Below are 144179 nucleotides of genomic sequence, written 5' to 3'. Positions count from 1 at the left end.
AAATCAAAGTTTTAATAAGTGATCAGTAAATAATAAGTGTCTGAGTGATTTGTTTCTGTCTCTGCCTATGCCTATATTTCATTTAACATAAAGTCCCTGGGATAAAAAATGTCTGTGATTGCCAGGATGAGCATACTTAGACCCTGGAGTTTTACAAAAAGAGAAACTGAACAATACTCATATCTTATATGGAATTTGTTAATATATTGTGGAAAGAGATCTAAATCATTATCATTTGCAAATCAAGATACAATGACATAAAGAAGACTACTTAAATTCACTGGCTACCTCAAAAACTGAGAGCAGACAAGCCCTCCTCCCTGTCCCAGTCATTCCTTATGAAACTACAGGTCCTAAGGAGGGATGGCTGCAGTCAGGATGTGTCTGTGGTCTTAAGCAATGCAGAAGCATAACCCTGTTATTTAGTTTAATGCAGGGCATGTGACAGGAATCCCTGTTACCAAATGCAAGTGAAACTGCATCCCTCTGCCATTACTATGCACCTTAGGAGAGCAAGCCAAGGTATTCTGGTAAAGTTTTATCAGCTGACAAACTGTGTCTAGAACAGGAAATTGTTTTTTACTTTTTCTATAAAAATGCAGTGCTTCAGCCAGCTTTCAGATGTGGATGAATCCTTTGAAGTCTGACTCTAAGTATGGAAGCAGAGGTGCTCTGTCACAGTACACACAATGGGGAAAAGCTAAACTGTCTAAGTGACCTAGTGACTAGCAGAGCTGTGGGACCTCTAACAATTGCAAGAGATAAAACAATTTACAAAAAAGCCACTATTGTTCTCGGTTTGCTGATGATGTAAACACAAAAAATCCCATCTGTAAACACAGAGAAAGGATTTCCCGCAAGTTAGGTGGGGTATTCAAAGCTTGCATCTGAAACAAATTGAGCCAAAAATGGAAGAATTCTTAGGACCTTTAGACTCTTATACAAGGGAATGTGCCTGTGTCTCTACGTGCATATCTGAGTAAAATCCTAAGTGCTTCCTACCTCTTAATTGTTGCAGAGGTTATAACAGTGTTTGCCCAACAGCAGTTTCCTGTTTCTGATATTTATGTATTTTCTTTTTGAAAGTATTAAACTCTGGAGCAGGTTTTACAGTCTTGGTTTTACTGTCTGAATCACTGAATGTGCTGTCAATTGTCCTACTAGACATTAGTAAATTATATTTCTGGTACTAGCATGTAAGAACATATTCATGTTGATATTTTAACTAACATACACTGTGGTCTCAAGAGAATACCCTGTAACGATTCATACAGCTTGCAATGAAATCCTCAGATCAGCAGAAGCTGGTCTGCAGACTTGGCAATGATTAAATGCAGTTCATGTGGAAGTTTAAAAATGCATTATTTTTCAAGCTAGCTAAATACATATTAAATTGAACTGAATTGTGTACTTTAGAAGGCCTTTTAGTAAACGAGAATGAGAACTTCCTCAAATACATGATTTTGTAAGATGACAGCATAGTAGGGAAGAACCTTATTTAGCAAAGATGGCTATCAGTTCCCCCTTTCTCAAATCTCATGCCTTCTGCCTGCAGATGACCATTAAATTTCCAGCACCATAATTCATCAAATCTCATTGTGGGTGGAATGTTTCCATTAAGATCCCAAGTTTCTGCTAGGAGAGATGTCTGGACTGCTGGATGTCTTCTGCTCAGAGTACCAAATCAAGAAGTTCTGATTCAAAACCAGATGTCTGACACAGAGAAATGATCATAAGACTTTGCCTCTTATTGAAGGATGGAAAAATAACAGTTAACATCTCAAGGTCTCATGATAAACTCCTATACCAGGTTTGTTCAGCATTTCTATAATTATGATCTTGCTAAAAAATATTTTGCTAAACACAGATCTTTTGTTAAACAAAACTAAAAATTATACATTTGGCCTCCACATAGAGATGGAGAGAGACTGTCTTTAAACCCTAACGTATTCCAATCAGTGTTGCAGCTTTGTGAACATGTGAGTCTCACAATTAAAGAAAAGTCCTAATTTATAGCTCAAGCAGAAGTCCTTGGCTACTTTTGGATTTAACAAACTAAGTGAATTACTTAAATAGTTGAGTTGAACATCTAATCAATTTTTTTTTTCCCCCTTTTAAATAAAATAACCTTTTGCTCTACTGGGGAAAAAAAACAAAAGCAGGAATTTTCCTTAACTCTGAAATGATACAAGTTAATGACATGTCTGACAAATCCATTTTTTCAGTAGTCAGCATTTGCCTGAAACTTGTCTCAGTAGTTTCTTTGTTGACAAAATAACATGCCCTCACAGTTATATTAACTGATCAGTGAAACATATTTTTTAACTGAGGGAAATACTCCTTTTCCCTGCCCATTTTTTCATTAAGTCTGCAACTGCTGTCAGCTGAGCTGTTTTCACTTGTTGAACACCTGCTGAATTTGCATTCAAACTGAATGGCACTGTCCTGAAAGACAATGCTCATCTCTGAACTACCCCAAGTGAATTCTCCGTGATCAAGAAAAAAACAGGATTAGATAAGGCTCCAGATCCATTTGAAAGGACTGTAGGGACAAAGCAGCTGCTCTGCCTTAGGAATTATCCAGTTTCCTGGGCCAACCTCAAGAACCTCCAGAGCTCATAACAATGAAAGAGGAACAATACAATCTTAATTACTCTTCACGCTGGTCCCAATGTATCTGAATAGGTTTTTAAAGAACTATGTAACAGCAAATAGCACAACTAAAACGTACATAGTGTTCAATACTGAGTGCTTCCATCTACTGAGACATGCTCTAGCAGAGAGCAGCAGATTATATCTAGATTCATCACAGGACACTTGTCTGCCTCACAATCACTCACAGATCACAATTATTTGCTAGTTATGCCCCATAGAATGCTGGTATGTTCATGCTCTTTACTCATCTTAAAATATATTAGAGAAAAACTGAAAAACACTAAAGTGTAAAGTGTTTTTTGCTGATAGAGCTGTTCATTATGTTTCCACACCTTGGGGCTAGGTGGATACACAGAATGACAGAAAAACTTAGAATCATAGAATCATAGAATATGATGAGTTGGAAGGGAACCATCAGGGTGATTGAGTCCAACTCCTGGCCCATGTTGAAGACAGAGGCAAAGAATGCAGTAAACACTTCAGTTTGTCCCAGTTTGTGAGATGACCATCCTTAACTGTCTTTTGCCTTTAACATATTTGAAAAAACCTCTTTTTATTGCCCCTCCACAGTTCATCTCCAACACCATCAGCTTCATCTCTAACTGAGCCTTGGCTGCATAAATTTTCTCCTTACGCTGGCAAATAACATCCCTGTATTCTTCCGAAGTCACCTGGCCTTGCTTCCACTGGACATAACCTTCCTTTTCCATCTTATTTTCAAGAGAAGATCCTTGTTCAGCCAAGCCATCCTTCTGCCTTGTCTGCTTAACTTGTGACATTTAGCAATAAACCATCTTTTTATAGCATAAAACTACTCAGAGCTGCCATAAAATGATATTTTTTGAGGGCATAGAAAAAGGACCAGAATGAATTTTTCAAATTACTATAATAAAACACTTCTATGGCATTTTTGCTCTCATACCATTCCAGCACTAAGGTAGAATTTTTGTTCTGATTCAAACTGAGTAATGTTTATCACCCCACAGTTAAAAATGATCTATGAGAAAGCCAAATTAATAAATGTGAAAGATTTATTTTTGCAACTGTAATATATGTTAGAAATAATTCATGCAATAAAATAATGTATTTTATAAAGATTGTGAAATCCAAACGAGTCTCTGACCACAAGCAGCCCAAGAGGCGGACGTCTGTTCAAACTCTGAAATTCCTGAAGGCGGCAGGATAACGATCTCGGCATTTAGCTTATGGACAGATGCACCCAGCGCGATGATCACCGGTATCCCGAGCCATCGGAAGACACCTAAGAGCAATCATTGCTCTGTTGATAACATCGATCAAGATAGCTGAAGTCGCCAGAAAGAAACATGTGAATACGTGACTTCCCGGGATTCGATCAATGCTGGCTATCAACCAGGAAATGGTGATTGTCCAGCTCTGCGCAGTGAAAGAACCAACTATGAATTGCAGAGTTACAAAAGAAACTTGGACTCCTTCGCCTCAGACACAATAAACTGTATAAAACATCCCCACTAGAAGCGGCTCATGTGAATGGGGGAGGGTCCAATGTGATAGGGGTCGGATCCAGGTTCACCCAGCGCCGATCCCAGGCTCGACACTGTCTCTTTGACTGTGGTTTTTGAGGACCGTATTTTGGTCACGGTAAAATATAAATATATCTTTTCTAATTTTTTATAATTTGGCTTTTGATTGATCATTTATAACACCGTATTTTGGTTGCTGTTATAAATGATCAATCAAAAGCCAAATTATAAAAAATATGAAAAGATATATTTATATTTTACCGTGACCAAAATACGGTCCTCAAAAACCACAGTCAAAGAGACAGTGTCGAGCCTGGGATCGGCGCTGGGTGAACCTGGATCCTCTATCACACCGGATCTCCCTCTGTTCAAGAATGCTGTTTCCAGCAAGGCTATTTTTTTACAGTTTTTTATGCCTGAGGCAGAGGTGCCCCAATTTCTTTTGTAACTGCATATGTGTGAAGCTTTCTTTCACTGTGCAGGGCTGGACAATTGCTGTTTCCTGAGTAGTGGCAGGCACTGATCATGTCACGGGAAGTCGTGTATTCAGATGTATGTTTTTTGGAGGACTTTGGTTATCTTGATTGATGGTATCTATCAAGTGCTGATTGTCCTTGGGTGTTCCCTGATGGTTTCCAGGAGAGCCCATCTCTGTGCTAGCCACATTCTTTTATTAGTTAATGAGGCATTCTTCTCCTGCTGCCACCAGGAGTTTTGTAACCTCAGTGTCATAATCTGTCTCCAGGTTGTCCGTGATCAGAGGCTCATTGGATGTTTAATTTATTTTAAAATTTTATTTTTATACATTTTTCCCCCTAAGCATGAATTACTTTACATTACATATTTCATAGCCAATTTTTGGAAAATAAGAAATTCTGTCTTCCCTGAAACAGTGTGTTTGTTCACATACTCCACAGTGAGTGTAAAGCTCATGGTAAAACAAGTACAGTTAGGATCAGGATTAAAAGTATGAATGAAAAGGGACCCTTCATACAAACAGCTCTGTAAACAGATTTTAGAGGCTTTAAATAGCAACAGGAGCTAGTTGACCACTAGAAGCCAACTACTCATGCTTGGAAGTAGTAACCTACTTGCTTATCTTGCAGCTAAGTGATTTACACACAAAGCATGGATTTATACACCTAGAGAAATGTATCATCTCCAGAACAACAGTGCATTCCAATAAAGTTTACATGTATTCTAAATATTCTTTCCAGGAAATCAAGACTTGTATGTGCATGAGACAAATACTTACCTAGGGTGGGAAACGTCTGTCTGTTGGAGCAGTGGATAACTTCTTGCTGTCTGCCAAAGCTCACCTTGTGTTTCAGGTACTTGACATTACCAGTGTCAGGAAGGTCAGACAGCCAACTATGTGTGTGAAAGGACTAGTCTAGAAGCCAATGGCCTGTCATATTTTTAGTCCAACAACAACTTCAAAGATACAGTGTTCACTAGAAATATGTTATTGATGCTGAAATATTCATCCAGACTGGCAAGTTGCACAGGACCTAGAATTGATGGGGTTGTAGTGGAGCAGGGTCACAGCAAATCATTTCGACATCTTGGGCAGCTTGCCAGGTTTTGCCTAGGAGAACTTTTGCTTTCTACAGGCCTGTTTTGAGCAGGTGCAAGCAGAGTTCAAGGCAAGGCCAGGACAATTTTTCTACCTCCTCTCTATCTCTCCACTCAGAGGAGCAAATCTTCAGTACTGTGCCTGAAATAGTAGGAGCAAACAAATCCATATTTGCTGGGGATGTGGAATATACCTATGAGAGTGGGACAGCTGGTTGCTGTTCAGGAGTCAACTGGTCCAAAGCCAGACTTTGCCTTTACAATTGCAGGGTCCACATGAGAATGACCCATTACAGGATGCTACTCACCAGTGACCCACTTTGTCTCTGTCATGCTTCCCACAGCAGGTGGGGCAGGACACCATGTGATATGTCTGCGACCATTGTGCTGGACCTAATTCATTTTTCGTTGTCTGACTTGGTTTGTACAAATCTTGTTGTGCACACTCCCACTGCCCAGTGGAACAAATTCATTCAACCTTGAAGCTCCTCTGTCATTAGCAAAGTTTCCCTTCTATTGGTCTTATTGCCCACTTGGTTCTGTTACCCTATTTCTTTGTCATAGTGAAGAAAGGCAGTCAGGAGCAAATTTTGATGAACACAGGTAGTTGTTGCCAACATATACAAAGTGGAGAGTAACTTGTGAATCAGGATGACCTGCAAAAGAAAGCAGTGGCTTCAGGCTCAGTCAAAACCAAATCATTTTACAGAGCTGGCATTCTCTAAATCAAATAAGTCTATTGATTGTCAAAATGTTTGAGAGTTTTTTTAAGTCTATAACTCAATGTTCATAAACAGAGAAAAATATTCCTCTGTGGTATACTAGCATTTGGTCGGCATTTGAAAAATTCACCTACAGTAATGAGATATATAGGAAAGACCAAGAGGTAATACAATGCCACATCCACAAGACTGAAAGACCAAGATTCCAGAAGTGAAAAAACACCCCATGTTCCCTTTGATTGCTGCTGGATGTGTTTTGCAGAAGCTCAGGAAAGCAAGTAAGAAAGAACCTTGCAAAGGGAGTAGAAGAAAAGCAAGCTTGGTAAGTCAGAAAGGAGAACTCAGTAAAATGAGACAAAATCAAAAAATGAGGCATGTATTATACTCACATGCTGATACTAATTTCAGCTCTTCATCAGTATACATTTTTTCATAGAAAAATAGAAGACACATCTTAGAAATGCTACATCTTCTTGGCTCAGTGTACTGTTTATTATAATTTAATCAGATTTCATAAATGTTATCACATTTAATGTTCTTTTTCTGCACATTCATGCAATTTTGTAATACGGACCTTGCAACAAGGTTGACGTTTCCATATTATTTCAGAGTCTGAATATGTTATGATGATGAAATAAAAGGAGGATCAATGATCCAAAACATTCATCAAGTCTTTTATTCATCAGATAGCAATGCCAAAAAAATAACTCATCTTATAAAAATCTTGTTGTAGGCTTTCATAGCACTATGTAGATTCAAGTGACTACTTTGGTATGTATGTGAAGAAGTTGCTGGCCTTTGTATCATCATTCATTACCCCTTCCCGCTCCCCACCCTTTCCTTTCCATGGCATTAGAGTTATACGGAAAAAAGGAGAAAAAGTTACCTTCTTCACATGCATAGCTACTCCCCAGGTGTGATATGAAGCTTCACACTGAAAACTGGTAGCCCTGACAAGCTTGCAACATGACATGTTTTGCAATGCAGAATCATCCATAATGATTTTGACACAATATTATTTTGGCACATAATATTATTTGAGCAAAATTCTAATCATAAAAGCACAATTTATGTCAGATAATTTACAGTAAAGCATTTTAATCTGAATGTAAGACATTGTAAAATTAACTCAGAGTAGCCCACAACAGTTTTCAAATGTAGGCCTAATCCAATCACCTCAGAACCAAGCATAATTTGAGATTTATTTGTCCCTATCCCTTTGTAGCCCTGTAACAGCTTTATTAGTTTTATACTATCACACATTTCTAAGCAAACCAACAAAAGGAAAATATTCAGGAAAGATTTCATGCTCAGATACAGCAAAGAGGTGACACACAATTGCAGATCAGTTGTGTGTTAAGTACCTGCATAGGAACATATTTCGGTTTTACTGCTGTACGTTCATAAAGTGCACTGTGATGGTGTTCATTCAGTCAATAAGCGGCTACTGCCATCTACTGGAAACATTATTAAAATACAAAAATTATAATATACTGCCAGCAAGGGATCTGGACTACAATATCCTTTCTGGAAATAAATTCTCAACTTATTACAAATGAAAACCACTACAAGAATATTAGCAGGGACTGTTAGCTTAGATCCAGATACATTACAGGTATGAAAGTATAAGTGAAAGAATTTTAGCTGTTTAGCAGAACTGTTGTTAAAGTTTGCTTCTAAAACACCAAGTGTTTCTAATTGCTTTCATGCCCGTGCTCTGTCCCACACAGCTGTGCTGACTGCTCCTCTGTTGCCTATCATCTCTGTGCTTCCACTTGACTTGTGACACTCAGAATCTAAATTTATACATTGAAATGCTGCAGGACCTTAAGTATCTCATGTTACAGTATTCACAAGGAAATCAAGTTATTAATTTACTAGTTGCATGACACTCATAAATTGGTTTCTTTCTAGCTATAAGTGGAAATTTTCCAGTTGTCAGTCTTACACATAAGGATCTGTTTTTAAATTTTTTAAAAATTATTATTATTTTTCAAGAAACACTTTCCATCCTCTGATCAGGTTTTAACCAGGACTTTGAGTTTGCTTGAGGAAAAAGAAGCCAAAACAACCAAGTGTCCTGACATGGTACTGTCTGATAACTAACTGGTACAAAAGAGCAGCATCTGCTCAGTAACCACCACTACTTGCTACAGCATTTACAGATTTCCTCACAAAGATCCAATCCTGCCCAATCTTTTTTCATTACCCCAATAAACATCAGAAACACAGTAAGGTTAAATGCAGTGGTATGCAATTATTTCATTTGCAAACAAAAGACACTGAACTCAGTACACCACTCAGGGTTCAGATTACAGATTTAATGCTGCACAGCTTCAGTTAAGGCAGTGCTGACAGGCAGAGTGTATTAATACTCCTGGTAAACATGGTGTCCTGTTGGCTTGGATGGGAGCATATGGCTTGAGCAGACATCAGAAAAACACCTCTCTCACATGGAAGATGAGACTGTCACTACTCACAAGTAGCTGTGCTTGCTAGACGGTAGGTGCAGCAGTTCTGCAGAGTAGAATGGTGAAACTTGCATGAAGAAACAGAAATGAGAAACATTTATTTGAACCTACTTTGGATTTCTTGATTGTTGCACAACACAGGACACCTGTAAAACCTTATTACTGAGATTTAAGAAATTAATTGATGTGACTTTACATTTCAAATGTTATAATTTTTCATGATAAGAATAGTGTTCATGAAATCCAGATTCCTACATTTACAAAAGAAAATCCTTGCCACAAGGACCACATGATCCAAGCATTTTTTGCATAACTGATTCTAGGGTGACATTTGTTTCTAACCACCTATTTCACAATTTCAGTAAGAAATATTTTCCCTTCCCATTCTATCTTGAAGCAATATGGCACAAAATGTCTTATGACCTGCTTTAGTTTCTTATAAATAGCCTTAATTAGTCTACAGTGTCTGTCAAATTACTTCAAAAAGGGAGTAAAATCTGTGGTATGTTGCTGATTTGAATAACCAGCTCCTTTGGATTTTATCTAGTTAAAATACTCTAGTTATACCACTCCTTTCTGGTTTTTTACACTTCACTCTGGAAAATGTATTCAGTCCTTGAAGAAATTTTAATAAATTTTGACTTCATATTCACCAAAGTATATAGAATTTCATTAGTGGCTATCAAAGTAAAGTATTATCTCTGGCAGGCAACTGAAATTGCCAAAGAACTCAAGAGAGAAAATAACAACGAAAAGATATGACGATTTTATTGATTTATATTTACATACATCTACACATACATATTCATATAAAATAGATGTGTACATACTAGAACTGAAGTCAGAATTTAATGGAAATTGGTGAATTCTAATTTCCTATATGATTTCAGTCATGGAATTCAGATTTTAAAGAGACTTTTAGATTATTAGGGATACTAAACTTACAGAAATGTAAAAAAAAAAAAAAAAATAGAAAAAGAAAGGAAAAAAAGCATCCCACTTTGATTTTAACCAATTCTTTACCACAGTGGAGAATACAGATCTGAACTGAGAATTAGTCCCCAACATTGCAGATTTCTTTCTCTCTAGACATCCAACACAACACAGTAAGCTATACACTTGGCTTTGCAACTGGAAGAAGATTTTAGAATTCTAAAATTATTTCTCAAGTCTCTAAATTATTTTTTGCATTGTATCATTGACTTGCAAAAACATCCCTTATTGAAATGAAGACTTGTATCAGTTGAGTCAAGGAAATATATTGATCCTTAAATGAGGAAAGACCAAGAGAGCTGAGATTTAATTTAGCAGAGAAGGCTCAAGGGAGATCTTATCAAGTGTTTATGTATATCTGAATGGTGTATAGATCACAGAATGGTTTGCATTGGCTGGGACCTTAAAGATCACCTGGTTCCAAGCCCACTGCCTTGGGCAGGGACACCACCCATGAGACCAGGTTTTGCAGGCCCCCACCCAATCTGGCCTCCAACACTTCCAGCAATGGGGCATTCACAACTTCTGTGGGCAACCTACTCTAGTGCTTTGCCACCCGTTAAGTAAATAATTTCTTCCTAACATTTAGTCTAAACCTGTCATCTTTTAGTCTAAAGCCATTGCCCCTTATCCTGTTACTGACTGCCCGTATAGCATCACAGAATCATAGAACCATAGAATGATTTAGGTTGAATGGAACCTTCAGAGATCCAATACCACTCTGCCAATGGAAGGGTCACTTCTACCACATCTGCTAGCTCAAAGTCTTGTCTTTCTCTATCTTTATTATTACCCCCTTTTTATATTGAAAGGTTTCCCTGGAACTTTTTCTTCTCCAGACTGAACAACTTCTTTCAGCTCTTTTTTTTTTTCCACAGGAGAGGTGTTCCATCCTCTCTCTGATAATTTTCATACCCTCTTATGGACCTGCTCCCACAGATCCACGTTCTTCTTGTACTGAGGACTCCAGAAGTGGGTGCAGTACTCAAGTGGGGTCTTATGAGACCAGAGCAGAGGGGCAGAACCACCCCCTCAACCTGCTTTTGATGCAGACAAAGACATGATTGGGCTTTCTGGCCTGCAAGTACGCATTGCTGGGTCACATCCTATTTTTCATCTGCCAGTTTCTATCCTCAAATCCTTCTTCACAGGCCTGCTCTCAATCCCTTCCTTCTCCAGTCTGTGTCGATATTGGGGAATGCCCACATCAAGTTGTAGGACTTGGCCTTGTTGAACTTCATGAGGGTCACGCACTGCTCAAGCCTGTCAGGTACCTCTGGATGAGATCCCTTCCCTCCTGCATCAACTGTAGCACTTAGCTTGGTGTCATCTGCAAAACTGGTGAGTCAGAATCCCACTGTATATAAACCAGACTCTTCTCAGTGGTATTCATTGGAAGGTCAACAGGCAATGGGCATAAACTGAAATTCAGGGAAGACCATTTAAACACAAGAAAAAACCCCTCATTGCTATGGTGAGGTCAAACACTGGATAAGGTTGCACAGAGAGGCTATGGACTTTCTGTCCTTGGAGATGTTCAGAAATGACCAGGCATTAAGGAACTTGCTTTAGCCAACCATGCCTTGAACCAGGGGGGATGGGGGTTGGGCACATGGCCTCAAGAGATCCCTTCCATGACATCCAAGAAACAGCCTCACACAAAGCAAGAACTGGCTCCTAGTCTGGTATGGCAAAGCTCAGAAACAGAAACAAGAGTGAATTCCATTCACTTACACAATCCTCAAAACTGCTACACTTCGTAGCATGATTTTATGATTTTGTGGTGTCAGATAGTTTTAGATGCCCTTAATCTTCCCGTCTTTCTTTTTCCAACCTATATTGGTAATTGTTTCCTGGAACATGAGATGTCTGATGAAAAACATTTCAATGAGTTTGAAACTGAGGTAACACATTTGTAGCTGTTTTAACGCTAATATTTTCAATCCACAGATTTTTTTCAAAAACATTGTGTAGACTTTTTTAACCTTTCCCATTATCTTCCAATTCTCTCTTTTTCATCTGGTCAATAAATCTGGAGTTAGGATCTTCCTAATTTCCCCCCTAAATTAGACTCTTAAGAGAAAAATGTAGTCTTTTATCTTGAATACAGTGTATTTTCTAGGTTTACTATAACTCCATATAGAAATTGTTTTCCTGTAGGCCTTCCACAGGAAGAAATTCTTTGAGGCACAGTTTTCAAAGGCAAAAACAGCAGGTAGGAAATCAATCATCAAGAAAAAAATATTGTCCATTGGGTCCCACATTCCAGCAGTGCCTTTGGAAATTTCCTCGCATACACTTGCATGAGACCTGCAAACGAACATTAGAATAACAGACAGAGATTAATTTCTAATGGCTATGTATCATTCTTGATGGCTGAACAAAAAATTAGGCACATAGGAAATCAGCACTTCATGAAGAGCAGCTGTCCTGAGCAGAGGGAACATGAGCACAACCAACAGCCAGTTATTTTGGGGCTAAGGTAATTGACATTAGAATGAGATGTTCAGAAGGTGAAAATTCTGGTACTTAGTACTGTGTTTGAGTCTCTTCTTTGGCAGTATAATGAATCTGTTCCTTTTCTTGCCATAATTTCTTAGAAGTAGATAATATGCTGCCTGCAATAAAAAATTTCTGACAGTTACAGACAAACTGTCTATACTGCTCTGAAAAATCTAGCGTTTAGTACTTGGTTCAGAACTATGTATTCTTGCAAAACCACATTTCCACTATGAAAAAAAAATCTTCCCAATGCATGGAAATACATTACAATGTCTGTTTTAACATAATGAGTTCTCCTATGTATTTGTTGAAGAAATCCTACTAAAGATAATATAAACAATCCTAGACATTATCATATTAAAACTATATTTAAAGATAAACTTTTGAACACTGGCAGAACATCAAAAGACTTTCTCCTGTGCTTCCTCCACAGAACAACAAGCATTAATTTCTTTCAAAGTCTGCATTATTTCTACAACTATGATTAATGAAAAAAAATCCCACTGAACATGTGAGAGGCAAAGCTATGTTTCGTGTCAGGTACAAACAGGTGACGTGTATTTGTGAATGCGAAATGTGTGGACCCCGACAATGGGAGAGCTGTGAATTCTAATAATAACTGAGGAAAATAAAGCATGGAAAAAGGCCTTTGAACCTATCTTTTGTTTGCAATTAACCCTAGTTGATTTAGGAGCATTGGAATTAAGGTGTTAAAGATGTTGCTTTTTGCTTGCATTTAATCCATAAAAAGCTCTGCAATAATAACCTTTTGAAGTATAATTTTAGAATATTACTTGTATCCTTGAAACTATAGCTTTGGAATATATATAAAGGAAATATGCTTATCTCATGCCTTATTGAAGCAGAGAAAAACAGCTTGAGAAAGGAAGATGAACATCACCTCAAGGGTTTATGGTTTCAACCAAAGGGAAGCTGGACATCACTGTTATGAGATTTATAGTCTCTGCAATTAAAAGGTGGACACATCTGGGGAGCTGGACTCCACCAGATGGGATTCGTCTTTCTTCTTTAGGAAACTGGACCGTCACCATCTGGGGATACTCCTTTGAGATACATCCTGAGAAGTTAAAATCACAATAGTGTATAGAATTGTGATGTAATAATTTGGAATAAAAATTGCTGATGAGTAAAAATTGGAAATAGAAACTGCTGAAAAAAACCTGATGAGTACCCTTATAAATACCTGTAACCATCAGTGTGCAGTTGGAGGGAAAACTTCCCCCACTGTACCCAGCGCTGTATTGCTCATATTTTACCATATTAAATAATAAATTGATTGCTGCTTGAATATTGGCCTAGTCAAGCTTCTTATTCATAACAAACAGAACATGGATTAGACACATTAACCCTTCAGTGCGTGAGCAGAATGCAATTTCTACACATATGCAGGAGATTTGTTTTTCTGAGTCAATCTAGAAAAAAAAAGAGAACTCTGCATAAAACCACTTTCTTTTCTTGTGAATCTTGTTTTTCCTATCAGCAACTTTCAACAGTTACTCAAAATCCTTTTTTGACTGTTTTATTGCAAGGACTTCTTAGAAGCTTTATATGGAGTAGGGTTTGTTTTTAAGAGGGATGTAAAGGATTTGGATGTCAAAAAGTTTGGGAAAGTAACATTTCATTTCCCCCTGGTTAATGTCCAGTTGAAGGTACTCTGGGAACTAACTCTACTATTTTAAACTTGTGAGAGTAGCTTTTGTTTTAACAAACTTGTATTGCAACATTCTGTAGTGGTAGAGATAAGTTGCTGTTCTCTTTATGTCTAAACAATATTAATTTAAAAAATATTTATGATATGCAAATTTCTTAGTTTTCATATCCATTACTATGATGAACCATGGAAACATTGAACATGAAAAAAAATTTTTGGATTAGCATTTCCACTGATGAAAAATCAGTGGTCTACATTACATGATCAAGTATTGCTGAAAATCAGAAGACCTGTAGAGGAAAATGCTGCTGACTACCATACCCAGTATACTTGGTACATTCACTTATAGCTATTACTTTATAGAATCTTTTCCTCTCATTCTTGGCAAAATTGTATAGAATAAAATGGGGGGGAAAATACACCTAAATTTAGAGTGAATGGGCAATGTACATAGTAAATACACTCTCTCTTTTTAATCCACTTTAATACTTAAAGAACTTGAATTGAGAATAGCATTAGACTAAAATCTGGACAAAACTTTGACAGATCTATGCCAAAAGCCTTCTGTCTGACTTAGTTAGTCAGAAAGTTTTCCTTGACCTTAAGAAAAGAGAAAGAAATCCTTCCTAGACTTACTAGCAAAAAATCTCAGATTGGTTGCTTTGAAGATGATAACATGAAAAAAAAAAAACCCTGACTCTACTTTTAGAAGTTATTTTAAAGGCAATTATATTTATTTGACCCTTCTGCTTTTCAAGTTTCACCTTTGAGCTTTTGTCTTGCACACTAATCTCAAAGTAACCTATAATGGCTTTAATAGATTGATGAGTATATTCTGTTAGCAATAAAATACTATCCAATTTTCAAAAACTGAGTAAGAACTGAGAAAAGCCTACATGCATAGTCAGCCATATAATATAATGGTGACAAAATTAGGCATAAACAGCTAACAGAAAGAATGGCAGCTAGCCTAAAGTTGATAAAATAAAAAAGGTAAGATGTTTGAGCTACAAAAGGTCTTATATTATAGGGAACAATTATGTTTACTATGAAAAATGAAATTAAGGAAAAAATCTTTAAAAAACATCTCCTACTAAGCAGAAAGAACGCTAGGAGACAGGATGCGAGGAAATGGCATAAAGCTGTGTCAGGGGAAGTTCAGGTTGTGTATTAGTAAAGAGATTGTCACTGCAAGAGTTGCCAAGCACTGGCACAGGCTCCCCAGGGAGGTGGTCATGGCCCCAAGCTGTCAGTGCTCAATAAGTGTTTGGGCAGCGCTCTGACATGCTGATCAACTTTGAGGCTGCTTTGTGTGGAGTCGGGGGCTGGACTTGATGATCCTTGTGGGTTCCTTCCAAATCAAGATATCCAATGTTTCTGTGGGTTTGGATTTGCTAGACAGGTATTTCAAGTGACATGAGTATAATCCAAATAAAAGTGCTATTTAATGTATAGGAATTAAGAGAAAAAAAGCACACAAGTCAGATATTTAACACCATGATGGATATTCATGTTGCAGCTAGTTTTCTCTTTTGAGTCTGTTTTCTTTCTTCTTCCTAACATCCCTTAAAAATCATAAACAGCCAAACATACACTATATAATCCTCACTTCAAGTTATACAAGTGCATCTGCACATTAACATAACTACATACATTCTGGCCCTCCGGTCCCAATTCACAGTACCTCTACAGATTTTTACACTTAGCAGTTCTTAAGGCCGAAGATAATGTGAGATCATATCTTGTGAGGAGATTTAGTTTCTCTTCTATTTAAGAAATTCACCACTACTCAGGCTTTTTATCTGTTCTTTATCATTAATCCAACAGAAAGACTCCCTATTTATGCTAAAGAAAAGATATCAGATTCACAATCAACATGATGTAAGTATTTGGGAGGATCAACAGAGATAAAACCATTTAGACAATCAGTGCTCAAGAGAGTTTGTCTTCATATCATTTTTTTTAAAGGCTGGCAGTATGGGCAGGTAAAAAGACAAGACGCTTTCAAGGCTGAAGATAGCAACGCAATGTGGTTACAGTTTAGAGGACATTATGGACTTCTTCACAAACACTGGGTGTAAGTTTGCTGTTTGAAACTTTGTAAAAAACTGATCGGCTGCATTCACAGACCATACACATATTACAGCTCAAAATGTCCTCACAGCAGTTAAAAAACTCAGGAAGGCCATCAAGTTAAAACATATTTTATTTTTTGTCATAATGCAACTTTACACCAGAATGTAATTACCTTCTCACCACCAATAAAGCAAACATTGCAAGTGAACAGTTTACAAGGGGTAGCAGCGCAGCACGCACGTGTGCCGAAGGGAGGATGAGCGCAGGGATGCCGCACCGACTGGCACCGGCTCAGTTTGCTGCTGGAGCAGGAAGCGCCGTCCCTGGCCCGACAGCCTCCAAGGGCGCAGACCGGACCACTCACGTTTCGCGCCCGGAACCTGGGCCGCGCTCCCGGCCCATTCCCGCCCATCGCGAGCCCACACGCTTCCCCAGCCTGCACGGAGCCCGCCCAGCCCCGCAGCGGGGCCGGGTGCGCGCAGGACCGTAGGGCGGACGGCGGCTCCGGCCGGGAGTGGCCGTGAGGGGCGGAGGGGAAGCGGCAAGGAGCGAGCGGCCGATGCGGCGTGCCCGCACACAGCCCCTGGCAGCAGGCGGAGGCAGAAACGGGTACGTGCTGCCCCAGCGCTCCCTCGGCTCCCGCTCGCTGCAAACCGGAGCGACCGCTGTTACTGCAATAAGGGGAAATTTAATTGGTGTCACTTTCCCCTGACCAACAATTCATGCACTGATGAAATGACACCGCAGTGGTTCATGTCAGCAGTCCATTAAACCCAGGTTTGGGGTTTTGGCACCACAGATAACTGTCCTCTCTGAATATTTAATCGTAAGCACTGTTCTGTGTTTTGCCTACAAATGTAGCAAGCAAAACAGGTTCCAAACAGAAGAAAATACAAATAGTGTTTTGTTGGTCAAGAGTCAGCAGGAAAAAAAACCAACCACACAAGAACACACTGATTTTTAGCTGCTGTGTACACCATATGCCAGAATAGGTATACTTTGCTGATTCATTTAAGTTCCTTGGCACCTTGCATTTTAGGTGGTAGTTTGTTTTGTGTGCTCAAGGGATATAAATCTCTACAAAATCAGAATGTGTAAATTCTTAGTCAGATGTACATATATCACATAAAAGTACTAGAAGAGAGAAACATGTTCTTAAATTTGATTTCTTAATATGGTAAATTAAAAGGTAGTTGATATATGGGGGTATTTTGTTTTTGTTGTCTTTCCTCATTGCTCTTCTCTTTTCCTCATTTCTAGTGCTTGTATCTTTCTACTTTGCACCATCTCTGGTGCTTATTATCTCATGCAGTATTACAATTAATTTGGTAAAACAGCAAAAAGTTCTTGCATAATTCTGGTTTAATTGTCTGTTATTCCATGAAAATTTATTAAATTACTACCAGAGTCAATGCGGAATAAAGAAACAAGAGAACATACCTGGAAGGAAGGTTGATATGGGAGGAGCAGGATTTAAAAGTGTCCAACTGTAGGCTGGACCCCTCAGGTTGCCTTACCTTTCTGCTTTAAATATGCCAGAAGGCTTGGAATTCCTGCATACGAATTTCCATTGGTTCCCAAACTCCTTTCATCTCTTTGCAGGTAGTGGCAGCAGCTGTTATTTGTTTGGCTGAGCTGACCTTACCTTTACCTCTGTTAGTAGATCATAGAACCACAGAAGGGTGATGGTTGGGCCTTTAAAGGATGACATTTAATATGCATCTACTCCAATACACTGCAAGGACCAGGGACATCTTCAACTTGACCAAAGCCCTGGCCAAACATGCCCTTGAATGTTCCCAGGGGTGGGACACCTGCCATCTTTCTGGGAAACCTATTCCAGTGTTTCACCACCCTCATAATAAAAAATGTCTTTCTTATATGTAGTCTGAATCTACCCTCTTTTAGTTTAAAACTGTGTCCCCATTTCCTATCGCAGAATGCCCTGGTAAAAAGTCTGTCCTCATTTTTCTTATAAGCTCCCTTTAAGTACAGAAAGGCTACAAAAAACTTTCCCTGGAGCCTTCTCTTCTCCAGCTGAACAACCTCAACTCTCTGTCTTTCTTCAGAGGAGAGAGGTTCCACCTCTCTAATAATTTTTGTAGTCTCTCTCTGGAATCACTCCAACAGATCCATGTCTTTTCAGTGCTGGGGACCCCAGAGCAGCACTCCAGGTGGGATCTCGCCGGAACAAAGCATCGCCTCCCTTTACCTGCTGGCCACAACACTTTTGATGTAGCCCAGGATGCAGCTGACTTTAAGAGCTAACTTAATTTAGATGTGCCACTGACATGCTTCAGGAAATTTTGACTTATTTCTTGAACTTTGAGTAATGTGAAATACTAAGTGTTTTTCATAATTTAATGAAAACTGAAAGTTTTCAAAAATTATGTAATGATCTAATATCCCAGGGTACTTGGAAACAGCATTCTCAGATATGGAAACTAAGCTCATTAAGGCTTATAAATTCTTCAGAAAAGAAAATGCTACATGTGGAGTTAAATAAGGGGAGGGATAAAGGTAATGCTTGATACACAGACTGAGAGTAGGAGTTCCCAGTTTAGAAATACATTCTTTGCTTCTTGTATTCTGGCTAGATTTTACTCTGGATGCTTCCTGCACTGTATTAATTTGCTTTACAGTTGTTCCCACAGAAATACAGACTTCAGCAGAGATAGGCCCAAGATCACCACAACACCCAGGGAATGCACAATCAACTTTCTCTCTTATAAATTACCTCTACATTAAAAAAAAAAAACAACAAAAAAACCCCCCTCATATGACACATCTAAAATGTTCTAATATATTTAGAAACTGAGTTTTTATTGTTCCATAGCTTCTTTCCTAAGATCAAACTCAGATTTGTGTACCTGATGTGTGTTTTCCCTGTATATAAGAGTGATTTAATTTGTATAATATGCACCTACTATAAATACTTGTTTTCAAGGAAAAGCTGGAAGCATAGAGGTTATTTTGTCCTGGACAGTAGATATGCAGAGTATTGAGCAAGGGCTGGTTTCATATTAAGTGGCATTTGAAAGATGTAATGGTTCTTTCTAGCATCCTTTTGCAATAGTATTACTGCCATTTAAGAAACCACCCAAAAAGCCCCCTCAAACAGCAACAAGAAATTAAAGTTTCCTTTTCCTATTTTTGTTTAATACCAAATTCTCAATATACTGCAGAATAGCTTCATCATGTGTTTTGTATTAACCCAATTAAGTACTAAAATGTGTAGAAGATATTACCTGCCTTTCTTATAAATATGCTGAGATTATGGATGTTCCCAGTCATGCCCCCACCTGGCCTGCCCTTTTGATCTGAAGTAGGTGATGCACCATCCTTGCTCCTTTCTCACAGGAGAAAATGACTCCTTTTTGAAATTCTCTGATAATTCTCTGATAGATCTCTCTCATAATGCATTGGTTAGTTTGGAGGTAAGGATGTTGGTTGGTTGGTTGGTTGGTTGGTTGGTTGGTTGGAGTTTTCTTAACAGCTAGAGTTAGAAAGATGTAACTAATACACACCAAGTCTTGAAAGCCTATGGAAGACAAGGTTAGAACAGCGTTAGCTGAGCATAGCAACATTGCAATAGTAACATTTTTGAAATTAGGGACTTTCAGTGCCTAATTCAGTTACAACATATCACTGTAAATAAGGTGGTGATTCCTAACCTAAGACATGTATCCTAAGAAGTGGGTAGGTTTCATGCTGAGGTGATAACTGTACTTCTGCACTTGATCCATCAGCATCTAAAACTTATTTTCCTGTAGCTATTCAAAAGGCACTTTGGAATGCATGCATGGATTTAGTGTATTTCAGAATGAGCACCTGAAACAAACCAGCCTTTGGCAGTAGTCTGAGTGAAGTAGACTTAGAGCTTGGATTAAGTATTTCAAACTTTTTTCCTTTCACAAAGATTATATTGCACCAGTGGGTGACCATGCAGAACAACGTATTGCCTCTGCATGTTGAACTGACAACACTTGAAGGATCTTCTCTTTAATAGCAAACGTGATTTCACAGGAAGTCGAACACAGCAAATCACAGAATTCTTGGTAGCATCATGGGAATCCCAGGTGCTTCATATAGGGATCCTGAATAGTTGTTTTGATGCCATGATGACTTTTTGCTGTTTTTAAAATAAATATTTTATATACCTTTTTTGTATCTTCAGCACTCTTAGCATGCATACTTGTAATTATTTAAATCTGATAACTTAGCATAATCCTGGTATTCTGTTAGACCAAACATCCCAGAGGCCTCACAGTTGGAGGCTGGAAGGCCCTACGCTGTCTTGAGAAACCAAGCAGTAAAATGCATGCTGTAAATTAGGATTACGCCCCTCCAGGGGGGAGTTCTTCGGGATGGGGAGATATCAATGCTATTCATTCAAGCCTCTCATTGAGGCATCTTTATTGAATATGCTAATTTGCAAGGTCTGTAAAACTGTTTGCATGTTTTATGGGGGTGTGAATTTCAACAAATTCCAACTTGGCAAAGTTGTGCACCATAAAGATCCTTTCAAAATACTGAAGCCCTTTACCCCTTAACCATGTCTGACTCTTAAGTTTTAGGACAAGGAAAAGGCATCAGTTTCTGTTCTAGGGTTATTTTAGCTACTTAAGTCTTTTTATTGAAAAAAAGGCATCACTATATTAGTACTTCTGAAGTTTTTCTGACTCAGGTGGGATAGCAATTAAGTCTGTATGTTAACTGAAGCTGACAAAACAAATGTATCTGCTGCTTCCTGTCACAAACGCTAAGACGTTTGTATGGCTGAAGGCTGAAATACATAGAAAAGAATTTATATATACATTTGAAAACCAAAAAATACTCCAATTGGTTATCTTTCAGCCGGACCAGCTTTCCAGTTAACTGTAGTGATAAAACACCTGACATATTCAAGAGATATAATGTAAAAAATGGTGTGAGAACTTGAACAATTGACTGGAAGTGGAAAAGGAGAAATAGCACTTAGTTTTCACATGCTGCTTTAAAACCTGGTTGTCATGCATTACACTAAGATTTTTTTTAAATTAAAATGAAACTTGCTAGTTTTACTTCTACTTTTTATAGCTTTTTGCAGTGGTACTACAAAAATAAAACCATTCTTTTTTCCAAGTTTGTAACAATGAGAATATTTTCATGAAAAAAAAGAGTGAAAAGAATGCCTTGCTGATGCAGCAAAGAACAGCTTTTATTCCTGCATCCTCCTTGTCATGGCAGAGATCCTACCTCACTCCCTGATCCACGGCTCCTGGCCACATAGTCCTGCATATTCCTTTGCTGTCCCTCTGGCACTCATCAGACAATTCTTCAAGTCAGTTCAGTTCATTAACCTAGCAGAGAAGAGAATGTTCTTTTTCCTGATCCACTTGTTTTCTGGCAAGTTGACACTTGACATGAGCTCACAGAGGAATCCAGAGAACACAGCAGTTTGTGCAAGGTAAAAAATATGTGCACTGGCAACCTCTGATTGGAAGCACGAAAAAGAGAATGAAAAAACAGGGGGAAAGGATTGTCATCTCTCTCTCTTTCAGGGTATGTGAGCTTTTAGATCAGGTTGTCTTGGCACATCACAGTCGCAGGTTGATGAATGCCAATATTAAAGGAGAACAGAATTTGTAATTCAGTCTTGTTTCTCTTCTAACTTTATGCTCATCTAAATTAAAAGGCTCTTGCTTTTACAGAAGACTCCGGCTTCTGTAAAATACCAAATTTCTATTACTCCAGACTCTACTCTGGAAATATAAAATTAGTTCAGACTACAGTTGTTTTGAAGTAGGCATCAAAGTAAAACTCAGGGAATACAAAACAATACTATATTTTACACTTAAGCTTTTATATTACTGTCCTATGAGGACATGACTTGATTAATTCACAGCTATTCACAGGAATACACTAATCTCACAAATTGATGGTATACACAAATGTTTTTGAGGTGACAGCTTTATTTTTTTTCCTTGGAAATGTTGTCTGATCTTGTGCTCACAGTAGCATCAGGGAAGAAAACTAGATTCTGTTTCCCCTGGGAAGCTGGACTGTTTTTAATTGTCTTTGGAGCTGCAAAACAAATTGCCATATTATTACTTTGTAAACTTCCATCTGTCATCCATATTGTAGTTTATTGCTTTATCACTGATATCAAAGGCCACAGTGAAGATAGCTACTTCTATTAATAGTTACTAGTATAACTAACACTATTAACTGACTAAACAATATTGCAAGAGGTATATTTGGAGTGGAAACCAAATAAACTGTGAAACCTTGTGTTTTCTGTGACTTTTGTATAGTTATTTCTGTACTATTTTTTGCAAGTAAACTTTGTTGTTCAATCTTCCCTGTTACCAACCTTCAAAGCAGACAGTTTGCATGCTTACCTTTGTATGAATGAAATCGCATTATTTCACATGTAAGACTAAGTTAAAGGACAGTTATCACATTCAAACAGTATTCAGAAGCTTTCCTAGTTGTACATGAAGTACCAATGCTATTGACATTAGTCATCAATTTTGGCCACAAAGCCTATTGCCAAAAATTCTTATTGTTCAATACTAAACTAAATTTTCTACATGCCTTGCTGTTGCATGTTGCTGGTCTAAATTTGTCATGCTTTCTTTGTATTCCTAGATATTCCAAAAGTATCATTAACATAAAGTCAGCAAGTTTGTTCCTAATGCTTCCTTTAGAGCTCTAACATGTGCTGTCAATGGGAGATGAATTTCAGCAACTTATGTAACATAATAAATTATTTCAAAATGGCCATCACAAAGTAACCTTTTCATGACACATGAGTTTAAAAAATTTAAAATCTTCTTTCCTCTGAAAAATGGCTAGATTTACATGATTTGTCAAGGTTTTGTATACAGTTACTATGGCAGCATCAATTTCATGTCCTAAAATGCTATCTTGACTGCACTTATTTTTCATTAACATTTATTACCCACCTCAGTATTGATTCATGACATTGCTGAATTAAAAGACAGTTTATCAATCAAATCTTAAAGATTTTGGGGCATTGCTCAAACTTCCTGACTTGAACATTTGTACAAGTCCTAATTTTATAATTTCCTATTGTAGATGATTGTCCAGTGAGTGATAATTGAGTGAAATGCATCTTTGGTGCAGTTTAGTACAGATAATGCATTAAAATTAGGTTTTCCTGAGAAACAGAATCAAACAATTGAAGGTACAAATGCATTAATTGAAACAGTGATATTGCAGTGCTGTCACAGAAGTTTGAGCTTCATTCAAAAGTGAATAGTACAGTTAGGTGAGTTCAGGAAAAACCTGTAGTGAAATACTTACAAAACCTACAAGACTTCACTCAACATTTGAATTTTGCCTAAATATTTTGGAAAGATAATTACACATACAGTACTGCAGCCTTGCAGTGTGGTGAACTGGTTACATACAGCTTCATGCTTCAGTGGCTGGAATGTTTCTGGTACATCACATGTCTCATTTAAAAATAGCTGTCTTGCAGCATGCTCAGCAGCACAGATATAGCAGAGACATCTAACAAGTCTTGTCAGTTTCTTGTGCATTAATTCACTTTTGGAGGCACCTTTTCAGCTGGCATCCTCTGTCATCAATTAGTCTCTTGACATACATCATTGGTGGGCTTGTTAATACATTAATTTTCAACACTAGCATCGTATGTTCCTACTAGCTTGTTTGGAAACCTGGAATGGGTTTGCAAGCATTTTTATCTCTAGTTAGCATAGAGGAGAAAGGATTTCTGATGTATTCAGAATGGGTCTGCTATTTTGAAATACCTGGTTTGAGTGTTCTTTGGTTGCATTTAAATTTCCATTCTGTTGGTTCTTTGTGTTTATGTAACTGCATATTGTGCCTTTAAGCACCACTTTGTCAATAAAAAACAAATCTATTTTATGTTTCGAATGTTAGCTTTGGTACTATCACTTTGTTATGCCAAGATACAGTATTAGAATATAGTAATTACAATTAGAGTAATTTTAGTATTTTGTTTTTAATGTATTTCTGTGAATTTTTAAAATAACTTTATATTTTTTTATATGTATGCTCACATAAATACAGGCAGAATATAATTTTTAGCTTGCCCAGTGTTTTCCAGATCAGCAGTGCTCTGTTGTCTCCTTCTTACCTAGCAGATTGCAGCTTTCTGAGCTGTTCTCAGCAAACCATGCTGCCATTAACTGCTGTAAATTAGCTTATTTTAGGCTTATTTTAGCCAGCTGATTTTAATTGTGGAGATGGCTAATTCATCAGGCTTTTAGTCTTACATTTTAAAAGCTCTGACAATGATTTACTTGTAAATAAAATAATGGCTTTACATCATTTTTACCAGACCTGTCACTGTCTGAAATACTTTTATCACCTTCCTTTCTGTAAAGCTATGGGTAGCACATAGAAAGTTAAGCAATATAAACCTTCTAACAAGAACTTGTGTTGTCTAGTTTTTATTCAGCTGAAATGTCTCTCAAGCATCTGTTGTATCTAGAACTTTCTCACATGGAGAATCCATAAACCCTAAAATCTCTATTCTTGCTCACCTTGGGAACTTGTTTTTCTGGACATGCAGCCAGAAAATTGTGGAACAAGAAAAAATCACTGTCATTTACTAAAATTGCATTCCTCAGCATGCTCAAAGTTAGGTGTCTAAAGTAGACTCATCAACTTATATTCATGGCCATCACCTTCAGTTATAACCAGTTTTTTTAATATGATCATGTGATTCTACAGATATCTTTAAAAAGGTGAGTCAATAGAGCAAGTTATTCCAAATAAAAGTATTCTGGGTAAACTTACATTACTTTTCCTATTCCAATCCCAAAGCAACAAGATAATTTCTAAATTGAAAGGAGTTTCATGCTTAGAAATGTATAGCAAAGAACAAACTGGACATGGCATACTGTTAGTAAGGAACTTAACCAAGCTTGAGAAGTTGGCAGACATAATTGAGTTCATCAAAGACAAATGCAAAGTGGTGCCTTGGGTAGAATAAGCCCCTGCAGTAGCTGCAGGATCTGACAGGTTATGTACCAGCTCTGCAGAAAATTTGGGCTTTTCCTGGGTAATGAGTTGACCATGACTGCAGTGCAAGTTGGGCTTTATTAACAAGAGCAGATTGAGAGAAGAAATTTTTTCCTTCTACTCAACACTTATGAGGCAGTACTGTATTCCTCTTTGGGGTTCCCCACGAAAAAGAGAGGTCATAAAACATAAGAGTCCAGAGAAGATGGTATAGGCTGGAACATACACTAGGAACAGGCTGAGAGATTTGTTTTTATTTACTCCGGAGAAGAATTAGGGAAAAGTGAGGAGGAGGGGAATCTAATTATTTTCTTTCACATGGGGGCATATGGAAAGATGAAACCAGATTTTCACCAACACACACAGTAAAATGACAAGAGGCAGCTAACATTTCCATGGCAACAAAGACAATTCCAGCTGGACATAAAAAAAGGATTTTTTTCCACTGGTCAAGCACCTAGAGGTGATTTTGAAATATGACTCAACAGAATACTGTGCAGCAGCTTTGTTGACATTGAAGTTAGAGAGCTCATTTAAGCATAAGTTGGACAATTGAGGACATGGAGAGGTCCCTTACAGCCTGAGTTATTTTATGATTTTAACTAAGATACAAGTGAGTTATATAGTGTAGTATTTTAAATTTGATTTCTTCTCTGAAGATGGTGTTGGAAAATTATCGAATACATAATTGCCTTTCATTTAAATCCTTTTCTGAAGTTGTAATATGGATTAGTGGAGTCACAGGCAGAACTGTAGTGAAAAATGACACAGACCGCAAGTCAGAAAAAATGATGACTGATGTCTCCAATTTATAAAATGGAAGTTGCAACACAGAGATGACCAACACAAGAACAGGCATAGAAATTTCTGATAGTGTCTTTACTGAAGATAAAAAGGCTGCAGTCTTTAGTAATTTAGTCGTTTGTGTATACCTGTGGTGAGTGGCTGGCTAGGATTTGTGCATGCTGGCCAAAAATTGCCTCTTGCTTAGCAAGCAGTGTGAGTGAGAGTGCTTCCACAGCACAGGGAGGTAACGGCTCAGGTAAACATAAGGGAATTTAATAACTGGAGGTGCTGTTGTGGAAGAAGACATGCACATGGGCTGTGCAGAAGAGTATCTCGAGGTAATATGGGACATAAAGGACACATATCCTGTGGTGGAAATGACAGGGAACTGATCCACAAGCCTTTTCCTTCCTCCTGTGTGATAGGAAAAATGGATGTGACCTTTAGGGTTCAGCTCAATGTCATGCATTAGGTGTTTGGTAGTTCACACTCACCCTGCTCTACTCTAGCAATATCATATTGTGCAGGCTTTAGGACAAAGGGTTTTGTCTTTTTAGCAGTAAAGTTTGGTTTTCTTCCAGATGTAGTCATTGAATCTGCATAGAATCTGCATAGAAGACTTTCATTGGCAAAGTTAAATTTGCTTGTATCCTGGATTTCCAACTGAGGCTTTTTATCAAAGATTTTAAACTTTGATTTTGGGGTTACTTTTTATTCTTTGTGATGACTTCTTTTTTTAACTGAAAACAGTTTCTAGGTGGCAGTTAGGTCTCCAAAACACTGCCTGTCTCTCCTATGCTTTGTGTACCACCTACTGGATTCTTTTTAACATCCTGCCAAAGACTTACCCTTTCACAGGTCCATGAAATACAGGTTTTACTTGTTTCCAAAAAGTAAACTCATAACCCCATTACTTGGGTGAAAAAATATTTCTTAACTTATCACAGATAAGGCTTAATTCATGTCTTCGGTTTAACATCCAGTTGTATTTAGCAACATCATAAAGTGTTCTTACTTTAACATATGGCATCAATAATAATTAATGGCATTCTGGTTGGTATACAATATCTGAGGAAAACAGCTACTTATTCAGTAATTAGAACAAGAATTGTTATATGGTCTACTTCTGCAAAGAAGTAAAAATTTTGGTTAAAATGAAATTTTTAAGACAATCTCTGTTACTTCTAGAAAGAATCAGAAACACCACTTGGTCCAAAATTATCTCAGGTAATGTTTAAATGAGATCAAGCTAGGGCCCAGGAGTATGTAGAAGCCCAGACAATAAGGAGGTAATATGTATGTCTCAAACACCAATAACTGGACAGCCATGGAGTTTTGTACCAAGAACAAGATTTGCTTGGAGAACAGGACCATGTGGAGGTAGAGCAGGGAGAAACATTCTTCTTTTACTCCCTGGAGGCACAACAAACAAAAGACAGCATCAGTGAAGAAATAGGCATGAACTGTCAACCAAGAGCAAATCCAGCAGAAGGATATGAGACCACTCAGGATCTCTGTGACCCTCCAAACTATGTCCAGATAGGTCTGAAAGAACAGTCTGCCAATGATGACTAATTTGCATAGAAACCAGTCCTCAGGGCAGGCAAAACTGTTCTGTAAAAAGGTATTCACATCAAGCCCAGGCACACACCCTCAGGACTCCGCACATCCCATTGGCCTAAGAGATGATCTCTCTTGTTCTGTTCCCCTCTTTAATTCATCTTGTCTTTTCTTTCTTTCTTCCCTCTGACTGTACCCCTTCACCCAAAACCCACTGCTGGCATACAGAGTAGATCAGGGACTAAGGTATCAATTTCCATGCCATGTGTGTAATTTACTAACAAAACTTTGTGGGCCCTCTGACTTCTGTCATTCCTTTTGACCAGAAGCATTTACCATTTTTGGGTGCTTCCTTCCCCATACAGTAGGACATCACAGAGCAAACAGACAAGAAACTGCAAAGAGCAGAATGAGACACAGCTCAAGATGAAAGCCATTGTCAAGCGCTGTTTATGAGGATGATGAGAATGAGAAGGCACGGAGGACAAGACACTGTGATCTGTTTTAAGGCAGACAAGATTTACTTAAGTAAAATATTACATCCTTCAGGATTTCTGTGTCATGGCAAACAGCTAAAGCAGCATCCCAAAATTAACACACAACATCACCTCATACTACCGACAGTACCTAAGAACAGAGATGGAGTTTCAAATAATGGGAAACATTTTATACCAATTTCAATATGTGTAGATATATATAGATATATAGATATGTTTTACATATAGAGATATAAGAAATTTTAATCTTATATTAAAAAAACTGTATTTACTTTTCATATTTTATACTCCATCTGGTCCAGTGACGTCAACATATGAAACCTACTCTCACTGAATAAATGTCAGTGTATGACTACACGAATTTTTTCCATTAAGAAACTACTAAGAAATGTTCCTTTAAAGGGTTTGCTTTGAGGCAAAAGTTCAAATTAGTAGTACTAAAGTAGAATAAACCTACCAAAATACTACTGAAAGGAAATACTAAAAAAAACTTAATTTAGATGGGGTAATGAACAAAATTGGTTGCTTGAATTGTTTTAATGTAAAGAACTTTAATTTCTATCAAGAAATAGCAGACATGCACATGCCTTGAGACTCAAATTGAGCAATTTAATGGGAGCTATTATCAGTTAAGAAACTCAACAAATCAACATTTTTGTAACAATACAGGCAACAACAGATGTTAGTACCGTTGCAAATAAGATACCATTGCATAATAAAGTATAAATTCATAAACCAAATTGCATTTTTTCATGATGGTGATGTTGATGGACAGAAATCCTCCACACTTAAAATAAACAAAGCCAGCACCACCAAAAAACCAAAATCGATTCCAATAACCTGTCTATGGCTGAGCAGGATGAAGGGCTGGTCAGGAAACACGCGTATATTTAATGAGATTCCCTCCAGCCAGCCTATCCAATGGCTAGTGCCTGGATCACTGTTTTCCCCTGCTGCTGGAATCTGGACATACAAGTCTATGAAGATCACAGCTACACTTCATCTGCTGGGACAGTCCCATGTCATCATTCCCTTCCCACCTAAAGCACACACTGGATCCCTTGAATAACCGGGATTGGATGTGCAGCCAGCTGAGTAACTATCCCACAAATTCTATGTTTGTAGAGACACATGTCATTAGGCCTTGTAGCCTCCCCAGTAGTTGTTATGGACTGCCTGGTCTCTCTGCTATGTGCTTCCAGCTGTCTCAGAGACACACATGTATCTGGCCCAGCCAGAATGCTTTGGTAACTGAGCTAAAGCCCCTGCTTGCTGTCTAGGTTAAGCTCAGTATCTGCTGGCAGCCAAATGGTGCTAGACACGTCCACACTTGGCCCAGCTGCTAGCACCACAGGCATATGGGTTCCTGACACCCACAGATTCCACTCCAGTTGCTAGCACCATAGGTAACACCGGCTATTGTAACCCATGGTATGACTCAAGCTGGTAACAATTAGACCTCCATAAGCACATATGTACACAGAACAGAGAATCCCCTCACCCATGAAAATAGTTAGATATTTAATTTAATAAGACAGGGCAGCTCGCACTTAGAGGAGATCCAGGACATCACCAAATAACTGCAGGGACCAGGGACTTATCCCTTATCCCTCTGTTTTCCTGTGCTTGTTCCTCCCCAGACCACCTACATCCCTACCTTTGGTTCCTTCCATACATGTTCACTATTGCTGTGGATAAGAGATCACTGAGAGGGGATTTAATAAATACTTATCAATAAGTATGTGACCTTGGGATTTAATGAATACTTATCAATAAGTATGTGACCAATACGCTTGGGTTATTTTACATTATTAATGAATCGGTGCCGTGAGTTAAATAGAAGCTAAGGAAATGAAAAAAAAAAAGGCTAATTAGAAGACCAGGTTAAGTCCCCTGAAGATTCAGATTTGGCAGAGGTAGCCTTTGCCTTGACACCTCTGTCTGTACAGTCCTGGCTGTGGTAGAATGGCTTGACAGAGCCATGAAAGATCAGCCTGCACGTGATGTATGGACACAAGAGCAGGAGTGCGTAGTTACGGCAAGAGTAGCTACAGACTGAAAACTAGCAAAAATAATTGTATTCCTGGAGTAAAGAGAACACATCCTGGCAGAGGGGGGGTTATTTTCATTTTAAAGCCATGATGTGAAAGTGGTCTGTAGGGGTGAGTGGGCATTTCTAGAGGCCCTATAGGAAAATAATAATCCTTTTTTGAAGGAAGAAGGAATCCTCTTTTGAAAATACAGATCTTAGTTTCCTTCTTAGAGGAATCCAAAGAAGGAACCCTCATTTGAAAATACAGATCTTAGCGTCTTATATTCTCATAGGGCAGAAGAGTACTATCTTCCCCTATCTTAAATGCTTTTTGAATAGTAAAGGATTTGATTTTTCCTTTAGGTTCTGCTTCAATATGTTTTTTACAGCTTCAGTACCCATACATCCTAAGAGTTAAAAGGAGTATAGGTGGCACGGTCCACGGTCTCTGTGCAGGAAGAAAAGCTATTTCAGGACACAGCTCTATTAGATTTCACTTAAAAGGCAGTTCTAAAGAAGGTTGTCTAGTGTGTGAGAACAAGGAATATCATTTCCAGTTTGGGAACAACTGTTGAAGAAACAGGGTAGCTGTAAACTATTTAGTATGTCGCCTTGCAGTTGCTAACCACTGGATTAGCAACTGACTGCTCATTTTGTCAATTAACAATTGACACTGCTGCATTTCTAGAGCAGCACACTGACTTTTTGTTTTGTCACATTATTAATTATACTATTACAATGTTGTGAGTTAAATACTTCAGCCTTCTGCTTCTTGAATAAAATAATGGTATTTGCTACTGGAAAGCTGAGTGATGTTGTTATTTACAAACAGAAGGTCCATATTTGATTTTGGATGTAACATCATTGAAACAATGTTCTATGTAGAGAATTACTTTCTTTCCTTACAAGTAAAATATTTTCAAAGCCACTTAAAGAAGCTGAGAGAAGTAACTCCGGCTTTTGCACTGAGGATCAATCTAAGGTAGCTAGTTAAGAACAAATGGCTTCATTGATGACAGATCTCATTTGGTGGATTACCATTATGATGGCTATTCAAGCATCATACAAGAATTCTCAAAATATTAATGGTCAGCTTTAGTCATTATTCCAACTAGGAAAATAAATGGTAAAGAAGAAATCAATTCTGCTCAGAACCAGACAGCTGAATATTCAGAGAGTATTTTCATGTAATTTATAAATTCAGCAGCAACTAAATTAACATCTCAACTGTAAAATAACTGTTGCTTACAAAGTTTATCAGCAAATATCATTTACTCAATAAATGCCAGAACTGATGTAGTAACACATTTATTGATCACTTTACCAACTAAAAATACAATTTTATACAGTCAGTCAACAGCAGTAACATACTTTATGAGAAGCTATGCTTTAACAAAATGGTGTTTAAAATATGGATTTCACTATAACTTGTCAATCCAAGCTTTTACAGGGCTAATCAAAACAACTGCTGCACTTGAACTTTTCCCCTAAAACATCAACAATAATGTTGCAGACAAAGTAGCTTTTCCATTGTTAATGTGGGTTTAGAATTTAACAAGACAACTTCAAAATGTTTAAAACATCTGTAACATTGTCATTACTTTAACATTCACACAGATAAAGTGATACATTTAATACTTTCTAGCATTAATAAACAGTGTAAAAATATATTGCATATATATATATATATATATAAATTTGTTTCCTTTTCCTGAAAAAACCTAGTACAAACTAGTAGTATATGATCCCCCCTTCAAGTTTCTTTTACTTATTTTAAAGGTTGAAGAGTAGTAGTTTTAAATTAACAGAAACAAAGACATGGAAATAAGAGAATCACTGTTGTGCTCCCCCATAACCTCTTGTCATGGTTACTAAGCATATTAACCCCTTGGTAATGGTGTTTCTATTTTTGCTAACACCAGCTAGAATTTTGGAACTGGCTGCAGTGGGGATAAGATTTTGCCCAGTGGGCTTTTCACTGGATGGTGCCTGGCCCCCTTCATCAAGCGGTTAAAAATCTTTGCTTAGGTCATGTTTTTTTACTATAGTTAAGATTTAGAAATGCTATGCTCAAGTTGTTCATTTGCAATAATGGAAAGAAGATTCAGTGTTAAATTAGTGAGAAAAAGTAAACTTGTAAGGTTAAATGATCATGTAAGATTTTTTACCGTGTTGAAAATTTCACAGTGAACACAGTAGGCTAGTACAGCTGCATGTTAATGTTTGCAATGCCTGCAATTATAAATATTGCAGGTAATTATTAGCACACAGCAGCTTCCTGGTTGATGAAAGACAAATGAAAATAAGAACAAAAACTAGTAAGCTTCACTGAAGGTTTTTATCATAGTGTACAGTGCTCCAAGGAAGACTATGTCCAGACTTATCTCCACATCCCAACTGCTTAACGATTAAATTTTAATTAGTGCTCTAGCTCAAAGACAAAACAGTTTTGCCTTTCCCCTTTCTGATCAGGTCCTGACAGCATGCACACTCAGATTTGTGCAAATGATGAATCAAAACATCTAAATCAAATTAGAAATGGATATTGGAACAGCATGGACTGATAAACATGCTAGCAAAGGAATAAAGCATAATGTGGATAAATAATGGTTTATGACTGAACAAAATCAATCTCATTCAAAAATTATACTTCTGTATAAATATATATTTATCCTCTAATATTTAAATCTGTGAAACATCACACCTTGCTAAGAATAAACCTCAATACACTTATCCAACACGTTGACCATTTCTCTGCTTTACAGAATGTAAAGACAAATTACTTTGTATTAAAGCATTGTACAAAAAAATTTCCCTGCTGCAAGAATTTGCCAAAGCTGATATATTCTGAACCCAGCACAAAGATTAAAAATAAACACACATTTTTGCACCCTCTAACTTGGTTTTGCCTATGATCTTACTTTTTCATATACTACAGTGCTAACAAAAGTAGCTTGCCAACATGATTTTATACAGGACATCAGTTTGTAGGTTAACTGACTTACACAAAGCCTTTGTAAAGATCTAGTACATATTTAGCTTGAATATTACAGACATACACAGCATTTCAGTTGCATTAATATAACCCTATTTAACAGAGCCCAGGCTGCATTATTTCACATTATTTAATTACTTTGTTTAAAAATAGCATTTGAGCAAATGCAAGCATACAGAAACTCATCTGATGTAAACTGGAACATGAAATAATTTACCACTGTGGGGATTCAGACTGCCAAAATTTTTTCTTATTTTGTTGTTCATCTATAATGTAGCTCCTGATCAAAATGCAAAGATCAAAATGGATGAATTGAGTGTATTTTCAGGGCCACATTTTTAATTTAGTTGAGTGTAGCTTTACTCGTATTTTTGATTTTTCCTGAAAAATGTGCTAAGTTGTAGAAAAACCTTGCATAAAGATAACTGGAGGTAAGGGCAAATTATGAGCATTATCTTTGAGGTCTTTGCAAATGTTTACATCAAAACTCATTTTGTACAGTGCCATAAGCTTTACAGTAACTCACAAAAAAGAGATGCTGTATATCTGTATTTGAAAATTAATTCATTGGCTATTTAGATGCAATGGAATATGATAGCAGCTTATTGTTTTTCCAAATCAGGTTAGTCAGTTGGGTGTTTCAATGCCAATTTCTAAATGCAAGATTTAAAGAGAAAGAAGTCTCTTCTGTAGTTTTGCCCTCATGTATATCCATGTCCCCAGATAATGCCAGTGTGCATGTGCATGAACAGAAAAGATAACTTCTTTTAAAAAAAAATTGTTTCAGACTACCAGAACTGCAAATGTGTGCCAAGAATGCTCAGCCAAGAGGCTGGATTTTCCCCCCTTTTGTTTATGGTCAGGCTTAGTCTTGCCAAAGTCTACCTTGAGTGGATGATCAAGTAGTTTGAATGAAATAAGCCAATTCAAGTGTTTTCTGACAACAAAGTCAAGAGTTGTATCTTAAACTTGTTCTGAAATCCACCTTCTCCATAGGGTTTTTAAAGCAATATACCAAATTTAATATACTGAAAAACATGAAAAAAATACCAAATACATTAACAGATATTTTTCCCTGCAAGAATAAATTACTTGGACAATTAAGACATGGAGGTTCTATCTGCAATATTCTTTTACTTCTTATTATTCTTAGCTAGGACATCATTCAAAGCATTGGTTTTGAGTTTAATGCACCAGCATGAAAGCAACTACAGGTTTCTTGGTAGTTCTAGGATTCTGAAGAATTTAAAAGAACAACCCTGACTGTAATATTAAGTAAGCCAAATGGGCACTTTGGGGTTGCACAAAATGAGTAACTGATTGTTAAATTATATTTTATGGGCAAACACTTCAGATACAGGAGGTACACATGTATTAATTGGAGGTACTCCAGACTTTAGGAATTCCACGCAAGTTTAAGAGCTGTCATTATGCTTCTGGTATTTAGTTGTACAAAGGTTTAAGCAAGACTTGAGTCCATAGGCAATGTATGACACTCCTGTTTCCTGTTCCCATCTCACTGTACCACAGCTTTATGCTTACTGACAGATGATGAACACCTCTGTGTTTACACAGTGAGTGTCACCTTGCTTCACAAAGCTGGGGCAAATGCAGAGCATAGTTTTAAATGGTTTCTTAAGAGCACTCAGAGGAAAGCTTGCTTTCACTCTTTCTCTCTCTCCTACTTCCTCACCATGGAGAAACTCCTCTTGTCACACTAAATCTATGTTAGAATTGCTGAAGAGTGATTTCTCTCAGAACAGGGTGGACAGGTAAAACCGTAAAAGCCTCCTTAGATCTTCACCTTTATGGTATGAAGGGAGAATGACAACACCCCCAGCCAGTCATGCTGAACAGCATTGACTGCAGGACTAGAGCTTGGCCCTAATAAGATTTTAGTTTTTCATCAACATTTACACAGTTTAATTACTTAAGCTGGATCTAAAGAGCATGTGTACACACACAAACCTACACAAGTCTTGTGCATTACATTACTTAATACCAACTAAGTGACAAACCAAGAACATAATATTCACACTACAAACAACATACACAAAAGTGTAGTTATTTTGGCACACACGCAAGGCTGACAGTCAGTTAAAAGGACACGTACCAGTGCAACACTACATTTGCTCTATCATGAAGGTAAAAGGTTTGCTCTTGGCCAGTGCAAACAGAGAATTCTCAGTCACAGATGACAGGCACATGCCCTCAGAATACATGCATCCCTGAAGGCAGGGTTATGTTTTGACCATCATACATGCAGGCACAAAGAATTAAAATTTATTTCATAACTATGAAAAGTCTTAAGGAAAAAACCTATCCATTACAACTTTAAAGTTTTGGTTTTGGAGGAATATACATGAGGATTTTCTCAACAGATGGTTACAGATGGCTGGGATATCTATCACTTGCAAGTCAAACCCATAGTAGTCATTTGCCTTTTTGTTCTGCCTAATTCCAGCTACTATAAAATATTAATTGAGCTAATAGAGGGGAAAAAAAGGATAACTTTAGGGAAATCCTTAAGGATAACCTTAAGGATAAAGGAAATGGTACTTTGTGAACAAAGCTTTGTAAAATTCTAAAAAATTGTCAGACTTTTAAATTCAATTGACAGAATTTTTAGTTTAGGAAAGGTCAGTAAAATACATACTTCAAAATATCAAAATAATTCAAAATATCAAAAATAATTAAAAATATCTTTGAAAGACGATCTCTATGCTGATGAAAAACATAAGCTGTGACACGTATGTAGTTTTCAAATCTCCCTTTCTCTTCCCTAAATAAAAAGGAGGTAAGAAGTATTATAGTTTTAAAAAATAGGGATTAAATTTTGTCTATAGTCTAATATTCAACATGTCCCTTGGGATTCCAAATATTTGACTACAATTAATTACAACTGTTCATATAAGACCCATGAAATTATGTGTGTTTTTTAATGTCTGCTTCTCAGTAATGCTATTGTGATAGCTTTGACAACCACAAAAAACAGGACAATCATTTTTAGTTTTGATACTTCCATACTAATGGTTGCAAAACTCCCAGCGAAACTCTGAACTAAAGCTCATGGAGTGACTAAACAGAATTAGTAAGCAAGCCCTAATAAGAAAATCCCTTTTGACTGCTGCATATTTTACTTAAAAAACAACATTATTTTTAGAAACTTATTTGTAATGACTATTCATTTGCCTCAGTAAGGATTTTAGTTTCTTGCTCTCAGTCTTCTCAGGTTTTGATGGTCAGGTTAAGCTTCAGTAGACACACAGGTAAGGACTGTGTACTGCCACAGTATTTAAATGAAATTTGAGTCTATTCTTTAAGGCAGTTATTTCTAAAAGCCATCTGACTTTCTGCTCACATTTTTTTTGGTAGCATCTACTGTAGTAATGAAAGCAAAGATAACTAGGAACAACAGGGTTTTATAGAAGATGTCACATAAGACAGTGCTACATAGTGGAAGATGCTGAAAATCAAGCTGGAAATTTAGATGGAATCAATTGAGATGCCTCCAAGAGAGAGAGGACAGTAAATCTTATTAGGTTCCCATGTCCTTATTTCAGACATGATGTTCAGTTACAGTCTGCAGCATGGGGCATCAGAAGAGAATATGCTCAAAAACACACTAAGGGCTGAAAATGGGGCACCTCCTCAGCTATCCTTTCCTGTCATCTTTGAGGTATAAGCCGTACTTACTGCCCTGAGAGTTGAGGGAATAGCAGATGAGTAAGAAAATGTACTTTGCCTCATCCCCAAGCAGGCCTGGAACTTAAAAGCTAATAATCAAGCAAGTATTTAGGCTTTTAATTTCCTATCAATATTAGTGGAATAGTAAGAGCTTAAGTAGGTAGTGAACCCCTAATATACAGCTGCATAAGATGCTTTTATTCATAGCTATTATCTTTCACACCAAGCATAGTAAAAGAAAAAAACCTTTACTATCTTCCCAGTAACAACTTTCCTTTGTAACTGTTACATCAGAATGACTTCTTTTCATGTAACACTTTGAGGTTTAAAACTATCATACTGTAGAAACAAAGTAGAAAAAAGAAGTGTGTTCCTCAAAATAAAATACTGCTATCTGAACCATCTTCTCAGGTTCTGATCCCAAGCTTACTATGGCATTGAAAGAATTTCAAATTTTGCATCAGGTATAAATAAAGTGCTTTTGGTTCATGGCAGGGATTTTATACTGCACAAGCAATGCAAAGTAAACTCTGGCAGAACCTCTGCTTGTTCCATCAGCCTCTTACAGCTCAATTTCTAGACAGTGTCAGCTTGGATCTGTTCGCACTCTCAATTCCCTTGCATGCCTTCGTGTGCTGATCTCTCTCTCACTTTGAACAAACAGCTTAAAACCTAATTATATCTTAAAATCTTCCTAACCAGTCACTCCTCCTGTATGGAAACATTCTGGCATTACAGACTCTGTATTTGGGCAAAGTGTCACCCAGTGTGCCAGACAATAGCTAGCAACAAAGACCCAGGTCAACAGTGTGCTCTTGGACTCTGCAGTAGGCTGGATGTCACCCTTTAGTGAGGCTGGGTCCAGAACTTTTCAGTTACCAGTGAGTTATTAGTCAAGTCTTAAAATCAAAAGGAAAAACAGGGACACTGATTTTGCATGTAACTCAGCTGAAGGATTCATCAAGGGTTGTAGGCTCAGCCATTTTATTCATTAGGAAAAACTAGGACTACCCTGGAGCCATCTTCGGGTGCCCAGGCTCCAGTGACAAAGAAGGCTCTTTACATTTTGACAGTTTACTACCATGCCAGAATAATTTAGCCACTGTTGGTATCAAGTATCCTATTTTCTGCTTTGGAGTATGGCAGGTCCCCAGTGCAATACAGTAGTGGATAACCTTTCACTCTTCCAGAACACTGGGTAATTCTTGGAAAGGGTTCACAAAGCTGAACACTTTGCATCCTGAGCATCTTTACATACACCTAAACTCTTCACAGGTAACCAAAGTCATCCATGGGAAAAGCAATTTAAAACTTCAGGAGCATGTGCTGTGTTTTGGCAAACTTCCCTCCCACTTAAAAACAAACATCAAAATGAATTATAAACAAACAAAAGGACGTCCAAGTCTACAAGGAAGCCCTTGCCTTTTGTTTGCTATTGTTTTGGTTTTAGGCTGATGTATGGGCTCAAAGGATCACTGAGGACAAAGTTACAGGACAGGGTACCACACAATGTCAGCAGAATAAAACATGAACAGTTTAAGGGCTGAAAACCAGAGCTCTCTTTCCATACATTGGCCAAATACAGACTGTTCACCTGCATGGCACATGACAGCACACACTGCTCACCCATGTTTATGTACTCTCAGTGGGATGCTGGTACGGGTGGAGGGAGAGCAATACACCTATTAACCTTTATTAAGAGTTGAACATGAAAATTAGGGCACAAGCTCTTTTTGAAACAAAGCAAGGCAGAACTGCAAAGAGCTGGTTTTGAATACTGAACATCCTATCTTTCATAACTTTTGAGAAACAGAGTAATACATCAAGGTACTTGTTCAGCTCTTGCAGAAAATTAGAATGGCCTTTTCTCTCCTTGTCAACCAATATTGGAAAAAGTTATTTTTATTCCAATTAATTTCTTTCGGCATTCTGGATCCCAGCTAGGTCACACTCAGCTGCCTGTACCCTGTGGGACTGGCTCTCCTGGTAACATTGGAAAGCCATTCCCAGCAATACTATCACTCCCAAGTCTGGTAGCAAAAGTGAACAGAGAATCAAATCCCTTGGATTCAAACAAATCAACCATAAAATGTAGCCCAGTTATAATGATTTGGGGTTTTTTTGAGGGAAAATTGCACCTGATAACATAGATATTAATTGCATATGTCCTTACTCCAAGGAGCCATAAGCTTTCCTTACATATGTTAGAGCTTAAAGGGACTATGTGCCAACATATATGCAAAACATTCATTTAATAGTAATCTGATTGGCAGTGTTAAGTCATAAACAATATTTTAAAGTATTATTAGCTTAATGTCCTTTTCACTTCCAATGTGAGGCAGTGCAAACTTGAAAACAGACTGAAAATCCTTAACTATACTTTCTTAGTAATGTCTTGCTCCTCACCTCTCAGGTTACTACAATAGCTCCATCCAAATCCAGCCAGTCAGAACCATGCTACAGTAGACACAAGAAAAGCACAAAGTATAGACAGGAGGAAAGTAAGGGCTGGAATTTTCCAACTCTTTCTGCTGACATAAAATACTTTAGAGCCTATATTGTCCTAGAAATAGCTTTTTTTTTTCAGTTTTTCAATAAGTGGTATATGACAATCGCAGGCTAGAACCTCGTATATTACTACCACTTACTTCCCCATAGTTTATTTAAGAGAAGTGCTAGATTCCATAAGACATTTAAAAAAAACCCCTAAAATAATAGTCAAATGAAACTGCGTAAGTAATGGGATATTCTTCAGAAAGACTGCTACGAAAGATCCTCTTTTCAAGAGGTTCTCTTTGACATCATCAGGGCAACTGAACACCAAGGAATGTTTGAGTTATTTTGCTTGAATTGACAAAGTGTGGTGTAACTGCTCCTGACTTTGACTTTGTTTTTTGTTGATTTGGGTTTTTTTCCTAAAGCTCATCAAAATAATGTCTTTTTTATACCTACATATTTATTTATTTTTGCCAATATATGAATGAGGAATGTAATGAAGTGGCATTGTGCTGCAAGTAGCTCAGCAGATGTTGAAATCAGTTCCAGTTCCTGAAGACAACTTCTTGACAACATAGTCTCAACATTCACAATAACTGAAACATGTGGGATTCATAACATCATCCTTACAAATGTATACTCTATTCCCCTCTGTGTTGTAAACCCTCAGCCTTACTTGTTTCCTTGTACTTTATGATCATATGTGCCTGCATGCTTATAACCAGATACATATCCTGAGTTATCCACCAGATCTTCTCGGCCAGCTCTGCCTTTTCCTTTCCCACTGGCATCAAACCTCTCTTTGTGAGAACCCGTGAATTTTGAAGTATCTGTAAGGCGTGAAACAGTTGGAGATGAAACGGTTTTCTATTGGAAGAAAAAAAAGAAACAAAACAAAAAAGACACATCAGAAATCAGCTATTCTTAATACAGATATGTTTACATGCTACCAAGATTTAAATCTTTCTAATGACAAAGACTATGCAAATACCTACTCCTTCCCAGCAATAACATACAAAAGATGTTTGTTTCTTGCCATTACATACAATGACAATAATAATATAGCAGAAAAGGAAATAGAAAAAAATTATGTCAAAACCTTTTGGAAGAGACTTTCAGTATAAGATACTTTTGATTAATAATCAAGTTCTAAGCACCAAGGATACAAAAAAGTTTCATCTTGATTTCACATTTTGAACCATGTTCAAAATCCATTATGTCAACATGAAAGTATAAAAGCATGGCTCCACCAATATAGAAAAGGTATTCCAATACAACTAGAATTCATTGCTTCAAAAGACAATTTCATTCTAAACTCTAGGTTTCATGAGACAAGTAACAAACTGGAAGGACTGAAAGTAATTTCTAATATTAGAAAATTAGCAGTCCATGAAATGGCACTGAGCAAAGACTTTTCTCCCACTGAGTCATATCAGGCTCAAAAATCAGTTTTGTTGTCATCGGGATAAAAAATATTTGAATATTTGACTACAGAAACAGAAAAAAAAAATTATTGCACATAACAATACAGAAGCATGATAATCTCTGTGCTTGGACTAGGAGCAGCCTCTTTGATCCTTAAATTTATATTTCAATTTTATTTATTTATATTAATTAATTAAATTATATTTTAATTTTATTTATTTATTTAAAATCATGTGAAGAAAAAACACGCAAGACTTTTTGTCTTTTAACAAAGAGTGCTAAAATGTGGGCATTTCCTTATGTGCGTCACCTGTCACTATCTGAAAGAAAATTACCACTGGAGCAGTCTTTGCTCAAAACAGCATTGCTAAATGACCTTTAGGGACTTCTGTCTTGCAGTCTTAAGAGTACTATTTGCAGAGGTGGTTATTTTCCTATACTGAAAAAATTGGTATCAAGACAATGCTTAGGAAGAAGTATTGGTCTAATATATACTGTTTACTTGTTCACATTGACCTGGTAGCACCTTTTAACAAGGAAAACTCCACATGAAAGACAAGGGCAATATATTCAATATGGAGCTAATTAAACTTAAATCATATTTGCTTTCTTTGTATTTAAAAAACATTACTTTACAGAAAATCAGTTTTGTCTACATGTGCATACACTCTCTACCATCACACCCACAGAGAAGTCTCAGAAATTCTTTGTTGACTGCCCTTTCCTTTACCTAATTCATTCTCAGGACAGATGGCTCTTCTGAGAATTTGTAATGGTAAGCTTAATCACTATTTGAAAAAGAAAGACTACAGCTTCTGCTCCTCTTTTTCAAAGGTGCAGCATGAAATGTATGAAGTTTTCCTCAATACACAAACTACAATAAAAACATATGAGAATTTTTGTACAGCAACATATTTAGTAACATACATATTAAAACTTGTGTGAGTGGATGGAAATGCACACATATTAACATGCAAGAAGAAACAGTAGAACAAGGATTAATAGAATGGCTCACGTCAAAAATGAAGGATGTTCCCAGAAAACTATTCCCAGTGGTAAACTTGAGAAATGTGGTGTTTATATCAAGACACCTGCATTCTGATAAGACCTCGACACACATGCCTTATAAGGTGCATCTTTACAAGACAGCAGCATGCCACACAAGGCCTTCCTTTTCTTATTTATATGTAGACACATTTCAAACCAACAAAGAAAACTGAGGATGGGCAACAGCTTGGCAGGTTAAAAAATATAATATTTTTGTCCCAAAAAACAATTAAGCAAAACCTAAAACCACAGCACAAGGAACAGCACAAATCCAGAGCAAGAGCAACAGTGATCCCACATCATGTGATCTTTCAGCCCAAGATGGATCAGAACGTTTCCTGCATCACAGGAGTCATAATATATGACTTGAACATTAAAGGCAGCAGCTGCAAGGCAAACATTCCTTCTCTGAATTGCTTTTTACTGAGTAAGAAATACAGCCTTTTCCTAAGTTGTATGTCAAGTCACTGATGTGCCCCTTCCTACATATGACAGATTATTACAATTGAAATACTGTTGATTTGCTGCTGGCAAAATTCTTATAAAATGAGAATTTTTCTTATAAAATTCCTATAAAATTTTGTATTGTTTCCAACAATACAAAATTCAAGCAATGTTAATTCCTTGCACATTATGCTCTCACTCCCTGAACTGATGTATCTATATAAAAGATCAGAGATGAGATGCCACTACAAGGCTATGCAGAACACCTCATTTCTCCTGTTCCTTCTTTTCCATCACTGTTATGATGAACATGTATACATTAAAAAGAAAATATTTGTTTCTTTTTAAGGTGAGGTGAACATTTTTAAGGTTGTGCTAAGATGCTTTCATTCAAAAAATCTTTGTAAATACAGAGTAGAATACACAACAACTTTACACCCCTCCTGGGCTCCTCAACCAGAAGCAGCTAGTGGTACTATATATCACAGAATCATAGAAAAGTCCTGTGACTGAGCACTACTGAAAAAAAGCCTTGCACCATCATCTTTGCACCCTCCCTTCAGGTATTTATATACATGGATATGGGATTCACCCTTGAGCCTTCTCCAGGTTACACAGTCCCAGCTCCCTCAGCCTTTCGTCACAGGAGATATGCTCCAGTCCCTCCATCATCTTTATGGTCCTTTTCTGGACTCTCTCCAGTAAATTATCAGTCTTCTCCAGGGAGCCTAGAACTGAATGCAGGACTTCAGATGAGATTTCACCATTGCTGAGCAGAGGAGAAGGAACACCCTGTTTGCTTGGCAATACTTCTAGTGCAGCTGAGATACCAGCTCACCGGTTCATGTTCAGCTTGGTGTCCACGAACACTCCCAGGTCCATTTCAACCAATTTCCTTTCCATCTGCATGGCCCCCTGCACGTACTGGTGAATGGGGCTCTTCCTCACGTGTTGCAGGACTTTGCATTGCTTGCTGAAGTTCCTGCCAGCCCAGATCTCCAGCCTGTGAGGTCCCTCTGGATGGCAACCATCCCATCTGGATGACCTATCAGCCACTCCTCCCACCTCTGTGTCATCACAAACTCACTGAAAGTATACCACACGCTATCATGAAGATGATTAATGAAGATGCTAAACAGGACTCGACTCAGTATGGACCCCTGGGGTACACCACTGTTTTCCAGCCTCCAACTAGACTTTGCACTGTTCATCAATACCTTCAGGGACCAACCATTCAGCCTGTTTTCAATCCACTTCAGTGTCTGTCCATCCAGCCACTACAGCACCAGCTTGAGGGGCTGTGAGACTCTTGGCTGTGAGACATCAAAGGCCTTACTGAAGCCTAGGAAGACACTGTACTACTCCCTTCTTGCCCAGTCTACTTGGGCAGTCATTTAATTGTAGAAGTTTACAGGTCAGTCAAGCACAACTCTCCCTTGGTGATCAACCATGCTGATTACTCCTGATGACCTTCTTCTCCTTCATGTGCCTGGATATGATTTCTAGGACTAGCTGTACCATTACTTTCAGTGTCTTAACATGAAAAATTTATCCATAAAGATTCCTCTATAAGCTGATGACTTATTTTTAGTGAAAAGCCTTTAGAAACTGAATGTGCAAGCAACAGTTCTTACCAAAATGGTTCTTTTCTGTTTCTGAAAAAAAACAACTATGCAGATTAAACTGGGTATTAAGCAAAAGGCAAAACCAATTGAAAGGGTGGCCATGAGCTCATTCTCTACCATCCATCTGGTCATTATTGCACAGGGGTATGGGTAGGCAAATAAAAAAAGTGGGGAGTGGAGGGAGAAAGTTGACCATTCTTCTTAAGTAAAGAAAAATGTAGGAAGAAATATAGTGAAGAGCACAAAGGGCTGGATGAGAACAATTTCCACAATACCAAGTTACTACTCTACTCTCCCTTCTTTTTCACAATGAATCACATACAAATTATTCTGCCTTGTCATATAGCAATTCTGCTTGAACTGTTTATTATCTAGAGTAAGTTATATAATCTCTCTAGTTACATTATTCTAAAGGAAATAAATTCCTTGGGGCCAATCTCCTCTTTTTTTTTTTTTTTTTTTAATCTGAGACCACAGAAGTCTTCATTTTCCATCTCTTATTTGCACATACAGTCAACCACAAAGTTTGCATATAAAAGAAAGTGCCCATGAGCTTCAATTTTTTATTTTAAAAAAAACTTTGTCTAAGGAAGAAAGTTTTACTTAGCACAACAGAATCAAACATAATCATTTAGTGCTCCAAATTGAGTTTATTAATTTTTTTTGTGCATTTTTTTTTTCTTAGAAATTCAGTATTTTTCCTCACTTTGTGTTAGTGTCTACAAAGAAGTGCTGCTAAGATAGCAAGGGGCTTGGAGCATGTGACATACATGGAAAAGATGATGGGAATGTGTCTATAAAGACTCAGAATTAAAAAGGGAGAGACAAATCATATTCCTGTCCTCAACAGAGTGGTTATATTAGAAACAGAGACTGTTTGGAAGTAAACAATAATGGGCATGATTTGGAAGATATGAAAAACCAAGTAGACACATGAGAATTTTTCACCACTGTGGTTGGTCAAACCTGGAAAGGGGGGGATTCTCTGTTTCTGAGGACTACCAAAATTTAAAATAATTAAGTCACAGAACAACTTAGGTTGGAAAGAACCTTTGAGTATGAGTGTTTATCTAGCATAGGGCCCTGCTCACAGCAAGGCTCCAACAGGCTTACATAGAAACTCCTCCAGTCCAGTCCTGAACACCTGCGAAGTCCCCTAGCCTCCATGGGCAACTTGTTCCAGGGTCTGACAACACTGCAGGTAAGTAAAAAAACCAAAACAGTCCAACATATCATCCAAATTCCCTATTACTAATAGTGCAACTTCTGTCTGAAGCAGCCCTCATACCAAAGACAGGAAGTGAAAGCTGTAGTCTTTAAACTCTGAAAACCTTAACAAATGTCACATTCCTCCCTTGCCCTCTCTTGAGAAAGACAACTCTGCAAACTTACACAGATTTTGCCTGCTACCTCGAGATAACTAATGAACCAAGGACCAGTTTACAGAGCAAGCAACACAATCCACTTCATTATATTCAAGAATTTGAATTCGTTCCAGAAATGCATTATCAGCCCTTAAAAAACTGAAATGAACTACTGTAAAAAGGAAATGAGGGCACAGAAGTCAAGAACATTAATTTTCTCTACTGTAGTAGAAGTATATAGCAGTTTGCCAAAGAAAAATATATGAACTGAAAGCTCTGCAGCTGCACTGGCTTGGCTTGTTTGCAGCAGGAAAACTGTATGATTTTATAGACTCCAAAGACCCCACAAAATCAACTCTTGTGTCAAAAGGCTAGAAGCATCACATGATGTGATGCCACATCACATAGTGAAGCCACAATCATGAAAATAAGGTAACAGTGTGAGACTGGAAGATTTCCCACACTTTCAACACTTTTCCCTCCAGAACAAAGCTGAGGCAAAGAAGAGGAAAGACAAATCAGTGCTGCCAAGGTAGCATTCCTCATTTTCTGTCAGCACACATAACCATCCCTTCCTCAAAGCTCACAGTTCAAAACCCAAGCAAATGTCACAAAAGCTTTGCACCCAGCACAGTGCAAAGAGCTTCACGAGCAGGGCAGTGCAGCCCACATTCCTGCAGCTGCACAGGGCTCACTCCTGCAGCACCACAGCCCCTGGCAAGCTTGCGGCAACTCTGTGCTGGGCAGCTCTGCACACAGCATGGCACCATTCCCAAAAGGCTTTCACAACCACTTCCTGGGAAGGAAAAGCACCGAGAAAACCTACTGGACTTCAGGAATATCACACCTTCCAAACAAACACCCAGTGCCCTGGCTTCCACAATGAACTCTTGGCTCCACTCAAACAACTTTGCCTCAAGGTATTTTCTACCGCTTGCCATCGCTGACAAAGATTTGGGCTTCACTTAAAGCTGCTCCACAGCTTAGGCAGAAACTTAATGATGCAAAACCCTGCAGTTGGGTTTCCTGCTTGGTTTTCCTTCCTGAATTACAAATGTCCAGATAGTACAGAAATAGTCCCTGCCTGCTTGAGGGACTGAGCCTCTTCAGCAATCAGTGCTGGGAGTGCCTGCATGGCCAAAAAACACTGGTGACAGACAGGAGGTGAGCTGCTCCTCTTACTCCTCACCACAAGGGTGCAACACCTTAGCCACAGTACTCCTGGCCACACTGTCAGCTGCAGTCAGTCTTCCTCGGAATGCTTTCCAACATCTGCTCCTTCAACCATAAAACTTCACTATCTAACAGCACATCCTCCTACAAAAAGTTGCCATGGAGATTTCTTTATGCAACTAAAATGTTCTGGGAGCCTGCAGAATCAGCACCAACATTCATCATCTCAGCAAGGTTTTGACAAATTATCATTCTGCTGGTAATATCCACAACCTTTGTAAAAATAGGAAACAAAAAATGACTGCAACATGGAAAAAGAATTTCAAAGGGAAAGTCTGCCGCCCTTTTGGGGGGTGTGGGGGGCATTGTACCACAACTCCATATCAAAACTGTATTTACTTTGTTTTTAAATTCATGGGAATACATGCACATGTATTAGAAGTCTGCAGAAAGTCAGAAACAGAGATCAAGCTTCAAATAAAATTTGGATTTCATTCATGTTCCTTTGCTTTAGCACATGTACAGACACACCAACACAAAAGTAAACGATAAACAACTCCACTTCAATAATGCCGGAAAGTAGCATCATTTTAATGAACCCTGGTGAGAACTTTCAATGGAATGGTTCCCAGTAATGCCACTCAGATGATATAGCACCGCAAGTCCTAATTCTATATACATACCTAAACCTTCTCACTTACTAGGACCCCAGCCAGGGATAGAGAAAAGATATCAAAATGGTTCCTTATATGTGACACCACTTAGGGCAAAATTCACATAAATGTGCCTGACCCAGGTCTAGCTCCATCAAGAGATGACCATGTGAAGTCCAGCTGTCAGGTGTTATTTGGCAGCTACAAGAGACCCCTTCCTTTCCTCCTCTCTAAGATTAGCCCCTTAACTCCAGTTCTCCAGCATTTCAACAGTCCAAGTCACTGCACCATCCCAACTCATGGGAACTAGCAGCCTGATTAATAGGATTTCCCTCAAAAACAGTGTGCCAACACTTCTCTGAGGAGTTTTTCATTCTTTTTGGCGGTGAAGACAAAACAGAAGGGGAAATATATTATAAAGCCTTTTTTTTTCACTGAGGGTGTTGTTGAATCCTTCTTCAATTTAATGTTACAACCAATCTTTAATGAGACTTGGTCCAAAGCTAGATGCTGTCAACATAAGCCTTTACATATACTATCATCCCTCTTCCTAATATTTTAATGTATTTACTGGAGAGCCTCTATTCATCCCGCGCAGCACTCCAGTTAGAAGAGTTAACACACCTGCACAACCCCAGTGATTCACATCTCTGCAACTAATTTGCCCTGCTTTCCCCATACTATATGCTTTTGTGTGCAGGCATTAGAGACAGACCCCATGTCCTGCTACATTTATAGAAGGGTAAAAATCTCCCTTGTCAGGCTTGTCCCACAAACATATCTGCTCTGCCCCTTATGATCTTTCATCTTCAGATTATGGCAACCTTCCATACCCAGTCTAATAGTCTCCTCAGCAGATCAGTAGGCTTAGTTTGTAAAGATACTCTTGTTCTACTTTGTTAGATTTATTCCATCCCTGCTGAGTAGCCCTCATTTCTCTAGTCCTAGAAGCCAAAGTCCCATCTTCAAGAGAAGCCATACAGTCCACTTCTATCCAATCTTTTCTCCTCCCAGGACTGGCAAGGCAAGATCTTAGCTCCTTACCCATCACCCTCATCCTCAAACCTCTGTAGTTCCTCTTTATATGCACCAGGTTACCTCCAGAGCAGTACTGTGGGTATCCACAAGGAAGAGAAAGGAAGAGGTCTTTGTGAGGAGGTTGGACAAGTCTTGGCTGTGCATCTGCAACAATCCCAGATCCTGGCACCTACCAAGCAATAAAACTCCCGAGGCATCAGGTGAGATCAGAAAATACATGCCTTGATCATCCACAAGAAGAATCTCCAGTAATTTTCTGTGACTGGTACCCATTACTCCTGACTCATGGTACAGCACTATTGCCAGAGTATAGTGTCACCCGTTATGGAACAGGGAAGTGTAATAGCACATGAGATATTTGGGATGGCAAAATCTTCTGTGACTGTTCACTCAATTCCTTTCCAGATTTTCACTAACACACAGCTCACGTTAAGGCCTGATATAACTACAAATCTGTGGCCAGCCAAGGATTCATTCAAGCAAGGATTCTTAAAAGAACCTGTCTGTCCTCACAGTGTGAGATAGTGCTGCTCAACATTATCACTCATTTCCCCCTTTTTGTGTGAACACTAAATTCAGGTTCAGCTGACTCTGATGGGTCTTGTTGATCCTCACCAGTGCTTAGGATACTATATGTATTATGAAATTGAACAACTGCAGGTGGAGCAGACCTGTGATCTTTTGTTGCCAGAAGCCACAACCTTTCAGCCTTTTCTATCTCAATAGTCTCTGTCCACTTGGTCTTCAGCTGTCACTGCTTCCTCACCTTGTGTAGCTTGGGTTTTCCACAAATACCATGTCAGTCTCCTCTTCATCTTCTCCCACCATGGAATCTCAGGACCTGGACTACAGCACATCTCCCACAAGAGTGGCCACCATTGCCCTGACCTCCAGGAAGACACAGAAGCTCTCTGAAGCATTCAAGGTGGATATATGACTTCTTCCTAAGAGAGCCAAGGACTTTCAGTTCTGCAGACTTCTGAATCTTAATGGAAGTCCATGTGCTGGACAGTATCTCCTGCAGCTTTTTCAGACTACCACTGTATAGTCTTCAAGCAGATTCACATAGTCCTAAGTGGAACTCCTAGGCTTCTTTGCAATTCTGCTACAACATCTGTTTTGTCTCATTTACCACACTCTGCGGGATGCACTCTGGCTTCCTTGCTCTTGCCCTAACAGGTATGTTTTGGTGATAATATGATCCTGCCCACATCAACATCTCCCTGAGCACCCATCATCTAGCTTTTAAAGTGCTGTTGCTGCTGTACTGCCCTGCCACCCACACTCCTCTCACCATGAATCTCACTGGATTGAGTCCTGAACAACCTGATCTGGCTTTAAGTTACCCCTTTTGTGAACAAAAAGGTTTGAATGAGATCAACTCAGATTCCTTGCACTTGAAATTGTTCTGCATTTCTATGTCATGAATATACACTGAAGTTCAACTGGTTTTGTTTTAACAGCAAACAATAACCAAAGTAAGGATCTGTTTCCCAGGAGGTGCAAAAATGCATTCAGGATGATTATGGCACACAGTCCTTGGTACAGGAAAAGAAAGAACCTCAGTTTTGCTCTTTGCAACCTTTGTGTAGGAATGAGGACAATTAAAAGGCCCTAGACTTCATTTACATGTCTGTTTACAAGCCGCCAAAGTTATATGACCTACACCATATATTCTATTGAGAGATTACCACCAAGTGAGCTAATAAAGCCACTGGCTTCATTAACCTGTATCACTTTCCTGTGTTCTTCTTCCTCTGTGACAAAATCAATAATATATGTTCAGTTCCCAGATTGGAAAGCAGCCTAAAATTCACTTGGTTTCAATGTCTGGCTGCTGAGCCTTCTCAACCACATCAACAAGAAGCAGGGATTTTTGTAATTCTATGACATTCTGAAGGAGAAGAAAAAAATAAACAGGAGAAGATAAAAGATCTTCTATCACTTCTATCCCAACACGCACTAAAATCCTCATTGTCTGATGTGAAGGTAACACTTTCCAGCTGTTCTGCTGAAGGAGTGCTTTCCCCAGGCTGCCATTTAGTCCACACATACTGACCCTACCACCTACCTGCCCAGAATACCCAGTGCAGAATATGAGAAGAAGCCAAGACACCAAGTTCCCCACATGCTGCTGAAGTATTCTTATCCACAAGCTTCACTTAATCATACTTTCAACTCCTTCCCTAATATGTTTAGAGTAATGTGTCAGTAGTCACAAAAAGTTTTCTGTCTGAGACCTGGACCAAATCTACATGACCTATAGCAGAGTTTTACAGAGCAGGGCACACGCTACAAGGCATGACTTACCTTAGAACTTTTAAGAAAAGCTTAAAGTAACTTTATCTAACTGCACAGAAAACAGCACAATTTGAAATTTCCACAATATTGACTTCCCAAAGTAAACTAAGCATTAAAAACTTGTATAGAGAATTCATATCTGTGCTCCTGGACTGCAGGAAGAGAGTGGCCTTGTATTCATTCATTTATTTTAATGTCTTTAATTGCCAAGTTTGTGGGTCTTTACCATCCAGGAACTAAATTAGCATGAGAAAACAAACATGAAATTTGGTTTTACATACACACATGCACACACTCCCAGCCTGCAATCTCCCTCCTTTTTAAGCTCTGCCTCCTGCCCCTTACTTTTCCAGGTAGCAGAACAAGATATTCTGATCCCCTTAACTTCTCAACTCTCCCCAGAAGGGCACATATTGAACAGTCAAGCCTCACATCTCTGGCTCATATTCCCCTCCACTCTTTCTCCCCTTCCGGCTCACTCATATACCTCTGCTGAACCTATATGATACTACGTTGCATCTGCAAAGCTCTCTCATCCATGCATCCCACACAGAAAGAGACTATTCCTTTAGTAGTAGATACTGCTCATTTCAATGTCTGCCTGCTAAAATACCCAAAATGGAAGCAGGAGTGAGGTGTAGAAGAATGTACACAATTTGAGAGAAGACTCCCAGAACAGATGAAGAAGTTATTCAAACCTATTAAGGCAAGTGAAGAACAAAAAGGAAGGTTCAAGTTTTACGTCTGTATCAAAATTACCACTTGTTTTAAATGAGAGTAGAAGAGCAATAAAATAAAAACTTGCAAAAAGCTAACTTATTTTAGAACTCAAAAGAGATATTTCCACTTGATGTTTACACTGATCATTTATAGAGAACCAGTTTCTGAAAAGATTACATTTTCATTCAGAGCTTTACAGGCGAAATTCAGGAGAATCACAAATTTTAAGCAGATGAACTAAACTGACAGAACTATTCAAGCTGATGGTACACACTCCACTATCTCCGAAAATACAGGAAAAAAGCTTGCCTAGCCTGGGCATCTAAAAGGACAATCAAGCTAATGTACAGTATGCTTTATAGCTCCCTTTTCACATACAAAGCTCAACACCAGTATTTTAAAATGAAAAAGACAGAACATTATAGCTCTGACAGACTTGGAACAAACAAGAAACAAAGACCAGACCACAAGATAATTATTCCCAGATTTTCAGTGTTCCAGGATTCACATGGTGTAATTAAATGTATTTTAAGATGCCTTTGCTTTCTGGTATTTCACAAAACATCTTAAAACTTTTTATTGAGGCTGTAATGTCATTATACTCCTTTTGATTTGGATACACCACTCTTCAAAAACATTTCATTGTTCTAAGCATGCACAAGCTCAGGTGCTACTGACGTGCTACTATGTGATAGTACAATTCTGAGAAGAAACAATGACAGTACCACACAGGAACACACAGTAGCACAACGCTTAGTTGTTGCACAGTCTTTGCTCCAATTCTGCTTTGCAATTGCTACCTTCGGGCTCACAGAGAAATTGGATTTGTGGATTGTGGAAGTGGTAAACATAACAACACTGCAATAGAACAAAGGACAGGTAGAAACAGTCTGTCCATGAGACCAGTAACATACCGTTACTCCAGTTAAACCTGGGCCTTTTCCTTCAATTAGTTTATACATTTCTTGAAGTGCTTCCTCATCACTTTTGCCTTTAAATCGCTTCTTGGAGAGTTCTTGAAGAGCTTCCTTAAACTGCTCAAAAGTAATAGTTCTTACAGACTTTCCCCTGTTGAAACACACAATTGAAAGAATTTACAAGAGAGCACAAAAAGCAATTGAAAGAAATCACAAGAGAGCACAAAAAGCATTTCAAGAATAGCAGAATGGTTTCAGTTTACCACAGTGAACAACAGAAAACTGTAACAGAACAGGAAAGCCCATGCACCCCATTTATGGTGTCAAATAAAACATATTCCAGGAATATCACTTTATTTTTATAAGCACATCAGCAGGATAGCACTTCACAGATTTTCTTTGATGAATGTTCAGAAATAAAGAGGAAATAAAGTGACTGGGTCTACTGTCAAAATGCCTGCAGCTCATCAAATTAAATACAGTCTCATTTGGTTGATCACTTATAATGCCTGCATATATAAGACAAGATCTGAAGCATCTTAGGCAAGTCTTTTTATTTACTACTTTTTATTCCTCTTTGAATAACTTATTATCATATTATTTATAAGTCACTATTCACGTATTCACAAATAAATTAAGAATTATTCTGCTATTGCGCAAAGCAAACCACTGAAATGCATTTTAAAACTTGAAATTCCTTTTCAATTGAAGACTGACAAGTTTTTAAATGACACATTTAAATTCAATACCTGTCTTCCTTTGTAGATAATCATCTTCAAAAAACATTTAAAGGTATGCAGAAAACACAATATAGTAGCCTGGTAAACTCATAGACTTTGCTGTACAAGTATGTGGTGCTAATTCTGATAATGGGAAATTTACACTTTACAAACACCAGTTTATACTGTCATTCCTGCAGATCTTTTTTGGTCCATCACACCAAAGGTTTCAACTCTTAAAAAGCATTCACTACAGCGATATGTTTAACCAAAAGAAGGTTAATGCATGTCTGTTTTCTAGCATTTTAAAATATTCAGTTTAGGCAGGAGATAATGTTGCAGAGTAAGAACAGTTCCACTCAATTTCCTAATATTAACCTAGTTTTAGTGTTCCTCATTTTAAAATTCAGGTACAAAGCAACAGCATCAGTGAGCTTACTCACATTAAACAAAAACCAACTATTTTTAGTTGTTACGAATTACAGAAGAGACAAACCACATCTTTTCCTCTATTAGTAAACTACAGATTCTCTGATCTTTAGAATAAGAATTTAACCCTAAAAGGTAGCCATATATTTTGAACTAAAGTTTATCAGATCAAATAGAACCATTTTCAAAAAGATGTTTTGATACTTATGCTGATATAATCTTAAATAGTACCATCTTAAAAAGCAGAACATGTTTACATTACAAAACTCTCAAAGTAAAAGTAACATTTGAGAGTCCATGTTGCTGGGAAACATGCTACTACACAAGTTTTGTTTGCTGCTTGAGCATTTATTTTTATGCCAATTTAGAGAACATTTCAAGCAAATCAGGGGAAAAAAATAACCAAGCACCACCACATAACCCAGACCAGTCCTTTCAACAGGGACAGCTGTTTATATAGGAATAAACAATAGATGCTAGGATAAAGTATGCACCAGCAACAGAAATCTTGGGCTAGAAAAGCAGTACACAGAGATCTAATTTTAATTCAGGTGTCAAAAAGACCATTGTGAAGAGCAATTCAGCTATACATCATGGATTTATCTTTGATCTTCGTTTAGATACCTTCAGTGGTTAAATTCCTCTCAGCTAGAGAATGCCTCCACTAATGAAAAAGGGAAATTATATTTCTGGTTTAGCAATCAACACTTAGAAAGTGACTCCTGCTTCAATTAACTAAACAAAAATGAAATTTTATACCAGGCTTTTAAAACAAAGATAAATTGGTTATTCACAACAAAATTCAACACTAAGGGAACCCTTTACATAATTGTTCATTACTAGCATTCTTTATTTTCAATGCAGCCCAACATATGTATCAAATGTCAGCAACCGCCACAAAATAAACTTTATGTATTTTTTGACCAAACATTGCTGTTTGCAATTACTTGTCTGCTTTAGGTAAAGCATGCGCTGGAGTATCTCAGAATTAGCTGGTAAAAGAACACCATGACAGTAGAAATAAAGAATATGATCCAGTATTTCATTAATCAGAAAGACAGGTGGAATAAACTGCAATTAACTACCTGGAATTTCTCCGGGATTCTCATTACTAGGATTAACATCCCTCTTCTGATGAAACATGTCCAAGAACTTTTAAATAGCACAAAGAGGTCAAGACTTCATTTTGTTTTGCCTCTCATTTAGAAAAAGAAAGCACTGTCAATCACTGCAATCACTGCACCGTTGTTATGCTCCAGCATAACAACACCCTAAGACCCTTCATTCTCTACAGACTCACTGCCATGCTAGCCAAGCCTAGCATTCAGGCCTTGCCAAAGGCAGTTTTCTGTAGCACATAGGTATAGCTTGGATCATCAGTCAGGATCATTGCAGTGGGAAAGAAAATGATCACCTTCAGCAAAACCAGCAAAAATTCATGTTGACTTGTTTATTTTTCACAGAATATTCTGAGCTGGAAGGGACCCACAAGGACGATCAAGTTCAACCCTTAACTGATCAAATCCATGACCTTGTTGCTATTAGCGCCACACTCTAAACAAATGAACTGATCTCAGGGTTTTATTAACACATGAAGAATTTCTGCTTGCACACTTATTAAACAGAAGAGCATAACTTTTTTGTATGAATTAAAAGGAAAAATACATAAATACGGCTGCCAAGATGAACAAAGAACATTTGGTATAAGACACAGGTCTACCTACCTTTCGCATTTCATCTCTTCCCTGTCACTTACATGGAGTAAGGAAATGAATGGATTTTTCCTCTTCAGCTTAAGGTAAAATCACAAATTGGACGCATATATGACCAATGTACTATTATTGCAGCTGAACCCCGAAAGAGAAACAAATGTGCATCATGGCTGATATTCTTTACCAGACAACAACATTAATTGGAGCGATGTTTAAAACAGGATTGGGAGTGAAGGAATTTTTGCAACTATATCCCAAGTTTCCTAAATAAAACAGCTTTAATTTTGAAATTTGTTATCTTTTTCTACACTCCAAAAATATCCCCTCTTGCTCCTCCATGTATTACATTATCAAATCCACTTGTAAAGCATCATAATTAACTCCAAAACTCTACAGCTGCAACATATGCCAAGTCTTGTGGAAAACCCTAGGAACATGACATGGTCTTGCACTTTTGGTATGCGAGGTATGGTACATGTATGCCACGTACCAGCATCTAAATTATCAAGCAGCAATCCTATACCCCTCCTCTCTCTAGAGACAGGTCTTGAGGAGCTCTGGGCAGATGCTGTCATCATGATTACTAACTAGAAGAGCATGCTCGTCTCTCCTCTGTCTGTACAGACATGGGTTGAATGCACAGGAGACCACTGACTGAGCAGGTAGAAATGACAGAGGAAAAGTCTTTCAACAAACCTTGATTTACACAGTCTCTCCAATCCAGGTCCACAGATATACACTAGGGATAATGACTTGTGCGCACTATTGGATGGAAAATTGGACATGAGCCAGCAACATGCATTCCCAGCCCAGAAAGCGAACACTTGTATCCGAGGCTGCACCAAAAGCAGCATGGGAGCTGTGGGAGGGGATTCTACTCTGCTGTGCTGAGAGCCCACTTGGAGCACTGCATCCAGCTCTGGGGCCCCAGCACAGGAAAGACACTTACCTGTTGAAGCGAGTCCAGAGGAGGACCACAGAGTTGATCAGAGAGAAGGAACAGCCCTGCCATGAAGACAAATTTGGGAGAGTTGGGGTTCTTCAATCTGGTGGAGACATGGCTCCAGGAGACCCTACAGCAGCTTTTAGGGGGCATACAAGGAAGGATGGGGGCAGGCTTTTTAGCAGAGCTGTTGTGATAGGACAAGGTAATGGCTGCAAACTAAAATAGGGTAGATTCAGAGTAGACATAAGGAAGACATTTTTAGGAGGGTGATGAAACACTGCAAGAGGCTGTCCAGAGAAATGATAGATGGCCCATCCCTGGTCAGGTTGGATGGGACTATGAGCAACCTGGTCTCATGCAATATGCTCCTGCTCACTGGGAGAAGGGCAAGGTGGTGGTGTTTACCTAGACAACATGTAAAAGGCTCCCTCCAACTCAAAATAATTTATGAAAAATTCTAATACTATGAATACAGCATAACACACAAGGCTGTCATACCCCCAGTTTATTTTCACCATTTTTATGTCCTGTTCACATTCAGGAAATCCCTTCCTTGTACCAGATTTTCAGACCTCATGAAATTAAGAAGAAAACCCAACCCACAACCCTCCAAATAAACTAATTCCTTTTTATTAAGTAACTGCTACAAAGAATCAGCTTCTTTGTGTATATTCGTAACTTGTTTTTAGAAGCTCATTATAAATATCTCGTTTCCATGGGAATAACAAAACAAATATATTCACTTTCATTTTCCAAGTGTTACAAGTTCAAACAACTTGTCTACAATTAAGTATGCCAAGGGTGATCACTCAGCTCTTAAGACTCATCTCTTAGATTTAGCATTCCAGAGAGTTAGCATAGAAAGATTGAAAACTGTATATTGAAAAAAACATTTTCTAAATCAAGGCATCAGAATGACAATTAAAGCTGACCAGAAAATAAGACAAAATGGAAAATAGCAACAAGCAAGGGAAGGTAGGAGGGAAAAAAGGTTTTTACAAAACTAGGTGTCATAAAGTTGGCCACTTCAATGAAAAGAAATATATGTGGGATATGAATAATGAAAAGTTTTAAAGCCCTATACTTCATTATGACACAAAGAAACCTAAGGTCTGCTTCTTACAACAAAGAGAATTACTGTAATGCATCATCCTTCAGTGGCAGAAACCGCGTTCATGGAACAATAATGACAGCCTCCTGTATCTATGCCTACATTTGGGAACAGAATGAACATACTCAGAAGAATTTTAGGAAGCTTCCCATCACTTCCCCTTCCTTGATAAGTGTCTCCACATGTGGCTACTACATAATAGGAGATTATGAACTGAAGCTTGAAATCCTCAGTTTGCTCTTGGGAGCCCAAGTTCACCTACATAAAAACATCAGTTCTGTGTCTGCACACCAGCACAGTCAACAAAGTGCAAAGTATCAATCATTGGCCCAAAGTAGATTGGAACAGCAAGCAATGCAGCTTCCATTTGCAGATGTTACTACTAACAGTGCCCTGAATTCTTAAATGTGAAAGTGTACTGCTGCAAATGGATGTGGAGTTGAATACTATTTGGATTAACAGTTGTCCACAATTTCAGCTGAAAAGCTACACAATTACACTCCATATACCTGATACACAAAATCCTTGATTGGTATTAGAGATCTTTATCTCCAGAGCACTAAAACAGCTCAGTGTTAATAGAACAAAGTCTACAACTTAATAGGTCCTGCTGTAATCTCCAATCTACCAAAAGACGTCCCAAATGCCCATCACAATAGGATACTTTTCTTCTTCAGTGTATTTTCTTACACTGAAGATAGGAAAGAAAATGTAGAATTACAAAGAGAAGTTTCTATTTTTGTTAGTATGTCAGACAGGATTATGGCAGGATACAATAACCAGGACTGTTCTGCTGTGGAAATTGTCATCTACAGTCTAAGGAGTATAGCAGGTCTGACAAGGGTCTAAAAACACTATAACTAGAAGTGGGAACCCAACAAATGTTTTTGCATAAACTCTAACAGAAGGAGTTTTGTATGTAATTCTAAATTCACTAGGGACTTGGGCGTCTGATCAACTGAGCAGTCAAGTAAAACTCAACAGCATCTCCTCTTGTAAATCAGAACAGGACTTCGGGTACTTCCTATATTTATTCCCAAGGCAGTCTCATTCATTCAGAAAACAGAATGAAGGACCAAGCTGGCAAGAGAATACATGAGCAGCTTATTTGTGACAGTTTGTGACTTACTGGCACAATAAGCCTGATCAGGCTATTTCTGATTTGTCACTATTGCTCCCACATCTACGTAGGCAACTGCTAACTAATACTGAAGCACTTCTTAATTATCAGAAGTAAACACTGAAAATCATCTAAATTAATCACATAAAGGCATCACCACTGAGAACAAGACCATTAGTCAGGCGTTTTTCCCTAAGGACTAACTAAAGGCATATTTCCTAATGACATTCAGCCCTGACTTCATATTTTATCTGTTTCTCTTTTATCTTAACATGCCACAACAAAAAGTCACTACAGCTGAAACTTACTGATTTTCATACAAAGATTTTTCTTACTTTCCACTTTACAGCAGCAACTTTATTTTTATTGCTGTTACAGGCAAGATCATTTGTCCCTCTTTGTTTAGTAGAAGAGACACTGTCTCTTCCATGCTAGTTGTAAAAACACCAAGTCTTCATGATGTGGTCTATAAACAAAATGTATATTGCTAACAATTGCTAGTGGTATTTGTACTGCGCACCTCTACAAACATAAGGTAGTATCACATACAAATTCAAATTCCTTGAAGCAAAATAGGTTTCACCCATCTCTGCAAAACACAACACTCATCTAACAGATGTATCTTTTTTCCAAGAATGTCTGCTGTAATGCTATCACCACAAAGTCCAAAGCTGTGTAACCAAGAAGCAGATTATGCTGCAGAGCCAGCCTTCCTTCCTTCCTTCCTTCCTTCCTGTTTGCAATTTTCACTTTCTCCTCTCTTACACAGCTCAGAATTTCTGCAAGCTACCAGCAGCACAATTCATAGCCAAGAGGTCCCAAACTAAAGGTAGGTCCCTAGGCAGCTAACCAGGCTGGTAGAACCTTGCAATCTAATGGAGAATTAAAGATATCCTGTGAAGGTCTGGTTTTCACTATGTATCAGTCAAGAACAGAATAAAAAACCTCTCAGACATATGGTGCAAAAAAAACTCTTAAAAATTTAAAAGAGAAGATTTTCTTGGATAAAACTGAACAATGCATAATTAACCCAAAGCACAGGCTTGTGTATAAATTTTAAAAATAGAGCTGAGGATAGATGAGCAAGCAAAGAAAGCTACTTTAATACTATCAGGGTATTTGCATTGCAATAACTAACAGCTCTAAAGAGATATGGTTAAAAAAACCAAAATTAAGGTAACAAAACTTCAAATATCACTTGGCATCAGACTTCTGCCCAATTAATGGGTAAAACAGGATACTGAAATTAGACATCCATATGTTGATGCAAGCAGGAGTAATTTGAGAAATTGTGAGGAAAGAGGCATTGACAATATTTTCAAAAAAGTGATCCTAGTTAGAAGCTACAACAGAGATCTTCAGCTAAAGTAGTGGTCACTTCTGGAACACAGGCACCTTTGAATGCATAGCTATTTACTACAAGTGGATTCTTTTGGCAGGAAGAGTACGACTGACAACGAAGGCATCCAGATGACCTTCACAATTACTCTCTCTAAGATAGACAGCATGTTGGCCAAGTCACAGTACAGCAGTTGAACTAGATGGCTTCATATACCCCATGACGACAAGTGAATGCCATTATCAGTTTTCTAGGAAAGAAAAACAAGACAAGTGCAATGCAAAATGCAGTACAAAATTCTCTCACTATATCACTGCAAATAGTCTTCACTTACAGAAACCTCTCTGGGAGTGGGTCACAAGGGCAGAACACCTCAGATCATTTACTCAGGAGCTGAACCTGGAATGGCCTGTTTTCCCTCCGGTTGCTTTTTGTCTCACTAATGAGCAAGGGTAAAGCAGAGTTTGCCCACATTATTCTAAGTGTCTGAAACTGGGACAGTTGCTAAGCAAGAAAAGTAGAAAGCAATGAAAATCTGAAGCAAGAGGACATCAACAGCTCACTAAACCATCAGTTCATTGGACTTCATTGCAACTTAAATATTTTAGGCCTCTCTTATGAAAACTCTGTTTTCTGATCCTTGAGTTAACATGTCGCTCCTCTTGACTTTTTTTTCTACCCTGTGTGCTTCCTATGTGCTTCACTCATGGTGAAAATTTGTTTCCTTTAAAATAAAATCTGAAATTCAAAAAAAGAGAAATCCAACAGCTATAAGCCTATCAGATAAAATAATACTGGGAAGGGAACAAAGGGGGACTGGAGAACAAATATGACTCAGCAAAAACATTACTAAGTAAAAGCTTCCAAAAGAAAGCAAATCCCAGAACAAGTTAAAGGGGTTAAAGAGATTTAATGGGATTTACAGAGGATGAGGAAAAGAGAAAGTCCAAACAGACAGTAGGTCTCATACCTATATACAGCTTAGAGGAATAGATTAAATTAGCTAAACAGAGTAGCAGAATCCAATATTTCACATTCATTTGAGGTTTTTTTCAGTTTAAGAGAACAAAAATAATGTTACATTTGAACATTTAATAATGAAGATTATGTAATAGTTAGCTACTGATAAGAAGTACTAGGAAAACTCTGTGAAGCCTGAAGAAAGCATGTGCCCCAACTTACATTAAAGAGTTTGCAAGTGTATTTGGCATGACAGGCATGGACCAGAGTTTGGAAAAAGATAGAAACATGTGCTACCAAGTAGTCTGGGAGTACTTCAGCTTTTCCTTGTTATAGAAGAGAGATATCCATCTTCTGGTTGCCAACCCTGTGGACTCTGCCCAAATTACACACATAACAAGACAGAAGATAAAATTATCACTCCTTAGAATGCTGTCTACTCCTGTGAAAGAATCCAATAAATGACATACAACTTGCAGATAATGTTCAGTAACACAGAAATCCATCCCTTGGGTGTATAAAGGATTGATATCGTTTGACAGCACAATTTGGGTGGAAGTTAAAACATTAAAGGACATGGCAAGGGTGAGTGCAACTAGCAGGGATATTGGCCAAAGTAGAGAAACTAGAAGCAATTCAAAAAACAGGCTGCAGACAGGTCTTAGCTACAAATGGTAAGGTACAAACTAGTGCTGAAGCAGAAAGACAATGCCTCAAAATCAGGCTTCCGGCATATATGCTTGTTTCTTCTCTAGCAGGCTCAATTTGTTTGCTGTTTTCTTTGGTTCTTGTCATCTTAAGGATATGTGCAAGGCTAGGAATACATATAGACCATAGGGGAAGGGAGCAGACACTAACAACAGTGTAACAACCCAGTACTGTGCCCAGCTGCCAGAGACAGGGCTGAGCACATCCAAAATGCAAAAATCCAAGAGGATTTATAGGTCATAGTGCTCATTAAGCCAGCTTCAAATAAATAAATTAAAGCAGTTAAGAATAGTTGAAGATTTACTAAGTATTCTTAATAGCTAATTACTTCACCTATCTGTCTCCCCCAAGCTGAGCTTACTACACAAACTAGTGGTAAGAAGATTTTTCATATAATAATACTTCCCATTTTATCTTGAGAGAGCTGAAAAAGCTGATACAACCACTGCAGTTTCAAAAGCTCTTTCTTGCTGTTGAAGTGCAGGGGCTTAGGGCAAAGGCTTTACAACAGAGATGACAGGGCAAAGAACCAACATCACCTGTACTTTCTCCACCAGCTAAAGCAGTGCACATGAACACACTGCCTGATAACCCAGGGAAAGAAAAGTAGGATACACAGACAAGGCATTCTTCTACAGCTCGCCAGCAATCCCATGTGAGCTGACACGTCTCATTCACAAACCAGCATTTTGGTTTATTTTGATTCTCTCTCTTGATTTCACACCTAGTGTGAAAACATTTGATTAAAAATGAGACAAATCAAAGTATAAAGAAATGACATCCAACAGAAACACTGTTCTAGAACATTGCAACAAGCAAGTAAGGTCAATGCTGCATGGCCAAACATCTTCTAAGCAGAAGTGAATGCATTTTATCCCAAGCAATTAATCCATAGAAACTATACAAAATTGTTCATAAGTATGAACAATGACTAAAAAAATATTCTCAAGGTCAGCTTTGAGATTACTAGCTATTTTTCAGGACTTCATTTATATTACTAACCTGAATTTGTATAAATACATGGCACTCAGAGATAGGAAAAGAGACACAACCTAATGAACCTTCATATTAGCACCCTCAGGCTTTTGGTAACCAGTAGCCTTCCTTACTGCTTTCTCTCTACATACAGTATCAGTGTTTTGATTGAGTTGACATAGAGGGAAGACATTACCTTTTCTGATGAGACCAGTTAACCAAGAACAGGACACAACATTTGACAAGGGGATAAAAAGTGGAATTTTTACAATAGAAAACAGAGTTACATAAGACAGTGCTGTTTTATTAAAGAGACCCAGAACAGAAAAGCTTCATATTTAAGAACTAGATATTGAATGGTTATCTGGTATGACATCTTACTTGATTTAGAGAAAATTCAGACTCAAGGGGACAAAGAACAATGGCACTATTAAATAGTACTGGACACAGTAAGATCTTAACTCCTTACGTCTCAAGATATTAGAGCTTAAATTATGCTTTCATTGAGAACTGAACTGGACTTTGAAAGTAAACCATTGCAACAAGGGACAGAATAATAACTGAATCCAATTCTTTATTATGGGACAACAGTGAGCATCCAAGTTTCTATCTCACAACATATTACTCAAAAATTTTTCTCCTCTCAGTTTTTCCTTAAAATTAAATTAAAACAAACCCCCTAATTTTATGTGCTACTGACTTTCCTGGAATTTCCTTCTTATTTTTCTTCTCAGATACTGTGATGTCTCAGCAAAAACTCTAGCTGTGTATCCTTACAATGTCTAATATTAATGAGGGATTTTTAATTCCTAGACAGGAATTTAATAACTACCAAATTTTTCAGCCATTTTTCCTACATGGATCCAATCCAGATCAGAGCAACACACCAAGTACAATGCAAAATGGTGGCAAGGCAAAGGGGGAGTTTTGTGGGGACATGTTTTTAAATTACTATGAAGCTCAAGTAAAACTGCAAGTACAACTTGAACATTTTATTGCTTGTTCCTATGGAGAAAGGTGTCTGGATCACTGTTTCAGTGAGGCCTCAGGCAAAACTCCCATCCTAATTCAGAAATTACACTGGTCAATATAAAGAAAATAAGTACCTGGCTGATTACAAGTAAAATGAAGGAAAAGGGATGAGTAACACAACCTTGAATTCATATAGAGCATATTCACTCCACTGTTCAGGCACGGCAACTGTTAATCACCACACTGCACCAGGATACGGCAAGTTTACTTGAATTTCTTGGCCAAGAAATTCAGAAAGCACTGTCTGATAGCTGAGGTAACCAGCTCCAGGAGATTTCTCCCTACCCTCCAAGTAAATATTACCAGTTGCAGAATGGTTTCCAGTGAGTTTTTTGTGAGAAAGGTACAATACCATTTAATATTATACATAAGAAATATGGTACATATTTTTCAAAAACAGTTTTGCATTGTTATTTCTGAAACATAATTTAAACAAAGCAACACAGCTTCATGTATTTGGGAGCTGCAGCCAGCTCAGCAGATAAGCTCAGCAGTAAGCAACTCACTGCTGACTAAAATGCAGCTATGGAAGCCAGAGCAGCAGTCCTCTAATCCAAGGTGGAATTTTCCTTTAGAGTTTAATTACACAGAATTTAAAATCAAGAGTTTTATCAGATTGTCTCACTAAGAAAATATCATTGTCAGATGGTTTTACAACAGCACCATTCCAGTTTTTCAAAGGATTTCATGGACTTGGATTGTTTTCCATGTCAAATCACATCTAACCACAAAAGCAATTTCTGAATCTAGTGATAACTCCATGATAGGGAGCTCTCTAAGTAAAAAAGTATATGCTTGTGGGAGAGGTTGTTTCAGTGATCCTGCTGACAGAGAGAAAACATGGATGTATGTATATCTGCTAACATTTTTTGCTGGCAATATGAGAAGGTGGCAGTATTAAAAATAGGCAGCTGGTGTTAACTGATGCCAGCTCGATCCTAGTGTGTAAGAGTCATTGGCCATGGGTGGAGATAGAAAGGTGTGAAATCAAGAATGACACATCAAGTGAAAAAAGAGAAACAAACTACAGTGTTAGCCCATATCCATAGGTCACGTGCAAAGAAAGCCACAAAACTATTTGCCATAACCAACAGCCAAGGACCAAATCATGACCTTCAAGAAAGGAGAATCCAGACTGCAGTTATGCACAGAGCAGAAACCAAACATTTTCTCTTTCAAAGAAAACAAGAAATATAATAGAAATAATTAAGAAACTGCATATTTCTCGCCTACTGGAAGATTGCCTTCCATATAAAAGGGAAAATTGGATGGTGACAGCAAACTTCCAAATATACAATCCCCAACCTTGGAGAATTTCCCATTCTATGTCTGTTTCCTGCAAAGGAGATTTCACTCAATGTTAAAGCAACAACATCCACAATGATGTCCTGCTCCCCATGTCCTCCTTACCTTCACGTCTTATGAAACAGCAATTAGAGATGCAATTGTCTGCACCGGCAGCATTCTCATTTTACAAAACAAGAATACAGAAGAATAGGTAGACTATGGCCAAAACAGTCTCTCAAACCATTTACAATGAGAGTAGGAGAGTATTTGAAGAGGTATTCACTTGAAGAGAACAATACTATTTTTAAAAAGTGCAGATTGGAAATGTTAAGGCTAACTATAGAACAGCAAAACCCCTGTAACACTTATACATGAGAGCGCCTCGTTTCCACTACAGATCCAAAAGCCAAATCCATATGTCTGCTACTGCCAATGCAGAGAATATTCTTTAATAAGTTCTTCTGCCATGCCTTCATCACTTTTGCTATGCCTTTATCCTTACCATAACTTGTAGAGATGGGTACCTACCTTTGCACAGCTTAGGGAAAAAATAGCTAATGCATCTGACCACTTACTTCATATACCTCAAGAGCAATCTCTAGGCACTTTTCATCTCAGCACAAGGTTGTTGCAATTGACAATGCAACCCTCAATCTGAATGAAGATGCCCTACTAATCATAACCAAGAACAACTGTACGAAGCCCCAGTATACCTCACAAGTAATTAGGGCATGCCTGTGAGCTTAGAGACCAAAATAATTGAACATACACAAAGCACAGAGTTTTAACCATCTCCTCACAAAAAAACCCTGACTCTAGAGAAAGAGAAAGCCTGCCAAACAAGTAGATACAATAAAGCTACCTCCAGCTTCAAAAAGAAGCCCCTTTGACTCAATTGGGTGAGAGAGACTGGTCCTCTCTGTGTCCATAGCAGGGAACACATTTTCCAAATGGAACTCTCAGTTGTGTCACAGAATCTGCAGAACAGTCCATGCTAATAATGTCTTGGCACTTTGTGAAAGCTATAAACAGAGAGTGACCCAATTCTCTATGGGGATCTATCACCTCCCCTGGACTAAATATCTGTATATCAGTCTTTACAGTGCTGACTCATGTGCATCTGAAATCAATCCAAAAGAAAGGCAGAAAATTATGACAGTTGATACCAATACAGACGTTTTGTCATTTATGTCGCACTTCCCTATTCAAAACATGCAAAAGTTTACAATAAATGGAAATTTACCCACCTAGTTGCAGACGTCATCATCACAAACCAAAATGATAAGGAACAACTGGAAAGACTCCAAGATGCTGGAATGAATTGTGAAAGCAGAGAGGAGACTATAAAAGAGCAAACATACACTCTTTTGGAAATCTGTGACTTATGTAGACCAACACCTATGGAACAAAGGTATTGAGGCAGTGCTGGGTAAGATTTGCTGCCCTCATGATTTTTACTTTGTACAAAAGGATACTTTCATCTACAAACACAAATCAGTACATTCTTACACTAGTAATCTCCAGCAGCTCTCAGTTACTTACATTCAGAAAATGAAGTTTCACGTTCATTTTTCTCAGATTACTATCTCAATTCTGAAAACTGTTTTCTTTAAACCCTATGATTTCACCAGCAGAAGCAACAAAGTATTGCTCCAAATTGTCACCCACTGACATGCTGGTGCAAGAATATTCAATGTATCTATTCCCACAATGTTTTCTATAGAAGGGCAAGTTTTCTAAATAGTGGACAGTTAATGATGCAATTAGTATTAGACTTGTGCGCTCTAATCCCAATGCATGTCAGAAAACTGTCTTACTTTACAGGAATATACTAACTTATTTGTGGTACAAAATCTTCTGATTGAAGGCCCCTGAAGAATTTCCATGGGATCGAACTCAACTATAGGGGTGTTGCCCTCCATCAGCACTGCCAATGCGGTAGATATTGTTCGTAAGCAAGTCAAGTATATTCTCACAACCTATAAAGCACAAAGCAAACTGGCTCTTGCAAGAAAATAGGATGGCACAAAACCAATAGATTAACACAATGTATATATAGACAGTTCAGCTCTATGTTTTCTGTTGCATGTACCAGCCTGTACAGGTCTACTCTGAAAGCTCCCAAAATACACAAATGACAAACACCTTTGCAGGTTTACATGTTGGTCTTTTTTACTACAGAACCTCTACATTAGGAATGTTTACTCAAGTAGTCAATTTAAACCAGCTGAAGTTCTTAATGGATGTATTTATGGTTATTTAATGTCTCACAGTAAGGACAGTAAAACCAGCAGGAATTCAAAAGCAAATGTTTCAGGCAAATGCTCTCCTTCAATTACTTCAAGTTTGACAATCAAAGAAAGTTTTATGCACTCCTGAACATCTTATCCTATACCTACAGAGTACCCTATACCTACACAAACAAAGCTCTGAGACCACAGCTACAAAAAATACTAAGTCTTTATGTCTTTCTAACCTGAAGCACTTACAGAGTGTCCATCCCCTTAGAGGCATTAGAAGCCAAATCCTCTCACATTTCAAAGTTCAAAAAACCCTCCAGATTTTCAAACAGAACTCAATAAGGATGAAAAGCAGAAATTCTGGCCAGAAATCTTCTGCGTACATGCAAACCAGGTACACTCTATATGCTTCATTTTCTAAAAACAGCAGCATATGACAATTTACAATGCTGTTGAGAGGTTAGTCAATACTGCAAGCCCTTTAAAAATTACTATATATGTTGCAGAAGCTGTGCTCTTCAGCAAATTACTTCTTCCAAGATTAAGAGACCACACCTGGGGCAAGCACATATAGAAATCTAATCAACATTTGGCCTAAGTTATTTGGGTAACTGTCTCCAGAAAATATGTCTTGTCATCTTTTTTATCTCAAAGCTTTGACAAGTAGAGTCAAAAAACTTCCAAAAACGCCTAATGTCATGTCAAATAATATCAAGTCAATGCCCCTAACATTAAAGAAGTCCAGCTCTCCATGGGTAGTCCTTAAGTCTGATTGCTCTTATATACCTCTTCTGTTTATCTCAGGTTACCACCACTTCACTGTCCACCTGGACTATGGCTTTCACAGATTAGTACTCAAGGAAGTATTAGACAAGGAAGCCAATGACTGGGTGACACAGTGTAGCATCTAAAAGGGAAATAAAAGGAACAATCTTCCAACCATGCATGAGATAGTGTATTGTTGGGCAAAGAACACAAAATTACATCAGGAAAGGAATTATCAAAATTATTCAGAATTGCCAGTGTTGACTGAAGCTGCAGTCAGATGGATTTGCAAGTCAGACTCAAAATTAGAATGTTAAATCAGCACACCAAGTTCATCCAATTTGGTACGGAAGCAGGAAAACTAAGCAGCATATTTAACTGCCTAGTACCCTCTCTATAGCTTTCTCCATCTGGTTAGAGGAGTCCCAATAGGCAACAGACTGTTGTCTTGAAAAAAAAAGTATCAAGCTAGTTCTGTGTATTTTAGTTCAACAAATTTCCCAGCTACGATGTCCACTTCAGCATAATGTAAAGCTCTCCCACTACTCTCAGGTGAAGTGAAGTGATGAAAGAAAAGAAACCTGTCTGAAAGAGGACAGCACAGCTCCTTACCTTTCTGTAAAGGTAAGGAAAAAATTTCTATTTGATTTTCCAAGACGACAAAGTCTTGGAAAAAAAATCATGCTATTTATGTTTTTTAATAAAAGATAAGTTGCTGAAACACATGGCAAATGCACTGGGGCTCTCTAAAGGATCTACTAAACTGCATCTTCTTCACTGTTCTTTTTAAACTAGTACCAGGACTTACTAGGAACAAAAATTATTTAATCATATTATAGTCATTAATTTTAGATTTGCATTCACACCACTCCATTATCTCTAATAATTAGCATTAAAAATGTCCTGAACTGAAATCTCAGACAGTTAACCACCATTTTCATCTGAGATCTAGAGTTAAAATTCCTTATTTCTGGATATACGCAGGACAATCACCTAATAGAGTGGCTACTGTATGAGGTACATATTTTCTTTTACTACCTTTCTGTACCTTCTGACATTGTTCTGTTAGACTGGAAATCTATCTTTAAACCTACAAAGCTCTTTATACTAAAAAAAGACAGAACCTATAAATGCCAAGTTACTCAGTTTTTCTTATTTTTCCTATTTATAGGCTCTTTTAAGAATATCAGCTCACCTGTTAAATTTTTTGCTGAAAATTAAAAAGGCGCCAAAAAAATCAAATAAAACATCCTCCCTAGAAACCCTCTTGTAGAGCTGAAAACATTAATCAATGCACACTGCTTAGAAACCTACAAAACCTTCTGTTGGCATCATGCCAAATGCAAACAGTTTGAGGCATGCTGATCTCCATTTGGATTACAAATGCCCCAGGCATCTATTTCCATACAGCATCCATGACAGGAAGAAAATGTAAACAGCCTAAATTTGGAAGAAAGGTTACTTACTACCTGTTTCAAATTGCAACACAGGAAGACAGCCCATAAAGGAGTATCAAAATAGGACTCCTTGTGTTCCCCTAGTAACACAAACTATCTTAAGTGTGCAGCAGCAGTAGCTGCTGTGCACAGAAAGTGATGGGAGAGCTGACAGTAAATACTGCAGTCCTCATTTTTTAAGCAGCACATACCACAGAGGCTTGTTCTAGCAAAAGCAAACACCTAATACCTTTTTGTGAAATACAGACTGCATATGATGATGAGTAAGAACTGCTCACCCTCTACTCTGTGATCCTCTAGTCAGTAGCTTCTTGTATTACTCTCACACTGGTCTGTGTCAAATCGACCCTCCAGCCTCAGCACTATTGGTTCCATTCAGAAGTTTAACAAACACCACCCCAGAGAGAGTAACAAACCCCTCGAAAATCACAAAGCAGCTAAATCCAGGGTTAATTGGTACAGCACTGGGAATTGTAATGAGTATATCTGGAGAGTCTGTATAACTGAGATAGATTCCAGACAATAGGCACAGACCCATTTTGTTTTCTCATAAAAATTTTTCAGTTGTGCTGTAATGAACTATTATTGTGTTAGAGTATTACTGTATTATCTGTTGTTAACAGCAAGAAAAACAACTTCTCTTGTATACAGTTATAACGATATAAAAGCTATCAGTTTAGTCTTTTACACACCATTAAAAACATCATACTGATAGTACAATAACTACTTGTTAGCTTATTTTAATTTTTAAACAATATTTGCAACTGAAGAGCATATAATAAAGATCTAAGACATCTGGGCAATGAAACAAGTGCTGTCATGTGTCATGAGAGTCACAGCCTGGTGCGAAAGATCACCAGTGTTCTGCAGCTGTTTATGCCCAGGATCACAAATGGCACTAAGTGGTACAATGTTCTCCTGTATCAGCTTGGATAAACAGATGTGCTGGCTCCTGCTCACCAGATGATGGTGGTGGCTCATCCTTTTCTTCAGAGTCTTCTATGTTACTGTCTAGAAGAAGAGCACTGTAGGAAACTTTTAGCTGTTCTGAGCATTGTAGTGACACAATCATGAAAATAAGGTAACAGAAGTATTTAGCAGTTTGCCAAAGAAAAATATATGAACTGAAAGCTCTGCAGCTGCACTGGCTTGGCTTGTTTGCAGCAGGAAAACTGTATGATTTTATAGACTCCAAAGACCCCACAAAATCAACTCTTGTGTCAAAAGGCTAGAAGCATCACATGATGTGATGCCACATCACATAGTGAAGCCACAATCATGAAAATAAGGTAACAGTGTGAGACTGGAAGATTTCCCACACTTTCAACACTTTTCCCTCCAGAACAAAGCTGAGGCAAAGAAGAGGAAAGACAAATCAGTGCTGCCAAGGTAGCATTCCTCATTTTCTGTCAGCACACATAACCATCCCTTCCTCAAAGCTCACAGTTCAAAACCCAAGCAAATGTCACAAAAGCTTTGCAATGGGTTCAATTCCAGCACAGTGCAAAGGGCTTCACGAGCAGGGCAGTGCAGCCCACATTCCTGCAGCTGCACAGGGCTCACTCCTGCAGCACCACAGCCCCTGGCAAGCTTGCGGCAACTCTGTGCTGGGCAGCTCTGCACACAGCATGGCACCATTCCCAAAAGGCTTTCCACAACCACTTCCTGGGAAGGAAAAGCACCGAGAAAACCTACTGGACTTCAGGAATATCACACCTTCCAAACAAACACCCAGTGCCCTGGCTTCCACAATGAACTCTTGGCTCCACTCAAACAACTTTGCCTCAAGGTATTTTCTACCGCTTGCCATCGCTGACAAAGATTTGGGCTTCACTTAAAGCTGCTCCACAGCTTAGGCAGAAACTTAATGATGCAAAACCCTGCAGTTGGGTTTCCTGCTTGGTTTTCCTTCCTGAATTACAAATGTCCAGATAGTACAGAAATAGTCCCTGCCTGCTTGAGGGACTGAGCCTCTTCAGCAATCAGTGCTGGGAGTGCCTGCATGGCCAAAAAACACTGGTGACAGACAGGAGGTGAGCTGCTCCTCTTACTCCTCACCACAAGGGTGCAACACCTTAGCCACAGTACTCCTGGCCACACTGTCAGCTGCAGTCAGTCTTCCTCGGAATGCTTTCCAACATCTGCTCCTTCAACCATAAAACTTCACTATCTAACAGCACATCCTCCTACAAAAAGTTGCCATGGAGATTTCTTTATGCAACTAAAATGTTCTGGGAGCCTGCAGAATCAGCACCAACATTCATCATCTCAGCAAGGTTTTGACAAATTATCATTCTGCTGGTAATATCCACAACCTTTGTAAAAATAGGAAACAAAAAATGACTGCAACATGGAAAAAGAATTTCAAAGGGAAAGTCTGCCGCCCTTTTGGGGGGTGTGGGGGGCATTGTACCACAACTCCATACCAAAACTGTATTTACTTTGTTTTTAAATTCATGGGAATACATGCACATGTATTAGAAGTCTGCAGAAAGTCAGAAACAGAGATCAAGCTTCAAATAAAATTTGGATTTCATTCATGTTCCTTTGCTTTAGCACATGTACAGACACATCAACACAAAAGTAAACGATAAACAACTCCACTTCAATAATGCCGGAAAGTAGCATCATTTTAACATATTATTGTTGTAGTGCATTTTTATACTTTGTAATACTTTGAAGTACTTTTGTCTTGAATCCCCATATTTTGCCCAAATGGTTTATCCCAGACTGTATCCCCCTCCCTTTACCTGTGTTATCTCTCTCCCGGGATGAGATCATCCCCAAACCTCCACCCTGGCTCTCTGTCAATCACTCAGCATCCCATCCCTCTATCTAGAAGCTTCGGTCCAGGTCATCGAGTGATTAGCCAGACGCTAGGGGTCAGCCCCCCAAGCCTTGCCCCATACGCTGTCCTAAATGCCTATCCCCCAGTACCCATCCCTTAGGGTCACTTATTGGTTAGTAAAATGTTATCTACTTTTGGTTTCCACCTCCCTTTAAATGTAACCTTGGCACATCTCCCGGGGCTCTCAGCAGGAGGCCCCTGAGATGCAGGAGATCCTTCGGGACTCCCAGAATAAAACCTTGGATTAACCCCTGCTAAGAGTCAGCCCTTTATCTTCTACCAATGTCTCTAGTGTCTCTTCTGCTGCAAAGGTGACTAGCCTAGGTGCCTTCAGTACCCTCGGGACTCGGGAGAGTGTCTCCCCGCTGTCGGCCGTGTCGAGGCTGCCTCCCCGGTGTCTGCCGACTCGGAACTGGCCGAGGGTTCCTGAGAGGCTCACAGAGGGACTGAGACAACTTGGCGCCCAACGTGGGGCTCTGAGACCATCCCCAGAACTCACAGACGGGGCTTGAACATTCTTTTGGACTGTTCTCCAAAGCCTTTGGCCGGCAAGCTACCTCAGAAGAACACACTCAGTTTAACGAGTTGCTCTTCTGTGGACGAGACTGGTAGCTCTTGAAGCGCCCTCAAGAGTCAGATTCAAGTGGAAGTCATCATCCCAGGACTCCCCCTCTTTCCTGTCCTACAGCTGGATTGGTAAGTTTTACCTTTTTCTTGTCTCTCCCCTCTTCGGGAGTGGGGTTGTTTCCCTGCCTTTGTTTTCAGGCTCGCTGCAGAGAGCTGAAGTTTTTTGTTTCTCCAGTTTTGGGAGGCTGCCAGCTGCAGGCTTTTCTTTCTTCCCCCCCCCATCTGGGTTGGTGAAATTTGAGATGCAAAACTTTAAATCACAGCTGCAATGGGTGCCAAGCTTTCTGTAGCTCACAAAGGTGTCTATTACCATCTTTTGAATTTTCTTAAGAGTGAAGAAATCCGATTTTCAAAAACAGATGTTAAACAATTTGTTAGATGGCAGTTCCTTCACTTCCCCGATGCATCAACTGAAAATATTAATGATTTGGCATTCTGGGACAAAACTGGTAATGAGTTATTGAGAGCAGGGAAGTCAGGTGACAAATCTCTGTCAAAGTTTGCTTTTCTAGCTATGCAGATAAGAAATGTTGTAAAATCCAAATCAAAAATGCAGGAGCAGCCATTCAGGAAAAATTTCAAAACCTCTGCTTCCCAGAAACCCGATTTAGCCCCTTCCAAGTTATGTTTTCCCTCTCCTAGCCCTCTTTCCTCACCCTCAGCTCCGAGACAGGACATTCTGAAGAAAGCTACACTCCCTCAGAAGCTCCCAGTCTCCACTCCGGAGAGTTCTGGCCAAACTCCCCGGGACTTTACCCTTTCCCCTATTTCCCCAAGTTGCGATACCCTGTCCCGGAATCCTTGGGCTCATTTTTGTACCCCCAGTCTGCTTCAGGTGATTCCCCCAGGCCATGATGGTGGATACCACATGGCCGTGCCTGCTCCTTCTTCTTCCCACAATCCTTTTTGCTCTCCAAACAATCCATTTTGGTTGGAAAACCCCGCCCCTGACACCCTCCCTCCCAGCACCCTCCCCCCTCCTCCTACTCTGGCCCTGCCCCCCTCTGCCCCTTCAGTTTTCCCACCAGCTGCCCCTTCCCTCTGCTCCTCCCTCAGCCTGCCCTCCAGCTCCCAGGTCAGAGAAAACGGAGATGCTGAGCCTGGCAGCCGGAACCCTGAAACATCACTAGTCCTTTCTGCAGCCCCTGTGTCTTACATTTCAGATTTAAACAGGGGGATTCAGCCACATTATAGCTCTTTTCTGTTGATTCTGTCAAAGAACTTGCCAAAGCCCAAAAAGATTTTGATAGATGGAGTGAATATTTCAGGGGACTTCTTAAAGCTACACTTTCTGCTAATACCTTAACCCCTGCTGACATCAAACACCTTTTATCCTGCCTGTTAATCCCAATCTGAATATCTCCTGTGAGATGCAGCATGGAAAAAAGGACTGAGAGACAGTTTACCAGCCCTGTGGGCTGATGAAGCCACCGCCCATGATGTTTATGGTAAATTGATATCACTAGACCATCGCTGTTGACAAGGGGAGTGGGAGGAAGGAGCAAGTCAGGCAGAGGGCATTCCCAGAAAGGTTTTCAAAGAATGTGCTAGAGCAGCTGGGAAGGCTTTCTTTGGGCTGCGTCCTGGTGCTCCACTTGAGAACTATTTGAAAATAACACAATCTTCATCTGAGTCCTTTTTGAGTTTTTGTGGAAAGGTTGAGAAAAGCTGTCGAATTGCAAGTTCAGAATGCAGGAGCCAGGATGGAAATCCTCACCGAGATTGCTAAAGAAAATGCTAATGAAAAGTGTAAAACTGCCATCCTGAACTTGCCCCTTGATCCAATAGCAACATTACAAGCAATGCTAGAAGTGTGTGAGAGGAAAGTTACCACCACCCTTGCTGACCAGGACGAGAGACCAAAGTCACAGAGAAAGACTGAAGCTGTGGACGCCCCTGATCCACCATCTACCAGCTAGCTTCAGCACATCACAATGCCACAAGAGAGAACCTCCAACTCTAATCAACCTTGCCATCTTTGTGGGAAGTTAAGGCATTGGACTGCTGCCTGCCCTCTGAAAAAGCAGCTTTTAGATTTTAAATACAATAAGCTTAAAGATCAGAAATCCCCAAAAGACAGCCTTTCAAAACACTGAATAAAGAGCGCTCTTTTTCCTAGCGCTATGACAAAAATAGGGTGGGTTCAATTCCAGCACAGGAGGGGACAAAATACCTAGTTTAGGAGATGTGCCTGTGCCAAGTCAGGCACTGGCACTGGACAAAACAGAATATTCATTTAACTGTGACAATCCCAGACCAATTCTAATGACCAATTCTCCCCATAACATTTACAGATTGGCACTGACAGAGCCTCTCAATCTCAAGGACACTAACTGGCATTTCATAACTGTTAACCCTGAACAGCCAGCTACTTGGACACAGCTTTGTCAGAAACGTCACAGTAAGTACGTCGTCCTTGGGGACACAAAACACACACCCCAGGAAATTAACATTTCTCTGGGTCTCATATCATCAGACCGAAACAGTTTGTCATTTGGCTTCACTGTACTCACCCACCCATGTACTTGCCCAAGGGCCAAATAATAGCCTAAGCCATCCCATTGCCTGAGCCTCCATGGGGCCAGGAGTAGGCAGACACCCTCAGAGATAAACTCCATCCCAATGTCAGCTGGACTCAGGTACTGGGAAGAGAAAAATCCCAGTTATCATGTGGGTTGAACAGAGGTGGTGAGTACAAATCTATACAAGGACTTCTAGATACTGGAGCAGATGTTACGATCATTCCGTCCAAGGAGTGGCCGTCACACTGGGAATTGCAAAATGTGGCGGGACACGTGCAAGGTGTAGCGGCCATTCAATTGGCAAGACAATCAAAAAACGTTGTCCAAATTGAAGGACCAAATGGCCAAGTGGCTTCCATTCGCCCATTTGTTTTAGACTACACAGAGTCCCTCTGGGGCAGAGATTTAATGGTTCAGTGGGGAACCACAATTGACATCTGTTCTGGTTCAGAGCAAATTTGGGAGAGAATCCCCAAAGGGGCTCCGGTAGGAAAATTCAATCGGCCCCTCCCCCTAACTGATCTGGGAGAAAATACCTCCTTGGAGAAAAGAGGAAAAAAACTGTTTATTAAAAAATATTAACCAATAAAACCCCTTGCTGCTCCAAAAGAGATGACAAAATGAGAAAACCCTGTCCCCAGGTTGCAGCTCAGCTCACTCAGTCTCTGATCAGTCCCTCTGGTGCTGGCAATGTCGCAGGCCAGGACCGGCCCGGGTGGGCCACAGGTGCAGCTGTCAGTGCTCTGGTGGGTGTTCAGTCCAGAGCAGGTTTCAAGAGGTCTGAAGAAAAGGGATAAAAACCACAGTCCAGGAAACTTCTTTGCCTCAGCTACCTAAAAACTAACTAAAGACAAAAAAAAGAGCTCCGTCCCGCTGTCTGTCCGTCTGCAGACAACACAGTCAGGAGCAGGAATGTGGAGGAGTCAGTGCAGTGTCTGATAACAAACTGCTGCTTCTTCTCTCCCCCCTTCACTCTCTGGAACAAGGCCTAAAGGTGCAACACTTATTACTCAGCATAAACAGAACGAGACGATTCAGGATAAAAGCATCATATATTCAACCCAGGACATTCCACCCCTTATCCCCATATTGTCAACCTTACTACTAAAACTAATATAAATTCTAACTCTACAAACACAGACATTATACATCCATTATAGAGCTGTACACAGACAATGGTAATACCATTCAGCAAACAGTGATATTTACACATAGGTATCACCCAACAATCAGATCTCCCTGAGGTAATATATCATGTTCTTCCATCTTTTTGCATTATCCACCATGTGCAACCTGGTCCCTGAGCAAAAACAACCCCACGAATGGGTTTGTCTGTATTCGAGGCAGACTTAATCCAAACTGTCTTCCCTAACAAACCTCTGACATGTACCACTGGGACTTTGTCTCCATCTACTCTATGCAAAGGCTTAGACTGGGCAGGGCCCAGTCGGTTAGTAGAGCCTCGGGTGTTAACTAACCAGGTGGCTTTTGCCAGATGCTGCTCCCAGTTTTTGAAAGATCCCCACCTAATGTTTTCAGTGTGGCTGTTAACAGTCCATTGTACCTCTCTATTTTCCCTGCAGCTGGTGCACGGTAGGGGATATGATACACCCACTCAATGCCATGTTCCCTAGCCCAGGTGTTGATAAGGCTGTTCTTGAAATGAGTCCCATTTGACTCGATCCTCTCAGGGGTACCATGTCTCCACAGAACTTGCTTTTCAAGGCCCAGGATGGTGTTCCGGGCTGTAGCATGAGACACAGGTTTCCAACCATCCAGCGGTGGCTTCCACTGTGGTCAGCACGTAGCGATTGCCCTGGTGTGTCTGGGGCAGTGTGATGTAGTTAATCTGCCAGGCCTCCCCATACTTGTACTTGGACCACCGCCCACCATACCACAGGGGCTTCACTCGCTTGGCCTGCTTGATGGCAGCACATGTCTCACAGTCATGGATAACCTGAGAAATACTGTCCATGGTTAGATCCACCCCTCGGTCTTGTGCCCACTTATAGGTGGCATCCCTGCTCTGATGGCCTGAGGCACCACGGGCCCATCAAGCTAGGAATACCTCTCCTTTATGTTGCCAATCTAAGTCTATCTTTGACGCATCTATCTTTGCAGCCTGGTCTACCTGCTCATTGTTTTGGTGCTCCTCATTAGCTCTACTCTTGGGAACATGAGCATCCACATGGCGGACCTTCACAGGCAGCTTCCCTACCCTGGTAGCAATGTCTTTCCACTCATCAGCAGCCCAGATTGGTTTTCCTCTACACTGCCAGTTAGCCTCTTTCCACCTCTCCAACCATCCCCACAGAGCATCGGCTACCATCCATGAATCAGTATAAAGGTAGAGCTTTGGCCACTTCTCTCTCTCAGCAATGTTCAAGACCAGTTGAACAGCTTTAAGTTCAGCAAGTTGGCTTGATCCACCTTCTCCTTCAGTGGCCTCTGCGACCTGTTGTGTGGGGCTCCATACGGCTGCTTTCCACTTCCGGTTCATCCCTACAATGCGACAGGAACCGTCAGTGAAAAGAGTGTAGCGTGTTTCTTCTGCTGGCAGTTGGTTGTATGGTGGAGCTCCTTCAGCCCGTGTCACTTCTTGTTCCCCTTCATCAGCGAGACCAAAGTTTTCACCTTATGGCCAGTTTGTAATTATTTCCAGAATCCCAGGGTGATTCAGTCTTCCAATGCGAGCGCAATAACAGCAATCCATTTGCTCCATGTAGCACTGGTGGCATGGTGTGTAGAGGGAACTTTTGCTTTGAACATACACCCCAGTACTGGTAGTCGGGGTGCCAGGAGGAGTTGTGCTTCAGTGCCTATTACCTCTGAGGCAGCCTGGACTCCTTCATAGGCAGCCAAGATTTCTTTCTCTGTTGGAGTATAGTTGGCTTCAGACCCTCTGTAGTTTCAACTCCAAAATCCTAGTGGTCGGCCTCAAGTCTCTCTGCCAAAGGCTCCAGGACAAGCCATGGTTCCCGGCTGCAGTGTAGAGCATGTTCTTCACCTCTGGTCCGGTCCTGACTGGGCCAAGAGCTACTGCATGAGCAATCTCCTGCTTGATCTGTGCAAAGGCTTGCTGCTGCTCAGGGCCCCAGTGGAAAGTGTTCTTCTTACAGGTGACCAGGTAGAGAGGGCTCACAATCTGACTGTACTCAGGAATATGCATCCTCCAAAAACCTATGGTGCCTAGGAAAGCTTGTGTTTCTTTCTTGCTGGAGGGTGAAGACATTGCTGTGATCTTGTTGATGACATCGGTGGGAATCAGATGCCGTCTGTCTTGCCACTTCACTCCCAGAAACTGATCTCTTGAGCGGGTCCCTTGACTTTGCTCTTCTTGATGGCAAACTCAGCTTTTAGGAGAATCTGGATGATTTTCTCCCCTTTCTCGAACACTTCTGCTGCTGTCTTCCCCCACACAATGATGTCATCAATATATTGCAGATGTTCTGGAGCCTCACCCTTTTCCAGTGCAGCCTAGATCACTCCATGGCAGATGGTAGGACTATGCTTCCACCCCTGGGGCAGTCGGTTCCAGGTATACTGTATGCCCCTGCAGGTGAAGGCAAACTGAGGCCTGCATTCTGTGCCCAGAGGAACGGAGAAAAATGTGTTAGCAATGTCAATGGTGGCATACCACTTCGCTGCCTTGGACTCAAGCTCATACTGGAGTTCCAGCAAGTCCGGCGCAGCAGCGCTCAGTGGTGGAGTCACTTCATTCAATGCATGATAGTCCACTGTCAATCTCCATTCTCCTTCAGATTTACGCACAGGCCAAATGGGGCTGTTGAAGGTTGAGTGGGTCTTGCTGACCACCCCTTGGCTCTCCAGCTCACGGATCATGTTGTGGACAGGGATCACAGCATCTCAATTCGTTCGGTACTGTTGGCAGTGCACTGTTGAGGTGGCAATTGGCACTCGTTGCTCTTCTACCTTCAGGAGTCCTACTGCAGATGGGTTTTCTGACAGTCCAGGCAAGCTGTTCAACTGCTTGACACCCTCTGTCTCTACAGCAGCTATTCCAAATGCCCATCTGAGTCCCTCTGGGTCTTTGAAATACCCACTTTGGAGGCAGTCTATGCCTAAAATGCATGGGGCCTCTGGGCCAATCACAACAGGGTGTTTCTTCCACTCATTTCCAGTCAGGCTCACCTCAGCTTCCACCAAAGTAAAATTCCGTGATCCCCCTGTCACACCAGCAATAGAAACAGAGTCTGTCCCCACATGTCTCAATGGGATTAATGTACATTGTGCACCAATGTCGACCAAAGCTTTGTATTCTTGTGGTTCTGATATGCCAGGCCAACACAGCCCAAATCCACACAGTCCAAAATCACGGTTTTCCCCAACCTCTACCTGGCTAGAGGCAGGGCCCCTCTAAGCCTGGTTATCCTTCTTTCCCTGGGCATATGCCTTGGAGGGTCCTTCAAGGGGATCAAAAATATTTTCATTATCATCATATGTGACAGTTCGGTTACTGGTAACTGGAGTTGCTTCCCTTTTGGAACTTCCTCCCTGAGTCTTAAGTTCACGCACCCATTGTGCCAGAGCAGCGGTAGGTTTTCTATGCCATCTCCCCATGTCTTCTCCACAATCACGTAGGTAGAACCACAGCTCAGCTCGTGAGGTGTACCTTCTCTCACCATCTGGGGAACGTCTGCCTTGGATACCAGAACCTCTGATCTGTACTGCTGAGATTTGGAGAAAGCCCTCTTTAATCTCCTCCCTCAGTTTCTTGTGACTCTCCTCCATCTTGTCTTCTAATTTTTGCAGACGTGTTTTCACTGCTGCAATTCTGGCATGTGTTGGGCCATGTACAGCATCTGCATATGCTCAGAGCTTCTTTGCCATATCAAGCACAGTCTCCTCACCATCATCCTGCTTCATTATTGCTAAAGATGCATATTCTCGTGGCCCAAGTCGTACAAGTTTTCTACACATCACAGATGTGCATGGTACCAAGCCTGGATTTACAGTGTTTACATCATCTGACAAGACAGTCTCTGCCACTGCCATTTCCTCCAAGCGCTGAATCCCTTGTTCTATGGTTTTCCACTGGGTTTGCTGCATATAGAGATCATCTGCACACAGGTATCTTTGTGCTACACTTCCTAGGATTCGCGCCCAGAGGCTGTGAGGGTCAGCCCCTCTCATCATTCCTTGGTCAATGACAGGATCATGTGACAGGGATCCCAAATGCCTCGCTTCAGTGCCATCCAGAATTGTTGCCTCGCCTGCAGCATCCCAGAGACGGACCAGCCAACTAATTATGGATTCATCAGGTTGTCGGGTGTAATCCTTCCTTAGGCCACGAAGGTCCTTCAGGGAATAGGACTCAATATTGGCTTCTGATGCTGTGTCAGTTGCATTAACTTTGGCTTTTGTATCAGTTGGTGGTGAGGGTCCTTCCCCTGGATCATCATTGTCAGTCACTGGCCAATTGGTTTTGCTTGTGTGCTTTTTTCCTGCAGCAACTGCCAGTGGCTTAGGCTCACTATCTAGTTTAGCTGCTGGCTTCGAGCCTGCGGTGTTGGCTGCAGCCTGAGTGGCTGTGGTAGCTGCTGCTTTATCTCCCTGCCCCCCTGCCTCTGTCTGCTGCCCTACAGTATCTAACAGAATGTGATAAGCATAGGCCAGGGCCTAGATTATTGCAATTAGCCTTTTCTCCTTAGAATCGTCATGGCACTTCTCTTTTAGGTATTTCCCCACCTCAGCTGGGTTCTGAATTTATTCCCGTGGAAAATCCCACTCTACAGGATCAGAAAATTCCTTCAGGGTTTGGCCTATATTTTCCCATTCTCCACACCACACAGGATTTTTCATGCCTGTATCTGCTTCTGGGTCAGGGGTCTCACCAACTCCTCTGGATATCTCAGCCCTCATTCTAGAGAAGCTGCAGACCATATAGAGGAAGCTTTAATACCAGATTTAATACCAGAAAGATGGTCTCTAACATTCAGGGGAAACTGAACATTCTCAAAAAGTGACATAACAGATTCAAAGGAGAAGAGGAAAGGAAAGGCTGGAAAGCCTTATTCCCAGCTCCTCCTCTAACAAACTGGGTGCAATCACTAATAAATTCCCAAAACATACTACTGGAACTGGGATGCAGGGTAGGACAAAGGAACCATAAACCATAAATATTGAAAACAGACGCCAGTATCTTTGTAAACGCCCTGTAAATCATTATCACCAAGGCCAGCACAACAGCTATTCCAATCCGTGCCCCTCTACCGTAAAAATTACGTGTTATGGACAATAATCCTAGTGACCAGAAAGGTATTGAAACCTCAAAAAGGTCTAGAGACCAGAATCACATGCAGGCCTCCACCCCAAGACACATTACAAATTCAAGCAGCATGGCTACTGACTGCTTTAACTCACTAGAGAGCGAGCACAACCAACACACAATCAAAAGAGCTTTTTTCCACCTTCTCGAGCCCCACGTTGGGCACCAATAGATGTATGTGTTCTGGTTCAGAGCAAATTTGGGAGAGAATCCCCAAAGGGGCTCCGGTAGGAAAATTCAATCGGCCCCTCCCCCCAACTGGTCTGGGAGAAAATACCTCCTTGGAGAAAAGAGGAAAAAAACTGTTTATTAAAAAATATTAACCAATAAAACCCCTTGCTGCTCCAAAAGAGATGACAAAATGAGAAAACCCCATCCCCGGGTTGCAGCTCAGCTCACTCAGTCTCTGATCAGTCCCTCTGGTGCTGGCAATGTCGCAGGCCAGGACCGGCCCGGGTGGGCCACAGGTGCAGCTGTCAGTGCTCTGGTGGGTGTTCAGTCCAGAGCAGGTTTCCAGAGGTCTGAAGAAAAGGGATAAAAACCACAGTCCAGGAAACTTCTTTGCCTCAGCTACCTAAAAACTAACTAAAGACAAAAAAAAGAGCTCCGTCCCGCTGTCTGTCCGTCTGCAGACAACACAGTCAGGAGCAGGAATGTGGAGGAGTCAGTGCAGTGTCTGATAACAAACTGCTGCTTCTTCTCTCCCCCCTTCACTCTCTGAAACAAGGCTTAAATGTGCAACACTTATTATTCAACATAAACAGAACGAGACGATTCTGATAAAAACATCATATATTCAACCCAGGACAACATCCCAGAAACCCCTCAGGTTTTTCGGGGAGCGGTCTCTGAATTGCGCCCCGCCCAAAAACTGATTTGGAAAACTGATACTCCAATACAGGTAGTTCAGCAGCCGGTCAACAAAAACAAATTAAAGGCACTTGAAGAGCTTGTAGAAGAGCAGCTAAGAAAAGGTCACATCGTGGAGACCACGACACTGTGGAATTCTCCTGTCTTTGTCATTAAAAACCCAACAAAGACAAGTGGCGGCTTCTCCACGATCTCCATCAAATCAACAACATTATTGAGGACATGGGCTCTCTACAACCAGGGATGCCCTCACCAAGCATGCTTCCCCAGAATTGTGATATGTGATTCATGTCAGGTCACACACAGACCTGCCGGGGTTCATTGCAGAAGGTAACCGCAGGGCTGATGCCCTTGCAGCACCAGCCAAGATGGCCCCGTTCCCAGATGTATTCCAACAAGCAAAGATCAGTCACCAATTTTTCCATCAGAATGCACCCGCCTTGTTCGGCAATTCTGCCTGAGGCACAAACAAGCTCAAGCCATCGTAGCCACATGCCGTTCTTGTCAAAACCAGTCACTACCTTCCCCCTAAGTACAGGAGCAAACCCTGGGGGTTTGCAGAGCTGCGAGGTATGCCAGACAGATGTAACCCACATCTCATCTTTTGGCAAATTTAAATATGTCCACGTCTCTGTGGATACCTTTTCTGGTGCCATCTATGCTTCTGCCCACACAAGGGAGAAGGTCTGTGAAGTAAAAAAACATCTCATGCAAGCGTTCTCCACATTAGGAATCTCTAAGGTCATCAAAACAGACAATGGCCCAGCGAAAAAGTCCAAAGACCTTCAGAGCTTCCTGCAGCAATGGGGAATAGAATATAAAACAGGCATCCCCTATTGCCCGACAGGCCAAGTTGTGGAGAGGGCCCATCAGAGCCTAAAAATGTCCTTCACCAACAACATGAGGTTATGAAGATGGAGACCCCTCAAATCTGGCTGTCCAAAGCGCTGTTCACATTGAATTTTTTAAACTGTACGTATGAAAACCTTAACCCACCCATCATAAGACACTTTAACGAGAACAGTCAGCACAAATTGAAAGTCCGCCACCAGTCCTCATAAAAGACCCTGAAACTTGGAAAATAGAGGGGACCCATGAGCTCATGGTGTGGGGTAGGGGATATGCGTGCGTATCCACTCCCTCAGGCTTGAGATGGATCCCCTCCAAGTGGGTGAGACCATACATTCCAAGAGTGTCAAAAGACAAAGCTACAGCACAGGTAGCCAATGTCTGCTGGAGGAGGAAGCGTCGTCAGAGTCTTTAAAGTTAAGTTGCTATTACCTGAACCTTATTCCTAACATTTTTTATCTTCAGTTTTTTCAGTGTTTCCCCTTGATCTGAACTCAGACCCTGTACCATCAGAATGAGCCCCATCCTTCTGCTGCTTCTGTTGACAGCCATCCATCCAAGTCAGATGTGGATCATTTCTCAGCCTCAGGCAAACGTGTGGACCACCCTTGCCAGAGTCCTCAACCAAGATCACATTTGCCTGTCTGCCTCCTCTGTGTCTGACCCGATGTCCACGTGCCTTGTGGGGATCCCATCTAAATATGATGAATTTCCGCCGACATTAGCAACCCCCTTTTTTTCAGTATATAATCTGTTATCTCCTTGGGCAAAATTAATTGATAGACAAGCAATAACAGAAAAGGAACCCGAAGAATTTGAACTCCTTGGTTCTGCAAAAGCATTCTATTGTGTTCAGTTTATGTTTACACCAAAAGACCAAGTAAATTTGTATCACGAAGTCAAACAGTTTAAAGTAAACTACACAGCAAAAATTTGATGTGAGAAAATTTCCCATGTAGAAATGTCATCTACCCCCAATAATAAGCCCCATGCCCTCCCTAAAGGGTTTTTCCTCATTTGTGGTGATAGAGCATGGGCAGACATCCCCTCTCATCCAATCAGAGGTCTACGCACCATTGGAAAGCTGAGCCTGTTTACACCCAACAAGACTCAAATCGTGGGTTGGCAACCCAAAACCACCGCCTCCAATTCGGCCCACAAAAACAGAGACTTAAGGAATTTAGACCCAAATTGTGATTCTGAAATTGTACATTGGTCCAAACCAAAAGGGGTTGCAATCACCGTGTTTTTGCCATGGGGGTCTGCAGCCAAAGCTCTACGTGAATTATCACAGCTAGAGTGTTGTGTCGCTAAACAGGCCAATATTATATCAGCTGTACTTTCAGACCTCCTGGCAGACGATGAAACAAGGAAAGCCACCCTACAAAATCGTGCTGCAATTGATTTTCTTCTCCTACTACATAATCATTGTTGTGAAGAGTTTGAAGGTCTCTGTTGCCTGAATCTGTCATCCAAGGCTGAAGATGTCCACAAAATCATTGGAAAGATGCAACGAATGGTTCAGGACATCAAGCAAGAAACAGCAGACTGGATGGACGGACTTTTCCAAGGATGGGGACTCTCGGGTTGGGTCAGATCCATACTAAAGTCTGTATTTTTGATTTTGCTTGTTCTTTTTGTCATTTTGATCAGCTTTGGGATCATCAAAAGCATCGTGACCAAATAAATATTGAAAGCTACTTCCCCTTTAGAGATCAATCAGGCCACTGTTCCCTCCTCTCCCGAGGAGGAAACAGAAACCTCTGCAGAGTCCACAAAACAGCCTTGGTTTGTCAATGCTTGAGATCAGCCCGAGCTGAATTTTAATGTTTAGGTGCCTCTCCCTTTTTATTTAAACAGAAAGAGGGAGATGTTGTAGTGCATTTTTATACTTTGTAATACTTTGAAGTACTTTTGTCTTGAATCCCCATATTTTGCCCAAATGGTTTATCCCAGACTGTATCCCCCTCCCTTTACCTGTGTTATCTCTCTCCCGGGATGAGATCATCCCCAAACCTCCACCCTGGCTCTCTGTCAATCACTCAGCATCCCATCCCTCCATCTAGAAGCTTCGGTCCAGGTCATCGAGTGATTAGCCAGACGCTAGGGGTCAGCCCCCCAAGCCTTGCCCCATACGCTGTCCTAAATGCCTATCCCCCAGTACCCATCCCTTAGGGTCACTTATTGGTTAGTAAAATGTTATCTACTTTTGGTTTCCACCTCCCTTTAAATGTAACCTTGGCACATCTCCCGGGGCTCTCAGCAGGAGGCCCCTGAGATGCAGGAGATCCTTCGGGACTCCCAGAATAAAACCTTGGATTAACCCCTGCTAAGAGTCAGCCCTTTATCTTCTACCAATGTCTCTAGCGTCTCTTCTGCTGCAAAGGTGACTAGCCTAGGTGCCTTCAGTACCCTCGGGACTCGGGAGAGTGTCTCCCCGCTGTCGGCCGTGTTGAGTCTGCCTCCCCGGTGTCTGCCGACTCGGAACTGGCCGAGGGTTCCTGAGAAACTCACAGAGGGACTGAGACAGCTGATGAGGATTTCATTTCCAGTCTTTCAGAGACTTGCTCCAATTCAGTTACAAAAAAGTCCTCCTAAACATCTTGATAACGGAAAGAATACATCAATTAAGCTCTTCAAGTCAAGCCACTGTTGTTTTTTTAAGGAAAGACAAACAAAAACCAAAAAAGTTGAAGAATGATAAACATCACATCAGATGGAGCACACCTCCATTCACAAACATCAGAATCCAAGCAGACTACATCTAAATTGTATAAGTAGTTTTACACACATAGGTAGATTAAATATAACTAATTGCAACATATATAGTATGTTAATCTTCTTTCTGAGATGAAGGATTTTTAGCTCACATCTACTTTTAGGAGTAAATAGCATCCATACACACACTATTTTTTCCCTATAAAATTTCCACTACTCTAACTTCATAACAAGAAGTTAATTTCTACTGCCTATACAGGAGCACAAAGAAACTTATATTTATTCCACATGTCACCATGTACCACAACCAGCCCCCCTGACCATCTTGGTGACCCTGCACCAGGCCTGTATCAATCTATTTCCTACACAGGGGAGCCCCAGACTGGGCACAACACTCCCAATACAGTCTTACAAGTCCAAGCTACACGGAAGGATCACCTCCCCAGACCTGCTGACCACACACTGACTCATGCAGCCCAGGATGTAGCTACCCTTCCTTGCTGCCACAACTCATACTTACTGCAAGGACTGCTGTCACCTCACCTTCAGAAACTTCTCATCTGTGCTGGTTTTGGCTGGAATAGAGTTAATTTTCTTCACAGTGACAAGTATGAAGTGGTATGTTGGATTTGTGCTAAAAACAGTGTTGATAACATAGAGATGTTTTTGTTATTGCTGAGCAGCACTGAAACAGCTTCTGGGCCTTTCTGCTTTTCCTGCTGCTCCTTCAGCAAGAAGGCTGGGGGTAATGCAAGGAGTTGGGAAGGGACTCAGTCAGGACAGCTGACCCCAGCTGACCCATGGTATATTCCATATCATATGACATCATGCTCAGCATACAAATGTTGGGAAGGAGGAAGTGAGGGATATTCAGAGTGATCATATTTTAAAGTGACTATTCTGCATGATGGAGACCTGCTTTTTGGAGGATGGCTGACACCTGCCTACCCATGGAATGGGGCAAATGACTTCCTTAGTTTGCTTTGCTTGTGTGAGCAACTTTTGCTTTTCTTATTGAACTATTTTTACTCAACCCATGAGTTTCCTCACTCTTATCCTTCTGATTAACTCCCCCATCCCACTGGTAGAAGAAACAGAGTGGCTACATGGGGCTTATTTTCCAGCTGGGGTTATTAAACTACAACACTGACACCATCACCACCTCTAGAGCTGCCCCCTAGATTGCATGGCCCACTCTCCAGCCCATGCCTCACCAATTTGGGGACAATGTGACTGGAGCCAAGTCCTTGCCTTAAGCAATGTGTACCAACTACACCCCTTTACCTACAGTGTCAGTCATTTCATCAGAGAAAGCAATGAAGTCAATCAGGCATAACCAGTCCTTGGCAAATCCATGCTGGTTGCTCCAAATCATGTTCTTGTCCTTTGTGTTTTAAGAAAGGACTTCCAAAAGGATTTACTTCATTACCTCCCCAGGGACTGAGGTTATGCTGATTGGCCTGAACTTCCAACTTTTCTCACTCTGTTTCTTCATGCATGGGCTTTAATCCTCCCACAAAGCCTGTCCCTGCTTCCATCTCTTGCATACCTCCTCCTCGTGGTCCAGCCCAGTAGGATGCTCAATGCTTACTCTTGCTAGCCCGTTGCCATGCTTCCTGACTTCCTGCACAGGGGAATGAAATGTTCTTGTGCTCTGATGAAGCTGCCTTGAAGACCAACCAGCTGTCCTGGACACCTCTACTCTCCAGGGCAGCTTCCAGAGAGAAAATACAGAGGCCAAGAACTGCCCTTCTGAAGTTCAGCTTTGTAATTCTGTCGTTAATCTTGATCATCCCCTCAGGATCTTAAACTTTACAATCACCTGGTTGCTGCAGACAAGGCTGTCTTGTCCTCTGCATCTTAATAATCTTCTACTTCAATCCAGGAAATCAAAACTGATATTTAACCATCTGGAAAATACTTGCCTGTTACTTAGTTTATTTAGTCAGTAAAATTAGGGCAAATTTCACATAGCTGCTTTTACATGTGAAAAGCATGTAGTTTTAAATTATGGTGCAATAGGTTGACCAGCAAAAGAAACCAAAAACCAAAACAATTGACTTCTACTCTAAGCCAGTAAAAGTTTGTGTAGCACACATGTGGAATAGGCCACAAAGTGTGGCAAATACCAAGCAAGCTGCTATATACAGTACTGTGTATGACATCATGCAGCGTTCTGTATCAGCTAGGAAATTATTCACTCACCACCTTATCTATAGGTTTTCATGTGATATCCTGTAAAATGGTGTTTTTAAAATCCTAATCAGCAAACATCATTACAGGTATAAAATTTACCCATTATACATGCATAAAAAAAGCCTGTGTTACAGCAAGAGAATTTAAAACCATCTTCCTTCTCATATGCTATCACTGTTTTACTTTTAGAATTTATGCCTCTGGGCAGAAGAAGAAGACCTGCTTCGTTTTTTTTAAATAAAAAGCTTTTGAAGGATAAAGTGCAAATGGCAACATTACATTTGGCTTTTTAGGCAGAAAAGGCAATGGGCTCTTAATTTCAATTAAAATATAGATGTGGCAAAAAAGAACACTTTCTGTTGATACTTACATACATTTCTACCTAAAAATGCACAGCTTCACAACTTGCCTGAGACTTACTAGATAAGATTTTGCTCTACATATTGTTCTATACCCACTTAAAACTTATTTCCTGATGTAAGCAGACTGAAGTACAAAAGTTAGCTGTTATGCCTACTTCATGAATGAAGTAGGATTACAAAAATCCTTTTCTATGTCACTATCAAAAGAATGTCTACAACAGGGATGTAAAACATAGCTTGCAATAACCAGGTGCTTCATTTATATATAAAGACCACTTCATACCTATTTAAATACTTGAAAAATTTAAGAGAGACTTCAGTAAAAATCTTCATTAAAGACTATTTACTTCAGAGAAACCTCATGGACAGATATTTGTTTTGAATGAGCTCAGGTGTCAAACTACTAGTCCTTTCAAATACAAAAAGAAAGCAAGAAGCATCATACTTATTCAATACAAAGAAGACAACAATTATATTACAGCTGACAAATGGGGACAAATACTCGTTTTTGCCAAGAGTTTTCTTGCCAGTTTCTCAGAGCAAACATTACCCATTACCCAAGTCTTGCAGCCACAGTGAACTATTGCTGCATTAAGGTCCAGCTGTTCTCAGGTCGAAGTGCTTCTGCAGAGACCTAACTGATCTAGGCTGTGGGAATTAGGCTAAACAGCCAAGTGTGCAAGACAGTGAGGACAGTGCATGGGTGGGTCTGCTCAAAAGTCAGGGCGCAATAAAGTGTGTTGCGAAGATTCTCCATGGGAACAAAACCTTTTCTCAAAAAGATGGAGGAGAGATTTCTGGGCTTTAGAATACATGGCTTCCTCAGCAACAAGAAAACATGTCAAAGCAACATCAGGAGCTACTAATGGAATTACAGAAGACAATTATGCTTCCACTTGATATTTTACCAAGAATATTTAAGAGGGCAGGGAGTAAGGTATATTTACAAAGCTTCTGTAGCTTAATTAATCTTTAATAACAATCCAGTATAGAACCACAAAAATTTGTTTAAAATTTAACACATAGTAACATCAAAACAAACAAACGTTTCCATGGAGATGGCTACCTAAATAAATGCTCACAATGGATCCAAGGGCTGACGTCACCCAGGCCTGCCTGCAACCATAGTAACATGCCAGTGTAAACAGAAATATTTTTATTTTTCTATCTAATAATGTCATAGAATTAGCAATTTTATGCCAGTGCTTAAAGCATATTCTTGCAGTGCTGAGCGGTAACACTTCTAAAATAAGAGCAGAGATATTTATATAGGGGCTATTACTATGGCCATGTTAACTACATACAACAAGTGGACTATGTGTACAGCATAGCTAACATATCAAATTTCCCAGAGCAGTTGTTGACCCTCAATAAACAAAGAAGTTTAAGTTCCTAAGGCAACATGCTGGAATGCTGGTAAGAGCTCAGTAGCATCTATTATTCTTGGGTGTTCTGCTTTCCTTAATACAAAAATCCTGAAGTTCTTAGACTGTTGTGTCTCACCATCTTGCTGGAATAAGAAGAATGCAGCCACATTTTGCTTTTCATACCAAACAAAGAACTCTTCAGTGCCCTTCTCCTCTGTCACCAATGACCTTGCTTTCTCCAAGGCAACAAGATTCATTAAATCCATACTTGCTCTCTGCAAGCAAAATACAAAACACACAGCCTACAAACTTTTGGAACTCCAGAAGAGTACCAGAAAAGAAACATTTAATGAAGAAATTTTCCAAGAAAGCAGGCAAGTGTTTCAGTGACTGAAAAGATGCCCATGGAATTCCCACTGCCACGAAAAACATCTTCATTCAAAGACTACTGCATGCCTGCATATTGTATGTCTCTAAATTCAGTAGGCCCAGATTGCATTATTGCTTTTCACTAAAAAAATATAAAAGAAAGATGTCTATATAAGGTTCACATAGTATGTGAAAAATTAATGCTTTGAATGATATAAAATTACTAAGATATTTGTACTAAACTCCTACATCTTAGCAGAAACCTGAGCTACAAGGAAATTGAAGATATTATCATAACAAAATAAGTTGGGAGTACTAGTTTTGGTCCTATCACAAATACTTCAGCTGCAGTAATTTACGAAAACTACCTTTCCCACAGAATATGACTGTGACTTATTCTTTTTCTTCAAGTATGGCAGTGATTTTATGGACCAGTTAAAAAAATCACTTCCTAGGAAGTATTTTCAGGCTTTTTTTTTTAATAATCCCATAAGCCATTTTTTCTGAGAAGAGGTTGCTTCCTTTGTCATTTACAGAGAAAATGTTTTCCTGGTACCAATTAGCAGAAGGGACTTTTACATAACTTTAGGCAAGTAACTTTAGGCTAACTTTGAAATTAAAATTTACCCTGCAACTGGTGTTTCTGTTTTATGTAGTCCAAGGAATATATGAAGAAAGGAGTACAACATCTCAAGTGTTGACCATGAAACTACAAAAAAGAAAGCTTACTGCACAAATCATAATTACATTTACAGTTATGTACACTTCTGTTGGCTTTGGTACATTTTTTAACAGATTTCATCCTATAAGACATGGTAGAACTTTTGTCATTCACTCTTCACAATGCCTTTTGCTCTTCCAAGTATAGGATTAATGGAAAGTTAATGATATTATAAGAGATAGCTTTATTGTATGCTTTATAACCTAAAAAATAAGAAAAGCTTACTCTTCTATTCATTACAGAAACTGCAGACTATTCCAACTGCATTAATGCAATCCAAATATTTGGCACAAAGGTAGGTGTTTTAACTCTGCTCTCTAAGGAAGCAAATCATAAATATTCATACATATGGCTATTCTCATAGGAAGGCTTCAGCCTTTCCTGCCAAGTAATTCTTTTTCATTTCTTGAATTGAAGTGAAGAATTCTTCTTTCACTGCAAAATTCTTTTTCATTTCTTGAATTTTCTGAGCTAACAATTTTAACAAACATAAATTTGTATTACAATCCACCAAGTTGGTAGGACTTGTGGGACCCTACAAATTACTGTTACACAAAAATATTTGGGGGGAGCAGGGGAGAGATCACCTGATTTACATATTTTCTTACCAAAAAATACAATTCTATCAATAATTCTTTCATGTCTACTACTGCGGATTCTTTGCTTTAGACTATTCCTTCTTCTTATCCTCAAATACATATAAATGTTGTGCTCACATGAAGGCCTTCATAGACCTTTTATGCAAGATAAACAGACAAACTACATTTCAGTCTGACCTGACATTCTCATGCATTCTATACTTATTTTCTTATTTGTAACAAAGGTTCAATGGAATTTCTTCAACCTTTATAACAACAGTAAATTTAACTTCAAATGAACTAATCTCTGAAAGACAGACACATAGGTCCCAGCTTTCAAGAAGTATCACAGACTATTTAAAACTCTCAGAAGTTTTGTTCACTTGGTTTGGCAGAGGTGGAGAAGGTGTGTTAAGTCTACAAAAATGTTCAATAATTTCAGAGGTAAAATCTCTCTCCTGGAGCAAATCAAGTTGCCAATTGGTGAATAAAACATTATCTTTCAGTGGCTCTTAGGTAAACATATCTCTTATTAATTTTCCTTGTTACTTTATCCTATCAGCAATTTTTAGTTCCTACCTATTTTGCGAGTATCTACTAGAAAAATAAATAAAGCCTGAGAAAGTTAGCAAGACAACAAATGTGGGCTTTATACATAGTAACTCATAAATCCAAAGAACATTTCTATTAGATTAATTATTTTCTAGAGTCTGAACAAAATTTGTCATTGTCATAAAGTCTAAGTACAGCTTGCTAGAAAACAACCCTGCTAGGTACAGTGGCTTCCCAGTAACAGAACCAGCAGAAAATATATTTGGAAGTTCTAACACAATGCAGATGGCAACTGTATGGCAAACATTTTTTTAAATGTTTGCTGTGTTCCCTACAACTGCTAAAATCCACCAGCCCCATCCCACTGAACCATCACTTTGGTTGAATCATAAGAATCCCAGGCTGAGGCTAATCTTGTGAGACACACTTTAGCTTAAGAGTTCAAAACCAAGAGTGATGCACAAAGCCTTCTGGTAACCATAAGGAGAATTCTTATTGAAGCATGGAAGCTGCACTTTGCACTTTTGGAGGGAGCTGGAGATTCTTCTATAGTGGTTAAGGTTTTACATTTAACATAGATAGGGAAAAATTCGGTTTATCAAAAAGCCACAAAGCTCTGCTGGGAAAAAGCTGCTTGTAAAATAAAAATGAGTGTGAGTTTATTATGTGAGCATGCCTGCTTTGATGCATTACCAAATCTATTATTATCCTTGCGCTTAAGGTTAAATGTGAAGTAAGAGAGAAAGCAAGGAAAAACAGTTGTCTGAACATGCTCAAGAAATCCTGTATACCCAGCTTATGCTTAAACCCTCCTTAGTTAAAGCATATTACTGACACTTGAGTTCCTACGGCCATTAGATCTTCCCTTTTTAAAACTTAAAATATTATATGTGAAATAAATGTGATCTAGACTAAAGAGAATTGCTGACACATGCACTCAAGAATAAAAATGTAAAAAAACCCACAAAACCCCAACAGTTAAGAAAATGTGGAAGTATACCTACTGAAAGCATACAATCAAAAAATACAGACCTTCCTAATAAGAACAGCAAATCTCAGCTCCCATATGCCACTTAAGCAATATAATTTAAAAATAAAATCACTTTAAAAGAGAAGAATATATAAAATATATGTTATAAGTATATGTACAAGTTGAGTAATGAACAAAAAATTAAACAATTAAAACTAAGATACTTTTGCATTTGATGCAGTTACCTACTAAGCTATTAAATACTGGAGTGCTGGTTTTGGCTAGGGTAGAGTCCATTTTCTTCACAGTGGCTGTATTTTGGATTTGTGCAGAGCACACGGTTGATAATTTAGTGATATGTTTGTTATTGCTGAGCAGGACTTGCACAGAGCCAAGGCCTTTTCTGCTTTCCATACTGCCATGCTGGCAATGAATGTGGGGGTGCTTGGGAGGAGACACAGCCAGGAAAGGTGAAGCGACCCCAGCTGACCAGAGGGATATTCCAGACCACAGGACATCATGGTCAGTAAACATACTGGAGGGAGGAAGGAGGAAGGGGGCACATTTGGAGTGATGGTGTTTGCATTCCCAATTTGTGACATGTGATGGGGCCCTGCTCTTCCTGGGGATGGCTGAACACCTGCCTGCACATGAGAAGCAGTGAATTAATTTCTTGTCTTCTTTTGCTTTTCCTATAAACTGTCTTTATCTCACCTATGAGTTTTCCAGCTTTTACTCTAAGTTCTCTCCCCAGTGCTGCTGTTGGGGGAGTGAGCAAGCAGCTGCATGGGGCTTGGCCACTGGCTGAGGTTAAACCAGGACAACTGGATAGAGGAAAAGATGGTATGCCTCTTCCAAGAGAAATGACAACACTTAACAGTGGTCACAGGAGCGAGGTCTGAGAAACTGCTGGGCTAACCCTCCCCCTCAAGAGCCAAAGACAAGAACCTTCAAGCTGAAGCGGGAGTGTTCAACAGCAGCAAGGGGATTTGGCAACATTTCCCAGGAGGCTCAGGTACCTGCCACCTTACAACTCACTCCTGTGCCACAGGACAGGATTCGTTCTGCCCCAGTCACCAAACCTGATACTTCTTTATATCTGCTAATGCTACACATCTGTTCATGCCATATCATGGGGTTATCCTGTCACTAAAGAGCCCAGAAACTGATATGAGAAAGAAGCAATAAGATTACATTTATCTACAGGAAATAATAAAACAAAATTTTAAGCTGATAAAATTTAAAAAAAAACTTGAAAATATCATAGACCAAGAAAAAAACAAAACCCTACAACCTAAACATCCATTTCAAATAAGACAGCTCTCTGATGGTATACCTAACTCCATTCAAGTAGGGATTGATACAAGGACAAGAGGGTGGGAGTGTGCATATGTAGTGTTTACAGTTATCTGGGGTAACACAGTTACCTTGGGGTAAGAATCCCAAGGAGAAAAGGAACAAAGAAAGAAATCAAACAAATAAATAAGGTTATTTTAACTATATCTGTTACACTGACAACTTTCAAGACTAAAGGTCTTTTCTTCTCTGCCTTTTTCTAGTTTGATGCAGTCTAAATGGTCAGGGCTTGTAGGAAGATTTTCCAACTACCTTGTAAGCAATGCAGTTTGCATGTTCTCCCAGCATTACACCACAATATTTGAGTGCACAAGCCAAATAAGTGTTCCTACAGGCTACAAGTACAATTAAGAGACCCCTTTAAAAAGTATATCCCTCAATACAATGATGTGTGAGACAATTTAAACAGTGTGGTAATAAGAAGCAGAAAAGACAATATTATTATCATATCAGATGCCAGGGGAATACAAAAGGTACAAATAATCCAATTCTATACATAAAGCAAAGCCAAAAAAATTATTTGGGACTTCATACAGAACATGCCATAACAGATTAATCCCTTGTTAACATATTTCCTTTAATATTTTCTCTTAGGTTTGACAAGTTTCTGACTAAGCCAGCCTAGGTTTTTAACTGGGGAGAAAGTTTCGCTAAAGCTCCAGTCGCAAAAATAAGATCAGATGACCAAGACAATCCTAATTCATCATAGCCAAGGGTCACCCTAAGTCTGGCATAGCCCTACACTTCAAACCTGAGCTGGTGTTGTGCTGGACATCATGACTGCTGTTAGAATACTGACTTTTAGTACATATCCCACCTTAGCCTCCGTCCTCTGAGGCCAAGCTTTGGCAAGATCATCCTGACATCCTGATTTCATTCAGGTATCTTTCAAGAAATACTGACAGCACTTACTGCAGACCAGTTTATTGAAATAGCCTGCATTTATTCTGATCACATCATAGTCTTTGAATAATATAACACCTGTAAAATCGAAGTCAATTTAATATAGTAGGTTAGAAGCTGAAAGCTGTATCTTCAGACAAAACAAGAAAATTTTTAAAAGGAACAAGAAAGAGATTGATTTTGTCAAACAGTGTCTCACAACGTCAGAAGCAACGGAAGATAAATTTAGATGGTATCTACCAAACATGGTGGGGGGAGGAGGGTGAGGAGAGGGAAAATAATGAAATTATGGCTAAAATGAACTTACTTGATTTTACTGAAGACGATGTCAACATCTGTGGTTGTCACATTCTTCCCATCTATGATATTGCAGTCCTTACATAGCTTTGACCAATTCTTCCCATGCATTTCTTTTCCTGTGGCTCTTGTATCACCATGGACAGCAAATTTTCTAAAGGCCTCTTCCAGAGCACTTATTTCTCCTGCCGCAGCTCCTTCATGAGAGTTTGAGTCTGAGGATAACCTTTTTGCTGGTTTTGCCGATTTTTCAGCCATTGTGCTACAAGGAAAAGGAGGGTAAACTTATTGCATTAATTTGCACTAGATTACTTTCTGTCAATCTATGTGCTAGAGTTCATGTCACAACATATGAAGTCCATATGAAGAATAAATGGTCTATAAAGTTAGAAAGAACTCACTACCCTCCACCATCAAAAATCAGTCTAAACAGAGAACTGTATAACTCTCTGCCCATTTGGGAAAAAAAATTCTAGTACATAATAAAAAAAAAAGGTACAGCAAAAAACTAGGGACACAAAACCAGTTTCACCATCATTACATCAGCCACCAAAAGAACATTTAATGTTTGCTTCTTTTTTTTTTTTTTCCTTAAATGGCAATCATCACAGTCACTCTGTTGATTTGAATAGAAGTATGCCCTTTACACTGTAGGCATTACTTGTACTTGTATTTCTGAAGGAAAAATAGACATCTGTTGGGGAAGATGAAACAGGAAAGCCTTATAAATATGGTTGTCTGGCAAAAGATTTTGAGAATATGGAAACTATAAGTGAGATTGAAATGAAAGCAAGCTTTGATATCCCTTAGTTACTGAACAACGGGAAAACAATGGTGTGGCTGGCTGAAGGTAATCCCCTTTCAATGAAACAAGACCCTCTGCTTGCAGACAGGTCCAAGGGTCAGAGCAGACCCCGCTAGCTTGGCAGAAGGGGTCCAAAGAGGAGTTTTCAGGGTTTAAAATGTAACACAGTATGGTAATGTAGTGATTCTTATAGGTTGTATGGAAATACTATAGGATTTGTATCTTGTACTAGATTGGTTAGTGAGAATCAGAATATTCAACACAGAAGATGATTTATTGTATTGTAATGGGAACTTCGCTCACTACTTCTTCTTTTCCTTCCACTTCTTCTTCCTCTTACTTACTTACTTTCCATACTCTTACTCTTGCCCCTTTTACTCTCTTATGCTTTTACGCTCTTATCCCCTCATCCTCTCTACCCCTCTCTTCTCTCGGGCCTGCTCCGAGCTCTGCCTGGCAGCTTCCTGGCAGCAGGGCCCTGCACCCAGGCCTTTTGTAATAAACCACAAGTTCCACGACCTGGCCTCAGAGGTCTCTCTGTCCTGACCGTGCTGACCACCCGTCACTCCTACAGACATCCCTTTATTTTCTGGACTTCAACTTTTAATTTTATTTTTTACTGAAAAATTAAGTATTTTTGAAATGCAACAAAAATATTAATGTTAGAACCCTTATGTTACATTATGTAAGGGCTAATAAGATAAGTCTCTCCTGTTATCCAGACCATTTATTTCTCAAGTTTATGCCCAAAGAACTGTAGCTGTGGAATTCATTTGGAACGAACACATCCATGATGGAGGCATACTGAGAAGGGATGTTGTTACTTCAGACAAGAACTTTGAGACTATTCCAAGTACATATAGTATAGGTTTGTTTTTTACATGAAACCTTAAACTGTGCAACAGAATACTATTTTCAGGTGTCTTCACAAAAAAACCACACCCTGAAGCACCAGAAACATGTCATAGAAACCTTTTTCTTCTGCCCACGCACTCTTGGCATGGCAGAAGATGCACTAAACTAGGGACTAAGAAGCCTAGGCACAGGGCACAGTGCCTGCCTGCCCCAACAAACTGCACACAGACTGTCACCACCATCACATCAGTGGCACTGCTATAAATTTTTAACCCATAAAGAGATGGTTAAAGTATCAGAAATCTGGCAAATGCTAGATAAGGGCTGGAAAGCCCATCATACTTATCCAGCCTTTCTTCTAAAGCCCCAGCTGTATGTGAGATGTGATTAACATATGCAGAGATGGGTAGGTATTTCTAGTTAAGGTTTTATTTTTTCATCAGATAGGAAGTTCTTTTGATTTATATACTGTACATCAGTACAAACGCCTCAGCAAGGGAAAGGGTTCTAAAATTCTATCTCTTCCTATATTGTTTAAACTCTGACACTCAAATAACCATGACATACCCTTCCCTGCACACTGTAACCATAGCTACTTGCTATGAAGCAGTTATTGTTGAAGCTTTTGATTAGAAAGAATCTTTTAATTAAAAACATACTAAAAGGACCTCTGTCCTTCACACCTGAGCAAACATAGCATGGCCAAAACACTACTGCCTTTTTTTGAAAACACCTAAATGCTTAAATCCCTTGCTATATCTTAAGCCGAGGGATCCTTCTGTTTTGTTTACACAGACAGCACAACTTCTGGCCAACAAACCAAAATGCTAAATTAAAATTATTATGACAAAAATTTACTAACTGTAGCCTGAGAATTGTATGTGCACCTATGAAATAAAAAGTGAAGAACAGAGGGGGAAAAAGAGTTTGAAAATGTCAAGTTCATAAAAACGTTTAAAAAGTAACCAATTCCCATTTCTACTTCATTTGTATTCTGCCTACTGTCCAAAGAGGAATTTTACCTCAAAAACCTTATCTGAAAGCATCCCAACACTGAAACACTAAAACAAAAAGTATGCACAGTAAATTGAAAGCTACTACAAACATTAAGACACACATACTTTTACCAAAATGTGTCTAGATCAAATCTTCTGTTTCATCAGACTCTATTCTTTTGCCACCAAAACAGTAGTAAAAGAACATAAGAAAAAAATAAAAATACTATTGACATAACGTATACAACAGAGTATTTCATTTAAAATCAGATCATGAAGATCTATGATGTACCTCTATATACAAGGAAGCTTGACTTCCAAAAGTAGAAGGCTCTTCCAAGCTTGTAGCATTTCAAATCAACTGGAGCTAAAATACAGAGCCAGAAATTTTCCAAGCTAATACTAACTGGCTAGAGAAAGAGAGTACAGATCAGCAAAAACAAAGTCTGTGTAGGATATTAAAAACCAAAGTCACCTTTGTATGCAAGAAACAGGACAGGAAAAGGTGGAAATTTGCAATGGTAAGGTATGTATGGTTTGCAATAGTTTGTAATTTTATCTTGTGGCAAATAAACTTTCCAAGACATTTTCAGGGATAGCTCCTGCTTGCTCTTAGCAATTCTCTTAAGAAGCTATACTCAGAGTGAGTATCTTTAAAAGATACAACAAGAGCACAGTTTACAAGCTATAAACAAGAAAACATCTGCATCACTCTGTCTCATCTGACATTGGAAAATATAACCACATGCCTACATTTTAAAGTATTTCCTGAACAAAATCTTTCCTTAGCCAGTGTCAGTGCCTCGCTGGCCAATTTTCTTTAATGCTTTGTTGTGTATAACCATGAATCAACTTTGCATAGCACAGCAGAATCATGCTTTACTATCTAATACAGTCTTTAATATGACAGCTGTAGCAACTTAAAGATTTTTTTACTTACTTTCAGTAGCTAACATATTTAAACTTTATAAACTTGCTATAGGAAAAATGCTCAGGAACATATTTGGCCTTCAGAAAGATAGTTCCATACTAATTTCTCTCACTCATTAATAAAGGGACTTTGTATTGGGGGTTTTTGAGTAGTTCTGGATCAGGCAGAACAGACACACTATAGAAAAGGCTTTAGTTTTGAATGGTGAAATCTGGTATGCAAAACAAACTCATTTCAAATAAATCCTCACCATCTAAAGCAGAAAGTCAAGGGGAGACTAAAACCAGGGCTCTGCAATGGTTGCCAAATATTATTATGGACACTCCTTGTCAAATCACAATTACAGTTTACTTTTTAAAATCCTATGTAATAGCATGAAATATATTAAAAAAAAAACCTACCTGGATTGATGCAAAAATTATCTAGTCTCAATTTAAACTTTTCTTTCTTAACTCTACAAACAACACAGTGTGAAGTGTTTGTCAACATAATTAGAAGGTGAAGAACTGCACAACACAGGATATGAAATTAGACTTTGGATGGGGCCAGCTCCTTTAACGTTTTTTAGTGATTAGAGATAAGGAAGGAGATCATGTCATGTTGAAGAAACAATCTCTCAAACAGAAATAAAGAATAATCTATTTGACAAAAATTCAAGATCAAATGCTGTTCTGAGTCTTCCTTACCCTTTTCCCCTGGACAAAGGAATCAAAAGGTGCTTGGTAGATTCTGCTAGAAGTAAAGATTACGAGTAAGTTGGGGCAGGGCCACAGTAAGAAGATAAGTGAAAGATGAAAGAAAGTGATTACTCTTGAATACCAAATATAAAATACAGTGAAACAAAATTATACCACTGTTCAAAAGCATGAGCTGTGTAGATGCTGACTACAACAACTACAGCTAACCAAAGAAATGCCTTTTATCACCATCCAAAAAGTCTAGTATGTATAAAATTAGACAATATCAATTTCCAGAGTCAGCAGAAAGAAGGTGGGAGTAGCCACCAATACAATCCTCTCCAAATACTGCATGCTCCAACCAAGCAGGTCCACATTACGAAAAGCAGCCAGATAAGAAAGAAGTACAAGCAGATGCTAGAGTTTTGGAGGTTTGTGAAAGAACAACTATCCTCCAAAAAAATGGAGTTTCAGACACCCACAGAATACTTAGACAGTTAGGTACTGTGTTATGAACTGCTATAGTCTGTGTCCTTTAGCAACACAGAAAAACAGTTCTTGTCTCTTCCCTCACTCTGCAATAGGTAAATAATACAGCACATTATATGGAGATTAAACCAGGGATCAAACTAACGCATGTCAACTGATGCCAGCCACTGACTTCATTACTGTCTTGCGTTATATAGACTGAAAGCGCAGATCTGTGTTCTCAGCACATGCCTAAGCAATTAGAAAAAGTTTTCTAATATCATCAAAGTTCCTTTTAGCCAGAGACTAGAATATATACTCATTTGCAGACAGACTGATAGGCCTCCACTAGATAGTCACTTATTAACCTGGATTCTTCCATAAAACATGGGACAAGAAGTGAATGTTTCTGTGAATTCCAGTTGTCAATTTCAAGAGCTGTGTGAATACCCAAAGCCTCAGTACTAACCAACTTTCAACTCTACTGAAGGACTTATATTAAATTACACTCTTTCACTTATCCACAACCTCTCCAAGTGTCAAGAAACTGCAGGAATTCCAGTATGGCTTTGATTTAAATTTGTGGGAATTGCTCTTACAAGTAATCCATCTCTCAGCAGCAAGGAAGACTTACTAAGTCCCAGAGTATTCTTTCCAACAATTTCAGAAGCTTATGCAACTCTGAATATGCATGTGTCCTAACAGGTCAGAATTCACCACAGCACCTTCACTGCCCCATCCCTGACAACTAATTCATGGCTTATTTGCTCAGCGGAAAGCTTAGTATTTGTAATGCAAATTATCATCACTGCCATGCCATGGATAGGGAAACCAAAGGAGAGGGATGAAGAAACATGTCTATTCTATTCTGCAGTATTCAGAACATCATAAGGACCCCGGGACCCATATTCTACACTACTTTAATTATGAAGGTCACATAAAGCAGATACATGAGTGCAATGACTACTCTAAAAGCCAACATTCTCTGACTTGATAAAGGAAATAAAAATATATTCTTACTAGCTGCAAATCTATTAAACCCTTTTAGGAAGTCCACATCAAAAAAACTGTTTGCTAAAAAAAATTTAAAAAAAAAAATACACACAGATACATGTCACAGAATGACTAGGTTGGAAGAGACCTTCAAGGTCATCAAGTCCAACCCATGCCCTAACACCTCAACTAAACCATGGCACTGAGAGCCACATCCAGGGATGGTGACTCCACCACCTCCTTGGGCAGACCATTCCAGTACTTTATCACTCTTTCCATGAAAAACTTTTTCCTAATACCCAACCTATATTTCCCTTGGCTCAGTTCAAGACTGATACACATATCAGCAGGATACAAAAATCTGAATGCCTATTTTTTTGTGCTATACCATGTACTTTTTCATCTGCTTTGTCTAGCTCACCTCTAATAGCTTTCATTTGCAGGAAGTTTTAAACAGTGTTAAAAACAGTTTTAATGAAGTCATCTCACAACATCAACTGCCATGGAAACAAATATGAGTGTAACTGTCTAAGACAGAACAACAGACTAGAATATTACAGCATTATTACAGTCTCAGATACATTCACGCTAATGGAAAAGGCAGTGTATTTTAAAACTGTTCATGCTTTACAATACTTATCAACCAGGATTTGCTAAAATGAGGTCAAAAGTCTAGCGTGAATTAAGGAAAACTTCCAACTCACACTTTTAAACAGCAGAAATCATTCAAGAATCAAGCAGACCTCTGACTGCTAAGACTGATGAATTTTCAGAATCCAACAGCACAGTGGCCCAGCTGCAATAATGGTACTGCCAGCATCTCCTGTTTCCTGTTACACTCACTTTTGCCCAGGCTAGCCTTATTTGTCAGGTGTAATACCCGCAACATGACAACTTAAAGTTATGTTTACACTGAGTATCAAGGCCGACATCTAGCTAGCAACCAAAGTCTCTGCAGTGTAAATTCTTCAGGCTCCTACAACCTAAAATGCACTATCTGTTCAGGGTCTCAGTCTTACCCTGATACCTCCCTCATTACTTAATCCTTTCTACCATACACCCCAGGCAACTAGTTCCATATGCTCAGTGTTACCTGTTTTTACCTTCCATTCTCCTACTCATTTTTCCTGCTCACCAAGTTTTGCCAAGCATGCAAGTGCTTAGGGCACAATTTTTATCAGAATCTGTTACTGCACTGTTGGTAAAACTCATCCAATGCACCACAAGTAGTTGTCATCCAGAATTTCTTAAGACCTTCTAGCCAATCCAAGTAAACAAGAAAGCAACTTTTCAATGAGCACAGGAGGTGTTATTTTTATGAGTTAATTGAGTGCATAATGAATTATGAAACTGTGCAAGGCATTTGAATTTGTCTGACTGTATGTGGTTTATTTTAGTACTTGATCCATCTTCCCCTTGTTATAAAAACTTAACAAAATTGCAATGAAAGAGAATTCTTATTTATTTTCTCCCTGTAATTATTTATGCCAAATAAAAACAGCGGAGACAAAGCACAGCAGATGGAATCTTTTCCCCACAATTTTGCATAAACATTCAGGCTTAGGGAAGGACAAACAGGAGGAGAAATGCAACATCCTCCTAATAAAAAGCAATGCTTTAACCACTCTTAAAGCTTCCCTTAAGCTTCCTTCACAGCTACCTGCAGGAACCAGAGTTAAAGTATTTCTCTTCAGAGATCTGCTCTGGTTATATTTCTCTACATGTGATGCTGAAGTGAATGACAGCCACCCATTTTCCCTAGCATACAACACAGAAGGCAAATGAGCAGAGACCACTGCAAAACAAGCAAAGCTAACAACTCTATCTAAAGTTAAACCCATCTTTACCTAAAGAAAATGAAATCCTTTTGCAGGCTTTATGAAGAACTGCACGGCTGAACCTCAAGCTTTCTTAACAATATATGTGAATTTAGCACTATGGACAAGGGCAAGGCTGGCCAGATCATACAGATACATTTAGACCTTCAGCAGGACATATGCAGAGTAACAGAAAAGGTACCTACTTAACCTCTCCAATGTTTCTCCTCAGCAAAACAGTATTTCAGACTGTGAACATATGTCATCACATATGCCATTAAAGGATCTAACTTAGAAACATATCATCCAGCACAGAGATTATTTTGACTGCTGACAAATTATCGTTACTGTTGTATTTCTAAAAACTATTGCTATTCAGTTACTTACTTCTACAATGTTGCTTGAGATACAAAACTAAGTTTAGTTCTTAGTAAATTACACTCCTCCATTTCAAAGAACCACTTCATAAATATCACCTCTTTATATAAACAAAGCATTTGTACACAGACACACAAACCCTTATCAGTAACAGATCCATTGCAACTTATTTCTTTCAAAAAGCATGTTCACCTGACAACACTTAAAAGTACGCAAAAATTCTCTATCTAGCTACCTCTTAACTAGCTCCACAATATCCTGTAAAACCACCGTGACACTTACCAAGGTTTTAACTATGAAGGTGAAAGCATAAATAAGGCATCCACAACATAGACATGTACTGGTAAACTCTTATTATGCTTTTTTTTCATTATGCCACTACTCCATTTGAGAGTTCCACTTTCTACATACTCATCCTAAGCTCTGCCAGGCTGCAGTCAGTGGTAGATGACTAATCTGGACACAAACCTTCTGCAGTTTCATACACAGGCAAGGATACAAGCCAGTGTCTAGAACCGCCTTCACAGAAGAAAATGAATGACACCTGTTAAAGAACTACAAAAGAGGAGACTCAAGTGTTTAGATGAGGTATTTTTTCATATTCTGCATGTATCAAAAAAAGACTTCAAATCACAGATCTGAAAAGAGTGGAAGACAACTGCTGCTCTCCACAGTAGTCATATAATTAATTTACAGCTCCAAATAACATGCTGTGCTGTCATCACTTTAGGATTCATTGAATACAGGTTCCACTACAATTGCAGAGCTTGCTTCGCCTCACTTCTTCATACACTTACATTGCATCCTCCCACCACTCCCACCCAGACCAGACTTTACTTGAAACTTCCACGGAACCCGCACAAAACATTTCTGGAAAAGCCATGAATAATGAAGATCCACTCCATGAAAGCAGATCAAAGATTGCACAGAAAGATCACTTCAAACTCCATTAAGATGGGGGACTTTGAGTACCACCCATAAGTAAAAGCATCTAGAGAATCAACTATTGACAGGGACAAAATTAAATCCAAGAAAAACTGAGCTAACAGAGACTGGAAAGCACTGTAAGATTTAGTAGTCACAAAGCACCTCTGGTCAAAGAAAGGAAGATGATACAAGAGATGCAAAATCATGAGACGATATGTTTTACCATAAGACACTTTACAAATTACATTGGTGGAATTCTTGAGAGATCCAAATACCCCTGCAGAGAAATTGAATCACCTACTAAATGGCTCTTTACCACCAAAGATATCAAAAAACTGAACAGTTGAAAATTCAGGCAACATCAGTGCAAATTAGAAATATGACTTCCTTATGAAGAGACAATCAATCACATCAGGGACTGAAGGTAACTCCCAAGAATAGCTGCAAATACCTCACATCCTCATGTCTGCACATCAGACTGCCTTTAATACAGAAGATCTATTTAGTCACATATCTCTGAAAGACAGACTTTTAACAAATCTAGGTTATTGCTCTTGGATAACTTACTCAATATAACCAATACATGAATCAAGTTAGACTGCCTAATGATCCCTTATGTTCTTAAAATCTGCTACTTCACTTGTGTCTGAATCCATTAAAATAAACTAACTGTTAAGTACAGATTTTTTGCAACCACCCACAGCCTGGTCCAAAATAAGACGGGAAATATTTACTTTGCTAAATCAGTAAGTTCTTTCACATCTATACATGCTTCTAAGATGAAATATTTGGGTACTACTCCTTCCAATACTCAAATCAGAAGAGACAGGCCTAAATAGGTTTGTAAATTAAACAGTGTCATCAACAATGGAAAAAAAAAATTGTGAGCAAGACATCTTAGCATTTTCACTACTACTGCAAGAATTTTCTTAGCACTGATCCATTTAAGAATTTGAACTAGGACTGTAACCCTCAGAGACTCAAGCAAAAACTGTTATCTCGTTGATTTTTTGAGTTGCAAGTTTCTTTGTGCTCATTTTGTCAGATGCTCCCAATATATGAACACTGACACAGATGCATATTCCTGAGATTAGCCAAACAGAACAAAAATTAACTTAATATAATTATTTTAAACAGTAACACTGCAGATTCATTTTTATCATTTCATCAGCTGTATAATGCATTGAATCTTTGAACTGTAAACTCTTGGTTGCCACCTTTTGGGCCTCCATTCAGGACAAGGTAAACTCATACCACAAATGCAGGACACTACGAGGCAGGAGAAGTTTTAGGAGGAAAAGAAAGAGGGAACCTTAAGACAACTAGCAAGAGTAAGAGCCTAAGTTTCTCCACAGCTGCCTCAGAGTCCTGACAGAGTTAAGAATCCCTCTTAGCAGCAGCAGCAAAATGAATTGTCCACCCACCACACATAACAACTAACAACAAAAAAACTTCCCAACTGTTTTGATGGATACACCACTGTGAGCAAAGAAAACTGAGTAGCACAGAATCAGTCTGTTCTGCTCTGTCAGCACTTGAGATAAACACCCACTCAAGAAGAGTGTCCTGAAACCTGAGCAGGATATGCATACTTGTCCTGTAACACATGTACAGTCCTTGGGTACTTAAAGACCATATTTTTATAGGGGTATTTTACCAGTAACATCCTTTCACTGTACAGATATTTTCATCACTATTCCAAAGTATCCCAAAAAACAGCCTACAGTGAAATGGGAAATTCTTGCAATACTTCCATGTATGGGAAATTCGAGGTGGGCAAAGTGATGCATTCACTCAGAAATGTCTTTTAGCTGGTGTAGTTATTATTATGTATTTCTGAGGAGGGTTACGCACATGAGTGGGATGAGATGAAGAAAGAGCTAGAACAGCTTACAGAAAACACTCAGGAAAAGGGAAAATAATGGAATTTGAAATGAAAACTCCATTTCAAAATTTTAAAATATTACCTTAGATTTAAAAAACTGTAAAAATTAGATGGTCTGAAGAGAAAATTTTTCATATTAGGTTGATGGAGATTGTTTACCTTAGTTTTCAGCATTTAGTCAAGTTAGATGCATTTCAAAATCCCTCAAACCCAAGCCATTCTCATGTCCCAAGGATAACCCTCAGAGAACAGTGGCAGTCTTACTTTAAGTTCTACAGTTCCCATTGCTCTTACATGAGAATGAGAAAGTACACAGCTGGATAATGCACACACATACCAATGTATCCTTCTTAACAACAGCTTGATTTCTCTTTTGTACCACTCACAGTTCTTTATTTTCTTTAGAAAGAAAGTGTTCTTTATTTTAGATCATAATATTAGGGGGCCATGCCCAAGTTATTGTTCCATTATACTGGACATAACACATTAGTAAAGGTCCTCGATCACAGCTTCCAGACACTAGGGCAATACAAACAGTAAGCAAAATATTTCCTTTCAACTAACTGGCAGAGACTTCTAGAAGTACTTATGCTCACAGTAGTCATGCCAGTACGGCAGAGAAACAGTAGGTGTGGAAATTATATACCTGCATTTAATTTCAGTTAGGCACAACATTTTTATGGGTTTCAGGGGGGGAGACACAAACAAACTTTGCTGCTTGCTGAAGAGAATCCATTCCATTTATCCAAGCCTACAATCAGTATGCATGTACAAATAAAAAAGGACATTACATCATTGAATGACTGACTATGCCACAGAACGACTGTTCTCATAATAGATGAAATATATACAGTAATATGTAAACATAGAGAGATATATGCTTGTGAGTATGGTCACATCCTCACACTGGAGACTTACATAATTAAAGTGTGTAAAGCAAGAAAAATATCTGATTTTATTTTGTATTTTAGCTTATCAACTGAAAGCAAGTTATCAAGGTTAAACATTGCATGGCTTATTCTCTGAAGTGCTATGAGATATATTGAGTACAATTAATTGCTTTTACCTATAATGAGAATACTTACCTTAACATAAATTGACATAACTCACTGCCTCACTCCTTGAAAGACCCTTATTTTATTTTTTCAAATTAAGCTCAAGATATAAGAGGCAAAAATAGCTTCTACCAAAAATACCAATATCACTACCAAATACCAAGTTAATATAAAAATGCCAAATATTAAAACCACTACAACCACAGCTGCCTCCAGAAAGTAACTGGAATGAATATATCTACTATAAAAAGTAAATAAAAAGACATGCCTTTTCACCACAGTCAAGCCACAGATTAAATATGACACAGAAATAACTACTTGCTGGATGTATACTTCCATTTATAAATATCTTTTCTTAGATTTACAAGGGTCAAGTGCAGCATTGCAGGAGATTCCTATGTGAACTTTATCTGCAATTTGATCCTTGCATGGCATGCTGTCTAAGCATTACACTGTACTATAATTTAATACTGGACATACACTTCAGCAGTTACAAATGATGCACTATTTAAAAGCATATAACTGTGACCCAGAAATGTACAAAGGCATTCAAAATACCATTTTATTTTGGACTGGGGAGATGAAAGGTCGAGTTGGGATAGGGGGTCTCTAAAAACATAAAGAAGTGGCTCATCACTAAAGGATTAAAAAAATGGCCATTGCCATTTAAAAAAAATGTTGTATAGGTTCGATAAACAGTGATGCTACTTTAAGCCTAAGACTATGAAAGTGTATAGGGGAAAAAACCCATATATTAATGTTGTACTATCATGCTAACCCTAAAATACTAGAGGGGAAAAAAATCCATACCTTAATGTTTTACTATTATGCTAACCCTTTCCAACCCACCTAAAGCATATTATTTAATGATGCTAGCAGAGAAAACAGCAGGACGGCTCAGTAAATGACAGTCTCACATCATGTGTTTCATTTCAGGCTGGGGCTTTGGTTTGCTCCTCCTCTTTCTTTTCTTCAATAAACATGAGGGGTTATGCAACCCTCTGTAAAATAAAAAAAAACCTGTCCCCTCCCAAACCTGCCCTGTGTAGAGCCTGCAAAACATGAACAGGGAACCTGGCTGTCAGCAGCATCTCCTACATGATTCGAAGTTGTCAGTGTTTGAGATGCTATTCACATACGCGTTCGGCACCTTGCAGCATACATCCAGCTTCCCTTTGGAATAATTTCACCAATGTACAAGAGCTTTTACCCAGGACTGGAGAAATATTTGCAACCGACGGTGATCTGGCAGAGGAGGGGCTGTATTTACTTTCAAACGAGCTAGCCGAGTTTACAGATAAAAACACAGGATCTTGTCTCGTCCTCGTTTTCCACCCCTGAGTACATAGCTGTATACCTACGGGCCTTACCCCGCAGGCTCTAAATGGTCTCCCACACCTGATGCTGGTTTTGTGGAGGACGCTATACAGCAGTGACTCTTGAAGACGAAGCCCCTCCAGCTACCACCTGGGGATTTCAAGGAGAAAAAAAAAAGAAAATAAAGGCAAATAGTCTCTCCGCATCGGTCTCCATAAAAGGGGGCCGCTGCCTCTAAACGAGCGCATGAAGCAGCAGCGTCGTCGGTCGAGGCTTTGTTGTTGACTGCGGAGCATTTGGTGTATGCGCGCAAGGTGGCTCCTTCCCGGCTCCTTCGGGCGCCGCCCGCGGGCGCAGCGCGGGGCTCGCCGGCTGCCCGCAGCCAGCTTCCAGCATCGCCCAGCCACGGACCTGCTGCCGCCAGGAGCCGGGAAGCCGCCCGGGTCCCACGCTGGCTGCGGCCGCGCGTACCACCTCGATGGCGATCGGGGGATGCGGCTAGCGGAGCCCGTCTCCATGGCAGGGAACGGCGCGCAGCTCCTCGCCAAGCCCCGCTCCCCGCCAGCTCCTGGTCCCCGGCTCCCGGAGGGGAGCGCAGAACATCGCGAGGACAGCACGGAGGTGAATCCCAAAGAGGGACGTGGCGCCGCCGCCCGCAGCCCCCCGCAGGCGTTACATAACGACGGCGGCGGCCGCACCGGGCTGGGCTGGGGCGCCCCTCCGGTGGGGGCTGGCACCGGGAGGGGGCACCGGAGCTGCCAGACCCCCGTGGGCGCCTCCACCGTCCCCTCCCCTCGCGCCATCGGCAGCCGAGCTGCGATCGATTAGCAACGCAATGGGAAACAAGGAGCGAGCACGGCACACGACACGCACCGACACGCACCGCACCGCACCCTACCCCCGGCGGAGCGGCGCTCGGCTGGCCCGGGAGCGGCGCCCGCACACTCACCGCCGGCTGCGGAGGGCGGCAAGTCTGGCGGCGCTGGCCGGGCTCCGTGCGGCGCGCTTGGCGGCAGCCGCGGGTGTCCGCAGCCGGCGCGGCCGTTGCAGCGGCACCGCCCCCCCCGCGCGGGCATTGGCGGGCGCGCGGCACCGCCCGCCCACCGCGAGCGCCCATAGGCGGCGCGCGCCGGCCGGCCGGGGCCGCTCCAGGCCCTGCGGGGCGCCTGAGGGACTGCGCGGCCGGCGCTGCCTTACATGGCCCGCTGGCGCGGCCGCGCTCCCGCCCGCCCCGTTTCCCCCGTTATTCCTGCTATGCCCGTTTGCCCCGTCACCCGAAACGCGCAGGCAGGTGCGCTGCGTCGGGCGGAGCCTCGCCCTGTTCGCGCATCCTGTGCCTCCCGCTGCCGATGCACCGAGAGGTACCAATGTCCTTTGTGTTCTGCCGCGCCCCGGCAGGTTTGGGTCTGGGTGGCCGCTCGGCTGTGCTTGAAGCTGGGATCGTCCATGTAAATGAACACGGTGTGGAAGACTGGGCTGTGTGGTGCAGCGGGGGTTCAGTAAAAGAAAGCCTCACCTTCCCTCAGGTTGCCTCTCGCTTGGGAGCAGCCCGAGGCCGGCACAGCGGAGAGGCGCAGCCACAAACCTACTCTAGAGCAACTCCATTCAAAACCCTGGAGCACGGACACGGTCCAGGAGCCTGCAGGAATCTAGTCAGCCGTTATGCACCCTCATCTGTGAATTTATAACCAGAGTCCAATGACCCTGCAGAGCATCCTTGGTGGATTTTAACTTGATTTCTTCTGTGCTGGAATGAAGTTAAAACAACTTACCCACAGTTGTGAGGGAGGAGAGCAAAATGCTAATGTGCAATGGATTCTCAATTTTTCAAATGCAGGAGATATATATGGCTAATGTTTTGATTGCTTATGTGCCTATGCTTGCCTTAGGAAACAGAATAGTTTACAAACTATTGTAAAATTAGCTTATAAACTCTGATTTCAGTAACTCAAGGCAATTATTGAAATGACCACGAATGTAATAAATTGACTTGAAAGGACCCTTCCTGTTAGGGTTGAGTTTGGCTGTAGTATGAGTGAAGGTTTTGTGGTAGTGTAGGGCAAATGAAATTATGTTCTCTCCTAAGAGCAAAATCAATGTCTGCAAATCAACCTCCAAGTCCTTCTCCCCAGGGCTGCTCCCCAGGCTGCTCAAAATCCCTTCATCCCCTAGTCTGTATTGGTATTCAGTAGTGAAACTAAACGCGCTCTTGGTAGGCACAGACATAGAAACTCATTTCTGCAATATGTATGGGCATACACCCATGGGCAGCTACACAGACCAATACAGCCAGAAACACTCAGCACTCACACAAGCACAAACAGCACCAATGGCCTCATCTTGCTTCCCTGTGGCTAATCAGGATGAAAGTGTGTTATTAGGAAATATATGCTATGTATAATGTGGATTCCTCCAGTAGCTGACCTTAGATACTCAGTCTACCCCTGGATCCACCATGTGCCCCACTGTTGTTACCCTGGACATACGAGCTCCTAAGACTTGCAGTCCCACTGTAGTTGCTCTTCACTCATCACCAACAGACACACACCATGATCTGCTGAAAGCTGGATCTCTGATCTTCTCAGCTGCTGTACCTTCACAAATGAGCACCTCTCCAAGGGCTGGTGCAGCCCTCCTCACTCACATGCACCATGGTTCTCTCAGTAGCTGGGCTTAGACATGCAGTCCACCCAGTAACTGGCTGTGGATCCCAGGTCACCCAGTTACTGGCATCTGGACACACTATTCTCCACACCCCACAGTCCCACTCCAGCTGCTGGTACAGATTTCCTTGCACACAGCAGCACATGAACATGCATACTGCTAATCTCTCCTGAGCAAACACCACCCAGTATCTTGGAAAGGCCCTCCTTCCAGCCTGGATCACTGTTGTTCCCAGCTTCTTCCCATACATGTACACACACACACACAGAGACATGCAGTCTCTCAGCTGACCTTCAGATTTTACATCCTCTCCATTAGTTGGCATGGACTTCTTGGTCCCTTTGGAAGTTACCTTCTCCAATTGCCTTACTTCTAGAGACATACTTCCCTCCCAAGCCTCTTAATCTCTTCTCCACCTAGTTTGGCTTGATATTTGCACTCTCTCTTGGTCCAGCTGCTTGCACCAGACACATATAATCCCTTATCTGCAGTGGAGTTATTGGTGCTTGTTTTTACTCGCTCCAGTCTCTTCAGTTGATGATTCTGCTGATCTGCAAGCCCTACAATCCCTTGTCCGATTGCAGTTGCTGACTCTTAGACATCCATACAATCACATCCACACAGAACTGAGTCCACTCATTTAGGATAATAGATAGAAACGGAATTTAGGAAGAATGCAGGACAGCAGGTGATCATCGGGTGAGGGTCATGGCCAGACAAGCATACTGCCCAGCAACCTGTTTACACATGGGCAACTGCTTTTGTCCTCCTAGCCCTCTATGACCCATTTTCTCCAAGCCAAGATAAGCCCTCCCTTCCTCTGTTTTTAGTTTTGTCCCCTATACCAGCCAAAAGATATCTTGTGTAATCCTAAGATTCCCTGAATGTCAGGGGAGGTTCAGACTTGACATTTGGAAACATTTCTTTACCAAGAGGATGATCATTCCCTGGAACAGGTCTTCTGTGGAGGTTACTGATGCCCTGTGCTGTCAGTGTGTGAGGCATTTGGAAAATGTCCCTAAAAACAGCTTTAACTTTGAATCAGCCCTGTCACAATCAGGCAGTTGGACTTGATGAATATTCTATTCTATTCTATTCTATTCTATTCTATTCTATTCTATTCTATTCTATTCTATTCCCTTGCATCCACAATGTGTGTTATACCCTCTAGATAGTGTTGCCTTTTGCCCAACCTGGAAATGAAACTCAAGATAATTTTAGTAAGGAGGCAATATAAAGGGGGAACTTTATTTGAAGGCCTTCAGAGGCATTTATGGAAAGATGTCCACAAAAGCCCACCCACCCTCTCTCAGGGGTGAGTACATTTTTGTAGGTTAGTATAATGAATAGAAAACACCGAAAACACCAATTAGGAGGACAAGTGGTGATGCAATTCTCCCCCCCCCCCCCCCCCGCCCCCAGGCCAAGCCCCTTCTCTGGAGCCCCCCTTCAGCACTAGTTGTACTTTGTCCATGAAATATATCTGGAAGAGTGATTCTGAGCCTGGGATCTGAGGAAGAACCAAGATAGCGTGGGTCCTTGTACCCCCCAGGGCTTGGAGCTCTGGAATTTGTTTTGTCTTTCTGCTTAGGGAAAAGCTATGGAAAATCACTGGGAAAACTAGGTACTAATACAATAGGTGACAGAGTTACAAATATATGTGTGAAGAATACAGACAACATGTAAAATAAAAAAAAGCAAAACTCAAACGCCATCGATTGTATCCCTGACTTCAACCCCTAAGTTTGTCTGGAAGGACTACGCAGATTCATCTGGTGTGTTTCAGACCTGGATGATGATCATCAGTTCTCTTTTGTGACACTCCTGAGATTGGGACAAGGAATCTTTTTTCTGAGCTCCCCATAAAGATGAAGGTTCCTCTCTTTGATATTGTTCTGTGCCAAATTTAGAGTGTGGACATGAGCTTTTTATCAAAGAACCTAACAACACTTAATTTCTGGTCACACTTTGAAGACCCTATATTCTCAGATGGAGATGATTTTAGAGATTTAATTTAGCAATTTAATGTAATGGAATTTAGTAATTTAGTTCCTGGTCCTGGAGTCATACTATTGAAAATGTGGCATCATGAAGTTTTGACAAAGACAAATGAGTCACAGAAATAAATTAGTGATACCTCAGGGCATTTATGTGATGCCTACCTAATCCACACTGTCTTCCTTTCCACCCTTCAGTTCTCAGTCCACCAAGTAGCTCCCTCTCAAGTGGCCAGGATAGAGATGAGACAAAATGTTGGAGCCTTTGTTTCATTCTTTCAACTGGCGTTTGTTGTTCAAGATGCTCGTCTTTTACACTTCCCAAACTAATTTTTAGAAAATTCAAGTATAAAATCACAAAAGCCCACATAATTTTTTGATTATCCACATTTGGGTTACATGCCAATGTTTTGGTAGCAAGCAGGCTACAGGGGTGGCTTCTGTGAGAAGATAACAGAAGCTGCCCCTGTGCCAGAAGGAGTCAGCTCCAGCTGGCACTGACGGACCCGCTGCTGGCTAAAGCTGAGCTGCTGGTGGCAGCACACAGTGACAGTATATTTAACGAGGGGGAAAAAGTGCTGCACAACAGCAGCCAATGGGTGAGAGAATGGTACAGACAACTCTTCAGACCCTAAGGTCTGAAGGGGAAGAAGGAGGAGGAGGAGGAGGTGCTTCAGGCACTGGAGGAGAGATTCCCCTGCAGCTTGTGGTGCAGCCCCTGGTAAGGTAGCTGTGCCCCTGCAGCCTATGGTGCAGACATCCACCGTGCAGCCTGTGGAGGATCCTATGTCCAAGCAGGTGAATGCTCCCTGAAGGAACCTGTGAACCAAAGAAGAAAAAGCCCATTCTTGAGCTGGCCTCTGACAGCACCTGTGATCCCATGGAGAGGTGCCCATGATGAAGCAGGTTTTCTGGCAGGACCTGTGACTCCATCTGGGAACCCACACTGCAGCAGTCTGTTCCTGAAGGACCGCACCCTGTGGAAAAGACCCACACTGGAGCAGTTAATGAAGAACTGCAGCCCATGGGGAGGATCTGTGTTGTATAATTTTGTGAAAGACTGTCTCCCATGGGAGGCTGCCCAGGCTGGGGGAAGAGCATGAGGAGGAAGAGAGAAAGCATTAATAACTGATCTGAACCCCTATTCTCCATTCACTGTTCAGGAGGAGGAAGTAAAGAAGTCAAGAGTGAAATTGAACTCTAGAAGGACGGACCAGTGGGAGGAATGTGTTTTAAGATTTTTTTTTTTTATTTCATATTATCCTACTTTTGATTTGCAATAAATTAAATTAATTTACCCACACTGAGTCTGTTTGGCTCAAGATGGTTATTACTGAGTCATATCCTTACCCTTATCTTGAACCACGAGCCTTCTGTCACATCTCCTGTTGAGGCAGGGAAGTGATAGTGGGATTGGTGAGTGCCTTGCATATTTTCAAGGCACTCACCCAGCATATTCTCATACTATCTTAATAAAGCAATGTAACTTTGGGTTCATCTTAATCCTGTATGGAAATTAATTTCTTCCATATTTTAAAGCAAATTTGGTGCTTCTTCTTTGACTGCATTTATTTTAATTTTTATCTTGATAATGCCGTCATTGGGTCCTATGTGTGTGCTTTGGACATTTTTCAGAAAATGAAATAATGTGAACACCATCATGTACGTTGTGGATTTCCGCAGCACTCAGTACACTTACGTTACGTAATACAATTGCACTGTTATAAATAATTCCTTAGAGTTCCCAGAAGCCCTCTCTCATCCTTGCACAAAGAGTGATTTTTCTCAGTCCAGAGAAGAATCTATTCAGTTGTACACTGATGAGACAGTAGTGCTCTGCTATAGAACAGGGCATTGCAGAAAATCTGGAGGGTAGTCCAACCCTTAATTATCTCAGTCTCCTCAGGAAGTCTATTCTCTCACAAGAGAAAAGACCCTTGACCACAACCTGGAGATCTCACTGTCTTATCCTAAGATTAGCTGCATTTTCCCAGGAGGCTAGTACACAGTACAGCTGTGTTTGTAGGCTGTTGCTGAGGATGAAGGATACCATCTTTTCTTCTCAGCACAAGCCAATTGTATGCGGTCCCATGAGACCTAACCTGATGACTTTTCAGTGTGACCTAGCATTTAAATTCTCTTTTGCTCTTCCAAACAGATTAAATGACTGATCAAATGTCATTGTCTCTGTCATACTTTTGTTAAATACTCCCAAGCTACTGCAGGAGTAAATATCCTGAGAATCCAGGAATGGAGCAGAGGACAGGCATTGCCTATAATCTGGGTCCCACTGGTACTTTCAGAGTAAAAAAATTCCTACAAGCTGCTGTTTAAGGATGAACTTTCTTGCCTCTGGTCTGGTGGCAACGGACATCTTTCTACAGAGAGTAGAAAACTTACTCTATCCTTTCCCTTTCCAGAGCTACACAATAAAGCACAACCAGATTTCATGTTGAATTCAAGAATATTACTGATTTTAATTAACACTGCAAGAAGAACACAAATCTATTCAAAATAAAACTGTACATATTTCCCTACTTCATTCTCTCCATCAACTAACCTGACACTTCTGTTTCAAGACAAAGTTTTCTGGGACTGATGCAGATCTCTTTCCTGCATTTGACACAGCTTCTTTTCAAGCTTCTATACTTACTGCCCATTTCTGTTATTTCTATGTCTAGCCTTATGTGAATTCTGTTAAAAGGTTTTGTTATTTTAAATTTTTTTTGCTATTTCTTCTTTTCTTGCCTGGTTCTCCACAAGACACATAATTCTTTCCTGCTTAGGCAGCTTCTTTGCTAATACATTAAGCCAATTCCACCAGAGTTGGAAAACTTTGTGGGCAACATTAGTTCCCAGATTGAGAGACATGTGATGTAACAGTGACAAAATGTTAGATTACATGAATCTTATGTTACTCAGTGAATCAGAAGACACATCCTGTCTTGAGCCAGAACTTTTAAAGAGTAAATAAAAGGATTTCTTGAGCCATCAGGCCTGGGAGGGAAATGTATCACCAAGATCACATAAGTATTGTTACAGGTCACTTTAGTTCACTTGTAAATTTCAAGTATTATAAGTTTTAATCAAAAATCTGTGTGAATCAAAGAGCATTAATTTGGTTGAAACTTCCATCAAAATTAAGGAATCATTCTGAAATGCCTAGTAGTCAGTTCATTTAGAAAAATAGAGGTTGTTCAGATTTTTCCTTGTTTCTTTTTTTCCACTTCTTGCAATAGTTACAGAAACTGAAAATCCATCAAGCCTACTCATCTTGTGAGTATTATGTACAGCTTTCCAAGTTATACCAATAGTCATAAATAATGTCATTTGTATATCTAAGTGCAACATACATACTGTCAATATGTCATACTATGTTACACACAGTCAATTTATGTACAACTATGTGTATAGTCATAGTCACTTTACAGTGACTATTCAAAAAAGTCACTATACAGTGACTATGCAGGCAGCAAAACTAGCTGCCTGCCAGATACCCACTAGCAGTGCAAATGTATTTCTAAATATAAGAAATTTCAAAGAATATTTAATTGCATGAAGAGTGTGGCAGAAGTTCGAATTGGTAGCCAAGCATAAAGAGCCATTCTCATACACAGAAAATTTGATTTAGGACATTCTGTATTTTGCTATATGCAGTCCTGTAACTTTGTATAGAAGCTAATCTGATTATATTTAAGGAGTCAGGACTGCTCATCACTTTTACTGAAATATAAATTATTGATAAAATCATGCAGATATGGAAGTCAGACTGCAGGAGATGTGCACATGTATTAATGGAATAACTTGATCACTCTAACAGTACAAATGACTGGCCATGATAAAATTTTCACTGCCAAGCCTTCCATCAAATATTGTAATGAAAAGTTAAGTTGTAATCAGAGCTTCAGAAGCTTTCTGAAAGAAACACCCTTTCTCACTCAGTCTTTGTTGCACATAAACCCTTTTTGGGAGAACTCATCCATCACATGATCTTTCTCTCAGACGGAATGCTGTTCCAGCTTCTCTTATATTCACTTCCCCAATGCCCTTCCAAAAAGTTAAAAATTAACAGAAAGTAGGACAATGCAGAGCAGTTGTAGGAAAGGATAAACTTTGCAGTACATCCAAGGCTTTTGATAATGATTTAAGAAGCATGGATTCCAGTAGTGCATTTTGTACAGGCTTTCCATTAAGAAGCTATCAACATTCTCATTTTCCCTCTACATCTGTTTTCCTCACATAAATTTGGGCTAGGCCATTTTGCAGTAAGGAATCTGAGCAACACAGAATATTGTAGCACAAAGTCATTACTTAAAGGAAAAAAAAGAGGTTGTAAGCACAAGACAGTTCCTTCATCCACTGCATATCAACTCTATATGAAGTGACACTGTAGTTAAAGCCACTGACTTTGTAGTTAAAGACAACACAATCAAAAGACAATACCACTGAGCTATTTCTAAATATCTATATTCCATATAATTTCATACAATGGACAAAGACTGAAGTACTTGCTGAAGCCTTAGTAATTCTCTGATTTCTTTTTTCCTCAGTTAATCATTGAAAAACATTTTGTTGTCCCTTTTTGGTGGTTTATTCAATTTATCATGATAGTCCCCTTTTCATTCTATCTTTGTTAACATTGTATACTCCTCACAAAACCCTAAAATACTCTTAGGAAGGCATATAAATCACACTTCTCTTTTTGACAGGAGGGGAAATGGCCAGTAAGTGGAACTGCTGAGAGGGTATGCTTCAGTAAAGCCTAGTACCTAAGATTCAGCATTGCAGTTAGGGTGGTAAAAAAGCTTGATGGAATTTATATGGAAACGGCCATGCCATGCTGTTTCTGCAGTGCAAGGCTTTTTCAGCAGTGCTTTGCCTTACATGACCTATATTCTCAAATGTTTCAGGAGGAGCTGGGAAAGTCAAAATGAAAGAGGAAAACTTTAGCAAAACTGACCACAGAGCAGAAGCTTTCTGGAGAGGTACTTGCAGCAGTTAGCTGCTGGAATCTGAGATGCTAAGTACTTTTTTGTTCAGTTTAGCTTTAATTACTTTGTGTCAGCAAATAACAAAATATATGAAGCATTGCTCAAAGTCACCTATTTGTTCATCTCAAATGCTGCTGACTGCCCCCGGCACTAGATTTCACAAGTATTTTCTTTGTGTGAAAGTTAGAATTCTTTTACTGTAACATTTTTTAACAGACAGCTGTTAACAAGTGTTCATTGATTAGGAAATGAATTGATAAGAGATTAGATTTGTGTTAAAACTAAGTGATTGTTATCCAAGCAGCTACCACATGTCATCTTGTTTCTTGTCTAGAGAAAATAACACGAGCCTATCTAAAAAACTTATTTGTGATACTTTTTTTTTCTACTAGTATTAAGACAAACAGATCTTTGTCAGAGCTCATCTGATCAGTGTGAATATGTACTGGCACCATAGATGGATTTATTGAGGTTCAACGTAAAATCAACAAGTGAAATTCTAGCCCCATTAAATTTAAGACCTTTATCATTAACATAAAAGGAGGTAGCATTTGATTTGCAATTCCCTTACTTCTCAGTTACTGTTACTTAAAAGAAATCAGAAAACTCAGATTAAAGCCCAAATAAATGAAACCAAAGCAAACCACATCAAAACATAATCTTTTCAGTACTGCTTAAGACTGTGGTTCAACATGAGGCAAAGGGTCAAATGCAAAAACAGTTCTCAAATTCTGAGCTGTTTTTGATTTAGGTCTAATGTCATATTTGGTCACTTGGTGCTTATTTGCCAGAAGTGTCTGAATAGCTGCATCCCACTCTTAATTTAATTTGCAAATAAAAACCAAGGAACTTGAAAATATGAAGTAAACAGTCAACTAGAGTAAAATCAGAGTATCTTCTGGTCAACAATTATGATTAATACAACAATGTTTTCTAATATACAGTGGATTTGGAGACTGTTCTTTCTACACTAGAAGACACATGCACATGCTCTGTAAACTTTGCTGAAGCTCATCAAGTTATTCTGGTATTCAGGTGTTTAGATTAGACTTTTTCCACTTCTATCACCACTGTAACAGGATGTCTGAGTGGAGTATTTGTCCACATGTCAAACAGCAAATTTTATACTCTGATGTGTCAAAGTACTGCTACAGGTAGATGATTTTGTGTCAGGGTATGAATGGGAATACCTGAGATAGGAAAATGCACTTTGCTACTTCTGCTTTAGGAATGTAAAACTCTTGCAGTGAACAAGAACAATTTAGTATAAGGAGGAAAAGAACTCAGGCGTTAAAATGGGGTTAAATCAGGCATGCATTGCTATAGGACATTCAAAGCCTCAAATGCTGTGGTATAGTCCTTGCTTTTTTTTTGGTGGTGGGGGGAGGCTGCTGTGGTTTTGTTTGTGTTATGTGTGTGTGCACATGGAGCAGCCATACAAGTCATGTCAGACAAAAAACAAAGCTACACTGGGGATCAGGCTTCTCCTAGAATAATCTCAGATCACATTTAAATGCTCATGGTTGAATGATCACTAAAATCATGTCAGTTGAGTTACTCAGAGCAAACATGATGTATTTGGTCAGCTTTGTACTTTTATATTGGATGTATATCCTGTTTAGGAGAAGAACAGCAACTAGTTCTTTGATTGCAATACAAAGATGCAGAACGAAAATACCTAATGTGCCACAAGGGAAAAACCCCACAAACATCAACAGAAACCCATCCATTAGTACTAAATTATCAAACAAAAAGCCTTTCAACATTGGAAATTCATTCAATGCTCCTACACTCTTTTGTTGCAGTAGAAGAACTTCTAATATGAGCAAGAATAATTAGTCTTAAATGGCAAAGAGATGTGAAAATAACTGGAATTAAAGAGGCAGCTTCTTAAGGTTTTTAAGGATATCAAAGTCCCTAAGGCAGTTAACGACAATGTACTCAAAGCTGTGATTTAGCAGCTACTATCTCAACAGAGCTCTATAGTTCAGTTTCCAAAGCTCTGGTTCTGTGAATTGCTACAGCTAATGATTCATAAATAGTTGGCATAAAATAATATTGATTTGTTTCATTAAGTATAGATGGAAAATATTTTTTCAAAGCAATATTTTTCTACCAGTTGTGTAAAAGAGAAACGTGCTAAGCAAAAAAACCAAAATGAAATACAAGGGTTAACAAAAAAGGATCATGCATGATAGGGAGAAATCTCTGTGAAAATTATTTGGCAAAGGTTTACAGTATGCAACATGGTCTACCTTTTTTCCCCAACAAAATAAGTCTTCAATAAAGCCACTAAATTTTTCCCTACCATTCTTCATATATTGAACTACACCCAGAAGCAACTAAAAAAAATCTCAGATTACGTAATGACTGTCTCAGGACACCTCTGTCAGTTCATGTCCAGAATAGTATTTTACAAAATAAATCAGAACACTGTGTTTGATGGCCACCAGTCTGATAACCCAGTCTTGTGCTTCCTCTTATAGCAAGAAGTTTTTTAAAGTAAAACCCTTCTCTTACCTTTTTTGAGTCAAAGGGAGGAAAAGGCACTGAGAGAAAGAGACAAAATTTTCCACTATGCTTCCGGGAGCAACATACAAAAGTAGCATTGAAGAAGAACAGAAATATTGGGCCTGGTATGAATCAAGTATGAATGCAAATACATAACTGAACACAGAGAAGAAAAAACAAACAATGAGTGCTGGTAACACCTAGATCAGTGAGTCTATTTATCCTGCCTGGGAAGCCACTTTCTTTAGACAGAGGAGCTGGTGATCCACATCTCAGCTTGCATGAGCAGACACAGAGCTGCACTGTGCTGTGTTGCGCACCTAGCAAGGCCTTCAGGCTGTGCTGTGCTGTGACACCAGTGTGGCCCCCTGGCTGTGTTGTTCTGTGTGTGTGTGTCCCCATCTCTGCAAGGTCACTTCAGCAGCTGTCTGCAGCAGAGGAGCCTGCAGACAGCTCCTGCTCCACCTGTACATCTTTGCCCATGTCCAGCGGTGCAGCCAGAAGTTCTCAGCTCAATAACCTTCAGGAATAGAGTTGCTTACTTGTAAGAACATTATGAACTATCTTGAAGGACCAAAGAGGAGGAACTTCTGTCCACAGACGGTATCTGCACAGCATGCTGTGCCTATGTCTGCCCAGGGTCCACCTGATGCTGTGTGCATGTGTTCTTCTCAGCATCTGAAGGGAAAAAAAGGTTTACTCCCTACTTATATTTCTGGTTTTATTCTATCTTATTTATCCTGTTTTCTTAAAGCAGCTGTTTTATTAAGCTGCTTTATTTATTAAGCTATTTATTTCATTTGTTGTCAGGTCTTCCATACTGAGCTGCAGAAGGTGCCCTGCACCTTCTTTCTAACCTCATCCACACTCCAGACCTTGGTGCAGAACAGCAGGTCCTCACAGTCTCAGCGCATAGGCATGCAGCTTATCAAGATATCTAATCAGGCAAACAAAGAACAGACTATTGTTAGAAAAGGAGGCAAAAGGATAATTAATAAAATTGTAATGCTAATAAAACTCAGAGGTAAGACATGATGAAAAAAATGAATGATAACAATCACTGTGAACTTAGAAAGGTACAAAAAGTATGTTCAGGAGAATCAGGATATAGTTACTGATAAAGAATAATCCAGGACCACACAGAATGTGTGCTGAGGACTTAGTAAGCAGTGCCCGTTGTTCTGCTATGTTGTGGTTTAATCCCAGCTGGCAATTGAGCACCAAGCAGCCAATCACTCACTCCCCTTCCCCTCAGCCCCACACCATGATGGGGAGGAGAATCAAAAAATTATGAAACCCATGGGATAAGAACAGTTTATTAATCAAACTAAATTTAAGTGTGATAGTAATTAATAATAATAATGAAAAGTGAGGTAACCAAAAGAGAGAGAAGAAACAAGAGAAACAAGTGATGCACGGTGCCATTCCTCTCCACCCACTGACATATGCCCAGCCCATCTCCCAGCTGTGATCAGCCCCTCCCAGCCAACTCCCCCAGTTTAAATACTGCACATGACATTCTGTGGTTTGGAATAACCCTTTGCCCATTTTGGGTCAGCTGTCCTGGCCATGCTCCCTCCCAGGTCCTTGTGCATCTCCTCACTGACAGAGCACAGGAACCTGAAAATCCTTGGTTCAGGGTAAGCACTGCTGAGCAATGACTGATCCATCAGTGTGTTATCAACATCGGTCTCACACTGAATTCTAAACACAGCACTGTACCATCTACTAGGAAAAGAATTAACTATATCTCAACAGAAACCAGGGTATGTTGCCAGAAGTAACCCTGGCCACACCACTTGAATATACACAGCTTGGCTCTTCTGACAGAATGTGTTAAATATAAGTGAGTGAGCTAAGTGAGATGAACGTTAAAATAAAAATCACCATCTCATTCTGTATGGTTGCACACAGAGTTTTTCTTACATTATATACCACATTTTATTGGTCCTCCATTGAAATTTGCCAATTTAGACATAACAGGATATAATAAAAAAGTAGCACAGACCTCCAGCCATGGAGATATGAAAAGAGAATAGATCTAACTGTGCTATACATGTGGGAGTGTCACAATTAGGAAAAAACAAACCAGTTTCAAGTTATGGACCAAAATACAGCAATAACGGCTACACCATTCTCTGCTGGCCAGAAGCATGCCTGGCCATTCTAGTGAACAGGAATACATTGGAAATCCCAGGCAGTTATTGAATGATACCAGCCACCCTTCCTACACAGATCTACTTGAATAAGAAATATAAATGTCTCAAGCCATTTCAAATTTACTTCTCTTTTAAATGCATAAAACACCCTCGACAGCAACAAGGGAAAGCTGCATTTACAAGAGGATGAATTCTGCCTGAGATGTAATCCTCTCATTCATTCTCTCATTTAATTTATGCTGAATTTCATTCCTAATATACTGGTCAGCTTCTGCATCACCTCCAAACAGTTCACTCCTTTGGATCAAATGGGAATACATTAGGGTACAAAGGAGTATCAGAGCTCTAAACTGAATTTTGGAGGGAAAGCAAAGCTGCAATCAGCACACCAAGGCAATAGAGTATCAGAAATCCTGGCCTGAAATGAGACTGAAAAATGACGTGGAAATTAGCACTTTTAGAAGATCTTTTTAGCTTCATGTACGAACATAGAATGGCTAAAAGCTCTGTTCTTGAAAATGCTTCCTCCCAGTGCTGTATTATCTGCCATTAGAAAAATCTATGCTACTTTCTCCTAGGAAACTATATCACAGAATATGCTGAGTTGAAAGGGACACAGAAGGGTCATGGAGTTCAACTCCTGGTATATTTAGCTATTTAGCTGATTATGCTAATTATTTACCATAATTAAGCTAATAAAAACCTATGATGTAGTAGAATCTTAGCAATGAAGTTGAAAGATGTTTTACAGCAGAATCTGAGAAATACAAAGCACCACCTCAGCATTTCTCACAGGAGCTTGATTTCCACAACTGTTTCTCTTTAAAAGTCACAAGAAATTAATCTACAGACATATTGTTAATAGTTGCTGCACTATTTGCAGAGGAATTATGTAATTTCTAGTGGAGTTTCTCAGTTGCTCTCTCACACTAAAAATATTCACAAGACTAAACTTAAAAATAGAGTAAAATGAAGTTTTAGGTGAGAACAGACAGGGTTATGGAGCGTGTTCTAGAACTAGTGACAAAGTGCACTTTAAATTGGAAATGGAATCTCCTCTTTAGATGTTTTTGTACTACTGGAAAGAAAAAGCCACGGTCCCACTTATATGTAGGTCAGAGACCCTCAGCAACCTGCCAGCAGGCAAATCCTCTCTTTGTGGTCAATCCTTTGGGTTTTTTTTCCTTGGACACAACTCAGAAGTGATTTGAAAGCACATTATGTCATTCTCTAAAGCTGCTGTTCCAACAAACTGTTTGGCTGCCAGTCTGTGACAGTCTGAGTCCTTCCCAAAGGCAACAAAGCAGAGAATATCATCTGCTTCATCATGTCCTCAGCATACTAATGTTCAGTAATAAAATAAACATACAAACCCATGCTTATTACTTCCCCACAGAACTCATAAAAAAACACCCATTAAACCCACAGAGACAACACTGACTGCAAAGAGAAGGCAGGATTTTTCTTTCACACATTGACTTGAAGGGGGTTGACAGAGCTCAACAAAGTATTTCTGTCATTTCTAGGAACAAAGAACACACAGTGGGGCCCAAATCATAATAATTTTGTCAAAGGTAATATGAACAAAAATTTTAAGTAAAAAGTGGAGCTGGGAAGTGAAGAAATATGTCACATGGAAAAAAAAAATAGAGTGTGCTTTACCACAACAATATCTCTTCTGTTAAACCCACTTGAGGGCTTTAGACTCTTGTACATGATTTATACAGTTCTTTATAGAACAACTCTTTATCAGTGGACATTATTATAAGAATGTTCTTATGGAAGTCTTTCCAACTAGTCCTAGAGAGCCCTTGAATGTGTCTGGAAAATCTTGGGAAAAAAAAGTCAGCAGGTGTGGAGGGTAGGAGAAAAGAAAGTAAATTACCGTTTTTAGGATTGCTGGAATTTCACCACAAGAAATTTGCAAAAATAATATGATATGTTCACTTTTCAATCTGGTACAAGTTCTCACCTTGTTTAGTTGGATAAATATTGGTGCGTGACAGGACCCACTTCTTCTCCTTTAAAATATGGACAGCTAAAGTTTTAGATATCATTTGAAGAAAGATGTCTTGCTCTTTCAGAGCTGTGAACTTGTTCTAAGATGAATTACACAGATCCCGCTTTATCATTTTTGTGCTGGATGTCAGGAAAAATATCAGAACAAGCTTGCTTGTTTAGTTTGACAAACAATTCCTGATAAGACTAAGAACTGGTAATGTTGGCTATTTTTAGCCACTTCTGTACAGATAGGAACTCTTAGAATTTAATTTGGTAATTTAACTCCTCTGTTACCATATGATTTGACACAGGATTGGTTTTAAGCAACTGGACCATTTTAAAGCATTAAAGGATTTTAAGGCAATTATAGGAACTGAAAACTTCAGTAACTGTCTTGCAGAACTGCTTACTATTTGATGGTTCAACTCTACTTTTTCAGAGGAATATTTTTTCAAAGCCCACGACTGCTGGTCACTTAAATTTTAAATTTCCTTTATATTGCATACATACAGCTAAGAGAATGTGTGAAGCTCATTTACAGGCATTTTATGTTTATCTAAATAAAGGAGATTGATAAATCACTGATAGTGGTGGAAGTTGGACCCTGTACTTAGCCATCAAAGGGTTTTTCTTTCAAGTCCCCACTGCAATTGGGATCATGCTGTTTGTTCATTCATATGTAGGTCACATTATGACTGTAGCCTGTTATTCATCCCTTCAAATAGGTTTTAGTTGCCCAAACAAATGGAAAATCAAAAGGATCAATGGTGCCGTCTAACCAAAACGTGCCCAGTATGGTGGATGCACAACTACAAACTTAATAACACTCTGATAGTATCTATCCTTTAAAGTGATTGTATGCAGGCGATAAGCCACCCAAACTGAAGTGAAGAGAGTCATTTCTTGGAAGGTGACCAGCAGATGACAGCTGCATCTTAGTTTTTCATTCCTGCCCCCATGCTTGGACATAAGCAGAAAAAAGAAAAAGTACAGCCAAAGAGGCATAATAAATAAATCATTCTTAAAATCCATTTCTAGAACATTTACTACTCATGTAAAAACACAAGAATAACCCTGAGATTGTATTGTCACAAATAATTAATTTGGGGCCAGTGTGCTCCCAGAATAGAGGAGCCATAGCAAGGTAACTGGATGGTTTTGAAAATCTCCTTTTAAGACAGCATCTTTCAAAGGAAGGTAATTTATTGATGAAAATTCTTTATGGCAAGGCATCAATGCAATGAAAACTTGAGAGACTCATTAAAGTATTTTTAATCAAAAACTCCCATCCTAAAAAGGCTGATTGCATATGTATTTCTCAGCTTTATAACAGCCCCAGTCTTGTTGCTTCAAAGTTTCAAGTACTATGCATGTCACTACACTGAGGGATTATAAATAACAAGCAGGGGATTTACAGGCCAGACTAACAGCAGTGGGATTTCTTCAGGAGTTTAAGGCCCTTTGAACTGTTCTGGTCCTGACTGGTGATAGAAAAAGAAAGAATAACATGTCAAATGCAACTAGGCAGCCACATAGCTTAGAATACAGCCAACAGCTGGACTTATGAGGTCAGGGAGGGATTGATTCAGCTCATGAATTGTAAACAACATTTACCATTGAAGACAATGGAACATAATTACCAAGTAGAGAAAACTAGAAGCCCAAAGGAGTATTTTGGCAACTTGTGAATAAACTTGTGATATTTTCTCCAACCTCTGCTTTCTTTTCTTCTGGACACAGGTGTTAGTGTGTTACTTTCTTCCTTTTTGTTGTTTTATTTGTTTAGAGCAAAAAGCATCAGGATTTTTGCAGGAAAAACTCTTGCTTTCTTACTTTCTGCAGCTCCTGTTAAACATTTTGACACTGGTTAATCAGTACCAAGGAGATGTTTGAGTGAACTGAGAAGGAGCAGTCTTCTACAACCTAGTAGCATAGATAAGGGCAATGAGGTGTATCATCCAGGTGCCCAGTGACTACATGGTTAAATGGCTCATGCTTTTAATGCAAGACGAAAACAACAAGCCTTGTTCTAAAGAGCAAAAGCTTCCATTTTCTGCAAAGACATTGTTCTTACAGCAGCAAGTTATCACACTGAAGGACCTGTTTCCCCTAATTAAAGCCAATAAAATCAATGCAAGCAAGGCAGGTTTTCATGTCTACCTCTCCAATGAGTCATCCATGGGTTTAGCAGTTCATTAATGAAATCCAACATCCTGATGATTACATGAGCTTCATAAGATTTCTTTTCTTTGAGCATTAATTTTCTGAGCTGGTTCTAATCAGATAAGTAATGAGGGTAAAGTCTTTAACCTTGTTGTCAAGAAAAGCAAAGATAGGCAGAGCGTAACCATGGGACCGGGTTATACTCTGTGATATCAAGCATCCTAGCAACAGGGATCTACAAACAGCAGCTGGAAAACATATTCTCCTTGCTATTTCACTGAATTATTGTGGGGTTTTATATCAAGACTACTGCATTCATTTAGAAGGATTTTTCTCCTCCCCCCTATGTAAACAAATCTCATTACAAAGCCCAAAAGACAAATATTTCAAATATAGATGAACAATTTGCACTTGGGCAGCTGCCCTGTAACGATGCAACAGAACACAAGGCCTTATCTCTCTTGGATAGGGAGTGATGTCAACAGTAGCTATGTTAACAAAGAGGTCAATAATGACTAGTAAACATAACCCAAACAATTGAGTAAGTGAAGGGTAAGCCATCAGGGGCTGGTGCAGAAGAGAGACTAGTGCTTTTACAATGCCTTTTAAAGAATTCCGCATTTATTTGTATCAGGAATACACAAAGCAGGAGCAGACTCTAAGCTGGACTCTTTATTCATTATTATAGAGAAATTGACATTATCTTTGCATACATTCCGCAGCAGTCCAGTTACAGACACTGCTCAGTAGAAAACCCCAACCACTCAGTTGAAAAGACTGTCAAACTGATCTCTTGGAAGAATAATATCCCCAGCAGCATTTCATGAGAGCCAGTATGTGCATATACAAGAGAAAATTAGCATTTCTACTGAACAAGTAAAGGGCAGCTATGTAGAAACATACTACGAGCTAAATAGGTCACGATACAAAGCACCAATAAACAGTTCATTAAAAAATCCAACAAAACTGCAAGCAGTTATTTGTTTGTTTTCAGGTCTCCCTTGAAAAATTTGTGAAAAAATTTGTGAAAAAATTTGTTGGCTTGCAAATTTTACTTCATGCTCTTGATAAATAATTCTTCCTTCTGTGCACATTAAAACTACATATGGTCCTAGAGGGTACAGGACGAAGGCTACTTTTAAGAACAATGCTGAGAAAGATATCAGGGTGCCTCATTACTGCTCTGATTATGGGTTACATCTGAAGGCTATGAGAACTGTTTATTAAAAAACTTGACGAGTGTCTATTAAAACAATTATTAATAAATGTCACAACTGAAAATAACACATTTTCATTTTCAGATTTATCTGTCTTCTTGAAGGGCTTTGTCAATTAAATTGTTCAGTACTGCACTTGCCAGGTGCCTTTCCTTATAAAGAAAAAACAACCTCTAACAGTTGCCAGGCAAAGATGTTTTGACATCTATATGACACATAGCTTCAAACTGCTGAACACACCTTAATTCAGCTGGTTGTTGGGTGGCTGTGGTTTAAACTCATTCTGGAATGATAAAATCTACACTTCAGTGCTTCCATGTTTCTTTACAAGCTGTTCTGCTTTTATGTAGTTTTCAGGCAATATTTCTGAAGCATGGGAATACTATGACAAGTCTGTGAACAAGCTACTAAAAAATAGCCTACAAAACCAGAATTTTTCACCAAAATTCTTTAAAGGTGTTCATTTATTTATTGGGTCATAGAAAACATGAGTGCTATCAGTTGAACAACAAACATGTGATTCCATGATGTATTGATTTGAGATACTGCCAGAAATCCACGCCTTGCACTAACAGATCTGACTCACACAGTATATGGGGGGAGGGGGGGGGGAATAAAACAAAAAAAAAAAGTGCATGAAAAAAATTATCAAATAAAATTTCATTCTAGATGTTGAAAACAAACACATTAGTAATTTCTATAAAAGTAATTTTAGGAAAATACATTAGAAAATGAAGTTACATGTTTGTCCTGTTGTTGTTGTTGTTAGTTTTTTAAAGAAGTTCTTCCCAGTGTAAACTGTGTCCTTAGCAGATCCTGCATGAAGTGCTACAGTTAACCAATCATCACAGGTGTTTACAACAAATACTTACATATTTAAACAAACATTGACAGCAGTTTTCAGCTCAGTGAATATTCCAGCCACTTAGAGCTTGGCAGAAAGCCCTGTCAAAGCAGATACAAAGGCTACAAAAAGCAGGGCAACACAGAAAATACAGTTTTTGCTTACATTGCTATGGCTGTTACATGATCTTAATTACATAGTAATGGTGTAAATATATAAAAAGACATCCATATAATTAAACTCCAGACCCTTATCCAATCAAAGTGGCTTGAACTGAGAATACTCAAAGCTGTGTGTAACCTGCTGATAAATTCTGTGCACTTCAATAGCACAAAATGCGCGTGTGACTTCTGCACTCTTTGTTCCTCAAAATAGCATTTAACTGAGTTAATTAGGACTTGCTGATCTTATCAGTTTTGGAAAGGCAGTAGAACATCAAGGAATTAAATGTAAAGACCCTGCAAAGTAACCTGTTACTACCTTACTCTTAATTTGATACCTCCAGATCTTTCTCACTGAAATATCCACTTGCTCCACCCCATTCCACTCAGACAGCATATTTGCCCATGTATGTGGCAAAAGTGACTGATGACAGGTAAAGTGTTGCAGAACCCACTAAAACTTTTAATGCTATAAGATAATTTCAGTCAACAGCTGGATGCTCAAAGGAGGACAATTGTTAAAGAGACTTCCCTGTCTCACCATCCAGGAGGCGCTCTGGCATCACCAAAGCTGGGAGCAAGGCCCCTTTGCAGTTACACCTCCCATACTCCCAGTCAAATCAGGATTCCTTATGGGCTCAACCCCAGGTTTCCCTTAGCAGAGTCTCTGATGTCCAGATCCTTCAAATAATTAAATCTTGGAGCAACAACAAAATACCAGTTCAAGCTGAGTGCCTCCAGGGAGGGACCCTGAACAAAGGTACCCCTGGGCTTTTACACCCTCACAGTCTAAGCATGGGAAGTCTGAAGTCATCAGCTCCTGAAGTGTCTCTGAGTGTCCAGCGCCCTGGCTGGGCCATAGGTCCCTGGGCAGGTCATTGCCTCTTGCCTGGGGCTTGGGCTCCCACACCCAGAGCCCAACCTGCAGCTCCAGCTGCAACTGCACTCCAAGCTGTACTCCTTACATGAGCAGTAAATGTACTCCTCACACACTGACCACTAACAACTCCCTATATTTTAGGCATATTTAACACAGCAAACTCTGCTATCCATTCAGTGGTGGTCTGGCTGCAGACAACAACCATTAACACGAGAGAAAGATGTGCAAATCTATTCCTTCATTCCCACAGCAGTTACTTCCCAAATTATAGATACTGGAACAGATCACACATGGGTCCCTTGTTAAGAAAAAGCAAACAGAAATGTCTACTTCTGGTGCCACCAATTTTTCATCATGGAAAGACTGTCACTTATTAAGGCAACAAAACTTCTATGGCTACATGATCACCCTCTGTGTTTTACATGAGGTTCTAATGAGACTCAGGAGAGGCTAAAATGGCTGTTCTGGTACTTAAAGTCTAGCAGAGAAACCCAGTATGTATCCTCATAACATAGAAAATTGCTCCCCTTGGTTCCATCACCATACATATGTGGAGTATAACAAGTTGCAGGAAAAAAGGCAGACTGAACTACAGGATACTCTCAAAGGTGCCTGATGGCTCCATAATAATTTTATAATTGCAAGTCTCAGTGCTTTGACAAACACTCTTCTAAAGTAGCTTACACTTTGATTAACTCTTAATTTATGCTCAAGACTGTGAACTGAAAGTCAGAAAAGCATGTGGTTCCTGATCTACAGCAAAACAGGCTGTAGCAGCCCAAATCAAGGCTCAGGTAAGTGGACCAGTTCCTCCCTAGCCAGCCTTCTTACTATTCAACTTGTTAATTAATGAAGTGCACTAACTTTAAAGTGCATTTGTACCTGCTCAAATTACTTACTTATTAGGAACATCAATCATCAAAGTGCACTTTCATTTCAGTGTGGGCCAAAATACACTCAGTTTAGGTGAGTGTGCATGAGCACACCTACAGTGTATCTCAACACCCTTCAGGCAAAATTGGAGACAGCCAAGACAGTTCTTATCTTTTGCAGCAACGCAGGTGACAAAAAACAAGTTTGGCCACCTCTTTACACAGACATTTGTATTCTCCTGGGGGAACAATGCCCCACTCCCTACAAGCCACATGGAATTTATAGGTGAACAGAACAACACTGAACCAGATTGCAGACTACAAAAAGAACATTTTCCTCTCAGAATTCTGTTTGCACTACAACAAAATACCTATGCAAGCACTTGCTGCAGCTTCAAAGTTAAAATAACATGGTCTAGATTGAAAGGGCATTTACAAAATTTTATGTGGGTCCCAGAATGAAGACTTTTTCCCACAGTAAGATTTTAATCTTGAATCAAAGATCTGGAAAGAAGAAAGTTCACTTGTTGCTTTGTAGGAAGAATATGCAGAACCTATTATAGTTCCACAGATTTAAAATATGTATTTTTAAATGCTGACGTGAAAGCAGAGAGCTCAGTGTTTTGCCACTCTTTACATGGAGACCTTCTTTGTGGTTGTTTACTTCTCATTTTAAAGCAATTGTTCAATTTGCGATGTCTTGGACTAGGCAAGGTAGGAAAAAATTGATATAATACAATTTCTCTTTCTGAAAAAATATTGTGAAACATTCCTTCAATTTAACAAAGGAAATTTCAAACACTTGCCTGTAACCAGGAGGAAAATAAAGAACTAACAAACAAAAATGGATCTTCTGAGATCAGAAAGACTTTGTTTTGTTGGAATACCTTTGTCATGAAACAGTCACAACAGATCTAAGAACAGTGTTTTGGAAAATACCACTGTAGTTAAGTTGATTGCCTTAGAGCAACTAAGAGCTTATCAATGCCTTTCACTTTCTGTGGAATTAAGTGATTCCTTTAGGCTGAGAGGCCCACTGAAATCTCTTGCATAGGCTAAAAATGTGTTTCCAGGCTGTGCTGAACTCAAGGATTGTCTAAATCTTTTCTGTAACACCATGAAATACACATTATCTCCCCTGCAGTGCTGCTACTATTTTTTTCTAGTAAGGATAATATGAAACTTAATCTAAATTTTGAACACAGTTTTTGAATTTTGTGCCCATTCTCTTTTGCCAGGACACAAGAATGCTTTCACGTTTTGCCCTCTTCCTCCTGCACTGCAGTTACTGGAACAAGCATCTTTCTAAGCATTGCCACCCACAAGGCCAGTGTTCAGCATCAAGGCAGCCAAGAAGAATATTTATGCCTGTGTCAAACCATCTTGGTACTGTAGGTACAGGAGCAAAAAAGCCCCAGCAGACTTATGTCACTTAATTTTGTGACTGATATGTTCAGCTTCAAGTTCTCTGAAGATATATTCAACACCTTTCTAAACACTTCTGTTAATACCCAGGTGATTTTCCATGTTTCTCTTACCCTTTACCGAGGGCATTTAATTGAAGACATGAATACAGTTTGACAGTTTCAAACCTGTTTTTTTAACACAGAAAATGACTAGACATTTTGTCTGCAGTTTTCCTTTGCAGCTGTAAACCTCTAGAAATTATTTTTCAGACAACATCTAATCTTTTGAAAAGCAAACCTTTTCTTTTCACCAAAGTATGGGTATGTCTCTCATAAAAATAAAATAATTCTCAGTTTACCAGAGAACGAGTAACATAAAAATTGCCTATCCATTATTTCAATTCTATTGCTGTGTCCTCATTAAATTGCCTCCAAACTGGCTGGAGATTTCTCAATGGCCCAGGTGAGATTGAAGGCAGCTGTTCTAAGGATGAGCAGAATGGATCTAAATTGCTCCCATAAACAGCAAAAGGAGATGGTGCAATATGGGGCAAACATGTGGCTAAGACCTGGGATGCTTGGCTCAGTTTTCCTGCTGCTGTTTGGAGGACAAGGATACTAGGACAGCTGGCAACAACTTGCTTTTTCCTTACCCTTTCCTTGTCATGTTGAATTCCTGTGCCACTCAGCTGTTCTCTCAACAGCAGCCAAAGGACATATCCCCAAAGAGCAGAAGAGAGAAAGAATGGAAATAAGGTCAGTAATGTTCATTACAAGAAGATATTCAGAGAGGTACAGAGCATTTTCCTTTAAGATTAAACTGTTGAAGAAGAGTGTATTGCCCTTTTGTCAAAACCAGCTGCCCACTGAATCTGTTGCAAATATAAATTTCAATGCAAGATATGGACACTTTCCCTCCAAAGTACATTTACCTGGTCTCTCTCCCCTAGACAAGAAGCTGCAGCATTCTAGGGCTAGGACTAGGCCAGGCTGCTAGTTTACTAAGACATGTATGCTGAATAATAACAATCCAGGACATCACGTCCAGTCTGTAGAAGGCCTTTGTTCTGATTTTTGGATTGCTTCCATGGCAGGAAGTTGATTCAGTTGTTGCATTAGAGTTTTCTCAGAATCACTATAGCAACAGAAATAAAACCTTAAAGCAATTAAGGTTTCTGGTCTTATTAAAAATATTCATTGTGTTATTGTTTTGTGCAATGATCACGAAGTTATAATGAGATCATGGACATGTTTCCTACTAGTTTCATTTCAAAATGCTGCATCAGTTCAAGAAAAGAAAATACAGATTTGTTATTTCTCTATGCCATGTAAGGTTTTCCTGTAGCACATAGTTGAAAGCAAAAAAAAAGCTGAGCTTCATAATTTTGTCAAGTGTTGAAAATAGTTATTTTCTTCCTCAAGCCCACTGTAAACTGTATTTACAAAAACAGAGTGCTAGACTCTGGAAATTAAAAAATCACAACTTACAAAAAAATTCTACCATCCCTATCAAGAAAAGCAATATTTTCCCTATCTTTGCCTTCAGGTTTTAACGAAGTTAAATCTTTGGAAAACAGAAAATTGAAGATATGTAAAGGAGTATATTTACTTTTAAGAGTGAAATTTCATTCATTATATTTAATGGAAAAGAGAGTACCAGACCAATTCATGCAATTGGAACTTTGCTTTAAATTTACATTTCTATTTAAATATCAACATCAAACCTTGATGTTATCTGACTGAAAAGTAAATATTTTTGTTTGCATCAAGTAACATACAAAGGTCAATTTACAGTTAATCTAAGATCTTGCTTTTTCCTCTTCCCAGTAAAAAAAAATGCCCTAAACCCCATTCCTTTTCAGTTTGAAATTTCAAAAATTCTCCTTCTTCTAATTAATGAAGATTAGTGAAGAACTCTTTCACTAATAAGTTGAAAAAGAATATTTTGTTAACATATTATCTTATATATAGTTTTTAATTTTAAAATTATATTTTAAAATACACATGTATATGCTGTTTTAGCCACATATTTATATAGAATTCTTAGCTTAGATCTTGACATTTCCTACCAAGTTTGAGTGTTGAGTTTTAGTGTTTTGCCATACTGCAGCTGAAGATTTTCCTGAAAATTTGTCATACCAGCCCCAGATTTAGGTAGTAGTTCAGCAAAGAAGCCCTAAAGAGACTCCAATGCTCCTGTATCTCAAAATCAACAAAATTAGGATGTATCAGCAGTCAGGAGCTCTAAAACTGATTTCTAGAAGGAAGTGCAAAATGACCAGGGATTTTTAAAATTATTATTTAATGACAAAATAATCTTGAACTGATGACATGAAATCCTCAAAACACAGTGAAAGGTCATAACAATTAGGTTTAAAAAGATAATTTAATATTAATAAGTTAAACTTGGAAAACAAATTCTTATAGTTAAAAAATCATACCTTTACGATTTCATGGTTTGTTTTCTTCATGTCCTCAACTGAACATTTTACTACAGAAAGTTCTGATTTGGTTTAGAAATGTAAAAAAGAAGTCTTGCTTTCTGCTGAGTTTTCATACAAGTGTGTGAGACATATCTAAATCTCATGTTAAATAATTTAATTTATATCTTCTTCTTACTCTCTCGCCACAACCTACACCTCACTACCACCCCACTTCCTTAAAAAAATAAGCACTGTCGAAACTGAAACTTCTTTCTTCATGTTCATAGATCACGAATTGAACAAATTAAATTAATTTGATGTCTTAGAAGTTAATAAATTAGGATAAAAATGTAAAATAAACTACAGAGGAGAGTAAATTACTCAGAATATGGCAAAAGAAATCTGGTAGTAAGGTAGCAAAATGACACAGGAAAGGTGAGCAATATATGACAGTCTGCAGCTGCAGCTTTCAATATACATATCTGCAGGTTGAAGCATTTTACTTAACTTGAATATTAATTAAAATTATCTTATCTGTCTTCAAGCCTTGACATTTTGCTCAGTGACCAACTATTCTTCCTTGCTGTTTAGCTTCTCTGACCTTCAACCACTTTACCTGACTGAAACTCTCTGGCAACAGAAGAAGAATCAGAGAAGATGACCAAAAGAATAATTATCTCAGGGAGTATATAAATAATGATTGCCAATTATTGTAAAAAAAAAAAAAAAAAAAGCTTATCTCAGCACAAAGGGCAATAAAAGATATTCTTTGTGTGCACACATGAGTGGGTCATTGGGTTATATGCCTTGAGGTGATTAGTGGAGAGAAAAGCATTCTGTGGCAGCCAGACCAGCACTGGGGAAGTGAGTACATGGTTCAGCCCTACAGGAAGTATAAAACCCAAGCAAGTGATAAAACATATTTTCATTTGTGCCCATTTTCTCTTGTCCTGCCAGTAGGGTGGGAAGAATCAGGGTCCCTCTTCTTACCTCCCTCCTGTCAGATATTTGCACACACTGATGAGACTTCTCCAGACCAAAGAGTCCCATCTCTTCCAACCTCTTATATGAGAGGTGTTCCTATCCCCTCACCATCCTTGTCAGCCTGTGCTAGGATTGCTCCTGGAAGTCCACATCTCACTTGTATATGGGGAGACCAGAACTGGACATGGCATTCCAGATGTTTCCCCAGTACTGACAAAGATGTTTTGTGCAGCCCAGAACACAGATGGCTGATTTAGACGTGAGGGTGATTGCTGGTTTATGGGCAACTTGTAGACCAAGGATACCAGTGTCCCTCTCTGCAGAGCTGTTTTTCATCCAGTGGGCTTCCAGCACGTACTGGTGTATGGGGTCATTCCTTGCCAGTTTGCAGGATTTTGCATCTCCCCTCATGAGGAACCTCATGAGGTTCCTCTCTGCACAGTTCCCCTGCCTGCCAAGATCCATCTGATTTGTAGCACATCTGTCTAGTACATAACCCACACCTCAGAGCTATGTATCATCTGCAACACTGCTGAGCTTCTCTCTGTCCCAGCATCCAGACCTTTAATGGAGATACTAAGCAGGACTGGACCCAGTATTGATCCCTGGAGTGCACCACTAGCAGCATACCTCCAGCTGGACTTTGTGCCACTGAATACAACCCTGTGCATGGTTCTAGCCCTTCAGGACCTTGCTGGCAATTTTAATTGAAAGCAAAAAATTCACTTGTAGTGCAGGCTTGTTCTTAGCTTAATAAAGCTCAGAGCTGAAGAATTCAGTTTCATCTCATAAGATATTTTTAATAAAATTCAGCAAGTCTATATATAAATATTACTGAGTGAATAGCCTGAGAACTTGGAGAGAAACTGGGAAAGCAAGCAATGACATTTCTGAAATTTTGGTACAGCTGACATTGATCTTTTATTTGGAACTGGGTCGATCTTTAAACATATGAAATTTTCAAGAAACATTTCACTTCAGCCTGATTTCATACAACACCCCTAATGGTGCATTGATTTCCCTCAGCTTTCTGCTTCAGGCTATGAGATTGCATTTCTAGGTGGAAAATATTTTTACATAGAAAGCACCATAGTAGTATTATTTTTTGAGTGAGGAGTGGTCCCAGTATAGTAATAAATACACTATTTGTACAGGCAATTAATTTATGACATGTCACAGCCCAAAAGTGAGTAAATGCCTTCAATGGACACAACAACCTTTCTTGATTTTTTCATTATGATTTTAGGGGCTCTAGTCTGCTGATAGAATATCGATGCAGGGTGTCCCCAGCCAAGGAAATAACATGCTCTGACTCCATGATTCAGAAGGCTGAACAATTGCTTCATTAAGCTATACTATATTACATTGCATACTATTCTCTACTAAACTATATCATACTAAAGAGAAACCTGTGACTCTTATCAGAGTCATGACCCAGCTTTGACCTAATTGGTCAATCAATCAAAACAACCATCACCAGAGTCCAATTAACAGATCCCTTTTTGTAAATAATCTTCATAACACGTTCCACATGTGCCAAACAACAGGAGTAGCAAATAGAGATAAGAATAAGAGACACTAAATTATAAAATTTGCAGGGCTAGAAAACATTAAATATGGCAACACGAGGAAAAAACCAGTTATATTTACGAGAACACTGATAGAGTTTCTAAATTGGAGCTGCAAAGCATAAACTGAAATCTAGTTGAGAAACTGCACTAGTTCTTGTTAATTTTCAGATATTCAGAGTACCAGTAGTACCAGCCAAGGGCAGTAACTGAGGCTGCTTGACAATTTGCAAAGACCAAAGCAGCTGGGTATCCAGAAGTACCTGAAGTAAACAGACAATAATTAAGTACTACGAGCTGTAAAAAGGTCTAACACTAGGAGGCTTGTGTTATTACTATTCCCTTCCTTTCCTTCACTTTATAAATGGATAGAGCAGTCAATTTAATCAGTGCTACAGTCTGACTACAGAAGTGCCAACCCACTTCTAGAGAGGAATAAAGAAAAAAGCTTTCATTCTAGGGTAGTGTTAATCAAACTCTACCTTGCTTGTAATATGCTTACTTACTATTCTGCAAGCACATTGTTGTGCTGTCTTCCTCTAAGAATTATCCTAGGAAATCTTTAGCAGCAAACTATAACCCATCGTATCATTCAGAAAAAAAGAGATGTCGCAAATTATCCTTCATAACTGGATACTGTAAATGAAATTAATCTCCAGCTAAACGCAATCATTTATTTTTTCACAACTGCTACAAGTTGTAGGGTTTTTTAGTGCACTAGATATTGCTTGATTGTGTAACAGTGCAAAACAATTTTAAATAAGTGCAGGTGGTGTTTATTTTTTAAGGAGGATTCACAGGTTATACTCTACAAACCACAACCCAAGTTTACTGAGATACTAATACCTACTTCCTAGGCATAGGGGTCAAAAAAACCCCCAAACTTGTGAGCTTTTAATTAGAAAACAGAATGTGTTTCTGTGATTTATCTGTAAGCCATAAAAAAGAAAGTATGCCTATATTTTTCCATCAACCAAAAAAACATTAATGAAATACACCTCTACCCCTCTCTCATGAGACCCCCATCTCGTGCACAACATCCAGAATACGTAAGATACCATTTTCCCTTCCTGAGCATGGGAAGGACATGGAGCTGTTGGGGTGAATCCAGAGGAGGCCACTAAGATGATCAGAGGGATGGAGCACCCCTCCTACGAGGAAAGGCTGAGAGAGTTCAGATTGTCCAGCCTGAAGAAGGTTACAGGGACACCTCACTGGGGCTTTCTGGTACCTAAAGGGAGCCTGCAAGAAAGGTGGAGAGAGACTTTTTACAAGGCCAGGGACTGGTGGGAAAGGGGGAATGGCTTCAAAGTGAAAGCACGTAGGATTAGATTCTGTACTGTGGAGATGGTGAGGCACTGGAACAGGTTGCTCAGAGAAGATGTGGGTCCCCCATCCCTAGCAAGTGTTCAAGGCCAGGTTAGGTGGATCTCTGAGCAACCTGGTCTAGTAGGAGGTGTCTCTGCCCATGGCAAGGGGTTTGGAATGAGATTATTTTTAAGGTCTTCTCCAAGTCAAGCCTTTCTAGCATTCTAGAATTCTATGAAATTATGGACACATCTAATTTCTTAAAAAAAAAACCAAACAAAAACCCAAAAAAACCCCAAAAAGCCCAAAACCCAAAATACTAACCAAACAAAAACATACAACCCCCCCCAATACACAAAACACAAAGAAGAGCAGCAAAAGAAGCACTTTAAAATGGACAATCATTTGCATTATTCTTTGCCTGAAGTCCACACACCTATACTGAGATGTATATAGGCACACACACACGTACATTGCAGGGTTTCATTTAAAGCATGAAGAACCACTAACTCAGTTTGCGAGAAAATTATGTCTGCAGCTTTATGGTTTAGTGCAAACATCAACAAGCCTTTCTGTGCTCATCACACCCATAGTGTTATAGCTGCATCAGTTTATTTCATTCTTAAATCAAGTTATCCTCAATCACGACAGGAATACTACTGCACAGCACCACAAGTCACTGCAAGCCAGTTTGTTTAGTAGTCAACTGTAAGAATGTTTTAGTCCCTGTGCACCATTGGCCACAAAATTATTTTTTCTGAAGCCTTTCATAGCACTTCTGGCAGCAAAATAGTGTGGTAAGAACAAAATGCTAGAGATAATCTCCTCTGTTATCTCAGTTGCTAAGCTATTGCTTGAGTCAGTTAACAATTCAAAGGCCAATATAAATATTTCTATTTTATTAACATTGGCCAAGCCCTAAGACAAAAGAAGCACCTTAAAACAGAGGACCTAGAGATACAAATAATTTGAAATAGAAACTCCATGTTACTGCTAAAGAAAGGTTGTGCACACATAAACTGTCATTTATTCTTTGTCATCACTCAGAGGATTTTGACTTTGTTTTAAAGGTAGAAGTGAAATGTTAGTTCTCCCAAAGTTAATCTGTAATTTCATCCATCAGAAATGGTGTTACAAGTTTGCTGTATGTCTTACATCAGAAGCAGTTCGACCTGTATTGTGTAAGCTCAGTGGGACAGGTCTCACACTGTAGCTTAATGACCAGGAGATGAGAACAAAACCCTCAGAACTCTGGCTCTGAGGCAGCAGTAAAAGAACAAGAAAATGGAAAAGAACAACCCACTAACCTTCAAAAATATTACAAGCTTCAAACGGATTTTTCTCAAAGCACAAAGAACCTTTGTTAGAGCTTCATTTAGTATATAATGGTATGGGAAAATATTGTTTGGAAGATCTGCCACTACTTTCAAAAGGTAGAACTTCTTTCTGCCTGATAAACTGAGTGCAGTGTTTTTTGTTCAGAGATTTCAAAATGCAAGTGTACATATTCCCAATTAAGGGTGAGGATGTTTAACTTTGAGGTTATTTACCTGGATTAATCAAACTGACAAATAAACAGGTGACCTGGAACCAGCCTTCTCTACCCTTAGTGGTGCCCACTCAGATTGGCTAAATGTATATCTGCAGCAAAAAGCACACACCCAAAGGGCAGAGATCCAAACATAGCCAAGGAAATATACAAATTCACATGGTCTCAAACAAATTTGAGGAGTTATCATTTCCCTTCCAGGTGTCAAAATGCAAATTCCAATAAAATAATTTCAGTTCTGCCTTTGCACAACATGGCAGAAAAGGGTGACTCTTCACTGTTATTTTACCAAATACTCTTTTCTCTTCTCTCTCCCTCCTTCCTATATTTTTTTTTTATTACAGCATGAATTTCTTTCTGGTTTTACTCTTTGTTTGATTTTTCAAATATCAATCCTTTAAATTATGGCCAGCCTAGAGATTTTTATTACTTTAGGCAACTGCTGCTCTGCTTAGATGAAGGATGGGCAGCGAAAGAGAAACACCATCTGGTTGTTCACAAGAAAAATGACTCAGACTCTTCTGAAGAGAAGACCAAGGCATATCCTACCCTGTTTTCCATATCAGAGGTTCCTAATACAGCATCTTTATCTTTCTCGTAGATATTTTCAAATTCTTCTGAGCAGCTTCCTCATACTGTTCATAGTTTGGCAATAGATAGAACATTGTAGATACGTGCAGCAAATTTTGCATCCACTTAAGTTAAATCATCTTCACTGTGATCAAGATTTTGTCCACTATGTTTTTACAGAAAAAAGATCTAACAAGGTACAGAATACATAAAATAGCATTTTCAACTGTTTTGCTATTCGTAAAAATCTTGCCTGTGGACATTTCACAGAATATTATATTTTTTCTGTGTTAGATTAGCATCCTTCAGTGGAGTGGAAAAAAAGACAAATATGGCTCTTCAAAAAAAATTGCACAAGATATATAACAGATATTTCAATCAGATTCACATTTTAAAGAATGAGTCCTGTAAGCAGAAATTTTTAGATAAATACTATGCATATAATCAGTGTAGAATACAGATAATTTTCCAGTTTTCTCTATATAAACCAAATGTATACATGAAGTTACAGGCAGTCAGTTTTAGTTTTGTTACATTACATGCATTCAACACTCAGCTAACCTAACCTTAGAAGTTCAAATGTCATATTTCTTCTGCAACCATGCTAAAGGCAGGATTGAAAGGCAAGTAAAAACATTATACTTGAAGATTTGCATGGCTTGAGGAGTGCTATTGTTATTATTATTATTTCAAAAATACTTCCATATATGTTTGAGAAAATGAGACAGAACAAATATTGTATAGTGCAGGAAAAATTATGAGTGAGTGAAGGAGGTACATCCCAACATATGTCTAGTTGATATATTTCACACCATTGTGACTAAACCACACTGTTGAGAACTGGGGTAGGATGACTGTGACCTCTTGGAGCACAAACACAGCAGAGTTTGTGCTAGTCCATGTGTCTTCACAAGGCACTGCGCTCTGCTTAGCAGGGTAAATGTGAACCCTTGCTAGACAGAAATACAAAGCCTCTTCCCACTTGCAGGACTAGGAGGACCAGGGAAAAGACAAGGTTTTAAATTAAACACTTACTTGAGAAAATCAATTTCATCAGATCACTTTTGTACTTTCAAGTCAGTTTCATAATCCCTGCTTTTCAGAACAATTATCTCCAAACCCTAATGATGAGTTAACATTATTCTAAAACAAGTCAAAGCCATTGGTACCTAACTTAAAGATATTTACAGATAGACTAGAAACAAACTGGAAGCACAGTAAGAGCTGGAAATTCCTGAAGTTTATGTAGAAAGGAAGTGAAAATTTCAAAGCTGATTTCTTTATAAACTACTGAAAAAAACCACTTGTGAATTTGGCCTTAGTTTAACAAATATGATAAAAACATGACTAAATTTGAGTCAGTTTCAAGGCAGCTACTGATACTGCAATGGACTAATTCTACACATAAGAGAGTGTGACAGACTTCTAAAAATTTTTTGTAGAGATCCATAAAACAGATAAAAGCAGTGCTTTAGCCAATTTTGTAACTTGAAGCAGCAACATCATTTTTAGAAAAGCACTTCTAAACATTTAAGAGCAGAATATCTTCTCTCTCCTTGTGAGTATACAAATTGTAGCAAAAGGTTGCTTTAATAAAAGATATGGGATTTTATATATATAATGGTAGCACATGTATGAACAATTAGAATGATTATAAAGTTTCATTATTATGGCCAAAAAAGAATTAAAAAAAATATCCCAAAAACCTGGAAATTGTTTCCTTAATCTAATAATTTATACATTGTCCTTGCAGAGATAAGTGTTGATTCTTCATGACATACTAATGTTTATTTCTGTCAAACACTGGAGCAGAATAATTCAAGTTTTTCTTAGCACATTTTTCACTGCTGTGTAAATTGTAGCAGCAACAGGGTGAGAAAATAAGATGATGACTGGAAGACCAGGGATGCGTAAAAAAAAAGTTAAGAAAGCATCAAAGCATTAATGACAAAATTGCTCAAAGGAGAACAAACTGTGATCAAGTATGTGTTCCTTCTAACATAGTTTTGTATCAAACTACCTAATTTTTTTTTTTGTAAGAGCTTCAGTATAATAAGGGAAAATGAAAAAAATTATCCAGCATAGACTAGCTTCTTCCTGTGCAAGTTAGACCTATATTCATTTTGCACCTTTCCCTCTCACTGGCAAAAGTAGATTTTCAATATTAAGAAGGGAGAATATTGTTTTAAAATTTTTTAATGCATACTAACTGAAAGCTAAATATTACTCTTTACCCTTTCTCAAATTTTAGGTAGCCTGTGACATGCCACAGAACTGAGTGGGTTGAAAATCAAATTATTAGTATTTTGAATGAAGTAATCTTCCATTACAATCTTCTTACTTCCACATTTTTTAATCCTCCCTGGAATCAAACCCAAATGTGGCAAGGTCAGCATGCCTTCTTCAAAACAGAAAGTAAATCTACACTCTAAAAAACCCCTCATGCTCCATTTTCTTCCCTAACTCAGTAGAATTACATGCTAAGAGAATTACTTACTATTAAATGCTCCCTAATATTTAGAAGTAGATGAAGGGCCTTCCTCAGGGTTGGTTATTTCTGGGTGCTCTTTACAATTCTTACAAGTCCTTAGCTGGTGCAAAGAAGGCAGAGGAAAAGAAGAAAAGATGCATGAAGTGCATTAAATGTTTGCAATAAATTGTTATGGCAAAAGCCCAAGAAAAAAAGTTACACATGAAAGCTGTGCACTCTTGGTTCATAATTCGCCCTGATTCCTCCAAAAGTGTTCCCTCCCTGTCAGCTTATCTCACTCTCCTTCCCACTGTTTTCTTGGCTTTTTTTCTGCAGCTGAGGAAGCTTTTTTCCCTGGAAGTTGCTGCATGACCATAGCTTCCTGTGAAGCTCATGTGGTTATTTTAGCTTGGTTTGTTTTGTGCTAAAGGACACAAGGGCTGGTATTGCCAGAGCCCCCAGAATTCCATTGCCTACCCCATCCTAGCTGCAGAGGTGTTCACGAGTAATGCAAACAGCTACTAGGAATAAGCTGATCGCTCTGCAATGGTTGTCCTCTAATTCCCCTCCTACCTCTAAGCCCATCTGCCTGAAAAAACCCAACGTAACAAAACAAAACCAAACAAACACATACACACACCTGGACCACTGATCAGAAAAAAAATATTCATGCCAGGCTTAAACTAGAGGACACCCCTTGTCCTGATTAAAAACTGAAGTGTTTTACAGCCAGGAGAGATAACACATGGGCAAAGCTGAAAATAGTTGCCACACCACGTTTTTGTTTTGTTACCATGACAGCAATCACCAATATTTTGAAGAGAATGACTGCTCACTGACACAGCATGAAGACAATGGGAAGGTGTGTTTTCTTCACCAGTCCAGGAAGTCTCATTGTGTGTCCATATGCAATTATTTCCTATGATGTCTAGGTGAAGTTATTATTCATCAGAAACAGAACCACAGCTGAGCTGGAGAAAATAAAATCTAATTCAAAAAGGACCAGTGTAGAGATACAGAAGTTTTAGGATTTTGCCTCTTCCAATATTTGCTAAAAGAGGCAGAAATTTAAGGAAAAAAAGTCTCAATATTTCTTGTATTTAAATCCTCTATCAGCTAGAACATAGAAATATTTTGGCAAATAGGTGAGAAATGCCCGTTTTGGCTGCCTTTTCTTTTATGCCTTTGTCAGTGT

At 39.4% G+C, this 144179-nt stretch overlaps 1 protein-coding gene across 1 annotated transcript; it reads right to left on the bottom strand.

Annotated features, from left to right (window-relative positions):
* Positions 1–38841: 38841 nt before the first annotated feature.
* TPPP (tubulin polymerization promoting protein) lies at positions 38842–109286 on the bottom strand. The gene is made up of 4 exons (XM_054285185.1): positions 109196–109286; positions 95154–95405; positions 51947–52100; positions 38842–40109 (listed from the first exon to the last, which is right to left on the bottom strand). The coding sequence occupies exons 2-4, from the start codon at positions 95399–95401 to the stop codon at positions 39915–39917; spliced, it is 597 nt and encodes a 198-aa protein (XP_054141160.1). The 5' UTR covers positions 95402–95405; positions 109196–109286; the 3' UTR covers positions 38842–39914.
* Positions 109287–144179: the final 34893 nt, after the last annotated feature.

This window comes from Melozone crissalis, unplaced genomic scaffold (assembly GCF_028551555.1).
Source record: "Melozone crissalis strain CALT ecotype California unplaced genomic scaffold, PUWL_Pcris_2 ptg000042l_1, whole genome shotgun sequence".
Taxonomy (NCBI): Eukaryota; Metazoa; Chordata; class Aves; order Passeriformes; family Passerellidae; genus Melozone; species Melozone crissalis.
Note: the sequence above shows the minus strand (reverse complement) of the source record. Positions and strands in the feature narration are given on the sequence as shown.

Bases quoted from the DNA above. Each gene is read 5' to 3' on its own strand.
- TPPP (XM_054285185.1), bottom strand. From the start codon at position 95,401: ATGGCTGAAAAATCGGCAAAACCAGCAAAAAGGTTATCCTCAGACTCA. The intron at 52,101-95,153 runs GTAAGTTCATTT...GTGTTTCAACAG, and splicing joins ATCGTCTTCAGTAAAATCAA to GGGAAAGTCTGTAAGAACTA. The intron at 40,110-51,946 runs GTATGTTACTGG...TTCTTCCAATAG, and splicing joins CAGGTTTAACTGGAGTAACG to AAAACCGTTTCATCTCCAAC.